The sequence below is a fragment of the Balaenoptera physalus genome (genome assembly GCF_965194825.1).
Source record: "Balaenoptera physalus genome assembly, chromosome: 2".
Lineage (NCBI taxonomy): Eukaryota > Metazoa > Chordata > Mammalia > Artiodactyla > Balaenopteridae > Balaenoptera > Balaenoptera physalus.
This window is the reverse complement of record NC_138883.1, coordinates 82,170,210-82,292,105: the sequence shown is the minus strand read 5'-3', so window position 1 is coordinate 82,292,105 and position 121,896 is coordinate 82,170,210. Positions and strand designations below refer to the sequence as shown.

Below are 121,896 nucleotides of genomic sequence, written 5' to 3'. Positions count from 1 at the left end.
AAAAGTCTTTTTATATTTCATGATAGGTTTAATCAGGTAATTAAAACAAATTCTTATGATATCATCTGATATGTCCAATTACATGGGTATGATGTAACAAAAACAGTTACAAACTTATATATGCGTATTTACATTATATATCCAAAACTATCAAGCTAGTCAACTATATCTAAGGAGATACATTATGACATGAGTTAAACAATTTTTCATTGCTTATTGGAAAGAATGCAGTCAAGCTTTTAATGGAAATAATATACAAGTGAGGCACTTTTGAGGTCAAAAATAGAAAGCAAATGATACTACATACTGGCAATGTTCACAAAAATCTCTATGTGTATCTTTAATACAAAGGCTTTTCAACTAGATTATTCTTGAAAAATTTCAAAACTAGCAACTTATGCAATTTAAGGAGCTTTCAGGAACAATGGCTAACATCAGTGTTTCAAAGCATATCAAAGTTTTATAACCACCTGGCTGCTAGGCAAACAGTACCTTAATAACTTAAAGCCCCCCCACCTTATTTTTTGGTTTATATAAATTATCTCAGGTTGTGATTTCTTTGTTTTGACTTACTGCAAAACACCTTATGGTGCTATTATTGTGGAGAATAGACCAATTTTTTTTTTTTTTTTAGTGTAACAATGATGCAAGTTTCTAGTGCTTCCCCTTATACTTAGAAATGTAATCTTGGAAATCAAATTAAGAATAAGAATATTTAGTTAAGAATCTATGTTTTCCAGGTAACTAAAGTTTTCAAAGTTTCATGTAGAAAAATGTTACACTTGTTTAATATATCTTTAGGCTAAAATAAAAAACCCAATCTTAAACACATATTCCAAAGTGTATCACAAAACCTAAAGTAAATTTCAACAAAACAAACATCCTTAAGATTCTTTAAATCTGGAGGAAAGTACGTATTTCCTGTATTTCGGAGACATATAGGTATTAAGAAACATCTCTGTAGTGTTCATTTAAGGGGGGGCTGGGAGAGAAAAAGAAAAGACAAGACTTACCCAAGATATCAGATGGCACTATACACATGAATTGAAAGTGCATTTGTATTACTTCAAAAGTTCATTTTAGGCACTGCTGAATAACCAATGAAAATAGGTAGTTTTAAGTTTCCCCCTTTAAATTTTAACCCCTGCCCAACATCATCCCAGAGACACACACACTCTCTGAAGTTGTCATGATGAAATACAGTGATGTTTATTTTTTCTAAAAAATTCTCCCTGACTGGTAATGGGAGGAAAAGTAAGAATACCATTTTGGTAATGGCTTTTGCAAGTTGAAAGAATTGGTTCTATAAATGCTTTGGCAGCACATTAAGTTTGATTGCCAGTTCCAAATATTGATAAATATTTTAAAACAGGATATGTAAGAAAAAAGTGCTTAAAATCTTTCAACAAGACACATTAGGGAAAAGATTGGTTTTACAGTTCCTTTGAGATATTTCTTATTCCTGCTTTCTCCATTTGGAGGTGGCCACCACTTAAATAGCCCTTTACTGGTAGTAATGATGAACCCTGTCAGATCCCAACTGCCACCTCACGTATGGTCTATAAATCATCCAGTAGGTGGTGCTGAAGTTACATACCTCATATTTCTTCAGAAATCAAATGATTCCCCTGTCAAGTCAGGAGACAAATCATTTAAGGATTATCAATTCTGAACAAGCCATCAGACGAAAGTCTTTCTTGTCATGCCATCTAGATGATTTCATTTTCAATATTTACTATTACTTAAGCAGTTTTGTTTAGCCATTTGCTTCTACTACCAGATTAAAACCAAAGAGAAAGGTTTTAGAGGACAAGCCAATTGGCAGTGCCAAATCTGTATGCAGAACGAGAAAATGTTCCTGAATATACCTATACACGTTTAAGAATGAGAAATTTAACCTAAGAATTCACATAAGAATTCTAATTTACTCAAGAGAAAATTTCCACATAGGGATTCAGGTAACATTATATTATCAGTTAGTCTTCTAGACTGATTTGGAACCTGGGTGTGTTAAACTATAAAGATCCAAGGTAAAATAAAAACCATTTCATGACCATAGTTTTTAATGAAGAAACTTGTTTAAAACTGTAAAGGAAAAAATGGGGATGGGACGGAAAAATCTTAGCAGCAAAGTGGTTAAACAAATTGAAAATATTAATGCACAAACATTAAAATATTAAAGCATATATGTTGCATATAAAATACAGTACAGGACCAGGAGTTGCACTATACTGATTAGTGCTCAACAGAAGAAATGATTAAATTTGTTCTTCCCAGAAGTATATACACAGTTCATTTCCACAGCATTTTCCTATATAGCCAGCAAGTTATTTTCTTCAGTTGTTCACACCTGATCAAACCTGAATTATAAACTCAGCACTTACAAATATGAAAAGTCATTCACAAGGAAAACCAGTATTTCCATTTTACCAATAAAAAGTAATTTTGAAAGTTAACAGTCTATTCTAGGAAACCAAGTTTAGCTGAAAACTTCAGGGATGAAGATCATCTGGTGTAGCAGCTTCCAAATATATAAACAGTAAAAATAAGACTTAAAACTGCTGCTACGGTGTCATGTTTTGGACTTAGTTAATCCAATTAATTTTTAGTACAAAACTAGAAATAACCTCTTCTTCATAACATCTATAGTTATCAATATATTTTTCTTCTTTTCAATGTGAAATAATACTTTAAGATGATCTATATACACAATGTTGTCAGTTCAAGCTGTCATATAAATATAAATGCTTTCTTAAAAAAAGTATTTTACAGACAGATAGTGTTATATACATTGTTCAGTTTGATCTGGGGCAAAAGAAGAAAGCTAACACAAGCTTAAGTGTGATACGTAGAAAGAATGATTACATAAATGACATTTAAAAACCTGCATAGAAAATGAGCTTCTAACAGTAGTGTGATTTTAATTTTTATCACTTCTGAAACTTCAAGCCATTAAAAAAAGGCACACTTCTCAACTTTTCCCTTTAAGGGAATGTTCTTAAGGAACCCCTTACTTGGTTAGAGTTTTAATGTAACACTTAAAAAAAAAAAAAGACAATTTGACCCCAAAGTACTTCAAACAATTTGCTAGAACATTTATCCAACTACTTTGTAAATAAAACATCCAGTAAGACAATGCTCTGCAAAAGAAATAAATTTATACGTACAAGATATTTCACTCACAATGCTGGATTAAATACTTTCTTGGGATAGTTTAGCACATCCTTTACATAAAATAATTTTGCTTTTGGCCAGTTTAAATAAAATAAAATGCAATTGAGAAAAGTTATCATTGTTATGTGATAATAAGCACTGAGAATTAAGCTAAAAAGTTAGTAACACAGCTGAACATATTCTGGTTTAGCAGAATGATAAGTGGAAATCTCAGGAGGAAACTGTTTTACTTACTCCAACTATCCAGTTACACTTTTCACCTTGTAAAACATTTGTAAATGCAATATAATTTTTTGAAGGAGGAAACTCTGAAAGAAAACAACTTGCTGGTTGAATACCACAAAAAACAAAACAACAACCCAAAACCTTACTTTTTTCTATAATGTTTACTCAGTCTCTTTTCATATAAAAATAAGTGTTATGTTCCCATCATAACATTAGACAATTACATCTGTGCTTTAAAAAAAAGTTGGTCACTCAAGGCTATTAGAATATTTTTTTAAGGATTTTAGATTACCAGAATGTACAGATATAACTCAATATAAACTGTAGCCAAAGGGAAATGACAATGAAAATATCAAATCATTCACATGGAACAAAAATGTTATTAACTAGATAAGTAAAATATTCAAAATATAATGGAATGTGACAGTAGATATATGTACATCTACTTCAGAACTAGGAAGGGGAGGAAAAGTTTAATATGTAATAATTCGTACCTTATATTTAGTTAAATATAAACATTTGTTATTTATACATAAAACTGCTTTCAAAAAACAACTAATAAATGATTTAGTTGCACTTGTTTTACTTCTTACAGTTCCCAAGTGTTAACTTTTTTTAGATTGAAATCAACTGTCCCCTAGTGCACTTTAAGTTTATATCTTAATGAATTCAAACCTTTAAAAGTCCCATCACCTAATGCATAAATATACAAAAATGCCAAAAAATTAATCCCTTTTAGTTGGATCATATTTATGCTCACTTTATATAGCCAATAACCAGAAATGGTTTCCTTTTGCAAATATTCTTTAGAACCTGCAACAAAACATGCCATGCACTCCAGGGAAAAAGTTAGGCATGGCTAGCATTTGTGAAATGCCAAGAACTGATGAGTTCTGCTTCCTCCACGTGTGGCCCCAATGATACCAGGCAAGATTTCATAATGCTTGCCAAAAGCTTCCACAAATCCAAGTTAGCTAATTCCTGGACACAGAGATTTTAAGCTCATTTTGGCACTGGATGCTTTCATCCAGCAGCTTTATGTTTCCCACCACAGCACCCACACGCCTCACCACAACGATGGCACATTCTCAAAGGGACGTAGCAGCACATACATGGTACAATGAAAGACAAAGCTACTAGGGCTAACCATCGTAAGCAGAACTTGTCATCGCTAGTGTCACATGAACAGGGATCAGAAAAATCTCCCTCTGAGTCTGACATACAATGATACAACATGCTCTCTGCACAGAGCATGCAACTAACTTGATATATGCATCTTTTAATAGGGTCTGGAGCATCCTGACATTTTCCCCTGCCATTTTCTTCATGATTAAACCTTTCTTGGCAGTATACGCAGCGAGAACGTTCACCATCTTCTTTTCTTCGTTTTGACTTCTTAAATTTTAATGAGGAAGGCTGTGTCTTAAATACCACAGAGTCTTTGAGTGAACTTAACTTAGTCTCATCCCCACAAGAGTATAGATAGTCTGATTTTTTACTGTCTGGTTTAGAAAACTGAATACTGGAGTCAGTATCATCTCTCTCCAAGTCACTTTTCCACATGTCAGGATGTCTGTAGTCTGCATAGCGACGTATTAAGATATCGCGAGGGTTTATTCTGACAATCTCATCCTCATCTTGAAAGCTGACATGTCGGATTGATTTCAAAGGGACCTAAAAAGGAAAGAGATGAAAATTGCAATAATGACTGTGAAGGTTAATTTTATGTGCCAACTTGGCTGGGCCACAGTGCCCAGATATTTGGCAAACATTATTTTACATGTTTAAGTGAAGATGTTTCTTGGACGAGATAAACATTTCAATGGGTAGACCGTAAGTGTAGCAGATTATTCTCCATGACGTAGGTGGCTTTCATCCAATCAGTTGAAGGCTTTAATAGTACAAAGACTGACCTTGCTGGAGCAAGAAGGAATTCTACCAGCAGTCTGCCTTTGGATACAGACTACAGCTCTTCCCTGGGTCTCAAGCCTGACAGCCTACCCTGCAGATTTTGAATATGTACCTCTACCATCACATGAGCCAATTCCTTAAAATAAATCTCTTTCTCTTTATATATATATCTCTCTTGTTGGTTCTGTTTCTCTGGAGAACCCTGACTCATACAGATTTTAGTACCAAGGTGTAGGATGTTGTGCTAACAAACATCTAAAAATGTGGCAGTGCCTTTGGAACTGGGTAATGGGTAGGGGCTGAAAGAGTTTTGAGGTGCATGTTATAAAAAGGCTAGGTAACTTTGAAGAGACTTGGTAGAAATAAGAACATTAAAGGTGCTTCTGGTGAGGGCTTGGATGGAAATGAGGAACATACTGTTGACACCAGAGGAAAGTTGATCCTTGTTATAAAGTGGCAAAGAATGCGGGTGAATTGTATTCTAGTCTCTTGTGGAAGGTAGAATTTGTGAGTGATGGACTTGGATATTTAGCAGAAATTTACAAGCAAAGTGCTGAGGGTGCAGCCTAGTTCCTCCCTGCTGCTTATACTACAATATGAGAAGAAAGTGATTAATTGAAATAGTAATTTTTGAAACAAAAATGAACCAGAATTTGAAGAGCAAGAAAATTCTCAGGAAGATGCTATCACTGATGGCCAAGGGGGTGGGGCCACCTCCCTCATGAGCCCAGAGGAATTTTGCCTCAGGATGAATCAAACTTTGAGTTCACTTACACTTGACTTAGATGGTATTTAGATGGGATTTGGGACCTAGAGGTGATGCCAGAATGGGTTAAGTTTTTTGGGGTGTTGTGATGGGGTGAATGTATTTTGCATGTGAGAAGAGGGACCAGAGGGTGGAATGTTATGGGCTGAACTGTGTCCCCCCAAATCCATATGTTGATGCCCCAATCCTCAGTATATCAGAATGTGACTGCATTTGGAAATAGGGCCTTTTAAAATGGTGATTAAAATATAAGGCCCTTAGGGTAGGCCTTAATCCAATTTGATTGGTATCCTTATAAGAAGAAGAAACTTGGACAGAAAGAGAGAGAGAGAGAGACCAGAGATGTGGGTGCACAGAGGAAAAAAAGCACAGCCAGAAGGTGACCATTGGCAAGCCAAGGAGAAAGGCCACAGAAGAAACCAAATGCATCAACACCTTGAACTGGGACTTCCAGTTTCCAGAACTGTAAGCAAATACATTTTTGTTGTTCAAGCCACTCTGTCTGTGGTATTTTGTTATGACAGCCCTGGCAAACTAATACAAAGACATACGTGTTCATAGGTGGGCTATACAAGTCTCTGAAAATGACTTAAAACACATCACACTCTCTCATCCTTCTGGGGAGGCTATTTCCTTGAGGCCAGGGAGAAAAGTAAACCTTTCAGGCATAAATCAAAATGACGCTTCCCTTCACCCATATAAGTGGGCGTCTAGTAGTCACATTTCTATCTTCTAGTGCCGGTCCCTGGACACAGTGACTACTCTGTAAGTAAGCACATGGATCCACGTTGGGGCAGACTTCTATTCCCCATATATTTGGAATTGTGGCTAAAAAAAGTCCACGTCTGGACTAAAGGTGGAGTGATGGATGCAGACCATTAAATTACAACATACGATTCCTATTGGTGATAAGTATACTGACAATCCCCCAGACTCAAACCAGAAATTTGGAGGGAATTTAAGTAATGGGGTTTAGAAGTATATATAAACAAATAGAAAATTTATATACTAAAAAACAATTCTAGTACAACTATATGGAGAATTAGAAAGACTGGAAAATTTCACTTACATGTTAATTAGTTACATTCCAAATCAGAAGATAAAACTAAGATTACTTACCTTATTTTGGGACTTTAGGCTTCCACATTCCTTGGGTATTTGCCGCTGTACATATTCTATACTTCTGCCCTGAATGTCTAGGCCTGGATGACTGAACATTATCTAAAATACAAACAATTTCTACTTAAGTGACAAAAGAATGCATTCCTTACTTTTAATAAAACTATATATAATGTGTATTCCAAAACTTCATAATCTATTAGCAGTAAGGTTTTTCAAAATGGTTTTAACAAAAAGCATTACTTGAGTCATCCTATTTATTATTTAAACTTAGGTCTTTCCTTATACATTTAAAATTTAATTTAAAAAGTAATACAGACTTCTGGTTTCTGTTTTGGCATATAAGGAGCTTGGAAGCTGCCACTCTATTGTAACAACAAGTAAAAAAGCTGAACAACAACAAAAAAATATCGACAACTCCTCTTAGATCCATGGAGAGGAGGACACAGGGCAAACCCCACCCCTAAGACTGCAGAGAGAGACAGCAAAAAAAAGGGAGTCACTGCTTACCAGAGCAGAGACTCATGAGTGAAAATCACCATGGAAACCAGTGCCAGGGTGGGGGGGGGAAAAAAAAAACTCAACTGTAATTGACAAATTGCTGGAGGCTCAGGATGGACAACTCGGAGAGTTAAAAAAAACTCCTGGTTGGCGGTGGGGACAGTCATTGTGAAGCCCCCAAACTCTTGTGAGTTTTCCTCTAGGAGATCAACCAGGTTCCCACAATAAGTATCAGAAAAATCCGTACATGCTTCCAGCAGGGGAGTGGAGAAGGAACCATTATGAAATGTGCCAGAACACTCTGTTCTTAACAAGGCCTGTCCTCAGGAAAAACTAGTTAAGGAGGGTCTGACCTACTGTGGTATTATCAGAGTCTATTTGATCTGAAGGAGGGGATATACCCAACACTAGTCAACTCTAACCATCTGACGCACCTAAGGGAGAGAAAAAACTGATAAATAATTGTGATATTCACAATCCTGAGGGAAAGGCTCAGACTAAAAGACTGAGACCTAATCACAACTGTAGAATACTTCCTCTTCCTGTACACTTTACCACTACATCACTAAAGGCTTATTTACAGCAGTTCCTTTTACCCAGCACATCATGTCTAGCAACCAAGAAAAATGATTAAAAAAACATACCAAAAGACGAAAATACATTTTGAAATGACAGAACAAGCATCAGAACCAGATATGGCAGGGATATTGGACTCAGCAGACTAGGAATTTAAAACAACTATGATTAATATGCTAAGACTCCAATGTTTAAAGTAGATAGCATACAAGAACAAATGAGCAATGAAAGCAGAGAAATAGAAATCCTAATAAAGAATACCACCCCCCCCAAAAAATCTATAGATCAGAAGTACTAAGAATAAGAATAACTTTGATGAGCTTAGTAGACTGGACATGGCTGAGGAAAAAAATCTCTGAGCTTGAGGATTAAGCAATAGAAATCTCCAAAATTGAAAGGAAAGATAATAAAGACTGAAAAAAAAAAAGACTATTCAAGAACTGTGGGACAACTACAAAAGGTGTAACATACACAAAACAGAAAGAACAGATGAAGAAAGAGCGAAAGGAACAAAAGAAATATATGAAATAATAATGACTGAGAATTTACCCAAATTAATGTCAGATGTCCAATCACATATCCAAGAAGCTCAGAGAACAGCAAGCAGGAAAATGGAGGGAAGGAAAAAGGAAAAAAAAAAAAAAGCACCTAAGCATATCATTTTCAAACTATAAAAAATCAAAGAAAAAAATCCTGAAAGATGCCAGAGGAAAAAATATTTTACTTATAAAGAGTAATTAACATCTGACTTCTCTGCAGAAACCATGCAAGCAAGAAGAGTGAAGTGAAATAGTTAAAGTGGTAAGAGAAAAAATCCGCCAACCTAGAATTCTGTACCCTGCAAAATTATCCTTCAGAAGTGAAGGAGACTGGTGGGAATGTATTGGTGCAACCACTGTGGAAAAGAGTATGGAGGTTTCTCAAAAAACTAAAAATAGAACTACCATATGACCCAGCAATTCCACTTCTGGGTATATATCTGAAAGAAACATGAACACTAATTTGAAAAGATACATGCACCCCAATGTTTATAGCAGCAGTATTTACAATTGCCAAGCTATGGAAGCAACCTAAGTGTCCATCAACAGATGAATGGATAAGACGTGGTGTGTATACACACACACACACGTGTGAGCGCACACACGCACACACACACACACGAAATGGAATATTATCATCCATAAAAAAGAATGAAATTTTGACATTTCCAACAACATAGATGGACTTGGAGGGTATTTCACTAAGTGAAGTAAGTCAGACAGAGAAAGAAAAATACTCTATGAAACCACTTGCATGTGAAATCTAAAAAATACAACAAACTATTGACTATAACAAAAAAGAAACAGACTCTCAGATACAGAGAACAAATTAGTGGTTCTCAGTGGGTAGAGGGAAGAGGGGAGGGGCAACATGGGGGTAGGGGATTAAGAGAGACAAGCTATCATGTAAAAGAAAAATTAAATTAAAAAATAAACATTAAAAAAAATGTGAGAGACATAAAGACTTTCTTAAGCAAAAAAAAATGGAGGAAATTTGTTGCTGGTAGACCTGCCTTATAAGAAATGTTAACAGACGTTCTTTAGAGAGAAGGAAAATAATATAGGTCAGAAACTTGTATCTACATGAGAATGGAAGAGCATTTAAGAAGAAATAAGTGAAAATAAAATAAAAATTTTAATTTTCTCATTCTTAACTGAGCTAACAGAAGTTTGTTCAAAAAATAGCAACAGTGGGGGACCTCCCCGGCGGTCCAGTGGTTAAGAATCCATGCTTCCACTGCAAGGGGCATGGGTTCAATCCTTGGTCAGGGAACTAAAGGTCCTGCATGCCAAGCAGCGTGGCCAAAAACAAAAACAAACAGCAACAGTGTATTTGATCATGTATGATTATGCACATATTTACATACATATGCATATATATATGTACATAAAATAAGATGACTGACAGCAGTGATGCAAGGGGTGGAAGGAGGAATTAGGATTATGGTTATTATAAAGTACTCCCACTCACTGTAAAGTGGTTTAGTGTTGTTAGAGTAAAAGTAAATGGCTGGAGAATAATACACCACGCTAATACTAACCAAAAGAAAGCAGGAGTTCCTATATTAATTTCAGACAGAGCAGACTTCAAAACAAAGAAAGTTATCAGTGATAAAGAAGGCATTATATAATGATAAAGGGGTTAATTCCCCAAGAAGACATAACAATCCTCAATGTATATGTGTTTAACAACACAGCATCAAATTACATGAGGCAAAAACTGATAGAACCTCAAGGAAACGGATACACCCATTATCATAGCTGGAGACTTCAACATCCCTCTCTATCAGAAATGAACAGACTGATGTCTTGAGAACCAAAAGTAACTTTACAATCTCTGCATACCTGGAATCCATCCTTCTTGGCTTCTTTTGGCTCACTACTGGATCTTCCGAATGAAGCAGACCCAATTTTCTGTGGGTCTGAAATTTCACCAGGGGTTTGCTTTTACCATGTGTCCTAGGGTTCTGTCTGTTCATTTTTTGGGTTGTTGTTGTTTTTCTTTCTTCCTTTTTTTCTGAGTCATGTGGCTGGGAGGGTCTTGGTACTCCGAATGGGTGTCGGGCCTGAGCCTCCACGGTGGGAGTACTGAGTCCAGGACACTGGACCACCAGAAACCTCCCAGCCCCACATATTATCAATCAGCGAGAGCTCTCTCAGAGATCTTCATCTCAACACTAAGACCCAGCTCCACCCAACGGCCAGCAAGCTCCAGTGCTGGATGCCCCATGCCAAACAACCAGCAAGACAGGAACACAGTATGACTTTAGGCAGCCTCTCTGCTCCATGAGCAGAGAGGCTGCCTAAAGTCATACTAAGTTCAAGGACACTCCAAAACACACCACTGGCTGCAGCCCTGCCCACCAGAAGGACAACAAACAGCTCCACCCACCAGAACACAGGCACCAGTCCCCTCCACCAGGAAGCCTACACAAGCCACTGAACCAACCTCACCCACTGGGGGGACACACCAAAAATAACAGGAAATATGAACCTGCAGCCTGTGAAAAGGAGACCCCAAACACAATAAGTTAAACAAAATGAGAAAACAGAGAAATATGCAGCAGATGAAGGAGCAAGGTAAAAACCCACCAGACCAAACAAATGAAGAGGAAATAGGCAGTCTACTTGAAAAAGAATTCAGAGTAATGATAGTAAAGGTGATCCAAAATCTTGGAAATAGAATAGAGAAAATACAAGAAATGTTTAACAAGGACCCAGAAGAACTAAAAAGCAAACAAATAATGAACAACACAATAAGTAAAATTAAAAATTCTCTAGAAGGAATCAATACCAGAATAACTGAGGCAGAAGAACGGACAGGTGACTTGGAAGATAAAATAGTGGAAATAACTACCGCAGAGCAGAATAAAGAAAAAAGAATGAAAAGAATTGAGGACAGTCTCAGAGACCTCTGGGACAACAGTAAATGAACAAACATTTGATTACAGGGGTCTCAGAAGAAGAAGAGAAAAAGAAAGGGTCTGAGAAAATATTTGAAAAGATTATAGTTGAAAACTTCCCCAACATGGGAAAGGAAATAGTCAGTCAAGTACAGGAAGTGCAGAGAGTCCCATACAGGATAAAGCCAAGGAGAAACATGACAAGACACATATTAATCAAACTATCAAAAAATAAATTCAAAGAAAAAATATTAAAAGCAGCAAGGGAAAAGCAACAAATAACATACAAGGGAAACCTCATAAGATTAACAGCTGATCTTTCAGCAGAAACTCTCCAAACCAGAAGGGAGTGGTAGGATATATTAAAGTGATGAAAGGGAAAAACCTACAACCAAGATTACTCTACCCAGCAAGGATCACATTCAGATTCAACAGAGAAATTAAAACCTTTACAGACAAGCAAAAGTTAAGAGAATTCAGCACCACTAAACCAGCTTTACAACAAATGCTAAAGGAACTTCTCTAGGCAGGAAACACAAGAGAAGGAAAAGATCTACAAAAACAAACTGAAAACAATTAAGAAAATGGTAATAGGACCATACATATCGATAATTAACTTCAATGTAAATGGATTAAATCTTCCAACCAAAAGACACAGATTGGCTGAATGGATACAAAAACAAGACCCGCATATATGCTGTCTACAAGAGACCCACTTCAGACCTAGGGACACATACAGACTGCAAGTGAGGGGATGGAAAAAGGTATTCCATACAAATGGAAATCAAAAGAAAGCTGAAGTAGCAATACTCATATCAGACAAAACACAGACTTTAAAATAAAGACTATTACAAGAGACAAAGAACTACATAATGATCAAGGGATCAATCCAAGAAGAAGATATAACAATTGTGAATATTTATGTACCCAACATAGGAGCACCGCAATACATAAGGCAAATGCTAACAGCCATAAAAGGGGGAATCAACAGTAACAATAATAGTAGGGTACTTTAACACCCACCCCACTTTCACCAAAGGACAGATCATCCAAAATGAAAATAAAAAAGGAAACACAAGCTTTAAAAGACACATTAGACCAGATAGACTTAATTGATATTTATAGGACATTCCATCCAAAAACAACAGAATACACTTTCTACTTAAGTGCTCATGGAACATTCTCCAGGATAGATCATATCTTGGGTCACAAATCAAGCCTCAGTAAATTTAAGAAAACTGAAATAGTAACAAGTATCTTTTCCGACCACAATGCTATGAGACGAGATATCAATTACAGGAAAAAAACTGTAAAAAATATAAACACATGGAGGCTAAACAATATTCTACTAAATAACCAAGAGATCACTGAAGAAATCAAACAGGAAATCAAAAAATTCCTAGAAACAAATGACAATGGAAACAAGATGGCCCAAAACCTATGGGATGCAGCAAAAGCAGTTCTAAGATGGAAGTTTATAACAATACAATCCTACCTCAAGAAACAATAAAAATCTCAAATAAACAACCTAACCTTACACCTAAAGCAATTAGAGAAAGAAGAACAAAAAAACCCGCCAAAGTTAGCAGAAGGAAGGAAATCATAAAGATCAGATCAGAAATAAATGAAAACAAAATGAAGGAAACAAGAGCAAAGATCAAAAAAACTAAAAAAGCTGGTTCTTTGAGAAGATAAACAAAACTGATAAACCATTAGCCAGACTCATCAAGAAAAAAAGGGAGAAAACTCAAATCAACAGAATTAGAAATGCAAAAGGAGAAGTAACAACTGACACTGCAGAAATACAGAGGATCATGAGAGACTACTACAAGCAACTATATGCCAATAAAATGGACAACCTGGAAGAAATGGACAAATTCTTAGAAAAGCATAACCTTCTGAAACTGAACCAGGAAGAAATAGAAAATATGAAGAGACCAATCACAAGTACTGAAACTGAAACTGTGATTAAGAATCTTCCAACAAACAAAAGCCCAGGACCAGATGGCTTCACAGGTGAATTCTATCAAACATTTAGAGAAGAGCTAACACCCACCCTTCTCACACTCTTCCAAGATATAGCAGAGGGGGGAACACTCCCAAATTCATCCTACGATGCCACCATCACCCTGATACCAAAACCAGACAAAGATGTCACAAAGAAAGAAAACTACAGACCAATATCACTGATGAACATAGATGCAAAAATCCTCAACAAAATACTAGCAAACAGAATCCAACAGCACGTTAAAAGGACCATACACCATGATCAAGTGGGGTTTATCACAGGAACGCAAGGATTCTTCAATATATGCAAATCGATCAATGTGATACACCATATTAACAAACTGAAGGATAAAAACCGTATGATCCTCTCAATAGATGCAGAAAAAGCTTTTGACAAAATTCAACACCCATTTATGATAAAAACTCTCCAGAAAGTGGGCATAGAGGGAACCTACCTCAACATAATAAAGGCCATATATGACAAACCCACAGCCAACATCGTTCTCAATGGTGAAAAAGTGAACCCATTTCCTCTAAGATCAGGAATAAGACAAGGTTGCCTACTCTCACCACTGTTATTCAACATGGTTTTGGAAGTTTTAGCCACAGCAATCAGAGAAGAAAAAGAAATAAAAGGAATCCAAATTGGAAAAGAAGAAGTAAAACTGTCACTGTTTGCAGATGACATGATACTATACATAGAGAACCCTAAAGATGCTACCAGAAAACTACCAGACATAATCAATGAATTTGGTAAAGTAGCAGGATACAAAATTAATGCACAAAATCTCTTGCATTCCTATACACTAATGATGAAAAATCTGAAAAAGAAATTAAGGAAACAATCCCATTTACCATTGCAACAAAGAGACTAAAATACCTAGGAATAAACCTACCTAAGGAGACAAAAGACCTGTATGCAGAAAACTGTAAGACACTGATGAAAGAAATTAAAGACGATACAAACAGATGGAGAGATATAACATGTTCTTGGATTGGAAGAATCAACCTTGTGAAAATGACTATACTACTACCCAAAGCAATCTACAGATTCAATGTAATCCCTAGCAAGCTACCAATGACATTTTTCACAGAACTAGAACAAAAAGTTTTACAATATGAATGGAAACACAAGAGACCCCGAACAGCTGAAGCAATCCTGAGAAAGAAAAATGGAGCTGGAGGAATCAGGCTCCCTGACTTCACACTATACTACAAAGGTACAGTAATCAAGACAGTATGGTTGGTACTGGCTCAAAAACAGAAATATAGATCAATGGAACAGGATAGAAAGCCCAGAGAAACCCATGCACACATGGTCACCTTATCTGTGATAAAGGAGGCAAGGATACACAATGGACAAAAGACAGCCTCTTCAATAAGTGGTGCTGGGAAAACTGGACAGCTACATGTAAAAGAATGAAATTAGAACACTCCGTAACACCATACACAAAAATAAACTCAAAATGGATTAAAGACCTAAATGTAAGGCTAGACACTATAAAACTCTTAGAGGGAAACATAGGCAGAACACTCTATGACATAAATCACAGCAAGATCCTTTTTGACCCACCTCCTAGAGAAATGGAAATAAAAACAAAAATGATCAAATGGGACCTAATGAAACTTCAAAGCTTTTGCACAGCAAAGGAAACCATAAACAAGACGAAAAGATAACCCTCAGAATGGGAGAAAATATTTGCAAATGAAGCAACTGACAAAGGATTAATCTCCAAAATATACAAGCAGCTCATGCAGTTCAATATGAAAAAAACAAACAACCCAATCCAAAAATGGGCAGAAGACCTAAATAGACATTTCTCCAAAGAAGATATACAGATTGCCGACAAACACATGAAAGGATGCTCAACATCACTAATCATTAGAGAAATGCAAATCAAAACCACAATGAGGTATCACCTCACACCGGTGAGAATGGCCATCATCCAAAAATCTCCAAACAATAAATGCTGGAGAGGGTGTGGAGAAATGGGAACCCTCTTGCACGTTGGTGGGAATGTAAATTGACATAGCCACTATGGAGAACAGTTTGGAGGTTCCTTAAAAAACTAAAAATAGAATTACCGTATGACCCAGCAATCCCACTACCGGGCATATACCCTGAGAAAACCATAATTCAAAAAGAGACATGTACCACAATGTTCATTGCAGCACTATTTACAATAGCCAGGAAATGGAAGCAACCTAAGTGTCCGTTGACAGATGAATGGATAAAGAAGATGTGGCACATATATATAATGGAGTATTACTTGCCTATGAAAAGAAATGAAATTGAGTTATTTGCAGTGAGGTGGATGGACCTAGAGTCTGTCATACAGAGTGAAGTAAGTCAGAAAGAGAAAAACAAATACCGTATGCTAACACATATATATGGAACCTAAAAAAAAAAAGTGCTTCTGATGAACCTAGGGGCAGGACAGGAATAAAGACACAGACGTAGAGAATGGACTTGAGGACACGGGGAGTGGGTAAGGTAAGCTGGGATGAAGTGAAAGAGTAGCATTGACATATATACACTACCAAATGCAAAATAGAAAGCTAGTGGGAAGCAGCTGCATAACACAGGGAGATCAGCTCAGTGCTCTGTGACCACCTAGAGGTGTGGGATAGGGAGGGTGGGAGGGAGGTGTAAGAGGGAGGGGATATGGGGATATATGTATACATATAACTGGTTCATTTTGTTACACAGTAGAAACTAACACAACATTGTAAAGCAATTATACTCCAGTAAAGATGCCAAAAAATAATAAAGAAATGAACAGATTCAGCAGGCAGAGAATCAGTAAGGACACAGGTGAACCAAACAACACCTTCAATCAAGTGGATATAATTGACATCTGAAGACTACTTCATCCAACAACAGCAGAATACATTTTCTCAAGCTTACATGGAACCTTAAGCAAGATAGACCACATTCTTGAACATAAAACAAACCTTAACAAATTTAAAAGAGTAGAAATCATACAATGTCCGTTCTCAGACTACAAAGGAATTAACGTAGAACTCAGTAACAGAAGGGTATCTGGAAAATCACCAAATAAGTGGAGGTTAAACAACACACTTCTAAATAATGCATGGGTCAAAGAAGAAATCTCAAGAGAAATTAAAAATTATTTTGAACGAAACAGAAATGAAAACACAACTTATCAAATGTTGTGGGATACAGCAATAGTAGTGCATAGAGGGAAATTTATAGCATTAAATATATAAGGAAAGAAGATCTAAAATCAATAATATAAGTTTCTACCTTAGAAAACTAGGAAAAGATTCAATCCACAGCAAGGAAAAGAAATAATAAGAATTAGAGTAGAAATCAATGAAACTGAAAGTAGGAAATCAACAGAGAATATTAATTAAACCAAAAGCTGGTTCTTTAAAAAGATCTGCAAAACTGATAAGCCTCTAGTCAGGACAACTAAGAGAAAAAAAAAGAGGACACAAATCACTAACTATCAGAAACGAAAGAGGAGGTATCACTACAGATTCTATGAATATTTAAAAGGATAATAAAGGAATGCTATGAACAACTCTACATCCACAAATCTCATAACCTAGGTGAAATGGATCTATTCCTTGAAAGGCACAATCTGCCAAAACTCACACAAGAAGAAGAAAACAATCTGAATAGGTCTATATCTATTAAAGAAGTTGAACTGATAATTAATAACCTTCCAAAATAGAAAGCACATAGATCCAGCTGGAGTTTACTGGTGAATACCACAAAATATTTAAGGAAGAAATTATACCAATTCTCTCCAATCTCTTTCAGAAGATAGAAAACAGAAAATACTTCCTAACTCATTCCAAGAGGTCAGCATTATCTTAATCCTAAAACCAGACAAAAACATTACCAAAAAGGAAAACAAACAAAAATACAGACATCTCAAATAAACACTGATGCAAAAATCCTCAACAAAATATTAGCTCATTGAATCCAAAAATGTATAGAAAGAATTATACATCATGACCAAGTGGATTCAACCCCACTATGCAAGGCTGGTTTAATATTAAAAGATCTATTAATGTAACACATCAAATCACATGATCTTATCGATATATTGAGAAAAAGTATTTGACAAAATCCAACACCCATTCATGATAAAAACTCTGTAAATTGGGAACAGTGGAGAAGTTCTCCAACTTATAAAGAATATCTACAGAAACCCTGAAACTAATATAATTAATGGTGAGAAACTTTAAGTTTTCCCACTAAGATCAGGTACAAGGAGGCAAGGATGTCCCTTCTCTCACCATTCCTTTTCAACATCATACTGGAATTTCTAGCTAATGCAGTAAGACAAGAAAAAGAGATAAACAGTATACAGATTGAGAAGAAAGAAATAAAGCTGTCCATGTTCACAGATGACATGATCATCTATATAGAAAATTTGAAAAAAATCAACAAAATAACTCCTGCATCTAATAAATGATTTAAAGTAAAGTTGCAGGATACAAGGCTTATATACAAATGACAATCACTTTTCTATAACCAGCAATGAACAAGGGACTTCCCGGGTGGTCCAGGGGTTAAGACTCTGTGCTTCCACTGCAGGGGGCAAAGGTTTGATCCCGGGTCAGGGAACTAAGATTCCACATGCTATGCGGTGCAGCAAAAACAAACAAACAAACAAAAAAACCAGAAGTGGAATTTGAAATTAAAAACCATTTACGTTAGCATCCCCCAAAATGAAATACTTAATGCATAAATCTAACAAAATACGTACAAGATCTGTATGAGGAAAACTATCAAACTCTGATGAATGAAATCAAAGAAATAAATATAGATATTCCATGTTTGTAAATTGGAAGATTCAATGCTGTCAACATGTCAGTTTTTCCCCAGCTGGCCTATAGATTCAATGCAATCCCAATTAAAATCCCAGCAAGTTATTTTGTGGATATTAACAAAATGGTTCTAAAGTTTACATAGAGAGGCAAAAGACCCAGAATACCCAACACAATACTGAGGGAGAATAAAAGTTAGAGGACTGACATTACCTGACTTCAAGATCTTTTATAAAGCTACATTAAGAAAGATGGTGTGGTACCAGCAAAAAAAAAATAGGTCAATGGAACAGAATAGATGACTTTGGTTATGGCAGTGACTTTTAAGATATATCAAAGATTCATGAAAGAAAGCATTGATAAGCTGGGCCTCATTAAAATTAAAAACATCTACTCTGAAAAATAAAATCAAGAGAATGAGAAGACAAGTCACAGAGTAAGAGAAAATATTGCAAAAGATACCTGATAAAGGACTGATACCTAAAACGTACAAAAACCTTTTTTTTCTTTATATGTGTCATATTTTTCATTAATAGGTTTCTTCTTTAGATAAAAGGTACAAAGAACTATTAAAAAATCAACAATAAGAAAATAAACAACCTGATTAAAAAATGTGCCAAGGACCTCAACAGACACTTCCCCAAGGAAGATATACAGATGGCAAATCAGCATATTAAAAGATGCTCCACGCCGTAAGTCACCAGGGAAATGCAAGTTAAAAATACGAGATACCACTACACACCCAATAGCATGGCCAATATCCAGAACACTGACAACACCAAATGCTGGGGAGGACACGGAGCAACAGGAACCCTCATTCATTACTGATGGGAATGCAAAATGGTACGGCCACTTTGGAAGACAATTTGGCAGTTTCTTATAAAACTAAGCATACTCTTCCCATATGATCCAGCAATTGTACTCCTTGGTATTTGCCCAAGGGATTCAAAAACATGTCCACACAAAAACCTGCACACAAATGTTCACAGCAGCCTTATTCATAATTGCTAAAACTTGGAAGAAACTAAGTTTGTTTATCTATTCAGTAGGCTCAATGGATACACAAACAGTGGTATATCCAGACAATGGAATATTACTCAGTATTTTTTAAAAAAGACATGAAAAAACCTTACGTGCATATTACTAAGTGAAAGGCTACATACTGTATGATTCCAACTATATGACATTCTGGTAAAGGTAAAACTATGGAGACAGTAAAAAGATCAGTGGTTGCCAGGATCTGTGTTTGGGAGAAGGGAGAGGTAAGGAGGGAAGAACAGGCAGAGAACAGAGGATTTTTAGGTCAGTGAAAAATGTCTATATGATACTATAATGATGGATACATATCATTATATATTTGTCCAAATCCACAGAATGCACAACACCAAGAATGAACCCTACTGTAAACTATGCACTTTGGGTGATTATATGATGTATCAATGTAGGTTCACCAATTGTAACAAATGTACCACTCAGGTGGTACTTACCACTTCTTGGCCACATATTTAACTTACGCACACATGCAAGTGTGCGTATGTGTTTATACACATAGCTTTACCTACTTCTTTTAATAGCAGCTTAATATTCCACTGAATGGATGACTTAATTTAACTAGTCTGATTTATATATATATAGGCTTTTCCCCACCTTTTGCTGTTACAAACAATATTGCATAAATTATCCTTATACATATTTATCTTTAATACACATGTCCAAGTATATCTGTATCAGAAATTGCTAAAAGTAAAAATGCTGGATTAAAAAGTTTGTATGCTTCAATTCAAAAAGCAATTTAAATGGATATATCCAACTCGAACCACCTACTCAGTATTAGTAGTGTCTTAAACAGGAAAGGAAGTTTAATAAAAATAGTTAATGACTGAAGAGGTTATCTCATTCCTGGCCTTGTTTCCTGCAGTTTTGAATTTTACTTTCATTAGCACTTTAATCACATGGTAGGAACATAAAGAGAAACAGAAGTATTTCAATTTTAATTATGTTGTAGGACTAAAGGACTGATGTGGGGTGAAGTAAGATTTCTGGATTACTTTTTTTTTTTTTAAGATCTTTATTTTTGGCTGCATTGGGTCTTCATTGCTGCATGTAGGCTTTCTCTAGTTGCAGTGAGCTTGTGCTACTCTTTGTTGCGGTGCACGGGCTTCTCATTGTGGTGGCTTCTCCTGTTGTGGAGCACAGGCTCTAGGCGCTCGGACTTCAGTAGTTGTGGCTCGCGGGCTCTAGGGCACAGGCTGGATTACTTTTGCATGATTATAACCTCTCCAATGTTTTATTTTTTTAAAATTTTTATTGGAGTATAGTTGACTTACAATGTGTGTTAGTTTCACATGTACAGCAAAGTGAATCAGTTATACATATACATATATCCACTCTTTTCTTTTAAATTTATTTTTGACTCATTTTGGGTCTTTGTTGCTGCACGCAGGCTCTCTCTAGTTGCGGTGAGCAGGGGCCACTCTTAGTTGCAGTGTGTGGGCTTCTCATTGCGGTGGCCTCTCTTGTTACGGAGCACGGGCTCTGAGCGCGCAGGCTTCAGTAGTTGTGGCCTGTGGGCTCAGCAGTTGTGGCTCACAAGCTCTAGAGCGCAGGCTCAGTAGTTGTGGCGCACAGGCTTAGCTGCTCTGAGGCATGCGGGATCTTCCCGGACCAGGGCTCGAACCTGTGTTCCCTGCATTGGCAGGCGGATTCTTAACCACTGTGCCACCAGGGAAGCCCCATATATCCACTCTTTTAAAAGATATATGATATCTTTTCATGAAGAGAATGCAAAGCTTTATTGAGCGCTACAGATGAGCTAAATAGAAGGATATACATTCATGGAAAAGAAGGCTAAAATCTTCCCCAAACTAATATACAGATTCAGTGCAATTCAGATACAGACTGCAAATGGATTTTTCAACAAACTTGATAAGCTAATTCTAATTTTTTTTTTTTGGCCGCACCCCACGGCATGTGGGATCCTAGTTCCCCAACCAGGGATTGAACCCACACTCCCTGCTTTGGAAGGTGGAGTCTTAACCACTGGATCACTGGGGAAGTCCCAAGCTAATTCTAAATTCTGTGGAAGAGTAAACAGCTCCTCCACCCACCAACAAAAAAGAGAAGAAGAAAAAAGTGGTAGATGCACTTGCTCTACAGATCTTAAGACTTTCTATAGAGTTAAAACATTCTATAGTAAAGAAGACAACGTGGCACTGGTGCCAGGACAAACAGACCAACAGATAAGAGAGACCAGAAATAGAAACTTGATATATGACAGATATGGCACTGCCTATCAGTAGGGGGAAGGATCCAATAAGTGGTGCTGTTAACAATCAGTAATCCATATGGAAAAAATAAAAGTGGAACAAAAATCAGTTTGTTTTACGGACAAAACTGCAAAACTTTTAGAATAAAATCAAGAGAAAAATCTTTGAGATAAGGATGGGGAGTTTTTAAAAACACCACCACGAAAAGAATGATAAATTAAACTGTATTAAATTTTGGAACATCTGTTCACCAAAACACCATAAAAAGAGTGAAAAACCACCATAAACTAGGAGATACTGGCCACAAATAAAATTCAAAAAGAAGTGTCACTGAAAATTTTATTACTCAATAACAAGTTATATAAGAGTATGTGGTTAAAATTAGTTTGTAACAGAATATTCAGCGTTATTTCTCTAACCTCTCAAATGCTCAAAATATATCTCTTATAGTCACAGAACACATGAATCCTATAGACTAATTTGCCCAAGAGCCTTTTTATATAGCACATCAATATCAAAGGCCCATTTCTGTACACCCTAAAGAAACTTGCACAAGAATAGCTGAGGGGGAAGAAAGTTTGTACTAGCAGTATGCCTAATAACAAAAATATGGAAACAACTAAAGTATCTACTGGCAGAAGAAAAAGTAGAATTACCAAGAAAAGCATAAGACTGCTAATAAGCAAACACAGTGCAAGGTAAAGGTCACCTCTAGGATGAAGGCAAGGGAACAGGATTGGAGGTGCTCTTTTTAAAAAGTTTTTTGGTTTCTCAGGTATTCATTACATGTATTATTTTCTATGTATTAAATACATCATAAACCTTTGATCGTAAGACCATAATACATGTGGTCTTATTCATCTGCAGTGAAATGACCTCCAGGAACTTGAAAGTAAGCGAAATTGAGTAAAAGGACTATAATGGCCTCCAGGCCTATTAGATTTAACTAAAACCTGACTGAGAGCACTAGCAGTTTGAAAGAACGTACCTAATCCATCAAAAGGATTTAAGTAGTCCATGGAAGCATAGAAAATGAGCCAAGGGCAAACACTGACAATACCTGTTCAAGCACTGCTAGAGGGAAAAACCTAAACTAGTGTTAGGTGACAATTCTCCTTGGGTCTCACTTCTGCAGACCCAGTGTGTAGAGGTATTATCTGCCTTTGCTTCAGACTATCTTTTCAAAGATGTGTGAATAGGGAAACCCTTGAAAGATATAGTATCTCTCCTTTGAAGTTAGGTTTGTTTAGTTAACGAGTATAACAAAGACACTGTGTCCCTCCCTGGCAAAAGTAAGGCAGGATTATCGCCCATTATAAAAGACTGGGGTTCCCCAAAACTCAGGGTTCCAATATTGGGATGCAAACCCACTGAGTGTGCAATATTCACCTGAGCAGCTTAGCACCACCCCCCATGGGACCTGGGAAGCAAGGGGAACCGACACAAACATGAAGCTCATGCTACTTTATCGTGCTGTGAGTAACAGTCCTTTGTCTCTGACCTAGCAGTCTTATGTCTTCTGGCAGCATTCATATAACTTGCTAGCTAGGGTAAAATCTCACACTCTTCATATTTCTTGACAGCAAGGAAGCAGTCTAGTCCTTTTGGCAAGGCTATTCCTCTGATGTAGGATGCTTCCAAGGTGATGCTGTTAGCATTTATTCATCTATTCTTTCATTCAACAAATATTTACTGGGTGCTTACTCTATCTTAGGAACTTCTAGATTCCTGAACGTATCAGTGAACAAACAACAAAAAGTACAAATAGGAGACAAATTATAATCAGGAAATAAATGTTATTAAGAAAAATAAAATAGCATAAGGATACAGTGATGGAAGGGTTGGTATTTCATTTAGAGTGCTCAGGGAAGGCTTCATAGAAGAGGTGACCTGAAGTAAGGAGCAAGCTCTGGGAACATCTGGAGGAAGAGTGTTCCAGATAAAAGGAAGAGCAGATGCAAAGCCCTTGAGGCATAGATATTCTTAATATATTTAAAACATAGGAGGTCGAGGTATTAAGGAGCTTGTGAGTGAGAAAGAATAGAAAATAAATCTGGAGAAGCCACGAACAAAATTATGCACAGCTCTGTAAAACCTCTGTATGTTGTTCTAAATAGGATGCTAGACTTTTATAAAGTTTTGAACACATCTGATTTGTACCTTTTTAAAGGATCACTTTGGTTACTGTGTGAACAGATTATTGGAGTGGGTGGGAAGGATAAGTGTGGAAGTAGGGAAATTAGAAGACTATAGCAGTAAGAAATGATGACGGTCTGAGAAATATACTTTGAATGTAGTGCTTACAGGATTGCTGATTGACTGCTGATATCTACAGTATGAGATTGGGAGAGGAATGAGTCAGGATGGCTTCAAGTTTCTGCCCTGAGCAGATGTATAAGTGATATACCATTAACTTATATGGGAAACACTGGCATTAGACTTAATTAGAGTGGAGGAAGGGGGATAATCCTAACTGAAGTTCCAATTTTGGGAGGACCAGAGAGGTTGTATGAATACATGCTATTAGCCTGGTACTTGCCCAGGTCATTACGATAAGTCCCAACCAACTTACATAGCCTGAGAATATATGTTTCTTGTGACCTTAAGTAACCTAATTAATCAGATCTATTAGCAGGGAACCTTTCACAATCTGTGTCTAACTTGAATATTTCAAACTATATTTATTTGCTGTGGTATGGCTGTATTGGGACTTGCTGGAAGAAAAATTCCCAGATGATCCAGAAGGTTTTTTATTTTCTCTTTACCCCCTGCCCCCATATTCAAGTTTTTAAGATAAAAATAACAATTAAATTTTAGGTTTATCCAAGAATGTGAGGGCACACACTGCTGAATTGATCAAGTCTGAATTTCATTAACCTTCTACCTCCTTTTTAATAAATCTGTAGTTCTACCTAAACTTCTCTTCAGTCTAGAAAAATGAAGTAATTCCTCTGTCAGTGTAATTCCTGTGTCCTTGATAGTCTCCTTTGGGTCTTTATCAATTATTCTCTCTGTCCCAAATCTTTAACTTCTCACTTTCTTTATCCCTTCAAATTTTAAACATATTTATTTCCTTGGCCCTCCACCTTCTAGCTCCATCTGCTCTCCAAAGGAAGGCCTCTGTAGTCAAACTTTTGAAAGGAGCTCAGGCAAAAAAGTAAATAAATAAAGGTTGTTTCTTCTCCTGTCATGAATGCCTCCTAATCCCACTGAAACTATGCTAGGGGTATCAATTACCTTTACAGGGATGAATCCAGGATTCATCCAGGTCCTTTATTGGACCATGTAATTGCAATACATTAATTAACTACTCTGTCACTTACCTTTTTAACTCTCCTTCTCAGGCTTCTGAGACATTATTGCCCTTTCCTAGTTCTCCTATCTGTGTGACTCTTCTTCTTCAACACCCTGTCTTTTAACATTTAGTGATCCTCAGTGTTCCAGCTTTGAATACTATTCTTCTTACAAAGTAATTCAAACTTCTCTCATAGTTTTAATTTCCATCGTTAGATAATGACTCCCAACTTCAAGTTCAGTCCATATCTCTCCCTGAGCCTCAGATTTAGAAACAATATTTGAAGAGACAATGGTGGAGAAATTTCTAAATCTGTTCAAAGATATCAGCCAGATTCAAAAAGCTCTATACACCCAATAAAAAAAACCTAGTACCTAGGCATAGCATAATAAAACAGCGAAAAGCCAAAGATAGACAGTATTTCTTAAGAGCAATGATGGAAAAGTGTAGACAATGGTGTGACATCTTTTAAAGTGGTGAAAGAAAATAAATGATAACTTAGAATGTGACAGTCAGCAAAACATCCTTCAAATATGGAGGAAATAAAAGATGTTTCCAGAAAAACGACAACGAAGATTCACCAACAGCAATAAGCAGCCAACGATCCTACATGGTAGTACGGTAATAAACAAGGGATTAAAGAACAGCCAAAAGCATAAGTAGACGGATAAACTGAAATCAATGTTGACTGTTTAAAATATTATTTTGGGAGGTTATACAGACATACACACAGAATGAATTTCATGACAACAACAACACAAACGGTAAATGAAGAAGAGATATATGGCATTAAGGTATTGCAGGATCCATGCATTTTCCAGAAGTGGTTTAAAAAAAAAATCAATTTAGGGTAGATTCTAAGGAGTTAACAATGCGTATTGTGATCTCTAGGATTACAATAAAAGCACTGAACTGTATTATTAATTATCTAATAAAGAAGAAAAATTAAGTAGTTAAATATACCTGAATAAGCCAAGTGGAGGAAATAATGAACAGAGAAAAATGGGGCAAACAGAAAACAAGTAAGATGGTAGATTTATACTACATCAATAATTGCAGTAAAAGTAAGTAGACAAAATACTCTAAAAGACAAAAACACCCTGAGAAAAGAACAAAACCCAACTGCATATGGTTTAAAAGAGACATCTTATATATGACACATAAATGTTGAAAGTACAAGGATGGGAAAACACACACTGTGGTAATGTTAGCCAAAAGAAAACTTGATGTAATCATACTAATATCAGACATAGTAGACTTTTAGGCAAAAAGTATTACCAGAGATAAGGAAGGATATTTCATAATGACAAGAGAGTCAATTCAACATAAAGGTATGACAATTATAAAATTACAAGCAATATATAATAGCCTCAAAATATATAAAGTAAATAACTGATGGAATTAAAACAAGATGATTCTACAATCAAAGTTGGAGATTTTTAAACATACCTTGCTCAGTTACTGACAAGCAGATTTTTTTTAAAGTTAATAAGGATAACAAACCTGACCTAATATATAGAAAGAACACTGCACACAACATCTAAGAATATGAAGTCTTTTCAAGTGCACATGGCACACGGATCTTATGTTGAGGCATTAAACAAGCCTCAACAAATGTTAATGAATGAAATCATTCAGAGTATATTCTTAGAATATCTGCAATAAAAAGAAAAGTAGAAAACCCCAAATGTTTAAAAATCAATCCATTTCTGAATAATAATGAAAATATGGCATATCATCATTTTGCCAATGACTAATGTCAGAAGCAGGGTAGTACACAGCAATTGACTGCACTATTCATTCAACTTCTACTATGTTTGAAATTTTCCATAAAAAAGGAATAAAAACCAAAATCCTGTAAAAAGCCTTTCTAAAAAGAATTAGAAATCAGCATAGTCCTGTATCTGTTAAAGAAATCGATCTGTAGCTCAAAATCATCTGATAAAGAAAATTCTGGGCTCAGATGGCTTCACCAGGAAATTCTACCAAACATTTAAGAAAAACAACAAATTTTAAACTTTTCCACAAACTGCAAAAAAGAAACACTGCCCTATTTGTTTCATGGAGTTAGCATACCTTGATTACAACACCTGCCTGGGATTTTATGGGAAAAGAAAATTATATGCCAATCTCTTTCATGAACACAGACATAAGAATCCTAGATAAAATATTATTAAACCCAATTTTATGTGTGCATATGTTTATATGTGTATGTATAATGAGTATTATATGGCAACCAAGATGGGTTTATTCCAAGACTGCAAGGTTGCAAACCAATTATTTCAATTTACCAATCAACAAAATCAACAAGGAAAAAAATTAGAATCATCTCAATTACTGCAGAAGAAGCATGTCATAAAAAATTTAGTAATGTGGGAATAATAGATAGATACCTTAATCTATTAAAAGGATCTATGAAAACATACAGCAAATATCATAGTTAATGATGAATGCAATGAATATACAAAGCTTTCCCCTGAGATAAGGAACAAAATAAGAAAGTCAATCCCCCCTGCACTAGAAAGTCCTAGCCAGTGTGACAAGAAACAGACATTTAAAAAATTTACAGTTTTTAAGTACAGAGTTAATAAATTAATTTAACAATGTCTCTGGATATAAGATCAATTTACAAAATATAATAATTAAATACCTAAATAAATTTACAAAAATTAAATACCTAAGAATAAATCTAACAAAAGATAAATGAATGAATTTACCATTTCATGGATTAGAAGATTCAGTATTGTCAAGATGTTAACTTCCTCCAAATTAATTTATGAATGCAATACAACGTCAATCAAAATTCTAGGAGTTTTGTGGAAATTGATAAGCTGACCCTAAAATTTACATAGGTCAAGAACAACAAGATCTTAAAGGACAAACCTGGGGGACATAACTCCCAGATGCCAGAAATATTATATAACTACTGTTATTTTAAAAGTGTGGTACTGGTATAAAAATAGACAAATAGGCTAAGGGAACAGAACAGAGAATAGAAATAGATCCACACACATACAGTCACATGACAAAGCTGAAAATGCAATGCACCTGTTTCAGAAAGCATAGATTTTTTTACTATATGGTGCTGGATCACTGGCCATCCAGATTTGGGGGTAGTGGTGCAGGGAGGGAACCCTTGACCTCCTAATCTTATACCACTTATAAAAATCAAACATGAAAGAAAAAATAATAAAGCTTCTGAAAGACAACATAAAATATCTTCATGGTTTGGTGAGGATACTCAAAGATTTCTTATACATGACACAAAAAGCACTAACCACAGAGGGAATGATCACTAAATCACTCTTCTATTAAAATTAAGAACTCTTATTCAGCAAAAGACATTATTAAGAGAGTGAAAAGACAGACCACCAGAGAGAAGATATCTGCAATATACATATCCAACAAAGGACTTATTTCCAAAATAAACAAAAAGAAAATGCCTATAAATCAATAAGAAAAAGACAACTCAATATTAGATGTGCAAAATACTTGAATAGGTACTTTACAAAACAGAATTTCTAAATGATCAATAAGCATATAAAAAAAGGTGCTCAACAGCAGTAGTAATCAGGAAAGTATAAACTAAAATCACAATAAAATACTACTTTACTTCCACTAAGTGACTAAATTGGAAAAAAAAGAGGGGGAGGGGGGAAGGGGGGGCGCAATACCAAGTATTCAGGAAAATTCCCATGACTAGTGGGAATGTAAACCTGGTACACCACTTTGGATTTTTTTGTTTTTAAGTAAAAGTGACACTCCATGAAAATGCACTGTGTTTAACCTGTGGTTTCTTGTGTCTTCTGGCACATGAATGTGTACCCAGGTTTGTGAAGCAACAAACAAGATTAAGTCCAAGGTGGTTTGCAGGACATAAAACCCCGACAGTCTGGCTCTTGCTCTCTTTGCCTCTCTTTTTCACCCTCCATGTTGTTTTCCCCCTAGATCATGCATACCTCTGCTCATACTGTTCCCTGCTATGGACTAAATGCTTGTGTCACCCCTGTCCCCCCCCAAATTATATGAAACCCAAACCCCCAATGTGATGCTATTTGGAGATGGGGCCTTCAGGAGGTAATTAGGTCATGAAGGGTGTGGTCCTGGTATGATAGGATTAGTGCCCTTTATAAGAGACACCAGAGAGCTTGCTCACTTGGGCGTTCTCTGGCACTGAGACAAAGCAGCTGTCTGTAATCCAAGAAGAGAGCCCTCACTAGGAATCAACCATGCTGGCACCCTAACCCTGGCACTTCCAAGCCTTCAGAACTGTGAGGAAAAAAAACTGTTATTTAATCCACCCAGTTTATGGTATTTTGTTATGGCAGACTATGCTGACTAAAATTCCCTCTGTTTAAAACATTCATCCCCTTGCTCCTCCTGTGTTTTCCCACCTAATTTTCATCACCAGCCCCACCCTCTTCAATTAGTTAACAATTTTTCTCATCCTTGAAAAGTTCAGGTGTATCTTAAGAAAAAACACAAACTCTCATCTTCCACAACGACTTCAATACCCCTATCCTGTGCTCCCATATCACCATGAGCACGTATCTATTACGCCATCATAAACTCTTTTAGAACAGAAACTATGGTTTATGTTCCTTTGTAGCCCTCTACTGGATAATGAAAATGTAACTAACACCTTTTCCCCTTTATCATCAAAAAATTTAAAGTCAAATTTATGACTCAATTATTACACCTGTATAGGACATTATGACATATATGTATTGTCTCATTCCAGATTTGATTCACTGTAAGTCTTATTCTCCTGGGTTTCTGTTGTTCTTTGACTGGTAAAGGGCAGATGGTCCTAATGTTCTCGTCTAACACGTCCGATTTCTACACATATGAATAATATATTGAAAAATATTTATTTTCTCACCTGATTGGCTTGGCTTTGCAGGTAGACTCTTCTGGCATTCAGATCTTCAAAAGGAGAAGGTCTTGAGCTTCTGTAAGGCTCACTGGTTATAACTGTCTCTTGCTGGAAAGGATGATCTTTCACTAGAGAACTGGAAGTATCCTCTTCAGCTGCCTAATGGGAACAATCCCCAACTCATTAGTTACCAGAATGTAAAAAACAACAACAAAATAAGATACCTTCACTCTAACAAGAGTTTAGCAAATCAGTAAGTATGTACCACCACCATCAGTGTGTATGGCAATTCCCCAAACTCAAATATGCGTTAGGAAGCCATGTCAAAATAAAATAATATGAATAAAAAAAAAGAATCAACTTTATAAGCAAAATGGACTTTCTTAAAAAAAATAACATAGGAAGAATTAGAAGGCTATCCATGCCAAGTGAGAAAGATATCTAATTACAATAAAGCTGTTAATTATAACTAAAAGTGATATATGTACACAGAAAGTGAAGAAATTATGAGGAAGAAAATACAAATCAATAAAATTGTTACTTTGCAAGTTTTTTTTGAAGAACATTTTTCTTTTTACACAGTACCAAGGATTGTGCTGTGTGATACGAGGGATCGAAGAAGGAAGGCAGTAGTCCACGTAATTTTAAAAGTAATTGAATGAGTGAATGAATTAATTAGCCTGAATTTACTGATTATTTAGAAGGATTCAAATCATATACAAGACTCAGTGAAGGAGATATGTTCAATCAATGACAGTCACTAACAAAATGCTTTTGGAATTTCATAAACAATATTTCTGTGAAATAAATGTTGAATAAGTGAAACTTAGCACATTACAAAACAGAAAGTCCTGAAAAGGTTTTGTTTCTTTTTTTTTTTTAAGAAATGAGATAACTATTTGCTATTATTTTTCCCGTTAGTATATAATTATTTGGGAAGAAAAAGTGACAGCCAACTAAAATGACAGAAATACCTTTACTGGTTCATTCTAAAGTAATTTAGAGTAATCATTATAGGGCTAATAATTTTAAAAGTAGAAACCCTTACAAGCTTTTTTATAAAAATAAAAAACATTAAAATTTGATATTACTTCTAATATTAAGCAATAAAGTTCATAAAAGTTATGGCTAAGATATTATAAATTTATAAATGCATGTTCTGGTCCTTGCTCTGAAACAAAAAAGTTTTGTGACATTTAATTTTTCTGGAACTCAGTTTTTTCAATTAAATAATTATAATACCTATACTGTTTTATGACATGGATTGTCATAAGGATTTAGTGAGATGATAATATATGTGAAAATGCTCTGAAAACTAAAAGCTGTTATTTTATCAGGAAGCAATTAAGCTTTAAAAAATGTATCTGAGAGTCTACCGTCACTTAAAACTACATATGTCAAACCCAGTTAATTGCTATTTTTAGCTAATTTTCCTAATAGTTGCATCAATGTGTTATGACAGTTAATGCTAAGTTATTGGAAAGGAGGTGGCTAAACAATGGTATTCAGCAAACATTCTTTCAAAATGCATGATCAAAATTGGGAAGAGTAAAAAGAATTCGGGAAACGTATTTATTTGTTCCAGAGAGTTTTCAAAATAAATGACCCAAGTAACTGTCAAAAATCATAAGCAAACTGAATAGAAGAAAACAACAATAACAACAAAAAGGTTTAGAGAAAGGGCCTAGGTTGGAACCTTGTCTTATCCAACTTGGGTATGAAATTTAAGCAATTAACTTCTCTAAATCACAGCTCCTTCTTATTATAAACTGGGTATAGTATTTGTATTAAAAATCTCAGGGTTAGTTGAGATACTCAAGTGATTAAAAATTATAAACAAGCATAAACTGTATTAGTAGTGATCATAATAAAGTAATTATGCTTTTAATGGTGACAACTATTTTGATCAGGTTGTCTTTACTGCATTCTAATCTAACTGAGAAGTCATTTAAGAATTGTAAAATATAATAAAGCTTACTTAAAAATCTGTATCTGAACAAATACAAAATGTTTACATGACCCAGTGTTTTACTGTACTGACTTAGGTTAATTCTACTTACATTAAACAGTAATAAATTTCATTTTGATTAAAAATACATTATTTTTTAAAGGGAAATATCAAAAGTATTGTTTCATTATTAAACAAATAAAATGTGTATAGTATTTGGGTAATAAAATGATTTAGTTCAACTTAAAAATGCTTACCAAAATACCTGGAATTAACCTATTAATTAGAAATACTGGGACTTCCCTGGTGGCACAGTGGATAAGACTCTGCGCTCCCAATGCAGAGGGCCTGGGTTCAATCTAGATCCTACATGCGTGCCACAACTAAGAGTTCCCATGCCACAACAAAGGAGCCCATAAGCCGCAACTAAGACCTGGTGCCACCAAATAAATAAACAAATATTTTTTAAAAAAAGAAATATTTCATACTACACAGTGAATTTATAACTATACACCTAAATGTGTCTCAGCTAATAACTAAAACATCTTTCAGGTGTCTGATATGGTAAAAATAAACTTTCACTGTTTGAAAATGTAGAGTCTACAATCTACAATAAGGGACATATTATCCATGAATTGTGAGAAACTAACATTTTTAGAGAATCCTAAACAGGAAAAGAGCATTTTCCTACTACCTAACTATGTCTCTTTCAGCAAGTTTAAATTCAGGGGTATATTAAGTTGACAAAGTATTAAAAAAAGTCGTGATAAGGAAAATGGTCATTCTCATTCACTGCTTATTCTATACACAGGAGTAAAATCCGGACCAACCATTTCTGAAAAGCAATTTTAGTAAAATGTATCAAAAGCTTTTAAAACATTCACACATTTTGACCACTTATTCAATCTAGTAAAGAAAAAAATGTACTAAATGGAAAGAGCTTTAGGCACAAAATATTTTTTCTCAGAATTTTTTTAATAGTAAAAATGAAGAAATAACCTTAACGTCCCAAATTAAGGGAATGGTTATGTAAATTATGGTATGCCCACTTAATGGAATAAGTGGTCATTTGAAATTAGGTTTATGAATAATACCTACTTTGTGGAGAATTGTTTAATGTTAAAAAAATCAGTATATAAAATTTTATTTATAGTATTATAACCATAAAAAGATGAAAGGTTAAAAGGATATAAAATGAACGTTAATACTATTCCTTGATGGTATGATTATGAATGATTTTCCAATTTTTCTAGAGCTTATTTACTTTTATAAGGGCGATTTCTTTTAAAATCTAGGTATATACTTTCCCCCCTTCTTTTGATATAGGGTCATAATATTTAAAAATACAATACAATTATATTCTATCAAAATAGTCAAGTAATTCAACTGACTAATGAACCAGTCACTTGCTTTTTGGCATAAGTAGATTCCTCCCTCCACCCCCCGCCACTCTGTATCTGAGATAATAAACTGAGACATTGTTCAACCCTTGCCCTAAACCCTTCTGGATTCATGCAGAATATCTCTTTTGGTCAGTAAAATAAAATAATTTTCTAAACAAGCTAATCTTCTGAGTGTCTTTCAAATCCATTTTCTCTTCTCCATATCCACTTACCTACTCTCTTAATGCAAGCTCTCATTATCTATTTTGCCTCTCTTATTTTAGTAGGTTTCTAAGCGATCTCCTTGTTTCCAGTCTTGTGAAAGGCTAGGCATGCAAATCTGTTGGTTTTTCTACTCAGAACCCTTCTAAGGTATCCAATTATCAAAGCTCTATTGGGGAACCCTGTACACACTGGAGAATAGAGGGCCGAGAATCATTATTGTCTGAGGAACGCTTTCAAGATACATAATTTACACAATCCATAGAAATGGGCTCTCTCACCCCAGAAGCACTGAGGTACAAGACAAAGTCCAATTTTATTTCGCAGGAAAAAGAAACAGACAATAAATACATGAAAAGAAGATGCTGGACTTCAATTAAAGACTTAAAAATGTGATGCCAATTTTTTATACAGACTAGAAAAGATGGAAAATATATATAATAGTACTCAATGCTGGCAAGGGTATGGAGAAATAGGATATTTTGCACTGTTGGTGGGAGTGCATTTCTTCTTTGAGAAAGTGATCGTATATACAGATACATACACACACAAATAATCATCGTAGCACTCTTTTTAACAAAAAAAGAAAAGGAGAAAACATCCTATGGCTGTATCAACACAGGACTGGTTAAAAAATTATGGTATACATATATGATAGAATTCTAAAAGCCATTAAAAAGATCTGTATGCAGTGCTCACAAGATATTGCTAAATGAAAAAAAGCTAGGGACAGAACTGTCAGTATGACATGATCCTATCTGTCAAATTGATAGGATGGATGAATAGGTATTTTAAAATTTTATCAGTTTAAGTAAGGATATACACCAAACCACTGATATTTCCCTTAGGAAATATTTTATATAAAGGACTATAGACATAATAATATAAAGGTAATAAAGTGAATATGTGTATACTTATCACCCAACTTAAGAAAGAGAAATAACCAAGACAACAAATATAATATTATCAAGACAACAAATAATAGCATCCCCCACCTCTACCACTTGGATAGGTAAATATTATCTTGAAGTAGTTGTTTATTTTACAATTTCTTACTGTTCTTTACAGTTTTACCACATAAGTATTATTCCTAAACAATATTTAGTTCTAGATGCTTCTGAATTTTATTTGACTGATATCATGCTATTTGGGACATTTTGGAACTTGCTTTTTTTGCTCATTTTTTTTCATGAAACTTATTCATGTTGACATATGTAGCAATAGCTCACTCATTTTCACTTCTTTGTAGTGATGATAGCTAACACCTATTAAGCATTTTCTATGTAGCAGACACTGTCTCAAGTACTTTACATGGGTTAACTCATTTAATCCTCACAACAACCCTTCGAGCTAGTTAGCATTATTATCTCTCTATTCCACAGGAAGAAACTAAAGCTCAAAGACATTATGTAACTTGCCTAAGATAAAACACTTAATTTTTTGCTATTTCAAACAAGGGTGCTAAGAACAATCTTCTACAGGCCTCATGATACATATATACAAGAATTTTTCTGGTACATATCCAGGGGTGGAAATGCTAGATTATAAGATACACGTATGCTCTGATTTATAAAATAAAAATTATTTTCCAAGGTGGTTTTAACAATTCACATATCCACAAGCAATGTTCTACATTCTCACTAAGACTAGGCATTATCACAACTTTCACTCTTATTTATGGATATGCTATTTAATTTCTATGATAATGGACTAGCCTTACTAAAAATTACATAGTATTTTCTTTTCATGAACAAGAAATTTTGAGAATGAACAAAAGAACTAACAAATGAATGCATAGGTTTGTTACTTTACCATGGCTCCTACTCTACTGTTTCATCATCTCCTTTTGCTTCAGATGTACTGTTTCTCTCCAGTACTGTCTAACATTTCACACTTCTGATTCTTTGTACATGTCATTTCCTCTGCCCACAAAGACTATCTTCAATTTTTCCACTAGAAAAACTCCTTTTTAGAGTTTGGGATTAACATATACACACTACTATATATAAAACAGATAATCAACAAGGACCTATATATAGCACAGGGAACTCTACTCAATATTCTGTAATAACCTATATGGGAAAAGAATCTGAAAAAGAATGAATGTATGTATATGTATAACTGAATCACTTTGCTGTACACCTGAAACTAACACAACGTAAATCAACCATACTCCAATATAAAATAAAAATTAAAAAAAAAAGAACTCCTTAACATCGGCCATAAACTCCTCAAAAAGTCTGTTAATCCACTCCAAAGTTACTCTCTCCTGTGAACTTCCTCAAAAATACTTATATCTATCACCCTATATTCTAAGTGTTCTTTTATTTGTATTTCTCCCATGAGCCAGTAATGACAGACTTTCCCTCTTTTATTCCTAGAGCTTAGAACTATACCTGACACATAGTGAGTACGCTATAAATAATCAGTGACATGCAAATAACCACAAGTCAGATCACATTATATTAATATAGACCCTTGGGAGTAAATTTGGCAATAGAAAAAAATGTAGAAAAAGAACTCCTTAAACAACAATGAAAAGTCTTCACCCACAAAAGAAATAATTTTAATAACTGTTAAAAGTTCAAATTACACAAAAAATTCTTCACACCCCCCCTGCATGGAATAGCACCTATTATTATTTGACATATATCTTTCTAGACTTCTTAATACATATATATATGTTTATAGTCTGTGTATAATTTGATTCCATTTATATATTTAGGTCTATCCATGTAGTGCTTTCTTTTACCACAAAACATACCATGAACCTCTCTCTCCCTGTGTCAATATATAAAGATGTACCCTGTGCTTTAAAATGGTTGCAAAGAAGTTCAATATTTGTATATGTTATATATTCTGTAGGCAAAACTCGAATTAGGGGCATTTAAATAGCTTCCAATTTTTTGGTCATATACATTGCAACACACCTCCTTATAAATACATCTTGGTGCACTGGTAATATTATTTCCTTAGGATTAATTCCCATTAATACTAGAGAGTATAAGCTACCCTCTAGCAAACTTATGTGCCCTTTGAAAACCTCTCAAGAAAGACTATTTCCTCACATCTCTACCCACACTGGGCCTTATTATTTAACTATCTCTGCCAAACTCATATAAGAAAAAAATTTTAATTGTTATTTTATAAAAAAGATTATTTGTACCATTTTCATTATTAAAATTAATAGTAGCCAAAACATTTTTTAAAACTTGGATCAGACTGAGTAAAAAGTATTCTGGCTTAGTCAAACCTGAATGTTTTTTACTGGATTACAACTCTTTAAAGGTAACAATTACTATGGGAAAAGGGGTGTAATCTCAAGTTAGGTGGTGGAAAATGCCAAAAAATCTTCCACAAGAGCAGAAAATCTAATGTATGATACACGCAAAGGATGTACATACATTTGCATGAGCTCCAGCTTTTAAAAAGTTGTCTATAGCAGTAATATACATCCACATTCAATGCTTTCAGTACTGTGCTGGCATTGGCTCAGTACTGTGCTGGCATTGGCTCATCTGTATTACCTAAAAAGTAAACCATGCCAATATTTCACGTACAGTGGAAATCTGTTCCACTCTCAGAGGCTGGTATAATAATTATTCTTCTATGGTTGCTCAGAGATTGTTTAGCTTTTTATTTCTCCAAGACTATTACAGCAATTTTGTGTGTAGAGGCAAAAGGATGCAGTATAAAGTAATAAAATAATTCTAGCTGTAGTTCTCTTTCAGAACATAAGTCTAGATGACAGCTGTAGAGAAAATAAATACAGATTTTGCTTTTCTCCTGCCTTTGTCCCTTCTCTCTATATTAATTCTGAGGCAGAGAAAACAGTATTGTTCTGTAAACTTTTTAAAATGTACGATTCCCAATAAACAATATAGTGTGAAAAAAAGTGATATCACAGTCTATCAGTTGCTCCAAACTTTCATTCTTGTAGTTGTATATCACGAATCACAAGTTTGAACGTGTGACTGGGTCATATTCAACAAGAGAAGTTTTAAATAATTATATTATTAGTTTACTTTAGCATGATGAAAAAATTTTAGATGTTCTTTGATAAAGAAATCTTATATTTTATCATTGCATATGTTAAAAATGCTATCAAAGCTATTCTTTTGGTATTTAAAACTATACAGTCAAATTATGCGAACTTAGAAAGCACAGAAAAGGAAAAAAATTACTAACAATTCTACAAGCCCAACAAAATCACTATTTACACTTTGATGTAGCACCCAGTAGCAATGCATTTTATATTTGACCACCAATGTCTCCTATTCTGTTTGCTAGATTTCTTTAGTTACTTTTTATTAGTTTAAGAATAAACTAAACTTTGAATTTTCAATTTTGCATGTCTATGAGCTTTGTCTAAAAATACTAATAGCGTATATAGTATTTTGTTTAGGCAACCTGAACACAGTAATCAGTGATGAAATAATATGGAAGGCATGTGAGAAAAGTACCAACATATAATGTCCAGCAAAAACAAAAAAGGAAAACAAGTCCTCCACCTTATTAATCAACAGAAAGTACCCTTTAAATGAAAAGTTAGTTTGGCTTAAATGTGGTATTAGGTTTTCAGGGATTGTTTATTGTCTGTAAATCTGTTTTTTAGTTAATAGGCAGGCAATAGTTGCATAGTTCCTGCTAACTATATAAACCTTTAGACAATCCTTTAATTGGTGAATCTATTTCTAGGATTTTATCCTAAGGTCACATTCAGAAGTACCAACAAAAATTAATGTGTAAGACTGTGGAAAATAAAGTAAATGTTCAATGAAACATGAATGGTTAAATAAACTGTAGTACAGTTACATAATATAATGGCAAAATTCAAAGACTCTGAAATCAGACTGTGTGGGTTCAAATTTTATGATTTGTACTACTTAAATTCTAACCACCACTATCACTACCATTACCAATACAAACAAAAATCCTATCAAAAACACAATCAAAATGGAGAAGAGACTGATTCTGATGGTACTTTTAAAAAGAAGTATGTATTTGAATATAACATGCAAGAACAAAGGAAAACTTAAGAAGAAGAACCCAAAATCTTAATAACAATTACCACTAGGTAGGGATATATGATTCCTGATTTCTTCTTTATAATTTTCTAACTATCCAAATATTCTACATGAAGATTAGTTTAAGAGTCAAGGAAAAATTAAATAGTGACAAAATATTGTGCAAAAAGATTATATAGAGTTTTTTTACTCCCTTATTAGATAATTAAACTCAATCTAAAATATATAAAGGTTACAGGAACTTAACTATAAGGTAGGATGGTGAGAGATCACGGTAATATAAAATCCATTTTGCTAGCTAAATAAAGTTCTATCCATTAACTTAGTTTTCAGATATAGAGCCTTATTAAAATGTTACCACCTCTGAAAATAAGTACATGAACAATTCATATCCCCTTTGACTAAAGCAAATGACTTTGAACAATAAATGTAAATCACAATCCTTTTAATCATTTGGCTCAAAAATGACCTTACTTAATTCTAAAAAAGAGTAAGTTAGTCAAGTATTTCTCAGTGGCGAAGAGAAAATATGATACCTTTTCACTTCAGATCAATTAGGTGTCACCTTTCTTCTGCCCCAAAGCATGGAATCTGAGATCTTTTCCTCTTATAATCACAAACCAATCGTGAGGTGAGTTTTATGGGTTTTGTTAGCAATCTAGCCTATCTGAACAATAAGAACTGTTATGACTAACAACTCTGGTTGGAAAAATAGTTAAATAAAGAAACCAAATGAAAAGAACATTCATACCTTACTGCTGCTTGGGTTTTTTTTTTTTTTAAACTCCTTAATTTTGAAGATTTTTCTTCAAAAAACCTTTCCTACCAACTACGTATATGGTCAAAACTGTACTAAACATCAGGGATAAAAGATGAGCAAGATACGATTTTAAATCCAAATAATGATGTTATGAAAGCTTTCAAAGACAGGTATGAAATAGAAAGGTAAATACCTTTCTGATGATTTATGATACCGATAAAGATACTGAATTGCTGAAAGCTCAAAGTTGTCTACCAGCAAATAATCAAATGTTCAGCATAGTTATTGGAACAGAACAGGTGCTCAAATATTTACTGAATGAATTAATAAGTACTCAAAATGGAGAGGATTTCCACTCTGATATTTAAAGTCTTAAAGACATTTATGATCTAACTAACAGTCATTACTTCCTTGGGGTTAAAATAATTAGAGAATGGGTTATTCTTTTAAAGCCATTTTAGTTGTCTTTGCAAATAATCACTAATAAAGTAAACCTGCCATAACCACTATCATAAACTACAGTCAACTTGCACTCAAAATAATTTCAAAATGTTTATGTATGTCAAGCCCATAGGTGGATTACAAAACAATAATGTACTTTGTTCCTAATAAAGTGGTTAACTGAATTAGAATACTTTATAACCTCCAATACATTCCAAAATAAGAATGATGTATGTGAAAACTTTAGCATATCATGAAATAAATGGTACTAAAGTAAACTTAAGAGTTTTCTTTGGCAGTTTAATTCTGTAAGTTGATTCTTTTTTAAAAAATTTCACATTTTGCTAGCATCTCAGTATCCCCCAGCCCCTTTTGGTGTAATTAAGGTTAATATATTAAACATACATAATCGGGCTCAGAATTTTTTAAACTAATAAGAACTGTGTTTTTTTCTACCTGAACATACTTTTAGTTGTAAAGGGGCTATAAAACCAAGATATAATACAATCTTCTATTGAAACATGGAATTTAACCTAAGCTAGATGTATCATCTAAAAAAGTTGAGAATGGGAGCAAGATGAAATGAACATGACTATAAATGTTAGCTTTCATTCTACTCATCTTCCTTTTCTGCTTATGTATTGGTTAGCTGTTGGTGCATAACAAGTTACCACAAAACTGCAGCTTCTAAGAACATTTACTATCTCATAGTTTCTTTGAGTAAGAAATTTGGGAGCAACTTAGCTGAATGGTGTTCCTTAAGTACAGTTCCTCTCATCGTGAGGACCCATGAACTAAACAGACAAATTACCTGCCCCACACACAACCAAAATACAATGGTAGGACAGGCAGAGGATAACTGTTATAAAACTTCTGGTTCAGAATAAGAGAAAACGGAGTCACTGATCCGAAGTAATTCTGTAATCAAGGTGGGAACATGTTAGGAGTTCCTTGAATATGGGAATAATTCTCCATAGCTCTTGGCTCTGCCCTTTGAGATTTTGGTTCTATTTCTGAGTTATCTTTCCGTTTTATGAAAGGAAGTCTATGTTTACATGTAAAATGTTTTTCAACCTGCTTCCTGCCAGTAAAATTTTGGGGATCCAAGGGGCCGCTCCTCAGACTCGTAATATTTCTGCCAATTAACTCTTTAGAAAACTTTGTGGGTCTCTTGGGAATCTTACTGGGATTCACTCTGTTAGACAAAAAGCACAGTCACAATTCTGAGACAAACTCTTCTCTACTTTAAATTTCTGCTGAGGACACCCTTAATCTGCTTTAAGCCCTCTTACTTTGATTGAAAGGTTCTCTGAGGCTCACATTACATCTTTCTGAGGTTTTAACAAAGGATTTTATAGGCACACCACTGGCTTCATCTTTAGACAAACCTATTCTGAGAGTGCCCTGGATATGATCTTTGCCTGGAAGCCATTTCCTAATTTTAGCATAGTGTGACATATCGAGAGGATGAGAATTTTCAAAACCAGCAAGTCCTGGTTCTTTTTGTTTGTTTAGGAGCCCTTCCTGAGCCTATTTCTCCCATCCACTGCTTTACCATAACCAGAAGTAGTACATTTTCTACTTCACTTATTACTACAGGTGACAGTGTTGCTAAACTTTCTGCTACTACATAACAGTGATTTCCTTTCTTTCAGTTTCCAATATGGTGCTCTTCATTTTCATTTAAGATCTCATCAGCAGTCTCCTCAAAGGCTTAACTTTAAGCTTCCACTTAACAAGGTGGTTCCGGCTCACAGTCCCTAGGGAAGTTACAGTTAAGACATCAACCATGACTGCAGTCATCTGATGGCTCATTTGGGGGTGAATGACCTGCATCCAAGATGGCTCATTAACATGTTTATTGTCACAAAACTTCAGTTCCTCACCACAAGGACATCTCCATAGAGTTGCTTGAGTGTCCCCATGACATGGCAGTTGGCATCCTCCAGTACAGGGGATCTAAGAGAGCCAGAAAGAAGCTGCAATATCTTTTATGGCCTACCTTTGGAAGCCATACTCTTGTCATTTCTACCATATGCTCCTTATTAAGAAACAACCCAGTAAGTATAGCGCCCACTCAAGGGGAGGAGAATAAGATTCCACCAAAAGGAATATAATTTAAGAATCTATTTTAAAAACACCACAGTAAGCAAAAACCAAGAACTAAAACTTGATATAAAAATTGCTCTTAGTGAAATTACATTTACATGGAAGCCTATTTTAGAGTCTCTAGTGACAATGCACATTTTCTATTTTATTATGAAAATAAAAACCAAGTAAGTGCTTTAGTATATAATGAAGCTAAAATATAAATAACTCTTTTAGGTGTGTGTGTGTTTATGTGTGGGAGAGAGAGAGAGAGAGAGAGAGAGAGTGTGTGTGTGTGTGTGTGTGTGTGTGTGTGTATAACCTGTTGGACTGGAGGCAGTGGAGAGAACTTACTATGAAGCAGAGATCCCAAGGAGCTAACAACAGATTAACTACTCTTGTTGCTTTGGTTATACAGTAATTCTCTTTACTAGCCATTGATGGCAATATGCACAAAGTCTTGCAAACAGTTAAGTCCTGTAAAAGTTTTTCCTCTATACAGTGCTATATATAGAAATGAAGTAAAACCAAAGCAGAATGTTAAAAAACTCTTTTTAAAGTTGAATTTTAACCAAATTTACTCTCTTCACAGGGAGCAATTCAGAAAATGTTTTCCCATTTCCAGCTCCATATTCTCATTGATACCAGAACAGAACTTTAGGAAACACTTAACTATAAAAAGTATACTTATTTTGCATTTTATTACTTATTTCTTATACCTAATTAACTGAAACTCAGTTTTTAAAATAATAATTAACCATCAATAAACAGATTCATATATTAAAACACAAATAAGAACTCTTAAATGTACAATAAGGATAATGGGTTAGGATACATCTATTGAAAACAAATTAGATAGACACAAAAAAGATTAAAAATTGTAAAGTTGAAAAAATATTTAAGGTCACAAAATATCATTATGTATTTAAGTGAAAAAAAAAGCTACAGAATAATGATATCATAATAACACATGTGTACCCATTTATTTGTCCAGAAAAAAACTCAGAGGCCATACTTAAAAATACGTATGGGACTTCCCTGGTGGTCCAGTGGCTAAGACTCTGTGCTCCCAATGCAGGGAGCCCGGGTTCAATCCCTGTTCGGGGAACTAGATCCCACATGCTACAACTAAGAGTTTGCATGCCGCAACTAAAGATCCCATGTGCCGCAACTAAAGATCCTGCATGCAGCAACGAAGATCCTACACGCGGCAACAGAGATCTTGCGTGACGCAGCTAAGACCTGGAGCAGCCAAATAAATAAATAAATATTTTAAAAAATATGTATGATGGTTATCATGGATGGTAGCATATCTATGTTTTATTTTTTGAACTTTGCTATATTTCTCAAATTTTCAGAAATAAAAGCCATTTTTATTTTCTGATTATAAATGTACATAAAACATTTTGCCATGTCCTTTAGGTGATGACTATTTTTACAATAATATGAATAATTGATTATTAATACAAGGTATACATATAAATTTGGGTTCTTTCACTATTATCCTAAAAGTATTAATACTTTAGGAAATTAAAAGTACTAAAAAGAAAGCCATATATCTCAGAATCCCACAATCCAAAAGTAACAAAATTATTTAACATTTTAGCTGAGTAACAATGGATGACAACACCATATAATTATCTGTTTTTACTACTCAATACACTGCAAGTAAATTAATAATAAAATTTTTAGTGGTCGCATGACAAAGATACCTTAATTCAACCATTTCCATTCATTTAGATAGCTTATTTTTTATTATCAATATTTCATACACATACACACCCAAAAATCTGTGTACACAAATTTTTTGTGTATCTCTATTTCCTTAAATTGATGCACTGGATCAACAGGTATGAATATTTCTTTTTTTTTTTTAAAGATTTTTTTTAAAATGTGGACTAATTTTAAAGCCTTTATTGAATTTGTTACAATACTGCTTCTGCTTTATGTTTTGGCTTTTTGGCCACAAGGTATGTGGGATCTTAGCTCCCTGACCAGGGATCGAACCTGAAACACTGGAAGGGGAAGTCTTAACCATTGGACCACCAGGGAAGTCCTGTTTCTATTTTTAAAGCTTTTAAATACATTATTACCAAACTGCTTTCTACAAAGAATCTACCAATTTATATTTTCTCTAGCAGAGCGTCAATCTGTCAACCTCATGAAAAGACACAGTCTGGGGTAGTATTAATTTTTAAATCTTGATAATTTCATAACTAATAAATGTTAATTTATACTACCTGCTGATTACTAGTGATATAAAACAGAAGGGTGTCCATATGCTTATTAATACTTTGAAATTACTTTTCTACGAATTTTTAATACAAGTACCTTGCCTATGCGGTGGGGTATCTGTGATGGTTAATTTTATCTGTCAACTTGGCTAGGCGATGGTGGTTTGGTCAAACACCAGTCTAACTACTGTGAAGGTAATTTTCATATGTGACTAACATCTAAATCAGTAGACTCAGAGTAAAGGAGATTATCCTCCATAAAGTGGGTGGACTCATTCTGGAAAGACTTAAAGAAAAGACTGAGGTCCCCCAAGGAGGAAGGAAGTCTGCCTTGAGACTGCCTTCTGACTCAAGAGCAAAACATCAACTCCTGCCAGAACTTCTGGGATGCCTGCCTACCTGCCTACCCTGTGAATTTCGGACTGGCCAGTTCCCACAGTCACATGAGCCAATTCCTTAAACAAACAAACCGAACAAAACCAAGTCCTCTTTACACATATTAATAAATACATGCATATATATGTATATATATATATATATATATATATATATATATACATACGCACATTCTATTGGTTTTGTTTCCCTGTATTGCCTGACAAATACAGTGTCCAGAAATTTCTTAAGAATTTATATGAATTGTTTATTTATTAAGGCTAGTGATTTCCTCTACATTCTTTATGTCTAGAAATTCCTTTTAATCCAAACTACTTACTTGTAAGTTGTCTTCTGCTCCTTCAGTTTCATTTTTAAATGCTGGGCATCCTAAGAAAATGGGTAAAAGTTAATTAAGCATAGAATTTTTGTTTTAGATTTTAGTATTGCTGACTCATTGATAATATCACTATGATACTGTAGAAGACTAATCAGAGATCATTCTGGACTGCCTGGCAACCAGTCAGATGTTGGTCACTCATACTTGCCCCTCTGTTAGATAAAGAGAGAATAAAGTGATTGCTTTCCTCTTCTACAGGTAAATTTCCAGTTACTTACTTAAAGAGGTGTCTTCTGTGAAAGTACGCTATCTCTGGCAAGCCCTGCCTCTGATTTCTCTGAAATACTGAAACTGCCAGGAAGAGTATATGCACCACACTCTTCTGGTGTTTAGGTGATGCCCACATGATTTATTCAATTTTTCTAAGTACTCTGACCCAGGAAACAGTATTTAGTACCCCCAACTAGGATTTTAGTAGTTTTAGTAAGGAAAAAAAATGAGCCTTAATCCACTGTTGATAGTCAATAGCCAACTGTTGCTATTGACTTTTGTGCACCAATGCCTCTATATAAGTTTTCATGGCGTTCAAGAGTGCCTTTAGTTCCAATAAATTAATAAGGAAGGATTTACCTTAGCAAAGTATTCTGAGTTTATGCTACCCTTGAGACATAGCTAGCATGGAGATGAAGAGAAAGCTGCCCTATGGAAAAGGTGCATAGTTTATTCTTACTGTCATGGGAGGCTAAGTAAGAAAAATTTAATGGGATTGTTGAAAACCTATACAGTGGCTGATAATAATGCTAACCAGTATGTTTTCAAAAATGTTCAAAAACAATGAGACAGGCTGAGTACTGTAGTCTATTCTACCTGGCTAGGTGTTTGTAAGTGTCTCCTTATTAATTTTCTTTTAAAAGGTTAAACCCAATCTATCTGATCCTAGTGAAAGAAGTATGTTCCTACGGGGGTATGAATGTGGGCATAAAAGTATTCAAAACTAAATATTCCAGCAACCGTGGATAACGATTTTCTTTTTAAAGCACTGGTTCTTCAACACTAACAAAATATCAGAATTAACTGGGAAACTTTAAAAAAATTATACTGATGCCAGAATACAGTCTCAAACCAATAATGTCAGAATCTCTGAGGCGTGAGGCACTGGGCATCATAAATTTTTTTATTTTTAAGTTTCCTGCAGTGGTTTGAGAACCACAACTACTATTGGAGAATCTGAAGATCCACATTCATCTTGCCCCTCCCTAAATTCGTGATATATAATCATTTGACAATTCCTCACCACATTTGAAATGCACGGGAACTTAAAAAACAAAGGAATGCCTCAGCACCACTCCCCAGGCAGTCTGATTCAAGTGGGCTGGAGCGGGGACCAATTATGCTATTTTTCAAAAGGCTCCCAGGTGATTCAAATGTGCAGCGAACAATGAGAACCCTGATATAGGAAGAAGTTATGGGTTCTTGTACTAAAAATGAGTGCTATCATTTCATGGAATTTTTTTCTGAATCAGAAATCAAAGATAGTTTGTTTACCAAATTCTAATCTTTCAAAGTAGCTAAATACATTATTTAACTTCAGTTTCACACAGTTAGCAATACATATTTGTACTAAGCATTTCCATGTTCTTGCCTATGGTTTGTCTCATAATTAGTTTATTTCTTCTGATTTTCCTACTAAAATGCCATCTTCAAAATATATGAGCCACAATGTTGTCAACACATTTTCATTCAGTTATGTTGTATAAGAAGGTTATTTCTAATAGAGGTAATGTTTCTTCTCAATAAGAAAAACAAATCAAATCTTAGTTATGACTTCTTTGGGGGAAAGAAATGGGCTTTAACGTGATTTCTTTTTGTTTAATTAAGCAGAGGCCAGTCTTACGTGTAAATATTCTTCCTCCCTTTAAAACCTGCAAGCTTTAGAGTTAATGATCTTAACAGATTGGTTAAGATATACAAAGGGATAGATTGGGTTGAGGTCTCTGCCAATCCTTATTAATGAAATCAGATAAAGCAGTAAGGAAGGTTTTGCCATAGAATAACTGGAGTTGACATATATTTGATTATTACAAATTTTCTCTTTATAATTACCAAAACAAGGATATGAGTAACATACTCACGGAGGATTTTCAAAGTTCTACCTGACTGCTGCTGCCCTCTTCTTTGAGCTTTTATTTTAAAACTTTCAAATTATCTGAAGTGTGCTGTTGATGGGCTCTTCAAGATAATACAGGTAATTGGTATATACTGTGATGTGACAAACATAAAACAGATTAAGGAGCCCATTATTTTATCTTCACCTACAGTCAGCTTTCAAAGCCTGATCTCATATCACAAAAGCTGACTTGCTTAAAGTCACTTCTATTATATATAACTGATAAACAAATTAAGAAAACAGTCAAAATAACCTACCTTGAGAAATATCCTCTATAGCTCTTCGAATGCCTCTATCAAAAGCCCTAGCATCAGCAGGACTTTGAAAGGTAAGGCCAAATTTCTTGTCATCAATCTTCCAGTGGTGAAATGTTGGAGTGACCTTATTGTAAATGAGGTCTTTTTTAAGCATACATTCCAAAACCACCTGCCAAAAGTTAAATGCCAAAATTACTATACATATATCAAATGCATCTAATATAGCTCTTAAATACAAAGGTAGGTGAGAAAAGAGCTGTTATATTTTAATAAAAGCACCCCCACCCCATTAATACAGAGGTCTTGCTACTTAATCTACTCACAAAGTCACTCAATACAGAAATTAAGATGGGATTAAAGAAGATTCTGGGAAGATGGCAGGAGGCACCATCTTCCCACCATTCTGAGAAGATGGCAGGAGGCAAGAAACACCAGGAATCTGTCTCCCTACCTAGACAAAACTGACTGGCAGAATCTGTCTGCTGTGACTATGTTAGAACTCTATAGAGTCTGTTGAAAGCTTGTAACTTCCAGGGAAGACATGGACAGTAAATTGTAGTTAATTTTGTCAATTTCAGGTATTAGCACAGTAGCAGCACCTCCTTCATCCCAACTCCCAGCCATAGGGCAGGGAGCTGTGCACATGCAAATTACAGAAGCCATGGTAGGTAAAAAGGACCTTATCCTCCAAGTATCAGGGATCGGTGCTCTCATCACTAATTGCTGCTTCTGATCACAGAGGTGCAGACAAACAGGAGGGTAGCCATTTGCCCCTGTTGTATCATCCCTCATTGTTGCAAGTTCCTCTGCATCAGAATGAAGTGACTTCCAAGGTATTTAAAAAGCCAGCTCCCTTTTTTATCTGTCATTTATCACTTTTTCCCATGATGGGAGCCAGACATTGAAGACTAGAACATTCAAAAATAACTACATATACAGGAAGAATTAGAAAGTGACTATGCATATCCAGGGAAAGGCTCAGAAAAGACATGAAAAAACCTTAAATTTACACCTCAGGCTGATCCTTGGCACAGAGACAACCTACAACAATCAAAAAAATGAAAACAAAAACAGTAACAAAAATTAGGAAACTCCAGGCAAGGGAATAATCTGATTTCCATATTACCATATTCCAAGTTACCATATTATGATTTAAATATCCAGTGTTCAACAGAAAACTCCCAAAGCATTCAAAGATTCTCCATATCTTATTTAGTTCTTTGAGCATCTTTACAACAGTTTTTTAATAAGTCTTTGTCTAATGATCTGCCATTGGGTCTTTTTCGGGACATTTTCTGTTGATTTCTTTTTGTTTCTTTCAGTAGGTGATATAGCAAAGTATGACATAAAACAATGTATGAACAAAATGGAAATAACAATAAAGAGAAAATCTAAAAAGAAACTAAAAAATTCTGAAGCTGAAAAGTAAATAACTAAAATGAAAACTTCAACTAGAGGGATTCAAAAGCAGATTTGAGTAGGCACAAAAAATAAACAGTGAACTGGAAGACAGGACAACAGAAATTAGAGTCTGAGGAGCAGAAAGGAAAAAGACTGAAGAAACGCAAACAGCGTCTAAGAGACCCACGGGCAGCATCAAGAGGACCAACATACACATCGTGGGAACTAGAAGAAGAGCAAGAAAGGGGCAGAGAGAATATGTGAAGAAAGAATGGTTGAAAACTCCCCCAATTTTATGAAAGTCATGAACATAAACATCCAAGAGGCTCAACAAACTTTGAATAAGATGAACTCAACAGGCCACACAGAGACACAGAGATTCTTCAAAGTAGCAAGAGAGAAGTGAATTGTCACATACGAGGAATCCTCAGTAAGAACGTCAGCAGATTTCTCTTCAGAAACTTTGGAGGCTAGAAGATAGTGGATGGACATATTCAAAGTGCTGAAAGAAAAAACTGTCAACCAAGAATTCTATATTTGGCAAAAATATCCTTCAAAAGTAACAAAGAAATTAAGCCATTTCCAGATAAACAAAAGCTAAGGGAGTTTGTTTCCACTAGATCTGCCCTGCAAAAAATGCACAAGGGAGACCTACAAGGTGAAATAAAATGACATAAGAAAGTAACCTGAAGCCATATAAAGAAATAAAGGTAAATACAAGGGCAATTATAAAAGCAATATTTTTAACATTGGTTTGAAACTCCACTTTATGTTTTCTATCAAATTTAAGAGAGACTATTACATTTAAAGAAAACAATGAATTATTAGTGTAAAAGCTAAGTATTGCTGTAACTGTGGTGTATAACTCCAAATATTGTTTTCTACAAAATTTGAGAGACTAATACATTTAAAAGAAGTATTAACTTATGTTTCTGGGCAAACAATGTATAAAGATGTAATTTATCAACAAATGAAAGGGTGGGGTCAAAGCTGTAAAGAAACAGTTTTTGTATGTTATTGAAGTTAAGCTAGTTTAAATCCCAATTAGAGTGTTATAACTTTAGGATGTTAAATGCAACCTCCATGGTAACCACAAAGAAAATAGCTATAGAATATAAATAAAAGGAAATGAGAAAGGAATTTAAACATTTTGTTACGATCAACTAAACACAAAAGAAGATAGGAATGCAGGAAATGAGGGAGAAAAGGCTATTAGGGACATACAAAAACAGCAAAATGACAGAATTCTCTCCTTATCAGCAATTACTTTAAATGTAAATGGATTTAACTGTCCAACCAAATGACAGAGATTGGCAGAACAAATAAAAGCACAACCAAAGACACAAACAGGTTGAAAGTGAAAGGATGGAAAAAGACATTGCATGCAAAGAGCAACCAAAAGGGAGCAGGGGTGGCTATACTAATATCAGACAAAATAGACTTTAAATCAAAAAGAACATTAAAATAAAAATATTATATATTAATAAACGGTTCAATAGGGCAAAAAGAAACAACAATAAACATTTAGGTACCTAGTAACAGAACATCAAAATATATAAAGCAAAAATTGACACAACTGAAGGGAGAAACACAGTTCTACACTAATAGTTGGAGACGTCAATACCTCACTCACATAATCAACAGAAGAACCAGACAGAATATAAAGAAATAGAGAATTTAACATAGTAAACCAACTAGACCAAACAGACATATACAAAACACTCTACTCAGCAACAGAACACACATTTTTCTGAAGTGCACATGGGATATTTTTCAGGACAGACCATATGTTAGGCCACAAATTAATCTCAATATAATAAAAATATGGATATCATACAAAGTATCTTTGGCCACAATAAGATGAAATTAAAAATCAATAACAAAAGGAAAACTGGAAGATTAAAAAAATCTTGGGAATTAACCAACTGATCAGAGAAGAAATCACGAGGGAAATTACAAAATACTTAGAGGGCGAAAACAATACAACATACCAAAACTTATAGCACACAGTGAAAGCAGTACTAAGGGGAAAATGTACAAACACCTGCATTAAAAAAAAAAGAAAGAAAAATCTTAAATCAACAACATAACTTTACAATTTAAGGAACTAGAAAAGAAGAACAAACTAAACCCAAACTTAGCAGAAGAAAGGAAATAATAATGATGAGAGCAGAAACAAATTAGAGAACAGAAAAATAATAGAGAAAATCAATGAATCCAAAAGTTGGTTCTTCAAAAAGATTTTAATAAGTCCTTTAGCTAGAAGGACTAAGAAGAAAAAGAGAGAAGACGCAAATTGACACAAATTATAAAAATCAGAAATGGAAGTGGAGACATTACCATCAATTCTACAGAAATAAAAAGCATTATAAGAGAGTACTATGAACAATTGTACACCAACAAGTCAGATAACCTAGATTTAACGGACAAATTACTAGAAACATAAAACAGACCAAGACTAAATCAGAAATAAATAGAAAATTTGAATAGATACATAGCTAGTAAGTAGACTGGATCAGTAATTAAATGTCTCTCAATAAAGAAAAACCCTGGACCTGATGGCTTCACCGGTGAATTATATCAAACATTTAAAGAACTAATACCAATACTTCAAACTTTCCCAAAAGACTGAAGGAGTAAACACTTCCTAACTCATTCTATGAGTACAGCATTGTGCTGATACCAAGCCAAAGACATTACAAGAAAACTATGTATCAATATCCTTTATGAATACTGATGCAAAAAATCCTCAACAAATGAATGCAAGGATGGTTAAACACATGAAAATTGATCAATGTAATGTCCTACTTGAACAGAATAAAGGGGAAAAAAAATCCACATGATCATCTCAATTGATGCAGAAAATGCATTTAACAAAATTCAACATCTTTTCATGATAAAAATACCTAACAAACAAGAACTAGAAGGAAACTACCTCAACATATTTGACAACAGTGCCAAGACCATTCAGTGGAAGAAAGGAAAGTCTTTTCAACAAATGGTACTGGGAAACTGGATGTGTACAGGCAAAAGAATGAAGTTGGACCCTTACCTAACACCACATGCAATAATTAACTCAAAATGTATCAAGGACCCTAAGAAGACCTAAAACGATAAAACTCCTAGAAGAAAACATAGGACAAAAACTTCATGACACTGGACTTGGCAATGTTTTCTTGGATATGACACCAAAGGCACAGGTAACAAAAGAAAAAATAATGGTGCACTACTAATCACTTCTTCCCAACTCCACATGCAGTGACGTTATATTGACTGAAAACAGCCATGGTGGAAGTATGTTAAGCTATAAAGCATTTCTGCTCTCCAATCCCCCCGCCCTTCCCCACCAAAAGCTGATTGTTAAATTTTACCAGCCTGTCACTGAATATCTTTGATAGTAAATCTTGTTATTCTGCAATAAGTAACAAAGAAGGTAACAAAATAATGTCCTGCTTGCTTACAGGCAAAGTGTGTTAGCACTTGGCACTTGACAAAGATTTAACTATCTGTTACAACAACCATTTTGCAATAATAATAATAAAATTCATAATTAAATTAGGTTTTGGAATTCAAGAAGTTAAAATTGGCATTATGGATTACTGCAACATATTTACTGTATTCATAAACAGTGGGAAAGAGATATTATTTTAGAAAACTGTTAAATTGCAATTATTAAAAAAGAGAAGGACATAAAAAATGGAGTTTGGTCCTACAGTCATTACATGAAAATGTCACTTAATTAATCTTTAATACATGAAAATATTGCTGAATTAGCTCCTCTCTGAAACTTCCCAAAGTTGTTTTCCAACTATTATCTGTTAGATAAATAAAATTTCAACGTGATCTATACTCATCTATACCACTTATTTACAAATGGCCATCTACTTTTTTATAGAGGCTCCCAAAACACATAGAAAAATAAATTTTTAAAATGAGCTTTAAAATACACTGAGGAAATGGTAAGGATAATAAACTAGTTCTTTGACTCATACAAGTACCTATGCAAGAATGTGTTCCACCTAGAAGTCATATAAATACTGAGGTTGCACATCATACACATCATGTTGGTAGAAAAACAAAATTCCACCTAATTATGAAGTAGATGTCAATTTATGTCATTAACTTTTATCTACAAAGTAATATTAGGAAATAAAATATATCTTACTGTTCATAGTATGTATTTAGTGTACCATAAAAATAACTATCATTTAGGAAAAGGCTACTATGGCAGTAGCTATTCTGAATTTAGGAATAGGTAATGAGAAAGAAAAGTGCAGGTAATCTACTGACATAACCACTCACCATCTTTGTAGATAATTTAAAAACTATGCTTCCTAGAACATTCTGCATCACTCAGCATTTACATAATTATCAAAGCCTCCATATCTAAGGCATAACAATTTCTCATCTAAGTCACACAATATATTAAAAAGTTGTTTTGCTTCTGACTTTTTTTTTTTTTTTTTAACTTTTGGGTTTGTTTATTTATTTATTTATTTATTTTTTGGCTGTGTTGGGTCTTCGTTTCTGTGCGAGGGCTTTCTCCAGTTGCGGCGAGTGGGGGCCACTCCTCATCGCGGTGCGCGGGCCTCTCACTGTTGCGGCCTCTCTTGTTGCGGAGCACAGGCTCCAGACACGCAGGCTCAGCAATTGTGGCTCACGGGCCCAGCCGCTCTGCGGCACGTGGGATCCTCCCAGACCAGGGCTCGAACCCGTGTCCCCTGCATTGGCAGGCAGACTCTCAACCACTGCGCCACCAGGGAAGCCCTGCTTCTGACTTTAAGTAGCATTTAAAAAATAAATGCATTCTCATCACACTAAGGACAATATAAACCACACCTTTATTAAGTAATAGGGATAACAACTGTTCATCTCAAATTTTTAAAAAAGATCAATGAGGTTAAAAAGGTGTTAAAAAAAAAAGTAGTTAAAAGAATGTCTCAAAAGGCTTCTACCTACCATGTGATCAAAACTAAATCTGCATTCCAGAAAAAACAAAAATAATTTTACGAGCTAGAAGGATTCTTAAAAGTTAGTGAATTATGCTGCCTCCCACTTCCACTGCCTCTTCTCAACTATATCAGAACAATGTGCTCTGACTTTAGTTCACTGCAATTTTCACTGTATTAATTCTGTATCTTAAGATCACAGTAATATTAACAGTAATAGGCATACAGGAAGCAGATTCAAAGTTTACCATATTGGTGATTGGAATAACTAGCAAACAAACTGTAGAAAATGGCAATTACATTTTTGCCAAGAGATTACAATCAACCAATCCAGCACTGCCAGGTGAATTATTTATGCTGTTGTAAAAATAAGGTACCCTGATAAATTACTTCTGGCCAATAGGGAGTTATATCTATTAATTACCAATAAAGTAAAGTAACAGGTGTTCTACAGGCCTGAAGTGGTTACATCTCTCCCAGAATACATGACCTGCACTCACGCTTAGAACTTTTTTACAAGAAAAGATCTAGTACAAAATGAAATGAATAATTTTAAGTTCTGTTAAGACTACCCTAAAAGCAACTGCCAGAAGCCATTAAAAGTATAACCGTAAAAATAGTCTGTAAACAGTTGTCAAACTTGAAACACATCTCTAGCTAAGTCTAATTATTAGTTGACTATACTTCTTTCTGGGGTTAAGGAGTGATGTGAATTTCATCAGACCTCCATAGTAACCATGAAGGACATGTATAAATTAGAGAAAGATAAATTTGAAAGTAGATTAGTGGCCCTGCCCTTATTTCTACCCTAAAGAAGACAGGTGATATATTAAACTAATAAGCAGAAAAGATGTTGAGTGTAAATAACAACTGTAAAGTGAATATTAAGTGTAAGAGTGACTCAACAAGAATAACTACAAAAGAATATGCTGCCAAAGTAACTTGACATCAATAACCCCTAATGGGTCCACTAAGCCCGTGGCTAGTTAACAAAGAAGAAATTAAAGAGTCATGTTTTAGAATCAGTACTAGAATATTTTGAACTTTTGGATCATCTACAAGTATACTGGGATTAGAAAAGAATCACTATTTATTATAAACTATAAAAAAGTATAATGGAAAAAAATTTAACTAGAAAAACAACAACAAATTCAAAAGCACTTAAATGTTTTTATACTGACCGCCTCTAAAAGAAAAAACTTCAGACTTTTACATACCAATATACCTGACTAGGTTTGAGTAGAATATAGTCACTGCAAACAGACTGACTGGAACCACCTTTAGGAAGGGGACTATACCGAAGGGAGGATATTAAGGGATATTTGGTAGAACAGCTTTGCATTTTAATATGATAGACTCTAAATAGGTCTAAGTTGCTTAAGACATACAAGTCTTTTCTAGCTAGATAAATACTTTTGGAACCATGAATATTTTAATAAGATCTTGAAGTCTTTTGAGATAGTGGTAACAAAAAGAACAAATATTCTTTGTCTTTCTTCTATAAAGGTTAAATAGATATTATGAAAGAACAAACAAACAGATGCACAGGTGAACTCTGAAATTAAGGAAAGCAAAACTACTATTAGCATAAATATATTAAAATCTGATACAGATGAAGGCAGTCAGGGAAGAGAAGTGGTTTCCTTATAGTACCAAGCTAAGAGTTAAAAAAGAAAGGAAAAGAAGAACAATGGTTAATGAGAATGGATAGTCTTCACATGAGTAAAAAATTTCCAAAATAAAATAACTAAGATACGAATAACAGAAGGAACAGGAACAGTACACATACACTTCCCAAGAAGAAAAATGTTATTAAAGCGTAAGAGGAATTTTGGTATAGAAATTAATTAAGCTTGTGGGTTCTACAGCTTAGAATAGCTGGGTCCCATCCACTCTCCACCACTCATTACCCATCTGACTTGAGAATTAAATAAGGCAATACATACAGAGAACTCAAATAGTGTCTGACAACAGAGTAGATCTTCAATACATACTAGTAGCAATGGTGATTTTGGTCACAAGGTGATGCCACTAGCCCATAATAGTACAGTTGCTATGAAAGCCTGAGAGGTCAGTATTTACTTTTTTGAGTATGGGAGGGGGAGGAGTTTGAATGATAAATAAAGGTACTCAGGACCTCAAAGAGCTTGTGAATAGATTCCGTGAAGTTTAAGTTAATTGATTCTAAAGACAGTGAAAACATAATCTGCAACGCTTTTCTTTCTTCTGAAAGAAATTCTAGGATATATTACAGAGAAAAAAAGTGGGGGAGGGGACACCACAGTCACTAAATAACCAAAACTTCTGAAGATATATTCCAAGTTATTTTAGGAAATATAGAGCAAATTACTGGACTGTTTGCCAGAAGAATTTAAAATAGACCAAGCCAAAAATGGGTATAAGTACATTTCTGTTTCACTAATAACAACTAATAATTTGGGAGAGCAAAGTTAAAAATGTACTTTCAAACTACTATGTAACTTTATTATAGATGCTACCTTACAAGTAGATAATTACATGTTTACAAAAAGTATTATCTAAGATGTAGTAATAGTTGGTAACTAGACAAATTATTTTTGTAACTTTCTGAAATACCTTTGAATCATGGAAAAAGCATTTCATTTTTGAAATAAAATCTCTATATTCAAGTTAAATTACTTGATAACCAAAATCAGTAATTGGTATCTCAAATAGTTGCCTTGTATTATGAACTTTAGTTTTCTGGATGACATAAAAACTAGTATCCTTTATAAAGGACACCAGTGCATTCTATGAAATACGAAACTATATTGTTATCAAATAACACATTTTTACTAATTATCCAGTAATAAAAATTTGTGTTCAAAGCTGGATTCTGAGATGAATAAGATTTTAGAAAAAATTTTAAAAGTAACAGAAGGAACAGTGGTAGTGTTCCTTCTCAAATAATAACAGTTCAGCTACCACAAAAGGAAGGGAGGGAGCCACTATTTTAAAAATATGTCTATGTCATGAAAGGAAGACTGAGGAACTGCTCCAGATTAAAGGAGCATAAGGACACATGACAGCTAAACGCTACATGATCTTGTACTGAGAGAACAAAAATGTTGTAAGAACATTATTAGAACAGTTGGTGAAACTGGAATAGGGACTAAAGACTGAAGTACTAAATTCATGTTAAATTTCCTAAATAGGATAATTATACTGTGACTACATAATCAAAACTGAAGGCAGAGCAAAGATTTAGAAAGTAATAAAGAGTACACTGTGGGACTTCCCTGGTGGTCCAGTGGGTAAGACCCTGTGCTCCCAATGCAGGGGGCCCGGGTTCGATCCCTGGTCGGGGAACTAGATCCCACATGCATGCCGCAACTAAGAGTTCACATTCTACAACCAAGAAGTCTGCATGCTGCAAGTAAGAGTCCACATGCCACAGTGAAGGTCCCGCGTGCCGCAACTAAGACCCGGCGCAGACAAAATAAATAAATAATAAAATAAATATTAAAAAACGAAGAATACAATGTAAGGTTTTATGACCTCAAATTTGAAAATCTAAGTGAAATAGCAATCTCCTAGAAAAATTATAACTTACCAAAACTGACTGAAAATATAAAACCATTAGAAACCTGTAACCATTAAAGAAACTGGATCAGTAGAAAATGATAGTGAAAGGCGACAAGATGAGGGAACAGGAGATGAGATACAAAACAGAGGAGGGAACTGTCACAATCAGAATACTGCTCTAACTCCTGGTGGCAAATTCTTAGGCACAGGCAATACGCCCCTGCTTCTTTACTTGGCTCTTTCCCAAGTCCCCACAGGCTGTCAGAACTCTGAATTGCTAGAATAAAACTAAATAAGCTTAAACAATTCTCTTCACCCTCAACTGGGTCTGCATAATTTGGAGAGGGGCCCATACAATTCTGATGGAATCAATCTCAGTGATCTAAGAATTTAACAGCCATGAACCTTTATTAACTGACTTACACAGCAATATCTATGTAACAAAAAAACCATTTAGAAACACAAGAATATCCAAAACCATAATGATAGTTGTAGGTCTTCAGCCTTTAAATTGAAGCAAACACACACACAAAAAGGATACATAAGATTTGAATAATTTAGTAAATAAGGTTAAACTTTATAAATTCAAACCTTCATATTACAGTGAATTGAAGTCTTTCAAAAGGTTACGGATGTTGGAACAAGGAAGGGTCTCAAATCAATAATTGAAGTTCCTACCTCAAGAAACTAGAAAAAGGAGAGCAAAATAAACCCAAAGCAAGATGAAGGAAGAAAATATCAAATAATAGAAATAAATAGAAATAGAAATTGAAAATAGATGGGGGGAAACTCAATGAAACAAAAAGCTGGTCTAAAAAAAAGCAATAAAATTGATAAATCTCTAGTAAGATTGACAAATTAAAAATGAATACACAAATCACCAATTTTAGGAATGAGACGGGATATTGCTAAAGATCCTTGTAGCCTTTAAAACAGTACTTGAGATACTAAAAACAACTTTACACTCAAATTAGACAGCTTAAAAGAAACGGACCAATTCTTTGAAAATCACATTATAATCAAAACTCAACCAAGATAAAATAGATAAACCTAAATAGTTCTATAACCATTAAAGACGCTGATCTTGTAATTTAAAAGCTCTCAAAAAGAGATCACTTGGGAATTCCCTGGCAGTCCAGCGGTTAAGACTCCACACTTTCACTGCCAAGGGCCGGGGTTTGATCCCTGGTCAGGGAACTAAGACTCCACAAGCTGCAGGGCATGGCCAAAAAAGAAAAAAAAAAAAGAGAGAGAGAGAGAGATATCTCTATACTGAGATGGTTTCACTGGAGAATTCTACCAAATATTTTCAGAGGAACTAACATCAATTTTACACAAACTCAGAAAACAGAAGAGGAGGGAATACTACCCAATTCATTTTATGAGGCCACCAATATCTTGATACCAACACCATACAAAGACAGTACCAAAAAAAGAGAAAACTACAGACCAGTATCTCTCATGAACTTAAACACAAAATTTCTCCAAAAATAGTAGCATATCAAACCCAACAATATACAAAAAGATTACACACCATGACCAAGTGGGACTTATTCCAGGAATACAAGGCTGGGTCAACATTAAAAAAAAATCAATCAGTGTAATCTATGATATCCACAAGCTAAAGATGTGATCATATCAATTGACACAGAAAAAACCTTTGACAAATTCCAACACCTATTCATAATAAAAATTATCAGCAACTCAATAAAAATCATCTATAGGGACTTCCCTGGTGGCACAGTGGTTAAGAATCCACCTTCCAATGCAGGGGACATGGGTTCGATCCCTGGTACGAAAAGATCCCACATGCCGCGAAGCAACTAAGCCCGTGTGCCACGACTACCGAGCCAGCGCTCTAGAGCCCACGAGCCACAACTACTGAAGCCCGCGCACCTAGAGCCCACGCTCTGCAATAAGAGAAGCCACCGCAATGAGAAGCCTGCGCACTGCAATGAAGAGTAGCCCCCGCTCGCCGCAACTAGAGAAAGCCTGTGCACAACAACGAAGACCCAACGCAGCCAAAAAACAAAACAAAAAAATCTATAAAAAACTCTATAGCTAACATCATACTCAAGGGTGAAAGACTGAATATGTTTCCGTTAAAATCTGAATGAGGCAAGGATGTCCACTATGACCATTCTTATTCAACACAGAACTTAAAGTTCTAGCCACTGCAATAAGGAAAAAAAAAAGAAATAAAAGGTATACAGATTGAAAAGGAAGAAATAAAGCTGTTCATATTTGTAGATGACATGATTGTCTACATTAAAAAATCCCAGGGAATCTACCACAAACCTCACAGTTCAGCAAGATAACAGGATGCAAGATGAACACACGAAAATTAATTGAATTTCTATACACATACAATGAGCATGCACTAACCAAAATTATAAACACAATACTATCTACAATTGCTCCAAGAAAAATTAAACACTTAGGTATACACTTAACAAAACATATCTTTAGGATCTATACATTGAAAATTATAAAATGCTAATGAAAGAATTCAAAGACCTAAACTGGAGACATACCACATTCATGGACTGGAAGATTCAACACAGTAAATATGTCAATTCTCCCCAAATTGACCAACAGGTTTAATACAATTCTTGTCAAAATCCAGTAAAGATTTTTGTAGACATAGACAAGATCATTCTAAAATTTATATGGAAAGGCACAAACCCTAGAATAGCTGAAATAATATTGAAAAAGAAGAATAAAATGGGAGAAATCACTTTACCCACTATTAGGGCTTACAATACAGCTACAGTAAAACAGTATGTGATACCTATGGTGGGATAGACAGAGCAATGGAACAAAATGGAGAACCTACATAAAAATGCTTAACTGATTTTTTAAGAGTACAAAAGTAATTTAATGAAACGACAACTTTTTCAACAAGTGGTTCTGGAAAAAACTGGACATTTGTAGGCAAAAGAACTGAACCTTGACCTAAGTATCACACCTTATATAAAAATTATTTAAAATGGACCACAGACTTAAATATAAAATGTAAAACTATAAAACTTAAAATAGGATAAATCTTCAGGATGCAGGATTAGGGAAAGCGTTCACGAACTTGACACCTAAAACGTGATCCATGAAAGGAAAAACTGATAAACTGAACTTCATCAAGTTAAAACTCTGCTCTGCAAAATATCCCGTGAAGGTTAAAAAGACAATCTGTAGACTGGGAGAAAATATTTAGAAACCATATATCCTGAAAAGGACTAGTATCTAGAATAAAAAAAAAAAACCTTCAAAACGCAACAGCAAAAAAACTAACACTCTAATAAGAAAACAGGAAAAGGACACAAACAGATATTTCACCAAAGAAGATACAAATAAGCACATAAAAAGATATTCAACCGTAGCCATTAGGGAAATGGATATTAAAACTACAACGAGCTACCACTACACACCTATCAACACGACTAAAATAAAAAATACTGACTACACAAAATGCAGGCAAGAATGCCTAGAAACTGGATTGCTCATACACTGCTAGTGGAAATTTAACATGGTACAGCCACTCAGGAAGAAAGTCTGGCAGTTTCGTATGAAACTCAGCATAAAACTACCATACAACCCAGCAACTGTACTCTTGGTCATCTATCCCAGAGAAAAGTCAGCACCCAGATCTAGGACTTCCAAGTCTCCAGAACTGTAAGAAAATAAATTTCTGCTGTTTAAATCAGCCAGTCTGTTGTGTTTTGTTATAGCAGCCTGAGCAGACTGATACAAGAAGTCTAAATCATACCATCATAGTGTACACCTTAAACTTAAAAAAAAAGAAGCCTAGTACACAGAAGGGTCTCAAACAGCTGTTGATTAATTAAAAGAATAATATCAATCAACCAATCAACTAAAAGCATGCTACATTCAGATTATAATTTAGTAAGGAAATATTTAGAAAACTATTAAGTAAGGTCAGTAATTTGAGATCAAAGATTTTGGGCTTTAGCTATTAGGGAGGCTATTATCCATTATAATAGTTTAATGGCAATGGGAATGTAATGGAAAGGTTGTGAAATATATCACAATCAGGTATAAAAGGGAAAGATGAAGCCAAGATAATCATGATGAACCTGATAGACTAGATCAACCAGTATAAATCAATAACTAAAGAATAAAATGAAGTTAGTTCAAAACAACTGAATAATAAGTATTAAGCTGACATTTTCTAAAAAGAGGAAATAATAGCAACCAGGAAGGTAATATGGGTTACATTCTAAATCTTAATTTTCAGGAAACCGCTCACACACACACAAACACAGGAAACCGCTAACATCCCCCCCCCACACACAGAGCTATTTTTTGCTCTAAAAGAAAGAGAATAGAAATGCAGCAGGCAGGTTTTTTCCCCTTCAAGGAATATCAGTAGCATTAAAGAATGAACTATTTTAAAACTGCTGGGAGAAAGTCACAAAATTCATGGTTGTACAGAAAAGTAATTAATAGTATAATTTATTATCTTTTCAATGGATTGACCCTAAAATGAACAGGTTATTCTAAACTAGATGAATGTTATTATTATTAGCATTTCTTTCAATTATAGTCCTTCACAGCAAAACTGGTTTGCCCAAGGTGCTTCCTCTAACTCATTTTTCCTATTTGTCCATCTGTGAGTTACCTGTGACAATAAAAGGGAAATTGTTCCTGCCATTATTATTTCCTCAGGACTAGCAAGCTGTATGTACACATTCTCTATTCCACATACAACTTGTAGTATACTATCTTTATAGTTATTTAGTTAATGTAAAAGAGGGGACAGCATTTCCCTAAGTTCAATGCATGCTTTTAGTGAACCATGAGCAACTCAGTAAGGCAACATCATGGAAGTGTTGTCTTTGGGAAACAGGCAGATAGATTCAAGGAAGTAAGGGTCAGATTATACGAGTTTATTGTGGTGAAATTAAGGAGATGAAATTGTATCTAGGAATTTTGGGGGAACTACTAAAGGAATATGAGACCCAAGCTTTATAAAGTTCAGTATTGTAAGCAATATAAAAGTTAGAGAGAGGTGAAACTGGGCCTTGAAAAAATATTAGAAACCTTATCTGCAATAATACAGACAAGACCGAAGAGGAGTCGAGATGAAAAGGATGAAACAGAATCAAGAATAAATAAGACCTGATTGAATTAAATGGAGGAATCACTAATACCTAGGTTTATAACTATTTTTTTCTTTCTATCTATCTATCTATCTATCTATCTATCTATCTATCTATCTATCCATCCATCTATCTATCTATCTACGTATTTATTTATGACTGCATTGGGTCTTCGTTGCTCTGCGCGGGCTTTCTCTAGTTGTGGTGAGCGGGGCTAGTCTTTGTTTCGGTGCGCAGGATTCTCATTGCGGTGGCTTCTCTTGTTGTGGAGCACGGGCTCTAAGTGCGCAGGCTTCAGTAGCTGCGGCACACGGGCTTCAGCAGTTGTGGCTCACGGGCTCCAGAGCGGAAGTTCAGTAGTTGTGGCACATGGGCTTAGTTGCTCCATGGCATGTGGGATCTTCCCAGACCAGGGCTCAAACCCATGTCCGCTGCAGTGGCAGGCAATCGGATTCTTAACCACTGTGCTACCACGGAAGCCCTATGACTATTATTGATGCATACTTTGGTATCATTCACCAAATCCATGAAAAGCCCAAGATCTTATACAGTGTAGCATAAGAATTTAAGTAAGAATATAGATTTATCCTACTTTAAGAATATTCAAGGGCTTCCCTGGTGGCGCAGTGGTTAAGAATCTGCCTGCCAATGCAGGGGACACGGGTTCGAGACCTGGTCTGGGAAGATCCCACATGCCGCGGAGCAACTAAGCCCGTGAGCCACAACTACTGAGTCTGCGCGTCTGGCGCCTGTGCTCCGCAACGGGAGAGGCCGTGACAGTGAGAGGCCTGTGCACTGCGATGAAGAGTGGCCCCCACTCGCCGCAACTGGAGAAAGCCCTCGCACAGAAACGAAGACCCAACACAGCCAAAAATAATAAAATATAAATAAATAAATTAATTAAAGAAACGTTTAAAAAAAAAGACTACTGAAGATTTAAAAATCTGAACATATAAACTAAAAATATAAGGCCTTGTTCATAATAGAAATCTTTATTCAAATGTTACCTAGATCTTCTCAGTAAGGCCTTCCTTGGTTATTCTATGTAAAACTTTAACTAACCTCCCCACAAAAAATCCCCTACACTCCTTTTCCCCCAGCACTTAATACAGTCTAATATTATGTCTAGCATAATATTCATTTATTTATTTATTTATGGTAGTATTTCTCTGGCCCTCACCACAATGTATGTTCCCTTAGGAACGGGGATTTCTGTCTTTGTTCATTTACATATCCCCACTGCCTAGAAGAGCAAGTATCTAGCAAATAGTAGATGCTCAATAAATATTTGTTGCATGACAGACTCACCTTTAAATACTAATTGTCCCTTTTAATAATGTGTATTCAACAAAGTTCCTTTAGTGTAAGGTAAGATTAAAACTCAGCAACAGGGGCTTCCCTGGTGGCGAAGCGGTTAAGAATCCGCCTGCCAACGCAGGGGACACGGGTTCAATCCCTGGTCCTGGAAGATCCCACATGCCGCGGAGCAACTAAGCCCATGCGCCACAACTACTGAGCCCACATGCCACAACTACTGAAGCCTGTGCGCCTAGAGCTGGTGCTCCGCAGCAAGAGAAGCCACCGCAATGAGAAGCCCATGCACCACAACAAAGAGTAGCCCCCACTCACCACAACTAGAGAAAGCCCGCGTGCAGCAACGAAGATCCAATGCAGCCAAAAATAAAAAAATAAAAAAATAAAAAAACCAACTCAGCAACATATTGTCCACTAAAATATCAATGAAAGAGTGGTTTAAATGACTGACAAGGAAAATTCAGATTGGATTTAAAAAGAAAATAATAAAAGATACTGAAGCCAGAAGGAATCTAGTGAAATGAGAGGCACAGATAATAGAGTAAGCATGAAACTGTAGAGCAAGGGATGGGAAATAAAATAGAAATGACAGGAAATTGTAAAATTCCTCAAATGGAAAAGTTCTGGTAACAACCAGATCCAGGAAAGTAGCCTGCTGAAATGAAGACCAGAAGGTCAGATCATGCAAAGAAAAGTAGCCAAGAATGATGATGAGGCTCAGATGTGGAAAAGTTGGCATTTAGAAGGAATTGCTAAGATCAGTAGATGAAAATAAAAGCTAAATGATGGTGTTCTGAATGGTACAGAGTATCAGTAAAAAAATGTCTCTATGTGGGTTATAGAGTAACATTCTGTGAGGGGAATAAGGAACAACAAAAATGCTGACACTACCTCTACTCCCACTCCCACTTATTTCCCAACTCTGTGATATTATGGTGAATAGGAGAACCGGTATCTTTTAAGAGACAGAGCTGCTGAGTCCTAAGGGGAATGCCAGTTAATAGAATTGGTTTTTTAGTGGAGGAAGAGTACTGTAGAAGGACTGATGTTTCACAATGGAATAAATCACAGAGGCACAGTGGGAAAGGCTAAGCAGAAAATTCTCGTTCTGTACTTTATAAAGTTCAGTCCAAGGCAGAAAGATATTTCCCTGGTCTTTTGGGGTTTCCCATGGTGGAAAGGAGGATGAGTCTCATTTTTAATAAAGCTACTGCTATGTTATAATCATTTTATTTTCTTCTTTAAAAATACTCGAATTTTGCTTTAGGCTCTAATAACTGTAAAGGAACTCCATTTTAGAAATGTATCTTTTTAAACAATAGAACTATTATCTCATAGGCATTTTAATTTTTATAAACCACTTTTATCCACAACCTAATACTTATTAATCCAAAACAACAATTCCTTAATCTCTTTGGCAACTTCCTAAACTTGATATTTCCTGCTTTTTCCTTTCTTCATTTCAATTATTATACTTATTATAAACTCTAAGTTTATAATGATAGCTGTAAGTTTGCTTTGACATTGAACAGTGCCTTCTTCTACTTTCCACAGAACATCTTAAGTACAGAGGTTGTAAGTCTTACTGTATCTTTCTATGTAGCCCACTCAATTTTTCTCATCTCTTAGCACACGATATGCTTTAAAAAGCACAATAACATTAATTAGTAAATTTACAGTATTTTATTGTCCTACAATAAAAGCTTAAGAATGGCTAATTTAGATCCCCACAGTTATTAAAAACTTTGTTTAGCAGTAAATATTTTAGCAAAAATTTAATATCATTATTGAAAGTTTACTCAGGTACTTACAAAGACTTTAAAAGTGTATTATAGTTCAGTATTTTAGATTTTCCTATCACATACAATTCAACTAAAAATGATCAGATAATTTAACATACATATATGGTAAGCTGATAAAATGTTTGCCTATAGCAATGTCACACCAATAGAGAAGAGCCACTATAGAAAAATGAATGCAAAAGAGAAAGTTTCTATCATGGGGAATCTGAAGCTCTACAGTAAAGATTATCTATACAAATTAACAGTTAAGTTTTAGTTAGCATTTAAAAAAATGTGATCCAAGACAACACTAATTTATATTAAAGAATTAAAGGGAGAAATCAAAGCTATAAAGATTTAGAAGGAAATGGAGGATACAACTCATACATATCAAGAGAAGGGGTTCTGAGAAGCTATCCTTGTCAAAGACCATTCCATACATCCTTAAGTATCTGGGAGAAAGTACTTTCATATCTTGGGCTACAACACCAAAGCCTGGTGTTTTTTGAATTTCTCCTGAATTATCAATAAAGTATGAAAGCCAATTACATAAAGCAGTGCTTTGCAACTTATTCCTCAGGCATACTCAGAAAAATAACAATTATCAGGCAACCAGAAAAGAGAAGGAGCCTAGTGGTTAAGAGGCAAAGAGACTTGGAGGCTCCAGCCACTTTTACCTATTCATGGCACACAGCTTGGGAAGCTCTAATTTAGATTAGCAACTTGGGAAATAAACTCTACCTTTGTAAGTATCACAAAAACAAGCAAGTTATAGGTAAGCATCATAGGAAATAATTTCAGGTCACTCTGAATGACTGACTGAATGAATGAATGAATACTGAGCAAATTATACAAAATGCCACCTTCTTGAAAAAATCCTCATCAGCCTGCTCTTGATCTGTGCTCCCTTTCTTATCAAAAAAAAAAAAAAGAAAAAAAGAGTGAAATATAACCCTCTGGGAAGTGTAACAAGACATTTTTAGTACAAGTACTTGTAAATCTAAGACTTGAAAAATCTTCTACTAAATGCTTCATTCACTCTTCAGAAAAGCCACCTTTCATCTTCACTACTGTTACTAGTATTTTGACTATTATAAGCCCTCTTTAAAATGTTATCTAGTATTTCTTTATTAGCTACACAAGTGGCTATAGGTACCTCATTACTAATTATCTATTCTTTCTTAAAGGACACAAGTTTTTTCCTGAGGTATGAGGGGTAGCTATCTTACCTCATTTCTAGAATTCATCCAAGGTAGAGGACTCTAAGATGTGACCCACAGACAAAATGGGTAGAGAACACAGTTTGTAGCACTATCTTTTACATGATTAACTATTACATAGGAACAATATTAAAATTCAGTTTACTCATCAAGAAGGATATTAAAGAAAACTATCATTAACTTTGTAAACTTATAGATTCAACAGTCACAGTGTACACCTTTTTTATATTACTAGAACCCAGAAAAATGGATTAAAATAAAGCCAATCAATAAAAGTATCTATAGAAATGGACATTAATGACCCCAAAATGCGGTGATAATATAAAAGAATAATACTTCAATTCCGTAATTGCTTCAGAAGTATCTTAGAAGTGTATTATGCAGCAGAAGGGGCCAATTAATCTGCTTCTTTCAATGTCACTGTCCCATTTGTCTTGAGACTTCACAAGACTGCTATTTTCAATTTATGGCCATGCATTGCCTCTGCCTTTGATCATACAATTCCCCATGACCTAAAATGCTTTATTATAACTATTCCCTACAAGAGTTAAGACAATCCTCCAATTGAAAGTAATGTTTCCTTTATGTCTACACTGAGATATATTTATCATTCCTGTTTCACAAATAACAAGCTTCCTCAAGGAGAAATGGTTAAGTGAAACAACCGTTTTGATTCCTAGGTCAGTGCTTCTATCAAAAGAATCTATTTTCTTGTTAGTCTATTATGATTCTACACTTTAGGATTAAGTTAAGGGCTCTTTTTTATGTCCCACATTAGGAAATAAGTTTGTATTATGTCCAAATCCCAGGCTTACTCTCTCTAAGCTTATGTCAAAGCCACACTCTGAGCAACCACCTAAAACATTAATCTGAGCTTATCTCTGACCAGCCTCACTCCTAGTGATACAGATTTGGTTCCTTATTTAATTTTCCTCAAGTAAACTGTCCATGCTCATCAATATAGCCAATAGAGTAGTCCCTTAGTATCCACAGGGGATTGGTTCTAGGACCCGCCCCCCAGCCCCCACTGACACTAAAATCTGCAGATGCTCAAGTCCTTATATAAAATGGCATAGTATGTGCATATAACCCACGCATCTTCCCTCCCATATACTTTAAGTCATCTCTAAATTATTTATAATACCTAATACAAAGTAAATGCTATGTAAATAGTTGGCAGCACAAGGAGAATTCAGGTTTTGCTTTTTGGAACTTTCTGTAATTTCTTTTCCAAATATTTTCCATCTGTGGTTGGTTGAATCCAGAGATGTGAAACCCATGGATACGTAGGGTCCGACTGTGTGTTCTGTTTCACTCTGATTTTTTTTTTTCCTCTTTTTCACGTCTAGGTCATCTTTTCCTTGTTCTTATGCTTTTTCTAGCAAGCTTTTTTTTCTCCCTTTCTCCACCTTTGACTTCTTCCTTCTCTTTTTCCATCTTTACTATTAAAAAATGCCTTAGATTGTCAGTATTTTACTCAGTTTCTAAAATCCCCAACTTCTTCTCCAGCAACACTCCCCAATTATCAACAGCTCAGACAAAAAGCACTACACTCCAGGACAGGTCACCATAGGCTCTCTCTTAGAAGTCTACAAGCCATATTTTAAATAAGTATCAGTATATGCTAGCCACCATGTTATCCAAGGCCAGAACCACATTTAAATATTTAAACTTTTAGAGATGATATGTTAAATTTATCATATATACTTCTGACTTCAAATGGGGTTTCCTAGTCCTAAAACCACATTCTGGTTAATTGAGATACACAGTAGTAAATCCTAAACTCACAAAAAATTAGAGTTAGAAGGTTTTCAAGACAATTTAGGAAAACTCTCCACTTAACTGAGACAGAAACTGGAGCACAGACAAGTTAGGCAACTTTTAAAATTACTGAAATAATTCAATAGTAAAAAATATCCAGAAACCAAGAACCAAAATTAAAAGTAGGTTTATTCAAAATGTTCATGTATGAAAGAATTATTCAACACTTAAAACACATTTTCAATAGAAATAATATTATAGATGCTGAATGAGCTCACAAATTAATCCACAGATATATAGTTAAAGGGAATAACAGTTATTTTCAAGAGTCTTGGAAATTTTGGGCACTTTATTCTCTTTTTGCTTCTAAGTTGTATGCTCTCTGCTTAATGCAGCAATGACATTAACATTACTCAGCTTTTTAGATATGATTATTTTTTGGCTCACGAATGAAATAAAAGAGAAAGAGCTTTCTACACTAATTAAGAGAGAGTAGATGTCTAACATTATCAAAGGTTAGATTCAAAATTTTAAATATATGAATGTAAGAAAACACTTGTCTGGGTGGAAGATAGTAGAGTTAAAACCTAGGATGGCCACCAGGTAGTCATATGATGAGCCTAGATTGATAGGGGATGAAGAGAAACAATCTGAGAACACAAGAGTCTAGGGTAGGGGCCAACAAAATGTTTCTGTAAGGGGCCAGATATTTACAGTCTCTGTTGCAACTACTCAACTCTGCCACTGCAGTGTGAAAGCAGCCAGAGACAAAATGTAAACAGATCAGCTTCGCTATGTTCCAATAAAACTTTACTTATGGACATAGAAATTTGAATTTCATATAATTTTCATGTTCATAAAATTATTACTCTTCGATTTTTTCCAGTCATTTAAAAATGTAAAAACCATTCTTAACTCATGGGCTGTACAAAAACACATGACAGGCCTGGATGTGGCCTGTGGACTATAGTGCCAACCTCCAGTCTAGGGAACAGTGGGGAGAAGGGGAAGATGGTGCACCTGGGTTAATAACTAGGGGGACTATTCATGAATGTTCTTGCATTAAACCTAACAGAAAAGCAGCTCCCCTCTAACACATGCACATTAACGTCAGTCCCAGCTGCAAAGAAACAGGCATATTTTGCTGTCTTTAACTTTAAAAGAGCTACAGAAACAATCATTGATCCTGGACAAAAATAATTTTCATAAGTAACAGTATACTAATCACAATTTTAAGCAGAAAATTCATTCTATAGAATTTTTAAATTATAGCAATAGATGCATTATTCATTACCATTTTGTCCCTGAGTCGCTCTCCACGGATAAAAAAGTCAGCACAGCCATTCTCTTCCTGGTGAGGGACTTTGAAGACAGTGACGCAGCTTAGTCCACTCCCTCCAAGTGGTAACCATCCACCACTTGAGTCATCCCGGGTCATCACCACAGCTCGCACTCGTGCATAACTATTACTAAAATAGATGCAAAGATTAGAAATTAGCTTTTCCATAAACAAAAAACAGCCAAGGTGTCAGTCTTGTTTGAGAAACCAAAGACCACATCAATTAACATGTAGTAACTAAAGTGTTTACTACTTCCATGACAGTCCAGACAGTAACCTAATTGAAAAAGGTCAAAAACCACAGAGTAACTGACTTAAAGGTTAACTTATCTTGAAGACCAATCTCACAATAAAAGACTACAGATCTCTTATTTCAATTCATCATTTGAGTAGTTCAAGCACATGTGATTGCCATGGAACATGTAACAAAGGATCCCAGAGACAAACACGGTCAAACTACAGTCGGCCCTCACAGTTATCTAATATATGTCCACCTCCTACAATATGACCAGGACAAATTACTGCTGTATCTTAGCACATTTAATTGTGACATCTGTATGTTTCTAACATTTTTGAAATATAAGTAAAATGCTGAAACAAACATGCTTATTAGCTCAGACACATTTTTGATTTTTTCTAACACCTGGGAATCTAAATCACAAATATATATAAACATGTTTTATTTTAGTAAGTTATCAAGTAAATTGGTCTTTCATGCCCTCTTTTTGGCAGACTATTCTTAAGAGAGACCATATTCTAGTTCCATTTAGAATCATTTCCCAGTATTAGCCACAACTATTTTTTACATAAAATCTAAGTAATGTTTCATATACTAATGTTCTAGATAACCGACATCTCAGCATTTTAGTTGTAAAACTTTTAATATAATAATTATTAATGAAATCCTTTCTAAAAGTGGTATACCTTGGTGACTTCTTAGAAAATTACACTGAATATAACTTAAACATGTCTTGGTTATTACTACTATCAACTGAGGTTCAATGGAACAATTATGTGCTACTTAGTGTCTCTGCACGTTCTAAGTGTTAGGTTGCCAGTTGTCATTTCTGTTGTCAGAGTGCTTGTCTGAGATCTGCCCCTTGCTTTTTTTCTACTTTACTCTACACATAATAAGGCATACTGATATTAAACATAAAATTCAACAAATTCTGACAAATTACACATCTGTACAACCAACATGATAATCAAGATATAGAACTCCAGAAAATTCCCTGAAGCCTCCCTCCCATCAAATAGGTAACCTAGGTAACACTGCTATCCCCAGTTTCTAATATATACATTAGTTTTGCCTGTTATGGGCTTTCACATAAATGGAATCAAATAGAATCACGACTTGTACCCTTTTTGTCTCACTTCTTTCACTCATTACGCTGTTGTATTAGTACTTCATTCTTTTTTACCACTAAGTAGAGTCCTCTCACTGAATAAATATATCACAATTCATTTATTCTTTCTTATGTTGATGGGCATTTGAAATGTTCCTAGCTGTTGGCTATTATGAATAAAGCTGTTATAAACATTCTTGTATAAGTCTTTTGTAGACGTATGTTTTCATTTCTCTTTAATAATTACCTAGGAATGGAAATGATGAGTCATAGGGTAGTAGGTTTAACTATATAAGAAACTAACAAACTGTTTTCCAAAGTGATTGGACCATTATATAGTCCCATCAACAACGTATGATAGTTTCAGTTACTCCTCATCTGTGCCAACATTTGTTGTTTTCAGTTTTTTAAACTTTACTCATTGTAGTAAGTATGTAAGTGGTAACCCATTGTGATTTTTATATCCATTTTCCATGATGTTGTGCATTTTTTTCATATGCTGATTGGTCACATTTGTATACCTTCTTTTTAAGTCTTTTTTTTCTCTGCCATACCGCGTGGCACACAGGATCTTAGTTCCCCAACCAGGGATCAAACCCATGCTCCCTGCAGTGGAAGTGCAGAGTCTTAACCACCATACCGCCAGGGAAGTCCCAGTCTTTTATTTTTTATTGTGCTGTTTTTTATTATTGATTTTTAGAAGTTCTTCATATAGTCTCGACACAAGTCTTCTGCCAGAGAGCTGTATACTTTTAAAGCTGCACTGTGTTGCTGGTTGAGTAAGGAGTCTAAAGTCAAACTTTATTAAGTTGGATCCTAGCTCAGCAACTTACCTACATGTCCTTGAGAAAGTTACAATACCTACCTTTAATAAACGTAAACAATGCCTGACACATAATAAACACTATATAAGTGTTATTATAAGTTAATTATTACTGCAACAAAGAATTTAAAATTGAAGTAGTTGTCATACTGGTAATTCAAAGCCAGGGAGGAGCTGGGAAAAAATAAAATTTACAAGGTCAAACAAAATTCTCTATTACTAGGGTCAAAATAATTCTTTGTATAGAAGTTCTGAAAGTCTTTAGATTTACAGACGACTATTCTGTCTAAGCTTTTTATTATTCAGTTGTTTAGAGGCTCTGATTCTTGTCTGGGGCCAATTCTTACCAATCTTCAGTTCAGAGAACTGACCAGAGGAGTTATGGGTGCATAAAAACTGGGCTGAGGTAGATATCAAATTGGAATCCTCCTTCCGGGAGGAGCTGGAACAAGTACCTCTACTATAAATAAACATGACATGCATCCCAAGAAGCTGGAGAAGCTTATTACGGTGGAAACCATCTTGGAGGGATAGAAGTAATAGTAAATGAAGGTTATTTGGTTTATTAAGAATTTAAGTCTAAGGATATACCAGAAACATGGCACGTAACTTAGACATATTAGGTTCAAATTAAATATGTGTGACTTGAACTCATGCATGTAAAGCTCAGCACATTTGAAGTTCAGTGAAGTTACGAAGTCATAAGGTAGAACTTCGGTCAAAACCAAAATTCAAGTTCCCCATAATTATTTAAGTGTTTATTTTACTCTAGGATCCTGACTCTTCCTTCTCACCTAATTATGTAGTAAACTAGAAAATTTAAGAATTTTATACTAGATTCTACAAGACTGGGGAGACCCAAGGAGTAAAATAACCCCATTTAGAAGCTCAGTGTATATTTTAACTTCAGAGTGCAGCAGCAGTTATCCTCTTCAGAGCATATGGACTCTTATTTTATCATCTTTGAATATTACTAATTCTCATTTACAATTTGTATAATGCTTCTTAGGCATATTTTGTATTTTAAAAATATAAAACTGTGCTTAAGCAAGAGTATTAGAAAATACACGAAAACCCTAGTAATTTTAAAAGTTATTGTATGATGGTGCAATTAGAATATTTTCCCTTCATTTTTCAGTTTCTCCAAAAATTATTTTATAATTAATATTTATAAATTAAAAGTAATTTTTAAAAAAAGTTATTTAAATAAATTAAAAACTTACATTTTAACTATATCTTGGTTTTACTCAAAATACTGTAGAAATTTTAGAATGTTACTTTTAACAGTACAGGAATATGTTTTAAACCAAAGTATCCCTAACGTAATTCTCCTCACCACTCCAATTTCTTTTTTTCTGTTTTATTAAAGTACCACCTAGAAGAGATGTGTTGCCCTTTTAGGAAAATTGAATAAAATAAAGATTTTCTTACTGGAAGAATAAGGTTGCCTGATTCATTGTTCACCTTAATACAACATAACAGGTTATAAAGCTGGCCAATAATTTATATAAACTGTTTTTTGAATCTCGTGTTTTCAACCATACCAAATATATAACTGTTTCCCTTAACTATTCAAGTCGATCCTTTAAACTTTAAGGTATTCTAGAAGCTTATGTAAATAAATTTGTATTCTCTATACCACAGCCTTCATTAGTTTAGAATTTAACAACTCAGCTTTCAACTTTAAGCTCTAAGACTAGAATACTTAACACAAAAATTTTCAAGTTGTTTAATGTGGGGTTTTTATTTTTTGAAAGACCTTCCTTCTTGCCAAGGTTAAACTTTTCACCTGTGCTTTTAATCTCATAACCTCCTTGCCTTCAAATGTCTTCTTTCCCCAAATAAAAACAGTAACTCTTGTCTAAAAACATGCAACCACTCCCAAAGACATTAGTGGCAGCTCTTATAAACTTTGTTATACTCTGCTTTGTAGCATTATTAAAATCTGTAATTGTAATTCCCTACTTAGATAAAAATGACTTAAGAGCAAGTAACGAAATCATAGTCTCCTACTTAGAATAACAACAAATGTTTTTTCCTGATCATGTGGAATGCCCATTCTAGTAAATGTGGAAAATAAAGAAAAATAGTATTTGTCATCATGGAATTAAAATTTAAGAATTTGTAGGATTTTTTACTCTCTCTGGGTATCATGTTTGCAATCTATTAGTCTCTGAGACAACAGCTATGTATAATGACAATGTACTCTTATTGTCAAAAACTCAGCATTTCATTCTTGATCTTCTTTAAAATAGCTGAAAGGCACTTGTTCCCAGTAATTTATCTAAAAAGTCGAAGAGGATGTGGAGAAAAGGGAACCCCTGTATACTGTTGGTAGGGATGTAAACTGGTGCAGCCACAATGGAAAACAGTATGGAGGTTCCTCATAAAACTAAACATAGAACTACCATATAATCCAGCAATTCCACTCCTGGGTATATACCTGGAAAAAATGAAAACACTTATTCGAAAAGATACGTGCAGCCCAATGTTAACAGCAGCACTATTTACAATAGCCAAAACACAGAAGCAACCCAAGTGTGCCTGTCAACATATGACTGGATTAAGAAGATGTAGTATATATACAGTGTGTGCCTATATATATATAGAAAAAAGAAGAACAGAGAGAAAAGGGAAGAAAAACAAAGGAAAGAAAGGTATTTTAGATGCTACTGAAACTGTGATTAAAGCACAGACTACCTCCTATGAAGAAAATACATATATGGCTAAAAACTTAACATTTGAACACAATTCTGGGGATTCACACTCCCTTCCAAGAGGTTCACAAACCTGAGATTAAGAACATTTAATCCCTAGGGCAAAGTTGCTCTGCAATGGGTTTTTAGGTCCTATAATTTACAGATTTATCAATATGATAATTCCTTACAAATGTGTTATCTGAATGCTGGTTAAGAAGAGTTACATCACATTCTCTTAAGTAGACCACAAAATTATACTTCCAAGTGAATGAAATGTGTTAAGTAATATCCAGAAAATGAAAATGAAACCAAAATAAGAGCAATTCAAGTAGAAAAGAGAGGCAAAAGAGGAGGTCAGAATCAGAGAGTTGAAAATGCTACACTACTTGGCTTTGAAGATGGAAGAAGGGGTCGTGAGACAAGAATACGGGCTTCTAGAAGCCGGAAAAGGCAGGGAAATGAATTCTTCCCTAGATTTTCCAGAAAGAATACAGCTCTACGAATAACTTGATTTTAGCCCATTGAGATCCATTTGGACTTCTGACCTTCAGACTACAATATAATAAATTTGTATTATTTTAAGCCACTGAGTTTGTAGTGATTTGTTACAGTAGCAACAGGAAACAATACAAAAGATGAGGGAAAAACCTTCTTGAGGATATGAAAGCGATCCATATACAGGAGGCAAAGATAACTACTTTCCATTTCTAACTACAACTGCACCAAATCAAAATAGCCCAAAATACCCTCAAAGAACAACAACAAAAAAGAGAAGATACTTAGAATTCCTTAAGGTTTGTTCAGTACAATGAGAATTTATGATATTTTCCCATAGAGGGATATTTACAGTGACAAAACATCCTATGTTCTCTACAGTATATTTTAAGTAAACATTACCATCCAAAATATTAAACATTATTACAGAGACGGGGTATAAAAAAAGGAAGCATTTAATAGAAGTAATTTATGATATAGCACTTCACAGTGTAAGTACTTACTTGCTTTCTAAGCTATAAAGAAGCAGATGATATTTAGAAGATAACCACATTAGGACTATTCACTTATCCAGTAAGCATTTATTTATATGCTTCACACATAAACAAAATTTAAGAGTTATGGTTCTTTCCTATAGAAGCTCATAAGTTAGTGGGCAAAGATATATTAACACAAATTGGGAATACAGGAGAGGAAATGACTAATATTCATATTTGATGTGGATTCTGAATAGCAGTATATCAGGTAGAAAAAGGCAAAGGACATTCCATGCAGGGAGCATGACACAAGTATGTCATGTTTAAGGACGAATATTAAGTTCAAAAGAGGATGGCAGGCATAAGCAGAAGAAGGGTAAGAAATGAAATAATACTTAACTTACTGGACTTTACTGTATCAAGCCTTGCACACCATAAACAAAGTTAGTACTCTAATTTATCACAATAAAGAGACCACAGGGTGACAAAAGCAAAGGAGTAATCTGATTTGTGTTTTAACAGAACTTTACTGCATCAACCCCAATGAGATGGGTTATTTCTTCATTTTACAGATATGGAAATTAAGGAATTAGTTTAATTAGAAAGATAAAGGTCTTGAAATACTGCTTCTGTATTGACAACTTTTTTTTTTGGCTGAGTTGGGTCTTCATTGCTGCGCGAGGGCTTTCTCTAGTTGTGGCGAGTGGGGGCTACTCTTTGTTGCGGTGCGTGGGCTTCTCATTGCGGTGGATTCTCTTGTTGCAGAGCACAGGCTCTAGGCACGCAGGCTTCAGTAGTTGCAGCACGCAGGCTCAGTAGTTGCAGCACACAGGCTTTAGTCATTGTGTCACGTGGGCTCAGTAGTTGTGGCTCGCCGGCTCTAGAGTGCAGGTTCAGTAGTTGTGGCACACGGGCTTAGTTGCTCCACGGCATGTGGGATCTTCCCAGACCGGGGATCAAACCCATGTCCCCTGCATTGGCAGGCAGATTCTTAACCACTGTGCCACCAGGGAAGTCCTTGTACTGGCAACTTTTAAAACTATAACACTTATTATTTTCCATGTAGTAATCATCAATCTAAAGTACCACATGGCAGTTAATAACATTGTGTTTAATAGCAAGTCAGATTTCCTAGATTCCAAAGGCAGTTGAATCATTTAGAAGTTACAATCTTGAGCAAATTAAACTCTCTGTACCCTCATTTTTCTGATTTGTAAAATGGGGATAATAACTGCATCTACTGCAGGGTTTGAGAACTAAATGAGGAAATTATGCGAAGTGCTTAGCAGTGTACCTGGCTCACAGTTAGGTACTCAATAAATGTTACCACTATATTGACTTGATATAATAAACTAACTCTATGATGTTACAATATCTGCATTCTGAAACGGCCTAAATTCGTCTCATTCTGTATTTATGATAGTTTTATATAACAAACTGAGGAGACAGCCCCCCATCAGAACTTTTTACTTTTAGTAGAAATTTTTTTTTTTAAATTAAACCTTTCTTACAACACTTCTTAATTTTTTATTTATTTATTTATTTATTTTTGCTGTGTTGGGTCTTCGTTTCTGTGCGAGGGCTTTCTCTAGTTGTGGCAAGCGGGGGCCTCTCTTCATCGCGGTGCGCGGGCCTCTCACTATCGCGGCCTCTCTTGCTGTGGAGCACACGCTCCAGACGCGCAGGCTCAGTAATTGTGGCTCACGGGCCCAGTTGCTCCGTGGCATGTGGGATCTTCCCAGACCAGGGCTCGAACCCGTGTCCCCTGCATCAGCAGGCAGACTCTCAACCGCTGCGCCGCCAGGGAAGCCCCCTAGTAGAAATTTTTAACCACAGCTAAGTATCAGCATCAGTTATCTAAATATTCCACATACTGCTTACATGATGGAAACATTTACATCTAACCAAGTCATAGGCATCTGGGAAGTCTCCCACAAGAATGAAAACATAAAACTAAAATCTGAAGAATAAAGAGGTATTCACAAAATATTCCTTTAAAATCAACCATTCTAGGTTCTGCTAAACAGTATCATCAACCTGCCAAAGTAGTTTAAAATTCTAACACTTAGTATGTCCCTGCCTTCTGGCATGACTACTGTCCATGTCTTAGTATGTCCCCCAACTCCTTGACTACCAGCACCAATCTTATGAAGTTTTCTAGATCTATGTCAGAAGAGCTGATATAAATAAAAGTATTCACTGTCAGTAAGAGATCAGAATGTAGAAGACAGGGAACCAACATTAATACTAGAGTTCATAATGAGATAAAAACGTTAGAATAAAATATGGTAAGTTTTAGAATAATCTTGTAGTAGAAAAGGCTTAAGATCCAGAGGCCATTAAAAAATAAAAAGATAAATTCAACTATACAAAACACATTCCTGCATAGTAAAAAAACACCATAAAAAAAAAAAAGGTAACAAATTGAGAAAAAATGTACAGCAATATGTATTAGCCTTCTATTGCTGCTATAACAAATTACTGAAAACTTAGTGGCATAAAACAACACAAATTTACACAGTTCTATGAATTGGAAGTCCAAAGGGCTTCACAAGGCTAAAATCAAGGTGCTGGCACTGTTGCATTCCTTTTAGGAGGCCATAGAAGAGAATGGGTTTCCGTGTCTTTTCCAAATCCTACAAGTCATCCACATTCCCTGGTTTGTGGCCTTCTTCCATCTTCAAAGCCAGGAATATTTTTTTCTCTCTGACCCTTCTGCTATAGTCACATCCCTCTCTGACTGCAGTCCCACAGTCAGGAAAGGTTCTCCAGTTTTAAGGATTTGTGTGATTCAATTGGGCCCATCCAGATAATCCAGGATAATCACCCCATATCACAGCTCATAACCTTAATCACCTCTGCAAAGTCCTAACATATTCACAGGTCTGAGGATGAGGGCAAGGACATCTTTGAGGTATGGGGAGGGGTTTGGGGGAGGAGGATCAACAACTGTTCTGTTTTAACAGAAAACAAGCACAGTATTTCCTTAAAAATAACTTCAAAAAAAATAAGAAAAAAAATCAACAACCCAGAATAAAATAGGCAAAGTTCATGAACAAAATTCACAGAAGAAAAATACAGGTGCCATGAAATACATAAATCAAAAACCCCTAACTTTATTCAAAATAAGAGGACTGCAAATTAAAGACCATTATTCATTTATCAGATTGGCAAATACCAAGAAATTAGTTAACACAGAAGTTGGTGAGGAGTACGGAAGTATGACATGTTTGGAAGGTTATTTGGAAATATCTATCAAAACTTAAGATGTACATATTTTGTGACTCAGCAAATGCTACTTCTACCTATTTTCTTCTACATGTATAAAATTATACCTTTATAAGCAAAGTTTAAAGAAAAATGTTGTTTTTAACAGAAAAAAAGGATGAAAGCAACCGAAAGAAGACTCAATAGGAAACTAGTAAAATTATGGAACACCTATTCAATGCAATATTATGTAGCCATGACAAAAATAAGGAAGCTCTTTACATTGTCAAAGTAAGCTGATCTCTAAGTTCTATTAAGTTTTTTTTTAAAGGTACGTATGTATGTTTAGTATGCAACCATTTGCAGCAAAAAACACATTCACACATATGCTTGTATATGAATAGAATCTTTACATAATAAAACTGGTAACTGTTTCTCTAGCAAGGGGAAATGAGACAGAGGTACAAGGGTAATTTTCCTTTCATTAAATAACCTTTTATATTTTTTGAATTTTGTACCATGTGTATGTATTACCCATTCAAAAATACATTTACCGAACTCTTATACATACACACACACTCCCTGAAGGGCTATGATCTCAAAACAGTATTTGTCTAACAGGAGCTAGCACTTGCCATTAACGGTACAATGATGACTATTTTGCAGAATGCAGATTGATTTGAACAGCCTTGTTCCCCTCCCTGATGTCAAAACCTGCTGAAGCCTGCCCTCCCACCAACCTGAGAGAAGCAATACCTCTGCTCTGTTCCCACCTGTTTACAATTTATAGTTCTCTCCAGTCATACACACACACTTGTTCAAACATAAGGACTGGCATCCCAGCTCTCTCCACATACTTCTAAGAACATCCCACAAATCATATCATATGCATGTATTCCTTTGAAAGATGCTGGGCTCATTTTACTACACTTAAAGTAGTTGCTCTGTATAAGGTCACATAGCAAATAAGGTCTTACCTGAAGAAAGCTGGATATTCTCATATTGGATATACAAAAAAGTAGGCATGTCCTAAGAGAGGAGATAAAACTCAGAAGGTGGACACTCAGGAGAAAGGATTCCAGAGTCCTCTCACACCTTAGAACAAGGTTTCAAGAAGGAAAGGTATGCTTGAGGGGTTCCCGGGTGGAAGGAGAAAAATGATTTCTACCCTTTGAAAGCAGACATGTTTAGCAGAGAGGTATTCCTACAGATGCCATGGACAATCTCTAAATTATAACAATTATCTAGTTTTATTTATTACTCTCCAGAAAGTCTTTCCTGATGCCTATCATTGGGCTAGATATCTTTTGTAAATGCTTCCATCATGTAAAGTGTGAGCAGGAGACTCAAATAATTGATATTTGATGGTTAGCTGTGGTTGGTAATTTTTATTTAAAGCAAAAAGGAAACAGTGCTCTCTTTTTCTGATTTAGGTTAGGTACATTATATCCTCATGAGTATTGCTATGTAGTTATATGAGAAGTTCCTTTTTACCAAGTAGGAAGAAGGCACAGTAGTTTATTACTCTAGTTTCTCAGGGTCTTTAGTAAATTTATACTGCCTGATTTTATCTGTGCCACCAGAGATATTAATGAAAAAATTGTAGGTTTATGCCTGAGATGAAGTAATAATCTTTTGATTGTATCAGGGCAATGGCAAGAACATTCAGTGAGAGATCACTGCTCTCTCTGGTCAGGGAACAGACTCAGGGAAATTCAACTGACAGTACTGACGTGGGAATTCTTTCACTGTCAATATAAGATGGCTTTCGCTAATGAAGCCAAAAGAATCCCTTACATTTAATATCCACAACTTCTGAATATGTTGCCAACTCCTTCTATATGGTTCTGTACATGTTACCTTATTTTTAGTAGAGGTGAAGGGCGCTCACTTTTTCAAATGTACCTGCATGCAAGTATTTAGAGTGCAGCTTTGCCCATGCTAAGAATGCATATAACATCTTGGCATTTAACGGCAAGGAACAGAGGAATAACAAGGGTAAGCTGCCAACCCTGCAAATCTAGGATGCCAATTCTTCAGGGGTCAGGCCACAAGCCGAGGATGCTAAAGATATGGAATCAGTGGCAGGGACCCAAATTAATCAGCAAAATAATCTCCTGAGAAAAAGAAAGTATCTCCACATTCAATATTAAAAATCACCAACATCTGAGAGTACGGGTTATGGCTAACACTTGAAGATAAGTCCTATGAGTACCTCCATAAAATAGGCATTTAATAACTATGTGTACAACTGACTCCAGAAATAAAAAATAAAATCCAATGAAGCAGCATGAAGACTTCTCAGCTCTTCTTATAAATACCTACCACGAGTGTTCAGTGGTTCTTACAATACCTATCAAGAGAGAAGTAGACAGCACGAGGTGGCTTGAACACTTAATCAAATGATAAGAGAGTCAAAATTTAGGAGCCTTCAGTGATGGAGGTACATAAATACACAATGTTAATAACACTATCCTATAGCAGGAAGTTTATAGAGTTCCTCTGAAAATGCCACATTAGTCTGGGAATAGAAAGTACAATGGTAAATAGCTAATCCTAACTGTGCAATTGTGGGACCTTTGAACATTTTTTTCCTTCCAAATTCAACATAAATGGATTCAATTTTCACTGAAAATTGAATACCCTACAGCAGTGCTGTCCAATCGAAATACAACGCAAGCCAAATACATAATGTTCAACTTTCCAGTAGTTAGAGTAAAAAAGTAAAGAGGAGGATGGCCATGAAAATGGTAGAAAAAGGAGCTCTAAGAGCCCATCCCACAACACAAATACTAAAAAAAGAACAAAAATTGCCAGGCAACTTTGTCAGAACTCTATAAAACAGTCAAAGGTTTACAGTGATGAAGCAAATGCTAAATCAAAAGGCAACTTTAAAATGGTAGGAAAGCTTTGTGGCACTTTTACTTGCCAGTGGTCTAACCTCACTTCCCAGCCCTGCCTCAGCAGTGGTCTTTTTTTAAAAAATAAATAAATTTATTTATTCATTTATTTTTGGCTGTGTTGGGTCTTCGTCGTTGCACGTGGGCTTTCTCTAGTTGCGGCGAGCAGGGGCTACTCTTCGTTGCAGTGTGTGGGCTTCTCACTGCGGTGGCTTCTCTTGTTGTGGAGCACGGGGTCTAGGCGCACAGGCTTCAGTAGTTGTGGCACGTGGGCTCAGTAGTTGTGGCACACGGGCTTAGCTGCTCTGCAGCATGTGGGATCTTCCCAGACCAGGGCTCAAACCCGTGTCCCCTGCATTGGCAGGCAGATTCTTAACCACTGCACCACCAGGGAAGTTCCATCAGCAATGGTCTTAAAGATGACAGTCTGCATTCTCAGTATGGGATCCTGGTCCCTGGTTCCAGAGAGAGCACAGCAGACCTTAGTCTCAAAGAATCCTGTCTGGAGCTATGTGAAGGACTGACACAAGGCGTTTGCATTCCTCAAACACATCGTAAGACAAATGAACGACCAGCTGCTGCTGGGGGCAAAATATCACAATGAGGCCAACAATAGATGTACCAAAAGCCTGGGAGGTAAAGCTGAGGAGACAGTTTTTCTAGGGAATTAAGAAGCCATATGCATACCCAGGGCAGAACACATGTTCAGAAAAGATCTGGGAAGACCCAAAGTCTTCATCTAGGCTCAGCACAAGCAGGAAGTAATGGGTAAGGCAGAGTTGTAAACGGCTTGGCTAAGCATTAAAGGAGTGCCATGATACAGAAATAATCTGCAAAGAATGGGAGAGTTTTCCTTCCTTCCTCCCTCCCTCTCTCTTTTTTTAAACTCCTGGTGTTTAAGAAAATCTTTGTCAAAACACAAAAGGATCACAGGCAACAGGAACAGAGACTTCAGAGACCACACATGGCAAAGAATAAAGACTTTACAAAAATAGTTTAGAAAAACAACCAAACAACCACAGCCCAAAGCCAGCCACAAAACAAACCCTGAAGAATGGGAAGAATACAAGTTCCAGAGTTATCACATTAAAATATTCAAACTGCTCAATTTTCAACAAAAATTTATGAAATATGAAAAGAAACATGAAAGTATGGCTCATTCACAGATGAAGTTAATGGAAGCTGTCCCTGATGAAGCAGAGATACTGGACTTACTACACAAACACTTTAAGTCAACTGTCTTAAATATACTCAAAGAGGTAAAGGAAACAAGGAAAACAATGTATGAGCAAATAGAAAATATCAATAAAGAAACAGAAATTACAAAAAGGAGCCAATATTACTCAGCCATAAAAAGGAACGAAATTGGGTCATTTGTAGAGATGTGGATGGACCTAGAGACTGTCATACAGAGTGAAGTAAGTCAGAAAGAGAAAAACAAATATTGTATATTAACACATATATGTGGAATCTAGAAAAATGGTACAGATGAACCAGTTTGCAAGGCAGAAATAGACACAGATGTAGAGAACAAACATATGGACACCAAGGGGGGAAAGTGGAGGGTGGTGGGGGTGGGGGTGGTGTGATGAATTGGGAGATCAGGATTGACATGTATACACTGATGTGTATAAAATGGATAACTAATAAGAACCTGCTATATAGAAAATAAAATAAAATAAAATTCAAAAACAAAATAGTAGCCAAATAGAAATTTGGGAGCTGATAAGTACAGTACCTGAAATGAAAACTTCATTAAAAGGTTTCAACAGCAGATTTGAGCAAGCAGAAGAATCAGTGAGCTTAAAGATATGTCAACTGAAATGACCCAATCTGAGGTGCAGAAAGAAAAATGAATGAGAAAAAATAAGCAGAGCCTAAGAAATCTGTGGGATGCTATCAAATGTACCAATGTATGTGTAATGGGGAGGCTCAGGAGAGAAGAGAAAGGGGCAGAAAGAATATCTGAAGTGCCAGAAAACTTTCCAAATTTGATAAAGATATAATAAATCTACACATCGAAGAAGTGAAACTCCAAAATGGATAAACAAAGAGATAGAAACCGGAGTTGTTGAAAGACAAAGAATCTTGAAAGCAGTGAAAGAAAAGCTACTCGTCATATACAAGGGAATCTCAATAAGATTAACAGCCGACTTATAGCAAACAATGGAGGCCAGAGGCAGTGGGATGACATATTTAAGGTGCTGAAAGAAAAAAAATGTCAACCAATCTATACATAGCAGAAGTACCCTTCAAAAATGAAAGAGAAATTAAGACATTCTCAGATAACTAAAGGGCTGAGGGAGTTTGCCTCTATCCTTGGGGATGAAATGAAAGGACACTAGATAGTAACTCAAAGCCATATGAAGAAATAAAGAACTCTGGTAAGGGTTATTACATAGGTAAATATAAAGCTATTATTACTGTATTTTTGGTTTTTAACTTCTCTTTTTGTCTACAGTAATTATAAATCTATATTAATGGGCCCATTAAAGTATAAAGATGTAAACTGTGACAATACAACATAAAAGGGAGTGGAGATGAACAGAAGCAGAGCTTTTATAGGCTATTAAAGCTAAGCTAGTATCAATTTAAACTATATCAACTTATATACTGTCTATAAGACACTGACTTTACATCCAAAACTACAAACAGGTTGAAAATGAAAAGATGAGAACAGTATTCCATAAAACAAGAGAGCTGGGGTGAATATATTAATATTATTATAAGAAACAGAGGTCATTATATACTGATAAAAGGGTCAATTCATGAAGAAGATGTAACACTTATAAACATATATGCACCAAACAGCAGAGTCTCAAACTATATGAAGTAAACACTGACAAAATTGAAGGGAGAAATAGACCTACAGTAATAGTTGAAGACTTTAATACCTACCATACTTTTAATAATGAATACAACATCATCTAATAAAAAAAGAATAAAGTACTGATATGCTGCAACATGGTACCTCACAAATATGCTAAATGAAAAAAAAAAAATGCCACACACAAAAGGTCACATACTGCATGATTTCGTTTATATGAAATACCTAAAATAGGCAAATCTATAGACAGAAAATAGATTGGTGGTTGCCAGGGGATTAGGGGTATGGTAAAGGAGAAAAACTGCTTAATGGATATGGGTTTGGTTGTTTTTTTTTTTTTTTTTTTGGGCTACACAGCTTTCAGGATCTTAATTCCCTGACCAGGGATTGAACCAGGGCTCTCAGCAGTGAAAGCACAGAGTCCTAACCACTGGACAGCCAGGGAATTCCCATGGGTTTGCGTTTTTTCTTAGGGTGATGAAAAGTTTTGGAACTACACAGAGATGGGGGTTGCACAGCAATATGAATGTACTAAATGCCACTAAATTGTACACTTTAAATGGTTAAATTTATGTTATATGTGAATTTCATCTCAATTTTTAAAAAGTGAACGCAGGTAGAATTAATGTTAATAGTATACTTTAATCCATTATATCCAACACATTTAAATAGATAATACAAAATAATCAATGAGGTATTTTATATTTTTTTCATACTAAGTCTTTGAAATTTGGTGCACATTTTACAAATATAGCATATGTCAATTCTGATTAGTGCTCAATAGTCGTATGTAGCTAACAGCTACCATACTGGCCAGGGAATCTTATTAAGAGATTACAAAAATAAGTTGTCAGGTGAGCATATATTGAAAGAAGACATTCTTAAAATCTGGAATACTTACTTTCTATCTTACAACACTTGTAGGTAATCTCCAGTACTTTCTCTTTTTTATAAATTGAAGTAGCCACCGAAGAAATAAATATATGCATAATCCTACCTTCGACCATATTTTCTCCCCTGGAATGGTCTTTACAGCTAGGTAAAAGACCATCACTTAACTCTCATCTTGTCCTTTAGAGACTATAAAGGCTTCTCCTTCTGGTGAATTCAATGTATTCATCACGTATCTTTCAGGCAGTTATTACCCTTATGATTCCTCTAAAATTATCTTCTATTATTTAACTTCCAATTCTCCAATTTATCACATCTTAAACTTCCCTGCCCACCTGTATGTAGTGCCTCGTATACAGCAAGAACTTAACATTCAACATTTTCCTGTTCCATCATAACTCTCTCCCTACTACAACTAATAAACAATATTTCATATGCAGGTAATGATGATACCAAAACGACACCTGCAACATCCTCGTAGCAATTCAGGGGCTATTCTTTAGCTCCTTAATTGATAGTTCAGTTAGGAGGGAATGAAACCCCATGCGTATGAAATCATGAATGCATGGAAACACTCCTGGCTTAAAAGCCCCACCCATATAAGAGTCAAAATATCTCATAACACACAGTCCATGGACATAGCTCCTTGAAGTCCTGGCAAGGGATATACCCAGGTAAACAAATACACCACGTTCAGGGCAGAGCAAAGCTCTGGCTTTCCACCAGGTATATATATTTAGTTCATTCACAATCCTCCCCATGCAGATGCCGTTTACCAATCAGCAATGTTGCCTACTAACACAACTGACATTCTATCTTCATCAGGATTCCAGACGACCAGAGCTTAACCCAAAGTCATTTTCCATAAAGGAGAATAGATTTGGTTAGGTCTTTATTATGTAAAACAGAGTAACTGCTAAGTAGATGGGGACACATTTACATACATACATAAGGAGGTGCTCGCTCAATGTAATTCAGTTTATTAATATCAACAATCAGACTATGGATATTACCTAATTATATGTAACTTATTCATTGTAATAATATTCTGTTTAAGACTAAAGTTTCTTATGTATGTATTTCTAATAATGAGTTGTAAAGATGAAAACATTGCTGCTTTCAACAAGTAAAATATCCTCCAACAACATCTCAACTAAAATGTCACTGACAGAGGCAGAAAAATATTCTAGTCACACCTTATTTAAAAAGTGGACTGTGACAGAACATTTAGAAATAGCATCAGATGTGTATCCGGAGTTGTGGGGACAGAGAGCAGGTGAGGAAGTTTATAAGAACCACCAGTCAATCTGCGCTGGCAGAGCAGATTTTAAAAGTGGGAAGACAGGACATATGCTCCTCCGAATCAAGCCTTCTGAGAAGAAAGTCTGGCAGCTGCCAATTAACCAAAGGCAAAGGGATCCCTTTGGGGATCAAAACAAAGACATTCTCTTGATAACATTTCTCCAGTTAGACTAAAATAACTAAGAGTCAATTTCAGAACTAGTTTTTTTTCCTTACACTGAGATTTCTTTAACTCCTCTCCTCAATTTTTCCATACCCAATTACATAGATGGTAAGTGATAGGGCAAAGATTCAAACAAAGGTCTGAATAGAAAGCCTATGCTTTTTATCACTGTTACAACCAAGCAAATGCATGGTTGATATAACTCACTGATATTCTGGTATTCACGTTTATATGTATTCATTTACTTAAAAATAAAATTTTTTAATCTTTCTCCACAGTTCCAAGAAGCTGTTGGATTCTTGTAGAGTAAGTTAAAAAGTAATCTCTCTTGCATGTGTACATGCACACGCACACACACGTGCACGCGCGCACACACACACACACACACACACCCCTGCCCGCATGTGGACATGACATACAAATGTCAACGTGGTAAATTTAGCAGGATCCCTGCTATTGAGTCGTTTGAAGTGTACTGACAAGGCTTCAAACCGAAAGGGTTTTAATTTTAAACAAAACTGACTTCATTTTAGAGTTGACTCTGGTTAAGGTTCCTTATTTATCTCCCCCAACCCAACTAGCTCTAGGTATGCAAAATCCTTGTAGTTGAAGCAGAGAATGCCTCTTCTCATAGTTCAAAAGTCGTGGAATTGAGTCTCATGTCTCTGATTTGTCTGCCCTGAACTAATCACACCCATGGAGGGTCAACCCACTCAAACCAAAAGGCCTAAAAGTGAAGGAATGACTTCCGCCAAGAAAAGTACCTTTCCTTGGTACTTTTTACTTGGACCTTTTAATAGAAGAATAATCAAGGTATACTTGGCATACTAAAACAATAGATGACCATTACAATATTGAAGAAGGTAACATGGGCTTGAATTCAAGATAAGGTAAAAAATTAATCAAAATGGGCTACACATCATGAAAGAGGACATACAAGTATGCAACGAAAGTTATTCTTGCTTGAGTTGGAATATTACTGAAGACAACAAAAATGAATTACACTAAATAGGAATCCTACTGGTGAAGGATATTCAAAAGGGAACTATTCTAAGCTTCTGTGTAGGGAGGATGTAATTAAATTGATATCTAAGAGTAATTATATTGAAAAATAGGATCAGGAAACCTCGGAATATTCAGGAAGTAGCGCGAGAAAGGCAGCTAGGAAGATGTTATTTGAATCCAAATGCTATTTCAATAATGAAACCTGGGAAAGCAGCAGTATCTTTACAGAATGAAGTTCAAGGTAGAATCCTCAATCTATTCTTTTAAACAAAACTCACAAACAGAACAAATATTATGAAAATAAGGAGAGGATACAAAAAATACAGTAGTCAAAGATAACCTCCAATACTGTAAGCTTGTAAAGATTCAGTCCAGTGGTAGTACACAGAGTGTAAATGATGCAGAATAGAATCTGTTGTTATCTAGAATAAGAGTTGTCATCGATTGTGGTAAGAACACTCAAAGGAATTAACTAAAAAGCCATGGGGAGCATAAGTAATTCAACAGTCCCTAGCACATAACAGATATTTGATAAAAAATCAGATATATGGATGAATGGATTGGATGTCTTTTACAAGCCAAATATCATATTAAACAGAAAGTATCCAAAGATGAATAAGACACAGTCCCTGTTCTCAAAGAAATCACAATACAACTAACTTGAATAAGTAATAAGGGCAATAATTTTTTAAAATTACCATTAATTCTGGTAATGGAAGCTTCAAAAATGAAACAGAAGCCTGTAAAAAAAAGAAAAGTAGAATATAGTGAGACTGAGCTTTGGGAGAAATACTCTTTCTTTTAAGGAGGAAGAGAGGAGTCAGTGATAGGGGTCAGAGTACTTAAGATCAGTGGGAAAATCTGAGGAAAACAGTGTAATGAAAACCAAGACAATGGTTTGCCTTAAAATGCAAAAGAGAAGCCTAGTTTATTGGAAACATGATTTGAAAGCAAAAGTACTAATGGACTGATACAATAAATGTAGAACACTCATTTCTCCAGCAATAGAGAATAAAGTAATAATTCAGATCCTGTTAGTATCTTTTTGTTAAACAAATCATTTTAAGTAAGACTGTCTGTTAGAAAGGAATTAATAGCTATAAATCAAAGTTTGAATTTTCTATCTCTTCTCATTTCACAGAAGACTCAGATTCAGCCTATAAAGATACCTCTAATAGTATCTTAGGTCTTAACACAAAGGCCAAAAACAAACATAAATGAACAAAAATAGTAAAGTGCTTATAATACTTGTAGTGGTGGGGACTGTGGCCATCTAAAGGGAATATGTAATACTCCATTCTAGCAGCTGCCTTGCAGGAATGCAAGCTCAGTATTACGAGAATGTTTTTATCTTTTTAGAGAACCTGGAAATCCTGCCTATATGAAGTCCCCTGACTTCTTAAATACTGGCTCATTTATATGTGGACTGGTTTCACCTGCAGTTTTCATCTTCTGTTTTAAATAAATAATGAATCTTTAGTTCAACCGAAATAAAAATTGTTTTTATCCACTTTAACCACTGCATTCATCTCTCTTTTTAACTAAAACACTATGCAATAAACATAGGATTTGGCATCTCCTACACAATGCGAGAAATAAGAAACAGCAATTAACCAATTAGTACTTTATCCTTAATTCCCTAAACTAAATGTCACTTTAATACATTTTTTCATTTCAAAGTGCTGAATACACTTTGCTCTTAAACACGAAACACAAAACATGTAAAATCCCAACAAATTCATTTAATAATGACCACATGAGTGACCAGGAATCATGGCCAAACTTGCTCCAGATAAAAATTCCACTGGTTCAGAGGTTCCTAAACTCATGTCCAAGGGTTGGCTCATTCTGTGAGTATTATCTGGAGAACTTTAAAAAAAACACAGGCTGCCAAGGTCTACTGGTCTACTCCCTTGATTCCTAAAGGATGAGGCTTAGGAAAGCTGTATTTTAAATTTCTTAAAGAGTCCTGATGTGTAGCTGTATTTAGGAATAACTACTTATTCAGAATATTAATAAACTGTAAAACTAATCTTAATTTTGAATACATTAGAACTGAAAATCTGTCACTATAAATTCTACTTAGAATAATTTATTTCCTATCACTTCAGGCAATATAGTCTGACAGGTTACTCTAGTATTAGGCCTTAGATAATCTTAAAAATTAAAGTTCCAAAGGAAAGCACTAATTCAAGATTTCAACAGTCAGAACTAAAATACTGATTTAAAATAGCTTGGCAATCTAAAGTCCTTTAATAGCTCCTCAGCATGACTTACAAAACAACACCTCTCTGACTACCTCTCTCCAACCATAACAGCATTCTTTCCACGCTTTAAACAGTCTCCCTCTACCCCAGGTCCTCTGCAGTTACTTGGAGACTCCCCTGAGATATGCTATTGGCTTCCTCCTTAAGCATTAGATAACATGAATCCTCCTCAAATTAGATTCACCCAATCTAAACTAGCCCCAACATCCAGCTTTCCTCCACCCTTATCTATTACACTCTATTTCTTTTCCGGGTTTTCTTTTCCTCATAATGCTTATGACTATCTGAAATTATCTTATTTACTTATTTCTTTCTTTTTTTTAAAGATTTTTTTTTTCACGTGGACCATTTTTAAAGTCTTTATTGAATTTGCTACATATTGCTTCCGTTTTATGTTTTGGTTTTTTGGCCCCGAGGGATGTGGAATCTTAGCTCCCCAACCAGGGATCGAACCCGAACCCCTTGCATTGGAAGGCAAAGTCTTAACCACTGGACTGCCAGGGAAGTCCCTTATTTACTTATTTCTTTAGGTATTTATTTTCTGTCTCCTATTAATAGGACTTATGTTCCATGTGAGCAGGGACACTGTTTCCCTTGTTCACTAGAATGTTATTTGAGATATAGTAAGTGCTCAATATGTATGTAATTGTTGAATAAATGAACAGAAAAACATACAAAACACCCCAATTTTACTTCTAACTTAAATGTGCACATTGATAAACCTCTATGACGACAATAAAATGTTTTATACAATTTTTAGTACTAAGCAAGATTAAAATAGGAAATTTCCCCTAGCTTCCTCTACCTTCCTCCTCTGAGCTCCCTTCCTCCAGAAACAGTCATTCCCCTGTGCCTTTGTGGTCAAGTAATTTTGACTTGGGGCAGGTAAGCCTAAGAGCCTCCAAAACCAACTCTAATGACACTGAGAGTTGCAAGCAAGTACATTCTTACAATCCTAGCAAAACCCAGAAGATATAAAATTTGTCTCAACTATGTGTCATTCAGGGAAGACTACCTCGGATCTCAGAGTGATTTGTCTACCCAGGAAATAAGTGCACTCTGGATCCGATGAAAGGGGAAGGATGAACATAGGTAAATTAGAAAGAAGCGGAACAGTGAAGGAAGGAATAGAGTGGTTTTCCTGATAGAAGACTACTTTATGCAAAGGGTACTTTTTTCTTCAAGGAGTTCACCATCTAAATTGCATTATTAAATAGCATGATAGACAATACAAATAGCAACATAATCATGTGCACTATAAATAAAAATACACAGAAACAGAGCAGGAGCAGAGTTTTAAATATAAATTTGATAAATTTAATAAAGTAGGATGATACTATTTTTACATAGTTTGCAGCCCAAGATTCAAATGCTGAAAAGGGAACTAATCTGGGAATTAAGAAACACTGTTTCAGAAAAACTTTACTACCTTGAACGATGCTTTAAAAAAATTTTTTTTAATTCAACATTAGTTCTTGAAAATATTCTTGGTAAAGAAATATTAGAAAAATACTTCCCTAACATGGTAAAAGCTATTAAAAACTCAATGATTATTACATACCTCTAAGTGAAACACCTGAGATGCTTCTATTATAGCCAGTTATAGGACATTACTGAGGAAGTTAAAAAAATTAATATTGCAGTTATATGATTAAAGAGGAGTGAGGAAGGAAAAGAGAAATGAAATACAAATATTGATTTAAAAATTATCCTTATTTGTAGATTATATGATTGCTTATCTAAAAAAACACAAGCAGGGACTTCCCTGGTGGTCCAGTGGTAAAGAATCCACCTTCCAATGCAGGGGACGTGGGTTCGATCCCTGGTTGGGGAACTAAGATCCCACATGCTGCGGGCCAACTAAGCCCACGCACCACAACTAGAGAGCCCGCGTGCCGCAAACTACAGAGCCCACACGCCACAACTAGAGAGAAGCATGAGCGCCACAACTATAGAGAAGCCAGCACACCACAACGAAGAGCTCGCATGCCACAATGAAAGATCCCACGTGTCTCAAATAAGACCCGACACAGCCCACCCACCCCCAAAAAAACAAGCAAATTTATTAGAAAAATAAGGAAGACTTTCTGTTTCCAGACCGGCCCATAAGAAGCTTGGAAGCCACCAATCTATGCTAACAACAAGTAAAAAGCTGAACAAAGTTAAAAATCAACAACAGTTCTTAGATCCATAAGAGAAGTGAGGTCACAGGCAAACCACTGCCCCCAAACTTGGAGAGCCAGGCAGATGAATACAGAGAATGACAATTTATTGTAACAGAAACGCAAGAGCAGAGAGCTCTTTGGGAAACAGTGCTGGGGGAGGGGAACCTGAGGTATAATTGATGAATTGCTGGAGGCTCAGTGTGGAAAATTCTGAGATTAAAAACTCCAAGGGGACCCAGTCATCGAAATGCCCCCCACTTTTGTGAGTTTTACCCCTTGGCACTCTACCAAGTCCTCACAGTGAATATCAGAGAAAAATTCCCTCATATTTCCAGAAGGGGGAAAGGAAGCATTTTGAAATACATGGAGCACACTGTTCTTAACAAAGTTTGCCCTCGGGAGAAATTATTTAACCAGAGTCTAACCTCCTAAAGTTGTATCAGAACCTAACTGACCTAAGGGAAGGTAAATAAATACCCAGCTACAGCCCACTCCAGCCATCTTGTCCTACCTAAGAGGGGTGAGGGAGAAACAAAGATGCATTTGAGAAGTTCACAGTCCAGAGACATAGGATCACAAAAGACTAAGTTCTGGAGACCAAATGTTCAGCAATGTTATTGTAATTAACAATACTGTATTATATACTTGAAGTTTGCTAACAGGGTACATCTTAATTGTTTTTACCACCAAAAAGAAAAAAGAAAGAAAATAAAAAAGATAACTATATGCTGTGATAAATATGTTAATTACACTGACTTGGTGATTATTTCATAATATATACGAATATCAAAACACCAAACTGTACATCTTAAGTATAACCAATTTTTATTTGTCAATTATAACTCATTAAAGCTGGAGGAAAAGAAGACCTAATAATAGAACTATAAAACACTTCCCTACCCCCCTCACATTTTACCAGGGCATTATTAAAGGCCTATTTACAGCAGTTCCTTTCAGCCAATACATCATATCTGGCTATCAAGAAAAAATTACAAGGCATACTAAAAGGTAACAAACACAATTTAAAGAGACAGAGCATCAGAACCAGACTCAGATATGACAGAGATGTTGGCATTATCAAACCAAGAATTTAAAACAACTGTGATTAATACGCTACACCATCAAGAGTAATCCCTAATGTAAACTATGGACTCTGAGTAATAATGATGTATCAATATAGATTCATCAATTGTAACAAATGTACCATTCTAGTGGGGGATGTTGACAATGGTAGCAGATAGGCATGTGTTTGCATAGGCAGTATGTGGGAAATCTGTACCTTCCACTCAATTTTGCTGTGAACCTAAAACTTCTCTACAAAAATAAAGTCTGTTAAAAAAAAAAAAAAAAAGTGCAGTGTAGCAGTTGGATATAAGAAATAATTAAAAAATTAACTGGGGCTTCCCTGGTGGCGCAGTGGTTGAGAATCTGCCTGCCAATGCAGGAGACACGGGTTCAAGCCCTGGTCTGGGAGGATCCCACATGCCGCGGAGCAACTAAGCCCGTGCGCCACAATTACTGAGCCTGCGCGTCTGGAGCCTGTGCCCCGCAACGGGAGGGGCCGCGATAGTGAGAGGCCCGCGCACCGCGATGAAGAGTGGCCTCCGCTTGCCACAACTAGAGAAAGCCCTCGCACAGAAACGAAGACCCAACACAGCCAAAAAAATAAAATAAATAAATTAATTAAAAAAAAAAAATTAACTGGCTTTCTTATTTACCAGTGAATTAAGAAATTACAATACAAAAAGAGCCAATCTACAATAAAAAATATATAAAATTACTAAACTAAAATGCGTAGGATCAATATAAAGAAATCTGTAAAACTTTAATGAAGAGTATAAAGGACCTGAATGAATAAAAGGACATTTTATTGTATGTTTTCTAAAGATAATAATTCTATCTAAATTCTGTTTATTTGTTGGAAATTCAGTTTAAAATATCAGTGGACTTTTTCGGGGAAAAAGAAGGTAACAACAAAAAAAAAAGTGTCTAAGTATATTTAGAAGCCAAGAACATTTGAGTTATCTTTTAAAAATATAAGTCAGGTCACATGACTCTTGCTCAAAACCCTGCAAGAGCTACATATTTCATTCACAGTAAGAGGCTAAGCCCTAAGACTCAGTTTTAGAGAAATAAAAAGATAAAATGTGAATAATACACCTTAAAACTTCACAACATGATGTCATCATGGCTATCCTTTAGTAGCAGAGTTAGAGGTTACCTTTATTCTCTTCTTTTATAATCACAAAAACAATAAAAGTACCAAAATGAAACAAAGCAATCCAAGGTCTAATAACAAACATTTACGTAGCTCTTACCATAAGCCTAATCTATTTGGGACTTATCTTTAATTCTGATGATAACCCTACAAAATGGTGTTATTCTATATTACAGATAAGGAAACTAAAGTTTCAAGAGGTTAAGTAACTTACGTCACTTGCAAGTGACTGAGCAAGGATTTAAAACCCATGCTGTTCTAGTTCTGCTCCACAACTTATAGCTGTGACTAGAAAGTAAAAAAAAAAAAAGTCGCTCTTTACTCCCAGCTTCATTTATGTAAAAGTAAGAATACTATTTGGAATAAATATTCTTTATCAATTATATTTTCCATTTTTCTACAATTTTATAAGTCTAAATATAAGGTCAGAGCATCTACTTAAAAAAATGATTCCACAATCATGACTCCCCCTTCTGCAGAAAAACAAGTCTCAAATCTGTAATCCTAATTTCACAAAGTAAACATGTCCACCCTGACAAGATACCCTTTATATAAAGCCCAATACCACTCCATCCCCTGACCCCAAAAATGTTCAGCAACCTAGTATACCTCATGGAAATCCACTAAAACTCAGGAGAAGCTTTTCAATTATGAGCAACATTGGATTTAAATCAGCATCGTGGTCCTCATACACAGTAGTTTAAAAAACAAAACAAAAACAGCATGCCAGTAAGGCTCCTACTAACCTACAAGCCACGGTCCTCATGTGAAATTAAAAACAGGGAATGGTGAAATAAAACAACCATCGCCAAACTTTAATCATCAAGTTAAACAACCATCACCAAATTTTAATCATCAAATTATAATCTATAAACTTTCATTTTAAAATCTGTAATAAGTAAAGGATTATAGTTAAGATATAGAGAATATATTTCCCATTAGTATTAGGAAATAGGCATAGATAAGAATTTTCAAGTGTTTCTAATATCCAAAAACTCAAACCAGTCTAATACCACTTATCTATCTAGGTCAGCAGCTTTTATATCAGACACAGCTGGAATGAATCAAACATACCATCCATGGTTTCTTGAGCAGAATAAGGAATGCTTAATGAACATATAGTAAAATCACACCTATTTCCAAAAAGATGTATACATGGGAACATATATGATCTCAGTAATGCTGGCAAAAGTATCAAGGAGTGAAAGCTTTTTCATTCCACAGATAAAATTCATATAGATATTCCACAGATAAATTTAAAACAGCCACAAAAACATACTTTCTTTGCCCTATAAGAGCTCATAGCATCTACTAAAGAGGAAGGTATGTTGAAATGGGTAGGAACTTTACATTTAAAATTTTCAGGAACTTCCTATAAGTGAACATGAATTGAATATGTGTGATGTGTGCTTTCCTTTAAACCAAAAGATTAACAGATGATTTTTTCTTCATCCATACATCTCAAACTGTGAGGTACTTCTCCAAAGGTATGCATTTTATTTTTATACAGAAAAATGTGCCATTTTCAGAAGGTGGAAACTTCAAATCAGAGTGGTGTACTAAGTGTATAAAAATTAAAAAGCATAGAACTTAAGCAGTTATAAGGAACCTGAAAGACATAGACTAATACAACACACAACATAGGTTAAAGAAAAGATCCGTTTTGAAAAGATCTACATTGATGATCATAATTCTTTTTAACTCAGTTTGAAAATAACAAGTTGTGAAACTCCCAACTTCAGGAGACAGTCCATTCCATTATTAGCCAACTCACATCATTAGGAAGTTGTCTTCTTCATAAAACAAAAATTTACATCCCCACCCTTTAACCTCCATCTGGTTTTTTTCTCAGGAATAAGAGAATCTAAGTTTACTCCAAGTATTTTATGAGGTTTTTAATTATCTGGAGATAGCTAACATTTTTTGCTGATCAACTCTTCCCAAGCTCAACATGACAAGTTCCTATGACTCTTCCTCATCTAACCTAGTTTCGAAATATCTCATCATACTGGTAGATTATGAATTTGTCACAATGGCTATGTGTGTGGGGGAAAAGAATAAATAACAACTTTTTAGATATGGATGTTAGGTGATGGGCTAAGCTCACTCACTAGGCAAAGCAATTCACTGCTTTCTCCTTTAATGTGCCATCCATTTTACAGCCACATTCCTGAATGATGGTCAAGAGTTCACATTCTAAGTAGTCCTTTTAGTTATAAGAGATGCTAAATAATTTGCACTTACTCGTTCTTGTTTGGTTTTGCAAACAGTTGGTTTTGCTTACAAAAGAAAACGTAGTTTGCTGGTCCACATACACACTCATTAACTTCCTGAATACAGTGCTCAACCAAATGTCCTAAATAACTGAGGCTAAAGTATCACATTTTTCATCTCATCTATTTTTAGATAAAATAGATTTAGTAGCCTAACTCAATTATAATTACCATCACAAAAACAATAATGGATTTTTTTTAAAAACCTGGGACTAAGACAGTTGATTAACAGTGATTAACTTTGGATGATAAGAATCTACATGACCTTTACCTTCTTTGCATCTTTTACTTTTCTAAAAATTAAATAAACAACTCACCCACAAGCTAAATACACTATTTCTTGCCAAGATCCTGCTGACTAGCATGAGGATCTGAACTGTGCTTTCAGAGATGCTTTTTCATTTACCTGTTGTTCCTATTAATGAAGGGATTCTGATTAAAATCCCTTTAAAATCCCTTTAAAAAGGCAAATCAGATATTTCTCTTCCAACTTACATTAGCTATATTTTAGGCATTATTGTTGATTACTGGTATCAATGATTCCTAAAAGTAAAGAAGAGGATAACATCCCTAAATAAATTATTTCCCTTAACAGATATTGGGAAAAAAATCTACAGTGGAAAAAAACATAGAATTAACAGTCAAAAATCAAAGTTTCCACTGAGACTGATACAATGCAACTGTAACATTTTGGGCAAATTATTTTATCATTCCAGGCCTTAATACCCTCATCCAAAAAACTTAAAGAGACAAGATGCTATTTAATCGAAATCCTTTCTCATTCTAAATTTCTTTGATTCCATGAACTATCCAAGACTTGTAAAACTATCCCAGGTAGTCCATCATAAATATTTGTCAATTAATACTTAGTATTTATTCTACAGTATGAACTTTTAAAGTTTCTTTGCAACGAATTAGTTACTTCTACTACTACTACTATTAATAGCTGCTAACACTTCAGTACTTGCTATTTACACAGTTCAATGTTTTACATGGATTACATTTAATCCTCACAATAATCTTCCAAAACATATAATTATTATCCTCATTTTACAGACATGATTTACAAAAGTCCAAGATCACAAAACTGGTAAGTGACAGAACTGGGCTTCCAACCTTGGCAGAATGAACTCAAAATCCCCCATGGAGGTATACAGAATAAACTCGTTCATCAAACCCTCAACATGACAACTAACAGACACTCTGAAACTGTGAATACATATATAACAGAAACAGTACTTCACACAGTAGGCAGTATAAAACTTGGATTTAAAACCACTTTATGATATTTATTAAACTTTATGATCTTAGGCAAATCACTTAAGTCTCTTTGCTCACATGGAATATGGGAAAAATAGTATCGACTCAAGAAGATACTGTTAGAATTAAAAGCAACAACATAAAGTGCTTACGTAAGTGTGCTTAGCAAACAGATATCATATATGGTTGCATAATATTACTAAATTAAGTGGCAATGTATTAAAAGGAGGCACATAAATATTATATATTAATCTAAATACTATATATTCATTTAGCATAATTTATATATAATATATAAATCTCTAAGCCATTTGGATTCATGGATAATGAATCAACTTATTTTATTTTTCTTCAGCTAAGACAGCAAAAGGGATGATTTATTGTACACATGTTACATTCTCAGCCACAACTGAGAACAGAACTAGTCCAGAATATCACAGGTCCAGGGCAAAGGACCAAAGGGGACCGTTTTGATAGGAGCAAGGTGGGTCTTTCCAAGGTGGTTGAGGCGACCGTAATGGTCATGGATGTTCCAGATTCGTTGAGACAACTTCTAGACAGGAGGCAGGCAGTCTGACAATTTGCACCAGCTTGCCTGGCCTCTGGCTGCCCTTTGTTTCTGCTCCCGTGGCCTCCACGGGTACGAGTATACTTGGACCTCTGCCTCACCTTTCTTCTTTTGCGCTTCAGCCTGCACATGCACTGCTTCCTCCACTTCGCTCTCATGGGGCGGACGTTTCTCAGAAGATGGCGCGAAGGCCGAGAGCCATGGATAATGAATCAATTTACAATAGCGATACCACCTACCTCAACCCCTTAACTACTGAGGGGGAAAAAAAAAGCCACATAGTAAACAAATAAAAAAACATTCTCAGCACAATGTCCTCCCAAAACATATACTCAAATACTACCAATGTCTAGCATACTGCCTTAACCACAGCAAGAATATAATATTTTTGGGACTGCAATGACTATTTTCTGTTTTGAAACAGCTATACCTATTATAATGTTTAATAATTGTCTTGAATATTATGAACTAAAGTGTGCCCTGTCCGTGCCAGGAAAGACAAATAACAGAATTAACGGAAAAGACAAGTGTAAGGAAGGAATTACAGTGATATAGGAGAGTAAGTAGAAAGAACCCGGACTTTGGACAGAGAAGGCCTGAGTTTATGTCCCAACTGTATCACTTTTACCTGGCTGTTATGAACAAGACTTTAACTTTCAGCTTAGTTTTTTCTTCATCTGTAAAATGGGGTTAGTACCACCAGCATCACCCTAATGCCAATAAGCACACCTACCACTCAGATAATAGTTTCTAAATATAATTCTCCAATAAAAGAAACCAGAGTTCCTTGGATAAATAGGATGACTCTACAGCTGTGGCAGGGAAAATACGAAATGAGCCTAGAACATCTTGTGAAGCCAAAAAGGAAGTGCTCATCTGCGGTCAATTAAGCCGACCGCGCCCTTTTCCCCATGGGGACCCCGTGTGCAATGGCTGCAAACAGCAGCCTCCTCGGTAGTGTATGCAGCCTGTTGCCTCTATGGGTTGCCCTAAGGGACCTTGGAGACAGCCCTTTCCAGTGGCCATTCATGACTGGCATGCTGTCCCAATCTAGGCTCCAGACAGGTGTTCATGGTGCCTTTGGAAAGCCCCAGGGCACAGTGGCCAGGGTCCACACTGGCCAAGTCATAGTGTCCATCCGCACCAAGCTGCAGAGCAAGGAGCATGTGATTGAGGCCTTTTGCAGGGCCAAGTTCAAGTTCCCTGGCTGCCAGAAGATCCATATCTCCAAGAAGTAGGGATTTACTAAGTTGAATGCAGATGAATTTGAAAACAGGGTAGCAGAAAAGTGGCTCATCCCGGATGGGTGTGGGGTCAAATACATGCCTAATTGTGGCCCCTGGACAAATGGTGGGCCCTGCATTCATGACAGCCTTAACAGTGTCCCCTCCTTGCTCATGCCCACCAATAAATCCTACTTCCCTGTCAAAAAACAAAAAAAAATTTTTAAACAAACAAAGAAAACAAAAAGGAAGTGCTCAAAAAATGAAGGAACATGTCAAAAGGCCAACTTGAAGCCAACTTGATGGGGCTCCCAATGGCCAAATCTGGGACAACAGAGCATCAAAATAATGACAGCAATGGATTACTGTCCATACTAATAGAAATAAATAATAAATAAATAAATGGTGGGGAGAAGAGAAAGCTGTCTATAGAATTCCAATTAATAAAGGTGAAAGGAATAACGGAAACAAAATCACCAATTTGGCAAACATCACAATATTTGTTACAGACAAGACTTATAAACAGACATTAAAAATAGTGAGCAAGTGTATAATAGGAAACAGGATATTTACATAATCTCAAAGTATCACCCCCCAGAAGATGCTTATTACACAAAGGATCTACCATTTGAGAAACTGGCAGGCATCATCTTAACCAAATGATCAAAGTTCATATCATCAGCATGGGATAGATCACCATCACAGACCTCCTAAAGCATGAAGCCACCTTCACTCTATAGTATTGTTGCCCAAAATGTTTAACTTCAATTTAATCAAACTGAAGAACATTCCACAAAATGCCTGGCCAGTACTCTTCAAAAAAGTTTCAAAATTATGAAAGAAACACCGAAGAGCTATTCCAGATTAAAGGAGGCTAAGGAGACATGAATACTTAATACAATATGCAATGTTGGATTGTATCCTGAACTAGAAAAAAGGACGTTATGGAACTGATGAAACTTGAAATAAGGTCAGTAGACAATATTACATCGATGTTAATTTCCTGATTGGGCTATGTAAGATATTAAAATTTTGGGAAGCCAGTTGAAGAATATATGGATATTCTTTGTATATTTTTTCCTACTTTTTTGTAGGAAAAAATTATTTTGTAGGTCTAAAATTATTTCAAAGTGAGATTATATAAACACACATGAATTTCTGAAGAAACGCAGCAATATGAGGAAGACTAGCTTATACTTGTTTTACCAATAACTGCCACATATCTTTGAGCAGCTCTTTAGTATATAATAGTGAAAAAATTCTCAAGATTATGTAGGCTGGTAAGAGGCAATGTTCGTGTAATCCCTTCAGTGCTTCTACCTTGACATCTCTGCCCATAAAATCTCCAATTTTTAATACAAATAATTAAGAGGAAACAGAGAAAAATTACAGTAGGTTCAGTAGGTTCATGACAAGTTATGTGAGGAGTTTGGAACCACAACTGTGTACTTCACCTAAAATGCCCCTTAGTCTTCCTATCAGAAATTTAGGCTGTCTGAACCATTTATCTGTCTTTGAACGACATATCTCATGCTCTTACACTAAAGCCTGACCCAACTGGGCTAAACAATTACAAATTACTCATTTCAAAGCTCTTGCTAGTCAGACATGATTTTTTAAAAAGGAAAGACTAAAGTCATTCACATCCTATAAATAAACATTAATATATAGAACTTTATAATACATAATGTGTGAAGTTATAAAAAGACTAAGTTCACAGTAATCATCTACCCTTAGCTCTAAGTTGTTAAGACACTAAATCTTTTGCCTTTCTTACACAATCTATCCTACTTCAAAGTGAACTGAAAGACAAGACTATAGCTACTTTGTCAGATCACAAGACTACTGAACTATACACAAAGTTACACATAACATGTAAACATGTCTCTTCAAAATGAAGTAATTTTTACTTTCAATGTTTTCCCTCACTCTTCTGGGACAACTGTATTTTCCCCTAGCAGAGAATCAAGTCCTTCATTACCAAAGAACCAATCATGTATTTCTAAGAGCAGACTGAGAACTCTGTGAAGGCAAAGACCCAGATTTTACTCATCTACATCCCCAAAGCCTATAGGCTTAACACCTGGAATCTCAAAAATGTTAGTTTCCAATCCGTTCTCTGGCATATAAGAAAGGCTCAATAAACGTTTATTGTAGCTGTTTCATTCAGCATCAGCACTAATGACGGTGCCAAACCTAAGAGCAATGTAAAATCCAGAAGAAGGACTAAATTTGACTAATAAGAAATGCTGCAACATCCTGATCTCCATCTGTTTGGCTGCTTCTATCAGCCTACCACTCCAACACACGTGTGATTGATCCTTTAGGGCCCACTGCACCGAAAACATTTAACTACCACTAAATGTGCAGCACACACATAACGGATTTGAATTAACAGACTTTTCTTTACTGAAACAGTTCTAAATACTATTTTTACAGAACCTAAACACTTTAATATCTGAGGTTTAGATAATACCCTACTTTGGCAAGATATATGGATAATTAGGTGTATATTATTGGGTCTAGAATTTTGTCATTCAACGTTAAGCAAATAAATTCTCATCTATCACTACAATTAGAATTTTAAAATAACACTTCGTCTTAACTCAGTACCTAAAAGGTAAAACAAAAAACAAAACATCTACCAAGCATCTAGCAGATTACAAAGATGATTGGCTTAATAAATAAACTACCTCAAGAACAATACCTACAAATGTTAAAGGAAAAAAATTCATTCAGTTCAAGAGATGTACATACAAAAGCCTATGTGGAGATGAGTATACATTCATGTCCACGCCAGAATTTTTTTTAACTACTTAATAGATTAAAAAGATTCTATTAAAAAATAAAGAATTAACTTTAAATAAAATTATACAATGAAATAAAGTACACTAAACTGTTTCACATTTTAATATTTAAAAAGAGAAAATGTGAATAAGATTACCCTGAAATTATGAAATATATAATGTCAAATTACAAAATACTAGAGCCAAAAATGCTAGATATCATCTGAGCCATCTTACTTGTTCTAGGAAACTCAGGTTTTCAAAGAAATTGCTTTTTAAAGGAAGACTATACAATGGACAATGCTAACACACAATAATATAAGGACAAAATAACCAACACTCACTATCTCAAGTACATAAAGGCCAAGAAATTGATGGGGATAGGGGAAAAAGGAAAGAGAAGGTGAATGCACAGATATGCATTTGGAGAGGTAAAATATCACAACAGTTCAGAGGCTGGAATCTGCAGCCCGACCTAACCAAGTTTGAATCCTAACAGTCATTTACTAACTAACCTCATCATGCCTCAATTTCCTCATCTATAAAATGGATGTAACAGTACCCAATAGAGTGGTTGTGGGATTTTAAGAATTTATTAATTCATATAAGCACTGAGAACAGTGTCTGGCACATAGTAAGCAATCAAAAAATTTTAGCAAATATCATTATCTGCTATAAAAATGCAGTTTTTATACCCATTCTCTTACATTGCCAGTAGGAGTACAAATTGGAACTATGTGGGGACACAGTTTGGCATTACCTTATAAACTTGAAAATTTACAACATAACTTAAATCCAACTATTTTACTCCTAAATATATATTAAAGAGAACCTTTAGCATATATGCATCAGAAGCATATTACAAAAATGTTCACAGTGGTAATGTTCATGATAGGAAATAACTGAAAATAACTCAAATATCCTTAGACAACAGATTGTCTATATTGTGGTAATGTCACACAATGGAATATTACACGTCAGGGCAAATGAACAAAAAACTATAGCAAAAAGATTGGACACATCTTACTATTACTGAGTGTAAAAAAAAAATCAAGTTCAGGAGTTGATATTTACATATGTATATTCCTTTTATAGAGTTCAAATATATATGATAAAGTTTTTTTTAATAGGAAATAAATGGTAAATACACAACTCAGGATAGAGTAAGCTCTAAGAAGAGATAAAAGGAATATAACAGAAGCACATTAGGTAGATTTTAATAATCATCACTGTCCTGATTCTTGGATTGTACTGTGAGTGGGTATTTGTCAATTAAAAAGTAAAAATAGTAGACTACAGAGGTCCATATATAGACCAATGATGACAGTATGAACCAAGATAATGATTAGTCTAATTCTGTGCACCAAAGGTTTTTTAAAAAAGAATTGAGAGTTAATTGTAACCTGCTTTGGAATGAAGGGTCAAATGACATAATTCATGTTTGACACGCAGCAAAATGCTTAACACACATTAGCTACTACCTAAAATGGTATGATTTATTACAGAATAAAACACATTTTAAGATTTAAAATCTCTTCTCACTCTAAACCAACCTCTTTCCCACCTCCTAAAGCAGAAACCATCCCTAAAAAAGACAGAGACCTGCTCAGCAAACTAGCGGCACAGCAGGGCTCCTGATTCCCTACCAATCCAATTCTTCCACTAGATCAGTATGTCACAAACTCAATTTTGTTTTGATAGTCATGACCTTCATTACTTTTTTGCTTTTTATGTGTACCATATATATTATCCAAAAACTGTTATTCCTAAAAGGAAAGGTTTTAATCACAACAGCCAATTAAAAAAAAAAAAAAAAACTATCACAAGCCATAAATAGATGGTAACCATAAAATTTAATATAGTAAAAGCCAAACAGTATTGGCTTATCTACCAGAGACTGAGGTTGACATCACTCCTTCCTTATTAAAAAACAACAAACATATAAAAAATAAATTTTAATTAAGATGCAAAAAGTATTGAGAAAGGAGTAACTTGTCAATTTAATGCCACATCTGTGAAACAACTGAAATTACCTTACATACCAGGGGCAAGTTCCATACTTTGGAAAATGCTGCACTTCCTCTAGCTATCCCCCTATTTAAAAGATTAGAATTTTCTTCAACAAACTGGCTAAGATTGAATAGAGACCATGTCATTGGTTTCAAAAATTTGCTGGGGCTGAAGGGTTAGAAACACTCAGGATCTGCACTATCTGATAAAGGAATCATTAGCATGTGGCAATTTAAATTAAAATTTTAGTTCCTCAGTCCTTCAAGCCACATTTCAAGTACTCATAAGCCAAACAGCCACACAGGAGCATCATACTGGATAGCACAAACAGAAGATTTCCTTCACCACAGAAACTTCTATTGGAAACACTGCTTTAGATTCTCAAAGAACTCCGATAAGGCCCAAATGGTAGCAAATGGAAATAAGGAAAATTTCAGCAGAGAAAAAAAAAGTATTTCAATAAAGTAACAGAAACATTTGGAAAGAAATGAGAGACAGTGAATTAAAACCTAGTGGTAAAAATGTATTTTCTACAATTGCTTTATAATGATTTCAAAGGCTGGAGATGTACAAAAGCTGGCAGGAATCCCTCCCCAACTAAGATGGTAAGGTTATTACTGCAACTGAGGAAAAGACTTAAATACTTAGAAAGAAAATAAGGTAAGAGACTGCAGTCATATCTGAAGGCATACTGGCAAACAGTGCTTATTGTGTACCAAACACTGCTTTAATATATGAGCTTATGAAAACTCTTATAATTACCTTACCTTCATTAATAAAGAAATAAGGAAAGCATGCTCAAATAATGGACAGAATATCAACAGTAACTATCTTTCAAAAATAGTGGGTCTTGTATAACGAATTCTCATTTACCATCCCCTGATCACTTTAAAGCGTTTAGGATCTCCCCCATCCCACTTCAGGTTCTCAACATTCTTGTGAACTTGTTTTACTGAAAACAATATTTTAAAAGGGCATTTTCCAGTGCATTTAATACACAGTTTGATTTTAACTATGTAGATATTTCGCAAAGCTTATGTAACCTATGTAGATATTTTGCATTACTTCTCAATATGGAGGTTATATAATTTTTAACTTAGCTATATTCCTTATGTGTACAATCCCCTTTAGTTCCCCAAACAGGCCCAGACATTTCAATTCTAAGGCTTAGGTTCATTTTCCTCAGCTTTCCTCCTCTCCCTAAGGTTTTGCTAGAACCTTTTCTTTTTCTGTCTTCTGCCTTACCTCTCTTTTTTTCCCCCAATCCTCTAGAAAACACTACCTTTCCTTGTGAGTAAATCAAAACTCATACATACATAAATCCATTTTTATACAATTTTCAGGCAAAAAGTAATTTATGGATGAGAAAAGATTACTGTCTTCATTAGCACAGATGCTCAGACACTAAAAGATTTGCTCTAAGTCACATAAGTAAATGGCAAAACTGAGACTAGAACCTGAGTTTTTCTTTCTTTTCTACACAGCTTTGCAGATTTCTTAGTGTGCCAATTAGCATAATTCTATTCTTTCTGACCCAGGTAATTCACTATCTATATAAATCGTATGATCTACGTGAAGTTTTCAGAGAAACAACAAATTTTAAATTTCAAATCCTTCCTATATATTTCTTGCCTTTACAAAACTTTTAATAAGAGTGCAAAAAAGAAAATTTCTTCTATGGGTAATTTCCAGTTGTCTTCCAAGTTTCCTACAATGTGATTATATTGTTTTTGTACTTCAAAAAGTTTCTATTAATGTTTGCTGGATTCATACATTCCTACTTTTTGTTTGAAAATGGCAGCTGCTATAATTACAGTGCACAATCATGACTTACCCTTGAGCAACACCCTAATGTACCCCAAATGCTGCCTCTCACCAGAGTACACATTCTCCCAGGAATGTGTCATATAAGTTAGAGACATATAATGCCATAGGATATAAATACGTAAAGACTGCATGGTTAAGAGTTCTTCTTTTTTTCCCTAATATAAATGACTAAAAACATTTCATACTGAAAATACAACTCTCTATTATTGATTAAAATGCAATATTCACATGATATCTTTGTGATAGTTTACTAGATTTCAAAATAATTATACAATTTTACAGGCTGCTTTGGGATACACTCCCTTAACATTCGGGGCACTTCAGTGAAAGAAATCTGAGAAGCAATGACATAAGGCTTATTATCTATAATCTAGTTACAGCAATTCAAATTTGAATTCCCCTACAATGCCTCACAACTCAACCTTGAAATGCACTCCCCTGAGAATCCTATACCTTTTCATATTATCTCTTTCTTTCATGAAATAATAAGCTGAACATAAATGTAAATCTTTAGTACCAATAAGGAGATACATCCTTAGAGGACAATATCCCATATAATGCACTGTAGTTCAGAACTGGGTACTTTTAACTACAAGGGTCTTTACCAGCATTAACTTCTTACACAGAATAGATAAAATATTCTGTAATATATAATTCTAGTCTATAGAATACAGAAGTCAGCCTGTGTCATCACAGTAAGTCTAAGTTGTTTTACAAAAGGTTTTGTGTGTGTGTGTATGAATGCATGTATGTATGTATGTACACTGTGTCAAACAGTATAAAGTATTTGTTACTATTACAGTCGAGAGTTTAAAAGCTACTGTTTTAGGGTACAGGCTTTGGAGTCTTCACCAGCTATGTAATCTTTGCCAAGCTATTCAACTTCCCTAAGCCCCAGCTTCCTCATCTTTGTAAATGGTGGTAATAATAGTAATAACATTTAAAATAGTTGTTATGAAGACTAAATCTATCAAATGATTTTAAGACAATGCTGGTAATAACTCAAATATTAGCTATCATTTAATTACATACTGGGAGCTATGTAAAAAAACCCGCAAGGTACTAAAGAACAAAAATGGAATCTAAGAAATATGAGAATGTCATTTATAAATAATCCACAACAGAAAAAATACAAATTTTTGGAAGCAGCATTTCATAACCAGAATTTTTAAAAAGCCACTTATATTCTTTGACATAATTATTTCACTCCTGTAAATTCATCCTAAGAAATTAATTGAACAGAAAAAAAACAATTATATGCAGAAAAGATGCCCATTAGAATGTTACTTATAAGAGCTGGACACCTGAAGTGTTCACTAAGAAGAAAACAGCTATGTAAACTTATGGTACAACTTGATGAACTATTATAGGCATTAAAATAATGATTACTAAAAAACTATGTATAAGCATAGAAATTCTTTAAGTATATCCAGTGAAAATAAATAATAAATATTCATATGTACACTATTAAAACAAGTAAAATATATTTGTATGGAACCAGAAGCAACTGAAAACTATGTTGGGTTTTTAATTGATTTTGTTCTTTCTTTGATGTAATTATTGCTCCTTGTCCTCCGCAAAACAAAGAAAAGTCAGCATCTTAGTTCATTCAGGTTGCAATAACAAAATACGACAGACTGGGTAGTGAATAAACAACAGAAATTTATTTTTAACAGTTCTGGAGGCTGACAGGTTCAAGATCGAGGTGCCAGCATGGCTGGGTACGGGCCTTCTTCCTGGTTCATAGCTAGGGACTTTTCACATGGTGCAAGGGGCTAGGGATCTCTGTGGAACCTCCATCCTCATGATTTAAGCACCTCCTAAAGGCCCCACCTCATTATACCATTGTCTTTGGAGGTTAGGATTTCAACATATGAGTTTGGTGGGGAAACAAACATTCAGACAATAGGAGTCAGTTAAAAGGATTCAGCTCAGTTTTCCTCCTCCTAAGGACCTAGCTAAATCTGTCTGAAAAGGCGTAAATGCAAAAATGGGAAGACTAGAAGTTAGCCATAATCAAACGACTTATTTGATGTACGCTGGGGCCTAGTACACATTACACAGTTGCAGACTCAACAATAATAGGGTCTATATAACATCAGATACATTCTTTTTCTTTTGGCTCGCTTAGAAGCTAAGTCTGGCTCTCTCCAGAAGTATCAAGATGAAAAACTGCTAAGGAAAACTAAGATGATTAGAGAGGCCACCTTGTCTTATTCATTCATCTCCTGTCTCTCCCCTTCCTTTTTGAAAAAATCATAATGCAGAGTTGAAGAATATCTTAATTTGATATGCTGCTTATTAAAGTTATTTGCTATATTTTCTTAACCTTTACTAAGTTAATTAAGTTTGGTTTTTTAGATCAAATAATTCTCAAGAGAAAAAGCATATACATTTTTCATCATCGTATTTTTAAGTTCCTGATTTACATTCATTCAAAATCTTGATTTGTAGATAACTTAAAATTCATTCGTAAACCAAGTTTCAGTAATTATGTATCTAAGGCTGTTATTTTTGAATTAATGATACAGTTTCAGAATAATAATGCTAAACATCAGGCTAAATCAAAATATAAACAATTTTTTCCTTTAGCTGTTGATGACTATAAAATGAACTAAACATAAGCTTACAGACCTTTAGCTATCCAAATTAAAATCGGCACTAAACCACAAGCAATGAACTTCTAGCTAGCAGATCTAGCCTATCTCACCTATTAACAGGGATCCTAGTTGATTACAGTTGCGAAAAATTAAATGTCTAAATCTTTAATAACCTGAAAAAAAAATTCCTCTCCCCTTCTCCCATGAAAGTAGATTTTTTTCCCTCCACATAATTTGAAAACTCCTTCATTTGACTCTGAGAAAGATAGCTTTTCCCTGAAATTGATGGAGAGACATCAAATCTACTCATATGTACTTCCAAAATGTGCTCAGGTATTAAAATTGCTTTAAAAATGTTCACAATATAGATTTAAATTATTTTTTTGCTTGTTGGAATGTTTAAATTTTAAGTTTTTCTGAAAAGCAGCTTTTTAACATTTAAACTGAAATACAATTTTTCCAGCAGATCAATAATCCTTTTTAAAAAGTAACCTTACCTTCAGACTAAATGAAAATGAGCACTGATTATTTCATGAACATAGTACCTTTCTTCTCAAGAACTAAAAGTTCTTTTTAATATTCTCTTATCTCTAATCAAAAAATGTTATTGGGAGGGGAAGGGAGGTTACGTGTTATCTTAACATGGCTCTGAAGTAGGGCCATGTTATCCTGGTTTTACAGATGGAGAATCAAGCACAAAGATAGGTTACATGATTTGCCAAAGTCTTAATGGGACAGTCAGTAGTAACCACAGGATCATGTTAATTATGAACACCATGTTAATTGTAGAAATTTAATTAGTGAATTTTGTTTTGAAAAGGCCTTTCTAACCACATTAGGAATGGAGTACACAAAAAATACAAAACATTCTGTCAAAGACAATATAATTTATTTGGATAAAGCCCTACAAAATCAGTCAACATCTTGATCAGCCTCTCAGAAAACAAAGTTCTTAATAAAATCCAAATCTGGATAATTTATTCATATTTCGTCTTCCTCTCTATTTCCTAATTCCCAACACCCCTCATTCTTGGTAGGACCATTATTACATGAGATCCTATTCATTTCCAATACTCTCAACTCCTCCAGGCTAAGCCCTTCCCTTTTCTTATCCTCCTGCCCTTGGCATAATCCTTTTCAATTTCCAATCCCAAAACGCTTACTCCTGTCTCTTTAAATTGCAGTGGCAGATGTCAATATTCATACTCCCACTCTAAGCAGCTCATCCTACACACTTATAAGATACACTGGTGCTGGCTCAGGATTCCTCTCTGCCTCAACTTCTGATACCAACCCAGCAACTTGAACAGCCACAGTGGTGCCCTTTTTAAACATCCTAACAGATCCTGGTTCCTCTACTTCTAACAACCTTTTTCTACTTTAATCTTCCCTCATATGTTATCACTCTGGAGTCTGTGTTCTTTGATCAAAATCTATCTTTCGATTTTCCCCACTTCCACTCTACATGCTCTTTAACTTTACCAAAACTTGTAGTCCCTCAAAACAGCTGTCACTTCTACTTGTCTACCTATCACTTCAAACTTATTTTCTTCAAAATCTAGTCTGGCCATTAAATGTATGAGATATAGTGTAGTATAAATACAGTGCAATTTGAATCTCAGTTCTAACACTCCCCTTCGTGGCTGTGGGCAAGTTACTAAACCTCTCTTAAGTCTCAGTTATCTCATCTGTAAACTATGGATAACACTTAGCTCACATGGTCATTAGAAGGATTAAATCTAGGACAGTATCTGACACAAGCAGTAAAACAGTTTGCAAGACTCCTCTTTCCTGGGCCTTGCTCTCCCAATTACCCACCTTTCCTTAAATCTTTTTTTCTCTTCCTCTCCATTACTGACACCATCTCATCCAACAAATAATCTCAACTATTAACACTTCCCCCTAAATTTATGTAATCTTACTTTTTGCTGTCTCCACTTCATCACTTCCCATTTTGTCTTCCATACTTTCTCTCCTACTTCTCAAGACTTTTCTTTTGTTGTCTCTTCTCACTCTCCCTTAAAAACACTCCTGATTCTCCCTATTCATTTTTCTATTACTATTTAATACTCTCCTTGGTCAATTTTCCACTTCAACTACAGGCATACTTGGGAGATATTGCAGGTTTGGTTTAGACCACTGAAATAACTTTTATGCTTGTTTGGGGTTTTTTTTCCATCTTCTTGGAATGCCCTTCCTCTTTCCATTGCCCTCTTCTCTGGCTGACTCCTAAATGCCATCTCTTTTCTGAAGGCTTCCTTCACACAACTCCCACTCTGCCATCCACCAAAGGTAGAATTACTTTCTTCTTAAGCCTTGAAGAACTTCATACGCAGAGCACTCACCACATTTCAGAGGGATCTAGTTCCCTTGCTGGATAGTGAAAGCAGTTATCAGGTTTTACCTACCTTTGTATCTCCGGGGCTAAATAAAAGTCAAGTGCCCAGTAGGCACTCAAATGTCACTGAACTGAAATTCTTGAAGAAAATCCGGAAAAACTAAGAAATCCATATATATAATTCAGCAACTAAAATTCTGAAATGTTTTTACATATTACTAAGGGGGCAAACCCAGAATTGATCCCTAATCCCAATCTCAGAATATCAATGTAATTCACAACAGAACAGTAAAAAATGTTTGGTGATTTTATGCCAAAGTTAATCATTAACATTCTGATGTGGTAAAAGTTACAATAACTTTGAAAAGTGGCATCAAAGTCACATTTCACTAAATTCCATCTAAATTTCAGTAATGCAACTACTGGATACCAACACATTAACAAATACGGTGTATTTGTGAAAGTAATCTCTAACCAAGGGAATAGACAAACAAAATGTGTCTAATCATAAGAAACAGTACCATTATATACTACCAGAAGAACAATTACATTCTGCATTCCAAGTCATAATGGCCTTTATCTAAACTATACTCCCTGTTTTACAGATAACATTTAGAAATAAAATAATAAAACTGATATTAGATTAAAATTTAATTTCCAATTACCCTTAAATTTACCAAAGCTTATTCTTCATACTCTAAATATAGAAAGAAAATGCCTTCCAAGGTAATTTTAAAATTTCAGATACAAAGTAATTTATGTAGTCAATCCTGTATTTATGAGCTACATGAATGATTAAATGTGGATTTCAGAAGTACAAAGAAAATCACTTAGGATTCTTGAACTAAAAGCAACACTAAAAGTTGATCAAATCCAACACTCTCATTTTAAATCAGAAAAATTAAAAGTCTAAATCTTCTAGGAAGCAGAAAAATAATATAAATCCATATTTATGAACAATTATAAATCTATAAATTATGGACATTCACTTCCATATTATAAGCAGAGACTGAATGACAATCTGGCATTTAAGATTTTATCATTTCTCTTCCTTAATCTTCAAATGTGATAAACTACATTGATTTTCTCATGTTGACATTCTTGCAATCTCACGATAAACTCGGTTTTACTGTGAGGCTTTGTTGTTTTTAGTTCACTGAATTGGGTTTAATTTGCTACTTTTTGAAAATTCTCAGCCAGTATCTCTCAATATTTCCTCTCTCCCATTACCTCTTCTTTTGCAACCGTTAGCTGTAACTTGGACTTGTTCATTTTATCGTTCATGTTTCTTAATCTTCCTATTTTATAATCTCTATCTTTGGGTTCAGTCTTTAGACCTCAGTCATAGCAGGAGACTTTAGCTTTTTGTGCCATGGACCTCTTTGGCAGTCTGGTGAAGCCAATGGCCCCCTTTCTCAGAATATTAAAGGCTTAAAACAAAATACATAAAATTACAAAAGAAATCAATTATATTGAAATAATTATCAAAATATTTTTAATTTTGGTGCTTGCTTTGGCAGCACATATACTAAAATATTAATTTTGATATAGTAATGTTTTTGTACTAACATATTAAAATACAAGCTCTAGCAATAGCTTAATAACTATAATAATTTCAAACTAGTGATGACCGTAAGTGCTATTTCAAGATATCTGTAACAACTGAACAGCAATTGTACTGTAAGAAAAAAAAAAATCTGATTTCTATTGGTATTACGGGTTGAATTGAATCTCTCCAAAAAAGATGTTGGGTCCTAACCCCCAGTACCACAGAATGTGACCTTATTTGGAAAGAGGGTCACTGCAGATGTAATTAGTTAAGAGAAGGTCATACTGGAGTTGAGTGTGCTCCTAATCCAGTAGTGTCCTTATGAGAAGATGGGCATGACACACAGGTGGTACTTTGTTACGGCAGCCCTAGGAAACTAATACAGTTGCCGTCACAAGTACCTCTGATGCTGCTATGCTTTGCTGGTATTTTCTTCAATTATGAAAGTAAACAAGTTTCAGTTAGAGATTAGTAAAAACACTCTGAATTCTAAGACTCTGTGTCTAAATCAATTTAACACCTCAGTCTGAGATCCATTACTAATGAATTATGTTTTAGCAAAAATAATGAACTATGTTTAAACAAAAATACACCAATAGGTTTGTTTGTTTGTTTTCCATTTCAAACCATTCTGAGTGCCACAAAAACAACATCTTGGGGATTTGTAATAACTTTAGTACTGGACTCTAAAATGAGATGCAGCTATGACATACAACTTGAGATAAACAGCGAATTAAACTTAAATGTTAAAGAATGAAAAAATTCATTGTCTGAGTTAATTTGTTACACTGAATAAATGTGAAATTATCCTTTAGTATTAGATTAACATGATTTGTATGAATAACCAAATGAGAAGATTTACTTTTGACACTTCTAGGCCAGTAAGTAAAGCATGAGGGCTGGTATCTTAATATATTCTTCTTAGAACTACTCAAGTTGATGTTTAAGCCCAATAGCCTGTTGTTCACTTATTTATCCAGAGACCATATTTATTTAAAAGAAAAAAAAAAAAGAGCACTACAAAGTTCTCCATCTGTGATGTATATATATTATCAAAGACACATGGCTATTAAATTAAGCTCAAAATGAGAAAGTCTTAAAAGATTATGAATGCACCAACTGTTTCCAAATTTATCTTGTTTCTTCAAAATTCATGCTTCTACTTCATAATACTACAAGATCTCTACTGGAAGTCTTTCATTTGCTTAAATATGTCAGAATCAACAATCTAATAAAATTGACCAATTAACAAATATGTATGTTACAAGTCTAGTGACTTGCAATGTGTCTATCGCTGTATTACTTTAGGGTAATTTAGCACAAGGGCCCATAATGATGCTTAGTTCAAATTCCTTGATTTACAAGTGAGCAAACTAAGGGCCACAAAGGCTGTCACTTGCCCAGAATCATAGAATAAATTAGTGACACTGAGGACAGAAATGCATCTCCCAATTCCAAGTCCAATGTTCTTTATATTATACCATACTGCATAAAAGTTGGTAAGAGTTAAATAAGTTATCTGCAGATGCCTTTTGTATGATCATTTTAATTCTGCTTATATTTAAACACAGTCCAACTGCCCCAAAACAACCTAACAAGTTTTTTGAAAAATCAATTTTATTATCCATCACATTTTAAAAGTAGGAACATGATCTCACTTCCACCTTCAAAATTGATAAAATTTTTTTCAAAGAGAACTGGACAGACATTTCAAGGCATAAGCACTCTCAGACACTGTTTCTTTTCTAGAGGGCAACTTAGCAGAAAAAATAAAACAACTTAAAATTTGCATCTTTTACTCCACTCCTAGATTATTTCAAGGAAAAAGTAATAAATTTGGATGAAGACAGAACTCAGGATCAAATGCAGCATTGTTCAGAAATAAGAGATATAGTAAACTGATTAAAACTAATATATGTTATACAGTGAATATAATGTAGGTGTTAAAAATTATGTTTTAGGAAATATTTAATGACACACGAAAATGTTCACAATATATTAAGGTATGATAGTACCTACTATGCAATTCTACTCTGCTGAAGCTACATGTATATACATAAATTACATAATACATGTGTAAAGCATTTATCACATATTCTCGGCACATAGTAAAAATCCAATAAATGAATATGATTCATCATCAACATCACAGAAAAGGTAAAGTTTGATTATATATCAAATGTTAAGACTTATTAAATAAATAAATATTTGTTTAATAAATAAATTATTACTTACTCACTTTAAAGACCATTTTGTACATTATTTGAAATGAACTATTACTCTTGCATGGAGGGGTTTTTTTTTTTTTTAAATGGCACTTTTAATGCAGTTCCAGTTCCTACTGAAGGTTAGAGAAGAAAAGCAGACTTTCACCAACCCTTCCCCAAGTTTGGCACTGCTAAGACAAAGTGTTATAGACTTATAATATGATCCTTCAGTAATTCTTGATTAATTATATACCCACAGTCAACCTCTGAGAACTATTTCTCTCTCTACACAGAACTCTAATTTCAAATAAGCATGTACTAGAGGATTTCAAAATGAGGCCTCTAAAGGCCTTACTAGATTTTACCACAATGGCTATCTAGAAAAGGTTAACAGTTTGCCAAGATATTGGTGATTTTCACTCTTTTTAAAGGTCGAAATCAGGTGGAAAAACTTTCGAGTGTTAAGAACAGTCTCTACTTTAAGTAAATACCTATTGATTGTGGATTTAAAAAAAGAGAGTAAAGCAAAAGGAAAAAATAAACATAAGGCCCAAATAAAATCCATATTACAGGGCAGTTTTAAACTATGCTAAGGCTTTAAGGGCATCTACAATAATATATCTCTTGTTTCTTCATAATATGTATGATTGTATATAATAAATTGCCATTTCAAAACATTACTATATATATGAAAGATGAAATATGTAAGTTATCGGAATAAAGTCTACATTCCTAAGAAGTTCACTCTTTGTGGTTTAGCTATTACACAAACAATGCGGGCTATAATAAAACTGATTATCGGATGAACACATCACTTTCTAAAATAAAAAAAATTTAAAGTAACACCTCCAAGAGTTTGTCCCCATGAAGAGTTAACATCTCATGGCAAAAAATTATACGCTAAAACATTATTCTTGTCCTACCAACATTAACATAACAAAGCCCCTAGTAGGGAAAAATTTACGAATAAACCAGGATAAATTTGTGAAAACAGAATTCTAAAAGTCTGGGTGACTGAGATAATTTCCAAATTGTCCCATACTAAATACATTTAAAAAAAAAATTTTTTTTTTAAAAGGCAATCCTACCAGTAAATACTGCCCTTAGGTGTTTCAAATATCAAATCTTTGGAATTAAACAACCGGGAATATTTATTCATTTTTAGTGTAAAAGTGGCATCATCCACTGATAATCACTACACCAAAAAACCTGTACTCTCAATTTGTCCATGACAAGTATTTGAAAAAGAGCTCACTTAAAAACTGTATTTCACAGGTGTGTCAATTCACATTCCCATATTAGCGTTTCTAATTAGCTGCACCCAAAAAGGAGGTATTCAATATTTTACTTTAAATATAGTAATTAGTCTTCTCCCATCTCCAAAATAGAACTTGACATTTTAATCCAGGCTACTTTCTTAAAAGAAGACAGCAGCAAAAATTATCGTCATTCTGTTCGGATTTTTAGCAGTTTTTCTCCTAACTAAGCGCTGAGATACTTCTTGATCTCTCTCAAAGTAGGTCTAATCTGCGGAAGGCAGTGAGACAGTGTACTGCACTGTGAATGGACAGCCAGGTATTTTATGAATGGAGGCGATCACGTGATCCCAGCACCTCCCCGAACTGATATTTCCCACATAACTGTGTCAACATTCTGAGAACAGGGGTAGTTGTTTGTGTGGGCGTCTGTTTTTGAATTTAACCTATAACTTCGAATTCTCCTTACTTTCTGAACTCAAAAATCTACATGAAGACAGACAATTGAGCTTCGAATTTTCTTCTTGGGAAATCCTTTCAAGATGTCCAAGGTGATGGATGTTTAATTATTTTTTTATGAATGAAGAGTGTGCTATGCAAATGAGGGCGATTCACAAAAAGAGAGAGAACATGGCGGCCACTTCTGCTTCTAGACCGCACTGACACTGCAGCAATCCACCTTCTCCCACCCCCGCTCATCAGAAGAGTGTGTTGAGGGGTGGGGGGACGCTGCTTGGCATTTCTCAAGCTATTTTATGTTAAACAAGCCTAGGCCTTGGACTTTAAAGTTTTCTCAGAAAGGTCTGATTCGAGGAATGCACTTTACTTAAAGGAATGCGTCCTAGGACTAGTCCTAACTCACTTAACTATTTCCAGCCCTCCGAAGATAAAACTTGAATTTAATTACAAGAAAACGGACACAAATATTCGCATGGAATTAAACCCCGTCTCAATAGGAAACTGTTGCCGCATCATTATTCCTCCAGTCAGCTGTTATGTTAAAGCAAAATATTTAAAAGCCAAAGTATTTCGTTTGGAAAACATAAGGACAGCCCAAATAAACAAAAACTTAAGCCGGGACGCTCTACAAGTTAATGAATGAAGTCATCAACATGTTCAGCAATGTAAACAGTGTTAAATCAACGTAAACGGTGTGTTTCAATATAGCTGAAAGATAAAAATTAGCCTACAGAATTCTTTTATGCTCCTGATAAAGACAAATCCAGTATTCGCAAAGGCAAAATAGAATAGTTCAACATCTCCCACACTCCAGGTATCCTTAATGCTATTAAATTATAAAAATGTTTCCCTCGCCCTATTTTTTACAAGAATCTTACAGGTCATAAGTTTAAAAAGGGCGGGGGGGGGAGGGAGGAGGCTTAATCGGTATTTAAGAGTCACTGACTCATCGAATTAAGATTCAAGAGCAGTTTGCTGCAGGAGGTGCTCCCACACATTAGTTTCCAAGCGAAATAGCTATAAAGGAGTCTGGACGGATATTCAAGGTATGTTGACTGGTGTGCTAAAGTGAAAAAGGACAGGTCAGAGGTCTTCCAGGCACTGGGGTAATTTCTACCCCGTCTCCATCCATCTACATTATTCCATCTCATGGACATACAATTGCCATTCCAGCCCAACTCCAGCCCAACATTCAATACCTTCTCCCAGAAGCAAGCAACTAAATACTGGGGGTGGGGGTGGGGGTCGGGGGTTGCTGCCATTAAATAAAATGGCTAAGGAAATCAAATGTTTTCTCCAGAACAGAATGCACTCAACTCTCCAGGACTGCAAGCACCCAAGTCTCCAAGGGGGTCTGGGGAGGTGCCGAGGAAGAATGGGGGATGGGGGGGAAGTAATGTAGATCTGTGAGGTGCTTACTCGTTGTCAGAAGTCGCCGTCTCCTCGCTCATCTTTCCCTCACCGTGATCCGATCTGGAGATGGAGGAGCAACAGCAGGCGGAGGAGCAGCAGCGGCACCGAGGGGCAGGAGGCAGCGGCGGCCGGGGGGGCGCGGGGGCAGCGGCTCAGGGGCCTCACCATGGTGGATGCCTCACCCGGAACGGTGCCCCCCCAGCCGGGAACCCCGGCCACCCCCGCAGGGGGGTGGCGGCGACAACCTCCGCCGTGGCGACCCCAGCCTCTTCCCCCGCCTCAGCGCCCAACCAAGAGATCCGATGAGGCCGGGGAGGATTGGGAGCAAAGAAAAAAGGAAGGGGGCTGTGAAGGCAGACTGGAGAGCGGCTCCTCCGGCCACTGGGGTGGAGCGCGGCGGGGTCCGGCCAGGAAGGAGCGAGCGAGCGGGCGGGCGGGCGGAGAACCCGGGAGCAGAGGCGGCGCTTCCCTCAGGGATGCGGCGAGGAGGAAGCAGGGCTCCGCTCGGTGGGGGCCGGCGGGGGGGTGCCGAGCCCAGGCTCCGGGCGGCGGCGGCGCGGTCCTGCCGGAGCCCACCCCACCATCTCCCGCCTCGCCGCCGGCTGCCCGCTCAGCCCCCGGCGGCGACCGGGCCGGTCCTTCGGGACTAGCAGAAGCGGGCGAGGGGCCTCACAGCGGCGGATTCCTCCAGACACGCTCCGGCCCGAACGACTCCAGAGGGGGGAGGAGGGGGCGGCGGGGCGCGTGTGAGGCAGGGGCGAGCGAACCAATCGTCCGCACCCGGGCCGGAGAAGAGCGGCGCGCCCGAGGGGCAGGGTCCCGAGAAGAGGCGGGAGAGCGAGGAGAGCGGCCGCGAGCCCCCCACCAGCCAGTGCCCACCAGCAGCTCGGCGGGCCAGCTCCTCACGCTCGCCAGAGGGGAGCCGCTAGGGGGGCGGCGGAAGCGCTCACGCCGCCCGCTCCTTCCGCCGCCGCCGCTGCCCGAACCGGGGGGCGCCCGCGGGAGAAGGAGGCGAAGTAGTCCCTGGTGATTTCTCCGGGACGCCGGCTTCCCGGAGGGCCGGAGCGGGTACGGGCTGGGCTTGCCGAGCGGGGTGCCCGGACTGAGAGGGCGTGTGGGTAGGAGGACTAAAAGCTTCGGCCTCCGGGCGAATCACTGCAACTCGAAGTCGTGTGCAGCATAGCAAGTTTCAGGAAAGTAGTTCCCTCCTCCCTTCATTTCCCAAATCGTTGTCGAGCCTCCGAGCGGCGAGAGGAGGAGGGAGGCGGAGGGATACGCAGGCACCGCGCTCATGTGCGTGCGCGCGCTCCAAACTCTTGGCACGCCGCGAAAGGGGGCGGGGGTGGAAGCTGCACGGGGAGCAGCTCGGAAGGTTGCATTGTTGCGGCGCGATGCTCCCCGTTACTCGCTTTGGAATATCCGGGTTGTTTGAACGGAGAGGCTAGAATGACAGTGTGCTCCAGGAGGAAACTGGAGGCTGCTCTGTTCTGGGTTTGTGTGTGTGTGTGTGTTTTCCTTGCAAAGAATGGAACTGGCATGAGTTCATCTTCAGTTGGTGGGGGTTGGAGAGAGGGACTGTACAAAGAGAGCTCCGCCTGCTGTCCCTCTGGTTGCACTGCTGCAGTCTCCTAGCTGCGTGCACACAGAGAGAGAGGGAGAGAGAGAGAGTGCGTGTGTGTGTGTGTGTGTGTGTGTGTGTGTGTGTGTGTGTGTGTTGGAGAGCGAGAAAGAGTTTTAATACCTTGGATTCTTACTGCGCAAGGGGTATGCTGTGCGGGGCATTTATCTCTGAAAGCTAGACTGGTTGTTAATGGAGAACGACTTCCATTGAGCCCTGGGTAGGCGTGTTACATGAATCTGGCGCAGCCAGAAGCACAGGAAATAACTCCCGCTGCGAGTGAGGTTGCATAACTATAGCGCAGAAGATGCCTCTGTGGCACGCACGAACTGCTCTAAACGGAGGCGGGACGATTATTCAATAGGCAGCTGCTGCGTTTGCATTGTTAGAGGACAATGTATGCATTCAGTTCAAAAGGTTTTTGTACAGAAACCTGCTGGGGTTGCGGGCCGGAGTCTAGGGTCTTCGGGACCAGAAGACTCAGAGCTCCTGTCTCTGCAAATTCTATTATCTCTTCTCTACCTAGAAAGCCAGCCTATACATCATCAGTCCTGGCGGACTGAGTCCCAGGTTTCTGACGCATCTCCCGAGATATCAGTCTAGCTCTGTGTGCAGTGCTTTCTCTTCATTCTCAGGTTTGTGAGACCTGAGAATGAAGGTTCCTGCTCCTGCCACCTTGAGGGGTAGAACAATTCCTGAGGAAGAAGAAAGTGGGAGAACTCCCGAACGAGCCAGCACTCCTCTTTTGCCATCTCCAGAAAGTTTCAGGATTGCTGTTCTCGGGAGCCCTACACTAGCTTGTTAACAGTGTTTTGGACATAATAGGTGTTTAATAAGTGTTTGAGGAATAAATGAAGGAGTTTAGTCAGTCTGCCCAAAAAACCGTCCCATTGATTTCCGAGGTTTCTTTATGTAACTCTTGCTTCCTGCCTCGCAGCAGAATTATCCTTTTTGAGAGCAAGGAAGGGGCAGTGTTGGTGAAAGGAAGAGGTAAGGGGATCCTCCATAGTCAGAGGTTACCTCTGTTACCACTGAACCTGCATTTTTGGCCTTGTTCCTCCAAAGAACTTGTAACTGGGAGTGTTGGTACTACCCTGCTCTCCTTCCAGTACTCACCATTTTGCCTGCTCAGATTTGAATCAAGTTCCATCAGTTGTAATTTGTGTTCTAGACAATTTGTGTTCCAGGCAAGTTACTTAAACTCTGTGCCTGTGTAAATGGGGATAATAGTACCTAACTCCTAGAACTGCTGTACTGATTAATGAGGTGATAATATACTGAAAGCACTTAGAACAGACTAGGAGCTCAGTGTCTCGCTCTTACCATGATTTGGTAAAACGGAGATAATAGTAAACTCCATGACAAGGTGGTGGCAGTTGCTCTGAAGTTTCAATGTAAAGCATTCAGTAGCCTTGTTCATCCATTCAACAAATAACCATCAGTTTTCTTCCATGTACCACTTTTGCTACACACATGGCCTGGTCCCTAGTAAGCCATCAATAAATCATAGCTCTCAGAGTTATTATGGGTAAGTAAGTACAAGGAAAGTTGGGTCACTTGCAAAGGCCTCCTTTTCTTTTGAAGAAAATTCATATCTGTTTGAGGTTCAAGTGCATCAGGAAAAGTATCAATTACAAACTTTGAGAGAAGATATGAAAACCATCTTGGCTGTCGTGTGCAAGGCACTGTGCTGGCTACTTGTACACACATTGCTTACCTAAAGGGACAAGGTATGATCAACAGCTCGAACTGATGCTTTCCAAATTGCTCCCAGTCCCATGACCAAGACACAGTCACCATCCATTCACTGCCTTTGGTGTTCCCCAGGCCATTCTCAGGACAATTTTGTGCCCTTCTTTAAAGGGTGAATTTGTAGCTCTCTCCTCTCACACAGTTGTTGAAGATCTTACCAACTTTAAAAGAAAAATTGTCTTTGAATGGCCAAAGCTCTTAGTCTTCTACCCTGAAACCATCAGAAATGGTCCTACAATGAAGCTCAGAGCCCAGGGGTCTTCTAGTCTGACTTTCTATCAGCAGCTGCCCTGGTCTATCCCAGTGTTTGGACCTTAAGAGGTACAAGAGACATAACAACAAT

General features: G+C 35.7%; 1 protein-coding gene across 2 annotated transcripts; it reads right to left on the bottom strand.

Moving 5' to 3' along the window:
• Window positions 1–796: 796 nt before the first annotated feature.
• Window positions 797–118,323, bottom strand: SPRED1 (sprouty related EVH1 domain containing 1). 2 transcript variants are annotated; one of them, XM_082443280.1, is made up of 7 exons: window positions 118,190–118,323; window positions 69,586–69,760; window positions 47,206–47,374; window positions 44,782–44,831; window positions 29,971–30,123; window positions 7,196–7,297; window positions 797–5,073 (listed from the first exon to the last, which is right to left on the bottom strand). In XM_082443280.1, the coding sequence occupies exons 1-7, from the start codon at window positions 118,219–118,221 to the stop codon at window positions 4,423–4,425; spliced, it is 1,332 nt and encodes a 443-aa protein (XP_082299406.1). In that variant the 5' UTR covers window positions 118,222–118,323; the 3' UTR covers window positions 797–4,422. The 2 variants fall into 2 exon arrangements, with proteins under 2 accessions (XP_082299406.1, XP_082299405.1); XM_082443279.1 differs by lacking the exon at window positions 118,190–118,323 and having other exon boundaries at window positions 69,586–76,930.
• Between the last annotated feature and the right edge of the window lie 3,573 nt (window positions 118,324–121,896).

What these genes read in the sequence shown, in the direction of transcription:
- SPRED1 (XM_082443279.1), bottom strand. Translation starts at nt 69,798, where the DNA reads ATGGAAAAGCTAATTTCTAATCTTTGCATCTATTTTAGTAATAGTTAT. An exon ending in AGCGACTCAGGGACAAAATG is followed by an intron (nt 47,375 to 69,585) that starts GTAATGAATAAT and finishes AACTTTTGGCAG; the next exon opens with GTGGTTTTGGAATGTATGCT. An exon ending in TATAGAGGATATTTCTCAAG is followed by an intron (nt 44,832 to 47,205) that starts GTAGGTTATTTT and finishes CCATTTTCTTAG; the next exon opens with GATGCCCAGCATTTAAAAAT.